The following is a 144,179-nucleotide window of genomic DNA, read 5'->3' on the forward strand; positions in this document are numbered from 1 at the left end:
CAGCTTCTGACTTCCTCATCACTCAGTTGAGCCTGCTCTCTCCAGTTCCTAATAATCTTTCAAATGCCAGATCCAATGACCTTTTATTAATCCTCATCCTTCTTTACTTTCCTGCAGCCTTTAATACTGAGAATTATCTTCTGCTACATATGCTTTCCTCTCTAAGTTTCCATGATACTCCTCTCTGCTGATTTTTTTTCCCTATCTTTATGATTTCTCCTTAATTCTCCTTTGCTGGATCTTTGTCCAAGCCATGACTGCTAACTGGGTGAATGAACGTCAAGAGTCTAGTCTTGGCCCTCATCTCTTCTCCCTCTAAGCTCTCCCCTTTGGTAAACTCATCAGCTCCCATGGATTCAGTTCAGATTCTCAGACATGTTTATCCAGCCCTAAACTCTCTGCTGATATCTAGTCTCACATCTGTAGTTGCCTATGGGGAATCTCAACCTAGATGTCCCGTAGATATTTACAACATGATACTTTCAAAACCAAACTCATTATCTTTTCCAAAAAAAACCTCTCCTTATTATCATCCCTCTAAACTCCTCTTCTGAACTTCCCTTGTGACTGTCCAGGGTACCACCTTCCCAAAAGTTACTTAGGCTCACTATCTAGGTGTCTGTTGTCCTCAACTCTTCACTTGCACTCATCCCACCAACCAACCTATTGCCAAGTTTTGCTAATTCTAGCTTCACATCATCTCTTATATATTCCCCTTGTTCTCCTCTGACATAGCCACAACCCTGATACAGGTCTTTACCATCTCAAATTGGGAATTTTGCCATAGCCTTCTAATTGGTCTCTGCTTCAAATCTCTCCTCACTCTAGTCCATCTGTTCAGCTGTCAAAGTAACCATAATAAAGTGCATATCCAGCCATGTCACTCCCCTACCCAATTAACTTCAGTGGCTCCCTATTACTTCTAGGAACATCCATGACACCACCTAGCTTCCCCTCCTCACCCCCCAGTGAAATTGGGCATTTGACAAATGTTTTCTAATGATGAAGACTAAAATTTCTGACTTTGCTGTATGTGGGATCTTATTGAGATTGAAACCAAATCATATACTCTCTCTCCGTGTCTTCCCCAAATTCTTCCATAATGGTTCCATTTAATATGCTGGAGGCATTCCACTCATTCTTTTGACATTGTATGGATGTCAGTGGTGCACAGGGGCATCTCTATTGGTTCTCCCTTCCCCTTGCCATGCCCACCTTCTTTATGAATCATATATTTCTTTGATGGCATCCTATATGTTATTTCTCTTATGTAATTTTTGGTTGGCAATGGGTTGGATTCTACTCATGCCCACCATGCATCTCTCCACTGCCATTTAGGTGATCTTTAACCTCAAATCTTTGGAAACTGTGGTATTACATGACTCTTCACCATACAGATCTGGGTAATCTAACCAAAATAAGCAGTCCAAAATTGTTAATAAAAAGACACTCCATGCCCTACAATAACAAAAGCAAGAAGAGGATCTAATCTTTGTTCCCTGCCCAAACTCCTTCTGAACCACTTTGAACTGTTGAATGTTAAATTAAACAATGACATACATACTGGAAAGGAGACGGGGAAAAGAATACAATTGATGTGAGATTAAAGGATTTTTGCATGTAAACTTGCCAGGTACCAAGGAAAAATGTCCAGTTGTTTCAATATAACATTGGCATTGTGACAATGATTTTGATTAAGTTGCTATAGTTTGACAGTAATTGTTCTTAACTAGTTATCTGAGACTCTAGCCTCCCTTTCCAGGTTAAAGAAATTTCACCTATCATCTCCAGGAGTCCAAACTTTTAATAGAGTAACACAATTCTTGAGGGAGTGTTAAAGCCATCAAAGGAACATCCCTACCTGAAACCACAGGATGCTGTTGCTAGGGTTCACTGGGCCCTATAGTTTGGTTTTGGGAGATCTGAGCCCTTCTGCTGACTGTCTAGGAGTGTAGGAACCGGCCTCTACTGACACCATTTCCTCTCTTCCCTTTGTTTCCTCCCTGGAACCTGGAATGGTGGAAACATCATTTTCCTTCCCATGGGGTGCCTCCACTCTGATGGATTACTTCTCCCTTTGTCCTTTTTCCTAATAATTTCAAGGTGTTGTTTTAAAACTCAAGTTTGAAAAAGGAATTTTGTTATAAAGAACAACAATTTAAAGACATGAAGTGAAGGGAGGGGAGTTGCAGAGGAGTAACAATAAATATTTGAAAGGGGCAAAGAAAATACTGTATAGTACAATATTCTTGTGGTTTCATTTTGACCCTAAGCACCAGCTATAAAGTACTACAGCTACAACTACTAGCTAGCATTTGTATATAGCTATAATATTAACAAAGCATTTTACATATATCAGGTAGGTGCTATTATTATTCCCACTTTACAGATGAGGAAACTGAGGCTGAAAGAGGTTAAATGATTTGCCCTGAGACACACATTTACCAAGTCCTGCACTCTACCCACTACTCCACCTAACTGCCTACAAAGGTTCCTTGAGATCACCAGGCCTCTTCTTATTTCATTCTGGTCTTAGCCAATCAGGCAATAAACATTGTGTGTCATCCACCTAAGTTAATTGTTGGGATACAAAGAAAAACAAAAGATAACCCCTGATCTCAAAGAGCTCACAGTCCAATGAAGTAGCCAATGAGGAAACAGCTACTTACAAACAAGCTATATACAAGATAAATTGGATAAAAGCAACTGAGGGGAACTCATAAGAATTAAGGGAGAACAATAGGAAAGGTGCCTTATTATTAACTCTCACACTTCTTGGTTTAGATGACCCAAAAACCTTTCTAACCTTGCTGCTCTCAATTTATTTTTGGAATGGAAACCCAAGTCCTGAAAACAATAGCTCTCTCCTAAAGTCTGTCCAGTTTTGTCATTCATGGGATACTCTTTCTAGAATCTGACTGTGGACCTAGAGAAAAATCTTGACAATCTAAAATAGACATCACCAAACTATGGCCCTGGGGCCAAATTCAGCTGGTCTACTTTTTTGGGGAGGGGAGAGGGGGACCTGCAGAAGCTAAGAATGGTCTTTACATCTTTAAATAAAGTTTTATTACATTTTAAAATGAGAAAAACTCCAGTTCCTTACGAAAACAGGCAACCAACTGCATATTAGTATGCCTGGTCTAAAACACTGAGCAAATTCTAATACAATGATATTTAATAGGGAAGTCCACACTTGGATTTTTAAAGAGTGATTTTGCATAAACAAAATGGAGATGCTATGATAATATAGCAGTTTGTTTGAAGAAGGTCTTGGGAGTTTTGGTGGATTGTAAACTCCATCTGAATCAAGAATAAAATTGTTGCTGGAGTTGTTACAATAGTGTCTCACTCTCAGTGACTCCATTTGGATTTTTTTCGGCAAAGATACTGGAATGGTTTGTCATTTCCTTCTCCAATACATTTTACAGATGAGGAACTGAAGCAAACAGGATTAAGTGACTTACCCAAGCTCACACAGTAAGTGTCTAGGCTCGATTCGAACTTTGACTTCAGGTTCCCTCTGCTTTCTACCACACCTCTATAGTGACATAATAGCTCTCTTCAAGTTGTTGAAGGGGTCATTTATGAAAGCAAAATCAGACTCGTCTTAATAGGCCTCAGAGGACAGAACTAGAGCAATGAAGTACAAATTTCAAAGAAGCAAATTTAAGCTTTGTCTAAAGAAAAACTGAACACTTTAAAAAGTGTTTCTTGTCTTTGGAAATCTCTCAGGACAGGCCAAATGCTCTCTTGTTGGGCATGTTATTGAAGGGACTTTTCTTGTGGCTATGTGTTGTGCTGTATGACTTCTGAGGTTCCCTTCATCTCTGAAATTCTTCAGTGCTTGCTCAAGGTCACACAGATAGTCCACACAAAGTCAGAGATACAGACCCAGATCCTATAATTAGTTTTCCACAGTAGTATGCTCTCCTGTTTTCTCTTTTTCATATGTCTCTTCAAATATTTCAAGATAGCTATCATATCCTCTTCTTTTCTCCAGGCTAAATAACCTGCTATCCTTCAACAATTCTTTATTCAACATAGTTTCCAGATCTCTTGCCATTCTGGTTATACTCCTCTGAATGGGCACTAACTTGTTAATATAATGCCACAGGATTAAAAGAAAATAGATTGAGAGTTGGAAGAGAAAAGAATCCATTTAGTTCAATCTCTTCTTTTTCCAGATTAGGAAACTGAGGCCCAGAGAGGTCAGGTGATGGGAGTGAGTTGGAGATAGAATTCGAATCCAGGCCCTCTGCTGAGTAGCAAGGGCTATGCCATGCTGCCTACTTCTCAATGTCCTTTCCACTGCCTTGCTATCTCTGTCCATCCTGATCCCGGACTCTGCTTTGACCACTGCACTGACTCCCAGGTCTCACCCATTTCTAGACTTGTCTGAAGCCCAAACGCCCGCCTGTGCCTCAGTTTTCCCTATGGGAGAATTTTTTTTTTGTCTAGATTCTGCATGCTGTCTTTACTTCCATGCTTCCATTTAGGAATCTGTTCTTGATAACTCAGTAGATTTTCCAAACCCTCCTCAAAACCAGGTAAGACTATATGGTTTGATTTGGGCTATTTGTTCCAAAGACTTTTTTTTCCTGCTCTGACTGACATTTAAGTCATTAAAGTTACCTGGGGGTTAGGAAATACTGTTTAGGCTTTGACTCCAGAAAGCTTCAGATACAATGTTGACTTCTAAACACCCTGCTAGCATTTTTCCATTAGGAGATTGTAGGGATTCGTTTAGAAGATTAGAAAGTTGACACGCTAAGCCCCAAAGGGATGAACTAGAGAGTGATAATGAGAGTCGGCCAGATGAAAGACGAATGCAGTGAAAAGACAAGTTAGGGAGAGTTTGCTCAGCCTGGGAGCCATCACCGAAAAGGACTGGATGCCTGGTTTCCCGAGGAGGGATTTTAGTGATAAATTCACCTTAACAGTTTAAGGAATTGTTATCCTGCTCCACAAAGGAAGGGGGGGTGTGTGGAGAGAAGGCAGGAAACTGAAATCGGGAGTTAGTAACTCACTGACTTTGGGATACTTTGCTTGGACCGTGGAGGAAAAACTTCAGGGCTCTGTGGCAATTGAGTACAGATACCCTTTAACAGAGAATACCAGTACTTTGCCTCTAACAAATGAAGCAATACTGTTTTGCTCAGATCTCCTGATCCGTCTGTCTGGAGCAGCAGCAGCAACAGCAGCAACAGCAGCAGCAGCAGCAGCAGCAGCTCTGTCTGCACAACTGACTCTGCTTCCTAGCCAGCAATTTACTCCAAAGCTACTGATTGGCCAGACCACTGACAGAGGGCTGGGACAGAACCTCTATATATTCCTAAAGGAGGCAAAGGCAGCCTCAGACCGTGCTGAAGTTGAGTTCGGACACTCCTACCGTCCTGTTCACAGTTTGAGCTCAAAACACAGGAAGTCAAAATGTGCAAGGGACTAGCAGCCCTGCCCCACTCCTGCCTGGAAAGGTGAGAACTTGAGTTTCTTTGGCTTCAGAGGCTGGCCCAGTCAGTGCCTAAGGGGAGACAGGATCCTTAGGTCCAGCTGGGTGATTTGATGCTTGAGCAGAGGTGTAATTTGTGCCTGACTCAAAGCCATAATAAACTCTAGCATTCTCTTTTTGGAGCTAATGCCAACATGGACTTTAGCAGGGGGTTTTGAAGGAGAAGTAGAAATGGGAGATAACATTATCTCTGGGTTGGGGAGCTAGTGGATTTGAGAACACAGATCTCAAAGCTGGAAGGGACCTCAGAGGTCACCTTACAGATAAGGAAACCAAGGCCTAAAGTTCCACAGCTAGAAAGTATCAGAGGGAGGTTTGAGTCAGTTTTTTTCACACTGTACCAAACTGCTCCCTTTAGTAAATCACAACTTTCATATTTAGTAGCTGAGTGATCTTGGACAAGTCACAGTCTGTCTTCATCTCAGCTTCCTCATTTGGGTTTCACATAAAGGAAAACTTCCTGACAAATAGAACTTACCCAAAATTGAATGGGAGAGTGGGGTTCCCTTGCTTTCCTTTAGGTTTGATGTAAGGGTAAACTTGTGAACAAGTAGAGCTTATTCAAGTTAAATGGGAGAAAGTGGGATTCCCTCTCACTAGAGGTCTTCAAAGACTGAATGACCGCATGTTACAGATGATGGAAAATGGATTCTTAGTCAATTACAGGTTGGACTAGCGGGCCACTGGAGTAACTTTAAACTCTAAAAACCTCTGGCTGTTCTCTGTAAAATCTAACTTTCATTGGATCAGTATGAAAAAAGTGCTATATAAAGGTGGTGTCATGATCTTCCCTACAGAGTTGTTGTGAAGATCAAGTAAGATAATAGGGACTGTTCTTTGTATCCATAAAACCTTTACAAACTGGAGTTATTCTCCTTAAAGAGGGAAGTTTTCTCTCCTGAGAGAGGGAAGTTGTCTCAAGGTGAGTGGTGTTTGCTATACCGTTAAAAAAAAAAAAGCCCAGAAGAAATCCTTCTCTAGAGGAAATCCAGTAGAAGCTGGATATCCCACTCTTGAGGCTGACTTTAAAACAGAAGAGGCCACAAAGGTAGCTTGTAATAAGCAGACCCTCCATCTAGACCTGAGGAGGATTAATGATCACTCTTAGATAGCATCGGCTACTGGAGTAGCCTTTTGTCTAGGTAGCTAGATACGATTGTTTATTTAGCTGGCGTACTTTCTCAGGTAAAAGCAGCCACATACACCTCCAGCCTTGCTTGGGATTTGCCAGTACAATCTTCAGATGGGGAATGTCATGAGTTTGCAGTATCCAGATTTTATTCAAAAGCAGGAATTTAGCATTGAACTTATAGAAATTTTAATCCAATAGTCCTATCTGCCCCCAAGAAGCTGTGATATGTTGATGTATTTTTTTCCCTCCTTATTGTTCCTTAATTTTGCTTTTTAAAAAGTTGCCATCTCTAACTGCTTATAGAAAATGATATGTGATCTTGACACAATTTAACAATAACCATAAATTCCTTGACCATGTCTGTACAAGATTATATGAGGGTATAAATGACTAATAGACATTAAGTGCTTTAAGTTATTAAATCATTTGTATATATTAGTATATTATTAAATGGATGTTATAATTTAAATTGTTAAATACTTAATAGACATCCGTTAGTTTGTTCCATTCCAAGAGTTTAGCTTCGCCTTTTAAATTACTTCTCTCCCAGCAATATTATAATCACTTAAACTGATAAAATAATATAAGCGGCAGCTTGATACAAATAGGTTGCTGGACTTGAAGTCAAAAAGATCTGTGCCTGAATCCTTCTGACACTCCCTAGCTGTGTGACTAAAGATAAGTCATCTAACTTCTCCAACCTCAGACAACTTAACTGAAAAATTATAGATAAATTGTGTCAAGGTACGATTTTAAGTCAAGGGAGTTCCCATGCTGATGTAATTGTCAGTCCTAGATGAATTGATAGAATAATGGATCAGTTTATTTCCAGGCAAACTTAGTCACTTCACCAATCTTTAAAATGAGATTTATCAAGGTTCAACATATATTCTGATATGTTTTGATACTCTTGATCCAAAATTATAATATTATTTGATATTTAAATTATTAATTCAAAAAAAAGCATTACATAGCACTTATGTACCCTTTCTTAAAAGATCAAGAGGTAGTGATTAAACCTTGTGGATTACTGAGCTAAACTCGGACTGAGTAAGGAGTTCTTGGTTCTCATCCTGACTAACTAACATTATCAACCTTTACCTCTATAACAGAGATAATTAGAGCAGCCTTTTGCACTTAGTGTTGGTGGCACTGCTTTCTTAAACTGGTGGACAGCTTTACGCAAGCACATAGGGATTAATTTCGAGGTTGAAAGTGTCTATGCTAATATACTTATTACATTAAGACTATACAAATTTCTGCCTTCATTGATGCAGGTCCTAGGATCAAGTCTTAGAGGTAGAAGGGACCTTGGACATCATCTAGTTCAACTTTCTCATTTTATAGATGAGAAATTCCAAGACCTGAAAAGTGAAGGTGATATACTGAGTGGAGTTGTGATTTGAACACAGTTCTTCCAATGCCAAATTCACTACAGAATAACTTTAAATAACTACTCTCCTTTGCCCTTGTGATGAAGGCGGTGATTCTGAAGAAAGCTGTGCTTGCAATCTGACCAATCTGGGATCTTATCTCTGATGATAACCTGTGTGGCAAACTCTCAGTTTCCTAAAACATAAAATGGAGATAATCACACCTGAGGTTACTATCTCACAGGCTTCTTGCTTAGTAAACCATTTGGCAAATTGCAGCTATCATTTTTATTCCTTTTACAAAATCTGATAGGTGTTGGTTTTTTGTGACATACAAAGATTTATAAATAAATACGTAATATGTGTTACATTAATTATATTATATAAATAAATAAACTCTTTGGACCTCAGTTTACAAAAGAGGAACTCTGTAAAATGAAGGCATCGTGTGAGGTTTTAGTTTTAAGGTTTAGATTCCTTTTCAACTCTAATCACCAGAATAAACACACTTGCTGCAAAGGAGCAGGACATGTGGAGTGAAGAACAAACCAGGGGGCATGAGTTTAAAGTATAAGTTGTGGTCCTTTGATATGCTAGCTGAGTGAGTCACTTAACCCCGTTTGCCTCAGTTTCCTCATCTGTAAAAGGAGCTGTATCATTGCCAAGAAAACCCAAATAGGGTCATGAAGAGTCAGACATGACTAAACGACAACAAGTAACCAAAGGAATGAATGTCAGAAAGAATTTGTAGTTGGAAAAGCCTGGGTTTGGAGTCCAGCTTCTAACAGTTTATCCTCTCAAGTCTTACGTTGCAGATGAATTACTAGTTGATATTGGCAAAGGAGATATCATGGTCTTCCCTCTGGATCCCAACCCCTGCCAAAGAAAGAAAGGAAGAAAGAGAGAGAGAGAAGGAGGGAGGGAGGGAGAGAGAGAGAGAGAGAGAGAGAGAGAGAGAGAGAGAGAGAGAGAGAGAGAGAGAGAGAGAGAGAGAAGGGGGATGGGGAGGGGGAGAGAGAGACAGAAAAAAGAGAGAAAGAAAGAGAGAAAGAGAGAAAGAAAGAAGAAAGAAAGAAAGAAAGAAAGAAAGAAAGAAAGAAAGAAAGAAAGAAAGAAAGAAAGAAAGAAAGAAAGACAAGGAACCACAGGACTCAAGTTAAGTTGTAGCCTCCTGGGTAATCAGAGTCAGAGCAAGAATAGACTAGGGTCTCAGTACAGGAATAGGGGAGGGAAATCTGATGAAGCATGAATGTTAAGGATGGAGAAATAGAGGATTGTTGAATGATGTTAGAGTTAGCCTCAAGCCTAGAGTATAGCAGCAGGATAGAGTTCAGATTTTTATTTTTTGGTTGGTCCAGACCTGTTATTTTATAAACATAGGGAATTAATTCTCCAATGATATATAATAATAGCAGCAACAGTAGTAGTAGTAGTAGTGGTGGTGACAACAATAAAACCAACAGCTAGCATTTAGATAGCACTTTAAAGTTTGCAATCCACTTTACCGATATGATCTAATTTTATCCTTACAACATCCCTGTGAGGTAAGTGCTATAATTATCTCTGTTCTACAGATGAGGAAACTGAGGCAAGCAGCAGTTAAGTGAATTCAGCAGTGAGGTGGCACAGTGCCAGGCCTAGAGTTAGGAACACCTGAGTTCAGATATGACCTTAGAGATTCACTAGCTGGGTGACCCTGGGCAAGTCACTTAACCCTATTGATCTTCATTTCCTCATCTGTAAAATAAGCTGGAGAAGGAAATGGCAAACCACTCCAGTGTCTTTGCCAAGAAAACCCCAAATGGGATCATGAAGAGTTAGACATGACCAAAACAACTGAACAACAAAAAACTTCCTGACTCCAGGCCTGGCTCTCTATCTACTGTGCTCCTTTGCATGTATAGGGAATTCCTTCCAGAGATTCAGATCTGCAACTTCTAGTCTTAGAGAGTTGTCTGAAGCACTGAGTGACAAGTGATTGATTCAAGATCACACAAGGAAGCTAAAGAATTTGAATTTGAACTCAGATCTCCAGACTCCAAGTCCAAAGCATTTTCCATTTAATCCCTCTTCCCTCCTAGATCGTTGGACTGGCTATGCTATGTCCAGAACCCTGTGAAACTACATGTGCAGACTCTACTTTACTGCATTTTATGCAAACAAGACTGCAGTTCTATTACAGAAGCAGGGGAAAATTATGGGGGAGAAAGGGAAATAGATTGCTGGAGAACAAAAAAGAAACAAGGATATGAAGAGATGAGAGAAACTGCTCAATTAAGGTCTTAGAGTTTTTGTTGTGTTTCTGGTTTGTTTTGTTTGAAATAAAAATGTTAGGACAGTGTGATGGGTAGCACACCTGTACTTGCCTATTAGGAACTTTGATCAATCAATTAATCAGTCAACATTTATTAAGTACTTACTTTGTGACAGGCAACTGGCTAAGCTCTAGGGATACAAAAAGGTAAAAGACAGTCTCTGCCCTCAAGGAAGTTGCAATCAACTGGGAGAGACAGCATGAAAATGACTATAAACAAAGTAAGCTACATACCGAATGAGGCAGCTAGGTGGTATTTCTTGTGAAAGAAGAGACTTAAGTTAGGGAAAACATTTAATCTTACACTGAAACATAGAATATTTACACAAATGGATTTTTTTTGTTTTTGCTTGGCTGTTTTCCTTTGTTACAAAGGAGGAATCAACGGAGTGGTGGAAGTGGGAGAAGGAAAGGGAACGGATTTCACTGGTGTACAGCACTCCCAGATGAAGAGACTCCTTCCATCAATGCAGGATGGCCAGCAATCTTCTCTTTAGTTAACAGGTAGCTTAGAGAGCTCACCTGGGGCAGACAAAGGACTTGAGATACCACCTTGACTGCTGATCCTGCATTTCTCCTATGAAATGCATGGTGTGGATGCCCATAACCAGAATATATGCCCATAATATTATTTACTTCTAATATGTTCATATATCAGTGAAATCCCAAGTCCATTTCCTCTCCCTCTCCTACCCCTACCCCTCCATGGATTCCTCACTTGTAATAAAGGGAAATAGTGAAGAAAAAAACAACCAGACGGAGACTAGGTATCTGATGGTATATGCAGCCTTCTGTCCTAGCAACTAGAGGAAGGAATTATGAAAAAAAAACCTTAATCTTATACTGAAATATAGAATATTTACATAAATGGATTTTTTTTTCAAATTCAAAAAACATGAAGCAGTTTAGTATAGTGGGAGTGGGATCTCCTGGGTTAGAATTTTAGTTCTATTTCTTTATTTCCTGTGTGACTTTGGGCAAATCACTACTCCTCTCTGGGCCTGACCTTCCTCATCTCTTTAAAATGATCAAGGCTGCCTCAGCCAGCCTCTGAAGTTCCTTCTAGCTCCACATCTGAGTCCCATGCATGCAACGTCTAACAAGGATCCTCGGTGCTTTAGGCTAGCACCAAGGATGTGAACAAGCAGGGACCAGGGTGCTGAAGCTGTCCAGCTTTACTTTCACTGTATTTGGATCACAGTAATTTTGTATGTGTATCGGCCTAGTACTCACTAACAGAACAAAAACAGTGACAAAAATCGAGCAAACTATTCCCATAAAAAAAGGAAATCATCTCTGATTTCCTCTAGTCTCCCACTCAGCAATTTCAGAAACCTCCTTAAGCCTGGTCTTATTTCATCACTGTGGATTGGGGACCCTTTCAAGCAGTCACAGTGCAGGCCTCCATATGTTCTAGCCACATTTACTCTGTCCCTGGATGTCTCCACCCTAAGAACATCCTGTCCAGATTGCATTAAACTTACGTTACAGAGAGATCAGGAGGAGGGAGAGTTGTTTAGGAGAGGTGCTTTGGGAAAGACATGGCATAACAGCATTCTCTTCCCACTATGCACCACCCCCACATGATAGTGTTGAAACAGATGGAGTTTCAACATTTCCCCCTATATATTCAGCACCCGTAGTATCCTCCTACCCTCCTGCTTTCTACTTGACATCTCTACCATGGACTTGGCAGAAACCTCAGCTGCAAAGTTTTCCCTTTTCCTCTGCTTTCACCTCCTCCTGGCATTCCCTCCACCCATCATATTGTTCTAGCTGTTTCCTCTACTCCCCACAACATGAGCTGGGAATACAGACTCTCTTTTCATAAGGCTGTTGACTTTCCCCTGAACCTGGCATGATTATAAGTTTCCCATCTCTAACCTGTCTTTGAGACAAAAAAGAAGGGAATATTTAGTAAGGATATGATAAAAGATTTCAGAAGATCACTTGAAGAGATATTTAACTTGGAGATTCAGTGCGAAGCCTGATGGTATTTCATTATTTGAAGGGCTGTGATGTGGAAAGCACATGAAACTTTTCTTGCTTGGACCCAGAGAACAGAACTAGAAGCAAAGGGTGGAAATTACACAGGCAGATTTAGGCTTGGAAGAATGACTCAGGACAGCTAAGTGGCCCAATGGATAGAGCACTGGGTCTGGAGTCTAGAGGACTTGAGTTCTGATCTCACTTACGAGCTTTGTGTCACCTCGGAAAAAGTCACTTAACCATGTTTGCCTCAGTTTCCTCATCTGTAAAATGATCTGGAGAAGGAAATGGAAAACCACTCCAGTTTCTGTGCCAAGAAAATTCCAAATGGGGTCATGAAGAGGCAGACATGACTAAAATCACTCAACAAACACAGGAAAAATTCCCTATGAATTTGCTCTACCCCCAAACATAATAAGCAGCCTTAGGAAGTAGTGCATTTTCCCTACTTCCATTGAACTTTATGTAGAGCCTGAGTGACCACTTCTCTGTGGTACTATAAAGGGGATTCTCATTCAAGTGGGAGTTTGACTTTATTGATGCCTTCCAAAATTCCTTCTAACTCAAAGAATCTGAAGTTCTGTGAAATATTTGCTACCATGTGGCTGGAAGATATCGTGGTGGAATGGAATAACAATACTGGACTTAGAATTCCATGACCTGGGTTTGAGTCTCTGTTTTGCCTTTAAGGGGAAGGGAACAAACATTTAAGTGTCTAAGACTCTGTGCCAAGAACTATACTAAATGCTTTACAAAGATCATTTCATTTGATTCTCGTGACTACCCAGTGAGGTAGGTGCTATTGTTACCCCTATTTTACAGCTCAGAAAACTGAGGCAAACAAAGGTTAAGTGGCTTACCTAGAGTCACACAGCTAGTAAGTACTGGAGGTCAAATTTGAATTCAGGTCTTCTTGACCCCAGGCCCAGTGCTCTATGTATGATGATGCCACCTAGCTACCTCACTTGTGTGCGCCTTAGGATTGTACAGGAAGATGATTGATTGATTCAGTATCTCTTAGGGTCTCAGGAACATTGTTCTGACCTTCAGCATTATATGGTATAGATGAGAGGTGCAGTGGGGCTAAGTGATTAGAGAGCTGATCTTAGAATCAGGAAGATCTGAGTTCTAGTCTTCCCTCTGTCATATGCTAGCTGGACAACTCTAGTCAAATCACTTTTAACCTCCCGGAGTCCTCAGGCAACTCTCTGAAACTAAACTGCAGCTTATCTATAGATAACTAGGTGGCTCAGTGAATAGAATGCTGGACCTGAAGTCAGGAAGACTTCAGCTCAAATCCATGCTAGCTGTGTGACCCTGAACAAGTTATTTAACCTCCGCCTACCTCAGTTTTCCTCATTTGTAAAAGGAGGATAATAAAAGCATCAATCTCTCCAGGCTGTTATGAGGATAAAATGAAATATTATTTGTAAGACACTTTGAAAACCTTAAATTGCTACATGAATGTTAGCTTTTGTTATTATTAAAGATGGTGATTCTGCATTGGGAAAGAAAATTTCTCAGTAGAAAATCCCAATCCTGATGAAATAACTTTTTTTTTCAAATGTGCAGATGATCAATAACACTAATGATGTGAAAAAAAGACGGTATATGATGGTGGACTAGATTTGTATTATTCTAGAAGCTGAAGGATCTTTTGATTTGGTATAAAATCCTGATAACAATCCATTGTGTTTGCTTTTGATTTTGTTCTCCTAAAACCCAAAGGGGGGGGGGAAGGGTTCGTTCAGAGCTCCAGCTCTTTGAGATTTAATGCTATATCAATGGAGAAGGCCATATGGAGAGAACAGGCTCCTACAGTACAAGGGCAGGCTGGTGGGAACCTTCTTCCACTTTTAGTAGAATGGATGTTTATAGATGTTCTGCAGCACAGAAGAAAGAGCCCTAGCCTTGGTGCTAAAACACTTGAGGTGGTAGCCCAACCCCAACATATACTTAGTCCTATGATCCTTGACAAATTTACTTCTTTAGGTCTCAGCCTCCTCATCTGTAAAAATGCGTATAAAAATGCTCATACTACCGATCTTACAGGGCTGTTTTAAGGGAAATGCTCTATAAACTTTTTCCCCCATGCAAAACATATTACTATATTAGACATTGCAAAAAGAAAAAAAGGAGGAAGGAAGGAAGGAAGGAAGGAAGGAAGGAAGGAAGGAAGGAAGGAAGGAAGGAAGGAAAGAAGGAAAGAGGGAAAGAAGGAAGGAAAGGAAGGGAAGGAGGGAAGGAGGAAGGAAAGAAAGGAAAGAAGGAAGGAGAAAGGAAGAAAGAAAAAAATGGCATTATTCAATCTGCATTTAAAGTTCATCAGTTTTCTTTGGAAGTAAATAGCATTTTTCATCCAGAGTCCTTTGGAATTAATTGTCTTGGATCATTATATTGATCAGTGTAGCTAAGTTTTTCACAGTTGATCATTACAATATTGCTGCTACTATATACAGTATTCTCTTGGCACCATTCACTTCATTTTGCATCAGTTCATATAAATTTTCTCAGGTTTTTCTGAATTCATCCTGCTCATCATTTTTCAAAAATAGCACAGTAGTATTCTATCGCAAATGAATGCCACTACTTGTTTATCCATTCTCCAGTTGATGGGCATCCCCTTAATTTCCAATTCTTTGCCACCGCAAAGAGCTCCCATAAAAATAGGTACTTTCCTCTTTTCTTTGATCTCTTTGAAATACAAGCCTAGCAGTGATGTTGCTAGATCAGAGGGTATGCACAATTTTACAATCCTTTGGGCAAAGTTCCAAATTGTTCTCCAGAATGGTTGGACTAGTTCACAACTCCATCAACAATGCATTAGTGTCCCAATTTTTTCACATCCTCTTCAGCATTTCTCATTTTTCCTTTCTGTCCTGTTTGTTAATCTGATAGGTGTAAGGTGGCACTTTCATTCTATTATTTTGCATTTCTCCAATTATAAATGATTTAGATGACATGTTCTATAAACCTTAAATCTAAAGTAGTCACTACTAAGATTGTTAGAACCTCTAGATGGAGTCTTCTGGAAGAGCTATCTATACTCACCACCACAAAAAGCTCATGTGTTTCTCTGGGGTGTGTTTCTGGAACCTAATCAATTGCCCTTATCTGCACTGTTTGCAGACACCTGCTTAAGAGGTGATGCGTTTGCTCAACAGACAGGGGTGAGCTGGAGTCAATCCTAGCCATACTTGCTGATTATTAAATTTTTAGCGTGAGTTTTTACACAGTAGGAATTAGTAAATGTTACAAATCAGGACTTGATTCATTGTTTTGTTGATTGTCTGGACCTAAGAAAATGATGGAGAGAAATGTTAATAATGTAGATTAAGCTTAACAGTATATGGTGTGCATGCCTGATCCCATTCCCTTCCCGCCCCCTATCCCCCAGTCAGTTGTTAAATAACACATCTCTGTAACCCATAGGTTTTGCTGGAGATGGAGCAGAAAAAAAGGGACAGGGACAGGTCTCCACCACCTTGCCACCCACATCAGAGACCAATTCTTAGAGGAACTTCTGCCCTTGTACTCCTTTCCTATTGTCTGGTGACTACCTTTCTCAGACTATTTCAGGAAAACCTAGTCACCATGTTTTATTTCACTCCCTACTGTCTGGCTTTCTTCCATGTGGGGCAGCTAGGTGGCACAGTTAATAGAGCACTGGGCCTGGACTCAGAAAGATTCATCTTTGTGAATTCATATCTGACTTCAGACATTTATTAGCTGCATGGTCCTGGGTAAGTCATCTAATTGTGTTTGCCTCAGTTCATCTATAAAATGAGCTGGAGAAGGAAATGGAAAACCACAACAGTATCTTTTCCAAGAAAACCCCAGATGGGGACACAAAGAGGCAGACATAACTGAAACAATTGAAGAAAAATATTTTTTCCATGGCCTCAGCAATGGAATTTTACTACCTCCTCCTACCCCTAACACCAACATATGAGTTTCTATAACCAGGGAACCATAATCAAATCAACTTTGCCTTGGATCATGGGTGGAATGTGTCAATCTGTTCTCTAATGGCCTCAGGTACTACTATTCTCACAGCTTTCCAGACCAAAGTGCCCCTCCCTGGCACCACTCCCCTAATGCATGACAATTTCCCTATTAAAATGTCAACTCCTTGAGGGTAGAGACCATCTTTACATTTGTGTTTGTATCCCCAGGGCTTAGCATAGTGTTTAGAATAAAGTAAGCACTTAATAAATGGTCATTCATTCATTCATTTTTTTCCTATGCCACAATGAAGAAAAGTCCTAGATTCCTGAGAGTATAGTAGAGGGCAGAGGGCAGATAATCAGTGTGTGGTCTGTGGAATCAGTCACATCATTTTAGAAGCACCCCATCTAAGCCAACATAGAGCATGATAAGACATTTTATATGGATCTCTGCAAAACTAAGGATTAGTAAAGACTCCTCAATCCTTTTGCCCTCCTTGGAATTTAGTTGATATACCTGCTACATCAATGAATCTGTCATTTCATAAATATAGATAATATGCTGCAACTTCCTTATACCCACCATGCACATCTCTGTCACCCTTGGAATCATGAGCAATTGTGACTCTTCTTGGGACTGGAGTTTTTGATGATTCCAAGAACCATAGCATCAAAGGGAGAGTGTGGGTGTAAAAAAAGATGTGCTTTAGTGGGTGGAAGCAGCCTGGGATCATTGAAAACACTGCAGTTACTCAAATGCAACCTAGCCTCCCTCCCCCTCCTATTCCCCCTCCTATGAAGGCTTACTTCAGATATCTTCTGAATTTAGGCTAAATAAACAAATAAATAAATGTTTAAAGCTGAGGTTCTTCATTATTTTTGTGTCATGGACCTTTGTGGCAATCTGATGAAGCCAATGAATGGATCCTTTCTCAGAGTGTTTTTCAATGAATTAAATAAATTACATCGGATTACAAAGGAAACAAATTATATTGAAATACAGTCATTAAAATTGTTTGTTTGTTTTTTTAAAGTTCACAAACACCAGGCTAAGATCTCCTGGTTTAAGAACAGAGAAGATCTCTTGGATGAGTCCTATGATGCCTACCAACAATCTGTATTATGTCTCAAGAGTCAGTTTCTCTGTGTCTCTTTGTCTGTGTCTCTGCCTTTTTCTCATTCCTCTTCCTTTTCCTCCCCTTTCTGAAAATCAGTTTTTTTTAAATGAGAATTTAAATAGGTCACGTAACATTACTCACAGACTCAGATGAATCTGATTTTGTTGATGTCAATGTTCTTCTTCATGATGCAGATCACTACTCATCCATGTCTGCCCATCCTGTGGGTGATTTTGGCTACAGAGGATCCCCCCAAAATGCTAAGGGACCTTCCATGGTTTCCAGTTCTCTTGACAAAATACCAGTGGAGTACATGGGCTATTGGGCTATCTAAGTCATCCTTTGCTCTACCCATTTGACTCTCTCTCTCTCTCTCTCTGTACACACACACACACACACACACACACAAATGTATATATGTATACATACATATATAATTTATATTATTATTTTTTGGAGGCAGTCAGGGTTAAGAGATTTGCCCAAGGTCACACAGCTAGTAAGTGTCTGAGACTGAATTTGAACTCAGGTCCTTCTGACTCCAGGGCCAGTGTGCTATCCACTGTACCACCTTGCTGCCCCCTATTCATTTCTTTGATAATAAATATCCTTTACAACAGTTCTTCTTAGTAATTCCTTATTCATGTGCTGTGTCCTGTGCACATTCATCATGTGCCTTTCTGTTGCCCTTTGAGTATTCATTATTTTCAGGGGTGTGCCGAAGCCATTACAAACCAGCTCAGAGAATCAATTGTTAAATTATTCAGTGTCAGCATCTTGGAAATTAGCAAATACTACAAATCAGGGCTTGATTTGTTATTTTGTTGATTTTCTAGACTTAAGTAATAAAGAAAATATTAATAATGCAGATTAAGCTTAAAAGTATATGATATGTACTTTTTTAAAGGACAGTTGTTAAATATTTTAGTTTTATGTTTCATTACTCAAAACTGTAAATTAACACAGGTTAACTATTGTGATTAAATAGATGGCCCTTCATTTCAGTGAGAGGTTTGGAGTCATTAAAGTTCTACAATCTCACATATGCAACACAGCCCAGATGCCTCTTCCTGTTTCATTCTGAGCTGGCATCATTGTCTGTTAATGGTGTCTATCCAAGGTATATAACAATCAAGGATGAGCTTGAGGTATCCAACTAATGGAAAACCATGGTCTGGATGATACCAGCCTTGTAACATTAAAACTAAAGCAACTTCTCCTCTCTACCCCACCGCCCAAAAAAATTAAAAAAGAAAAAAAATCTAGCATTAAGCAGCTGTTGATAGTGAGTTATAAACCCCAACATTGTACCTCCCAGGCAAGACATTTTGATGTGACCAGACAAGGGACACTGAACCTTTGTGAGAAATCAAATACCATGCTCCCTCCCCCTAAGGAAATTCCTCCCTGTTCAAGTACAAGTCACCAAAGATTTCTACTCCTTTCTACAAACAAAAGTACAGCTAGGCCTAGATGGCCTTAAGTTATTGTCCTTTACTCAACATCACTGTGGGGAGAAGGGTAGCTTAGAGAGTTGAACTCCCCGTTTTTCTAAAATAATCTTTAGCTACTTAGCAAATGTCATTGTCCCTCTTAATCCTTTGGAAGGGAAAAAGGCAGGTATTCCCAATGTGAATCTCAAAGGAGATTTTACTTACACAAGACTGATTGGCTTTATTTCTTTCACCATAGTAGATAGAGTCCTGGACTAGAAGACCTAGATTTGAATATTGCCTTAGAAACTAGAGTATGTGACCCTAGACTCTGTGAACCTTAATTTCCTTGTTTATAAAATGCAGATAATAACAGCACCTACTTCAAAATTATTTTCATGAGGATCACAGGAGATAATATATATAAAGAACTTTGTAGGTATTAAAAGATTATACAAATATTTTAATAGTGTTTTTTAAGGCCTGTGATTTCATTGTTTTAGAGAACTAGAACTAGGGATCGCCTTTAACTTAAAAACAGGGGAAAATGTTTATGAATAGGATTAGAGTTAATCTGATCTTTTTTTGTTGCTGTTCTGTTTTGATTTTTTTGTTTTATTTTGTTTTGTTTTTGAAGCAAGGCTAAAGGGCTTCTAAAGTTTCTAGAAATTAGGGGAAAAACTGAGTGAAAAGGCAAGTTCTTTAAGTTTTCCTAAAGATGGTGTGTCAGCCTTCAGGTCAATTTCATAAACTCATAGATTCTGAAATCTTCTCTTAGGTCACTTTGTCCCAACTTATTTAACAAAGAAACTGTCTTAGACTTAAATTCGTAATCAAATCAAATACCACATTCACTATATGGGATTATAGGAGGCTAGTTCTTGATACTTACTTTTCCTAGCATCAATAGTCTGGTAGAAATGCAAAGATCAAGAGAATTTAGAGATGCTATGGAATAGTGATTCTTGACCTTGTTTATGTTCTGAACCCCTTTGGCAGTCTGGTAAAGTCTTTGGACTTCTCGGAATAATATTTTTAAATCTATAAAGTAAAATACCTAGGAATACAATGAAGACCAGTTATGAAATATTACCAGGATATTAAAAAAAAACATGAAGATCATGGACCACAGGTTAAAGGCTATTGCAAAGGACTCTTCTAGACCAACTCTTTCATTTTAGACATGAGGAAATGTCATTATAAAGAAAATAAACAGTTTATTCAATGTCACCCAGATAGCTGAGCCAAGATTTGAACACAGTCTTCTGACACCACATTTTTTTTCCCCACCATGCCACTGCAATTTATTGCCTCATTCATGTAACCCATTCCCCAACTCTAGGAAGGACCACACAGTATCCTGAAAGAAATTATTTCTAGGGGATTAATGTATTTCATTTTGGGGATCAGTCTTAATGGTGTTTGTCTGAGTTGAAGAAATCCAGAGAAAGGAGCATTAATTAATTCAGTCAGAGCTAGTCATTATGAACATGAACTAGATTACGGCTGGAGGCCAAGAGATAAGAGGTCTTCAATTTCCTCTCCTTCTTTCAAATTTCAATCAGTTCTCAGAAAAACTGGGCTACCAATGTATCTTCAGGGCTGAAACACAAAGCAAAGAAGAAAAGTGAACCATATACCCTATTATTCCTGACCATCTGGGAAAATGATTTCCAAAGCCTGCAAATGAGCTTTGTGTCACTGATCCAGAACTTTGCCTGGAGTTTTTCTATGTTCTGGGCCTGCCTCTTGGTAGGTTGGCTGACCAACCTATTTCCCTTTTGTAGAAAGAATTACAGAATGTTAGAAAAGAAAGAGTTCTTAGAGATTGCCATGTTTGACCGTGGTAGAATTTATTTTTTATTTTTAATAAATTACTCGTGTGGTTTTCAGTTTTTCTTTAAAGATCATAAAGAAAGATCTAACTTTAGTATAGCTTGAACTAAAAGTACAAGAAGTATCAGTTAACCTATCCTGTTCTCAATTTCCTCCTCTGTAAAATTAGCTGGGGTTCAACTAAGTTACCTCTCTGGTCTCTTCAATCTCTTAAGTCTTTAACCTTGTGATTCTCTCTATAATCATGGTGTAACACAGCAGAGGATTTGATATCTTAAGACCTGACTTCAAGTCTGACCTTTGCCACTAACTAGCTGTATGACTGTGGTGTGGTGAATAAAAACAAATTCTGAGAGATAAAATTCTGGGTAAATCATGACCACTTTTATCAACCACAACTATTAAGTGGTTAGCAAAAAGTGTTCATTGTCCTCTTGATCATCAAAGAAGAATCATGGTCACTTCTTGATGCTTATACCTTGGAAGAGTAGGGTTCTAACAGATGGCAATCAACTCTGACTGGTTAACAATTAATGAGAAGAATGAATATTATAATGAGAAGTGGACCTATTCCAATAAGGGACTGGGGGGAATGTGACTTTGATTATGTCATTTACTTCCAAACCACACCCACCCTTGGGCAATCTAATCAAAGAATTTACCCAACTGTCCAAACCTGCCAGAATGGAACACAATGGGCCAGAATTCACCTTAGATTAAACTCTCAGTGAGGTTTTCTAGTTGGATGGGATAACTCCACCTGGATTAATAATAATAATCTAGGTGGGGTAAATTTTGGAAAGGTCAGGAATCTCCCCAATAATTCGTTATTTGATAATCATTTCTCTCGGTGGGCAAGTCACCTCATCTACTTAGATATCAATTTCCTCATTGGTAAAATGAGGAGGTTGGAATAGATAGTCTCAAAGGTCCCTTTAAGTATTCCATGTGTCTAACATTCTATGTGATTTGGAGTGTACAGGTACTCTGTACTTTAAGGATAGAAGCTGTTTTCACTCCATAATTTGGCTTCAAACCCTAACTATACTACAGTGGGATAGGGAATGGATTTTCTTTGAAACAACTCATAATTTAAAGGGGGGTGGGGTGAGTAGGCCACTTATTTATTTTCTTATCAGCACTTGACATTCCAAAGGAATGAATACTGAAAAGTAAAATGTTCCTTATGGATAATTGCGGAGGGAGTGAAGAAGTAAGACTTTCCATAGCCTCTTCTGCCTTGTCCTTCCCTCTCTGTTATGATGGGAAAAGTTTTATTTCAGATTGGGAGTCCAACAGGCTTGAAGTCTAAGCAGGGATGTGCTAGAATGATGACCACATTTTTAGTGAAACAATACAAATGGTGGAAGATGATCCAAATCACGGCTTGATTTCTTGCATTGATTGTCCTAAAGTGATGGAGGAAATGTTAATAATGCAGATTAAAGATGTGTCATGTATTTTGTTTTGGAGAGCTGGTTTTTAAACATTTACTAGCACATCTCTGACTATAAGTCAACCTGATTGTTTTCATATTGTAATACCCCAGGAATCTCCCATGCAATTTATGTATGTATTCCCTTCAGTAAAGATTCTCACCCTCCTATAAGCTTAGTAGACTATGAAATTTGCTGTGGCCAAAAACAAAATTAATTGCCTTCAGTCAACTGGAAACAAGCTCTCCACACCTGGGCTGATTCTCAGAGAGTAGTGTGTTGCCAGGCCCTTTTTGTCACTGTTGATGTTGTTGTCATTAAGTCAGTGCAGTCATGTCTGACTCTCTGACTCCATTTGGAGTTTTCTTGGCAAAGATAGTAGAGTGGTTTGCCATTTCCTTCTTTAAGTCATTTATAGATGAGGAAACTGAGGCAAACAGGATTAAGTGACTTGCTCAGGGTCATGGAGCTAGTAAGTGTCTGAGGCCAGATTTGAACTCAGGTTCTCCCTACTTCAGGCCTGGTGCTCCATCTAATGAGCCACCTAGCTGCCTAAAGTCGTGTCAGTCACATCTGACACTTTGTTATCACATCAGGGGTTTTCTTGGCAAAACTACTGGAGCAGTTTGCCATTTCCTTCTCTAGCTCATTTTATAGATGAAGAAATTGAGGCAAACAGGGTTCAGTGACTTGCCCATGGCCACACAACTAGTAAGTATCAGATGCCAAATTTGGATTCAGGTTCTCCTGATACCAAGGCCAGTGCTCTATCCACTGCACCACTTAACCGTCCTTGCCCCATCCGTACTCAGAGTCTTTCCAGATGTTAGGACCTTCCTAAGCTTGTACTCTGGTGGTCTAGTCTTCAAGACCATGGTAGAGCCTGCCCAATCTTGTACCCTGATGTTCCAGTCACCTCCACACCGTGGAAACATTATATTATATTGTTTACATTCTTATTTTCTTCACTTTTTAGAGATACTTCCTTAAGATGGGATGACACTCTACAGGCACCCTATCATTCCAGGCTTATCGCCATTAATGGGAAGGGAAGAAGCATTTATATGATGCCTAGTACGTGCCAGGCACTGTGCTAAATGTTCCTTAGAGATATTTTGTCATTTCATATGCTCAAGAACCCTGGCAAGGAAGTGCTGTTATTATCTCCATTTTACAGTTGAGGAAACTGAGTTGAAAAGAGATTCAGTGACTTGCCCAGAGTCACACAGCTAGTGAATGTCTGAGGCAGGATTTGAACTCTCTTGGCTAGTCCCCTCCCTGCATTCTTTGCTTCAGCCAAACTGCCCGGCTGACCATGTCTCACCTCTTCCAATCTGGGTGCTTTTGTTCGTGTTGTTTCCTATGACTAGAATGTCTTCCCATCCCACTTTACCTATCTCCATACTCATCCTTTAAAATACAACTCAGATATCACCTCCTCCATAAAGCCACCTTACATAGCACTTTTCCACACTCCTCTATAACACACCTATCATGAATTATTGCTTATTATACCTTATATTTCTCACCAGTGCTAGACCATAAACTATAGGAGGGCAGGAAATGGTACCTTATCTAAATACTCCCCTAGAACCTCACCCTCTGGACAGAGTAAATCATTCATAGATGTTTGTTAGATGAATGAACTAGAGGAATATGGAAATAGATGCTCATAGAATGTGGAATCTGCATGAGCAGAGGTCACTGAATGCAATGCCTTTGTTTTACAGATGAGGAGGCAGAAACCTGGAGAGTGAGTTGCTCAAAGTCATATGACTAGTCAGTGGTGGAGCTCAGGTTAGGACCTGGGTCTGACTATGACAACGCTTAGTAATGAGTTACTTAGTTCATGTATCAGTAAAGCCAGAGACAGTTATAAGAGTTTACGTCAAGCACAGGGATCGTGAACATATTAAATATACTGCTAACTCCCAATCTTAGCTTACTTGATGTCTGATTAGATTGGCCTTAGCAGGGTGCTTCAGCAGTCTGTCGATACAGCTTTGGACCTGCTACTTCTTTTCCTACCAAGGAGAAATTTATCAAGCTTCAGAGATTCACAGAATGTTAAAAGTAGAAAGTCACCCAGGCTAATTATTTTATTTAAAAATTTTTTTCAATGAGGAACTGTTGTTGACTGACCACTGATCAGAGTTCTTACAGCTTTCAAAGTTGTTGGTCTTTACAACATCGTTGCTATTGTATGACTTGTTCTACTTCTACTCGCTGTACTCTTCATCATACAGGTTTTCCTAAGTTTCTCTGAAATAGGCCATTTCATCATTCCTTCCTTCCTTCCTTCCTTCCTTCCTTCCTTCCTTCCTTCCTTCCTTCCTTCCTTCCTTCCTTCCTTCCTTCTTCTTTCTTTTTTCTTTCTTTCTTTCTTTCTTTCTTTCTTTTTTCTTTTTTTCTTTCTTTCTTTCTTTCTTTTCTTTCTTTCTTTCTTTCTTTCTTCTTTCTTTCTTTCTTTCTTTCTTCCTTTCTTCCTTCCTTTCTTCCTTTCTTCTCTTTCTTTCTTTCTTTCTTTCTTTCTTTCTTTCTTTCTTTCTTTCTTTCTTTCTTTCTTTCTTTCTTTCTTGGAAACTAGCACTTTAACTTCACACAAAGAAATTACAAAAAGACATGGGGGCATTTTTCTAGTATTTTACAATAAACAAAATCCCTCATACAAATTTAATAAACCTCAAAGGTCATTATGGTAAAATCTAATCTAATATGTATGAGAACAATTTCATTATCTAATCTTTGCAGTGAAATAATGGCAATTTAAAGGGGCCAAATTCATGGACAAGATAAAATTTCTCTTATAACAACCAATACGCCAAAATCAAACTTCTAGGTTTTCTTCAGTACTAGGACCAGTTTCCTTCTACCCCAATCAAAACATCCCGCCCCTTGTCTACAAAGTCACACCCAAAGAAAAACTCTGACAAGAGTCACTGTGCAGTATAACCAAAGGAGGATCAGTAGGGGCAGAGAGATGCTGAATAGGAAAGACATTGCATAGAATCTTACATCATAGAGATATGGTATCAAACACCCAGTGCAGGACTGAGTACTCGATGTCATTGATAGGATGTCCGTGGACCTCTAGAATTGGGACCTTGAACCAAGCTTACAAGATATATTAAAAAAAATGCTTCACTTAAAATGAAGTAATGTAAAAGTAAAACATCAGAAGAGTTCCTTTGTTGATGTTAGTTGTGTCTAAAACTTTGGCTGATACAAAGAAATACGTCCACTAAGGTACGCTGAGGCAATCTGACAATGTGTGGGAGGAAACTTGGTTTTAGAACCACATCCTTGTGAGAATAGAGATAATGGATCTCCTGCAAAGGTCCAGCTTCTTAGGGTAAGTAGTCAGCAAGTTCATTTCACTGTCAATCCGATAGTCATATGGGGAAGAAATCATTTGACCATGAGCACAGTGGATAGAGTGCCAGACCTGGAGTCAGGAAAACTCACTTCTTCCTCAGTTCAACTGTGGCCTCAGACATTTACTACCTGTGTGACCCTGAGCAAGTCACTTAGCCCTATCTGCCTCAGTTTCTCATCTGTGAAGTGAGCTGGCAAACTAAAGCCCAGGCAGCAGCCTGAAGATCCCAGAGTTCACCAGGGAGTAGGGGGACTGAAGGAGGGGTCAGCAGGCTGCTGTAAGAAAGGAGAAGAGTCAGACCTGGCTGCTGCAGCTGCTCAGCTCCACTTGTGCTATAGCTGCTCCTCATCTGGGCTTGTGAAGCACAGATTGTCCCCAGCTCACTCCTCAACCTCAACCCCAACTGGGCTGCTGGGTCCAAAGAGGAACATGCCAACACTGACCCATCCCCAGCCCCAGCTCACTGTCTGCCTCTTAAGCCACCACCAATCCATTTCATCATTTCTTAGAGTACAGTAAATACACACCTCTCTATTCTGCGGGGAAGACACTAAGGTCAAGAGATGGGGTGAAGAAATTTAAAATCCAGGTCTCAACTCTCAGTTCAGTGCTTTTCCCACTGCATCGCCCACTCCTCAACTCTGCACTCTGTATTCAAAAGAAATTATAGAAATACTGCTGCCTCAAGAGAGCTTGGCACACAGTGGGTGTGTAATGTTGCAAATATTATAGATTCTCTAACTAGTAAATGAGGGGAATAAGGTCTCGTCTTATACATTCACCAGTTTTCCGTTCTTTTCTCCTTCTCATCCTTTTTCTCCATGCTTTTCTTAACCCATCCATTATCATTTCAGCCCATCTGGATTGACCTTCAGGCTTGACCCTTGTAAGTGATGAAGTTGTTCAACCAGGGTCACATGGAAAGATGAACATAAAGCAAAGGACTTGGCATACATCAGGTGCTTTCCTATACGAATGTGTCTTAACATCTGAATTCTGTGGCCCAACTTTGAGCCAAGGACCAACATTTTAACACTGTCTGGTGCAGAACATCTGTTACATGATGAGGCCATGGGAATCCAGGAAGCTCAGAAAATGCAATATGTTCCATTAAAATTTTCCTCATGGGTCAGGGCAATGGCAGTTTATTCTAAGTGATATTCCATCAGAGAGATACTTTGGTCAGCAGGAGCTGTGACTCATTGGCCTTTTAGGACAAGTTTGAGGGCAACTTACACTGGAGTCCTTGGGATGACAAGCAAGGTCACCTCCTCATCTGGGGGGCTGTCTGGGAAATAAGTGACCAGAGCTTTGTTTCCAAATCCCTGATGTTCAGAACACCCAGGTCGTTTTAAACATTGCATATAACCCCTGGGATTTCCTGTTGTTGACTTGAGGGGAAAAGAAATTAAGAGTTAAAAGCAGAGCTCTCTCTCTCTCTCTCTCTCTCTCTCTCTCTCTCTCTCTCTCTCTCTCTCACTCTCTCTCTCTTTTATACAGATAAACTGAAAGGGAAATTGTGGCTTAATGTGGTAGCAGGCAATTTTTCTATCATTAAGAGAAATGTGGATTGATGTTTTTCCCATTTTAGTAAACACTTTCCTGTTTCCTTCTTTCATCTTTTACATCTTACAGACTTATGTGCCATAAGAGTATTTCTATTTCATCTGGCACAACTTTAAAAAAAATTCTCTTAAAGCTATGTCAATTAGTATTTCCTTTTCTATTTGCTTATCTGAGGAGTTATGATGTGTCTTTTTAAAAATTACTATTATTATTATTATCTTCTAGTCTCCCACCCCATGGTTCCACTGAGTACAACACAGCTCTTGTCTGTCCCTGTCTGATCTCTGCCACAACCTTTGATAGGTTGTTATTCTGAGCTCTGAGTGCAGAAAGCTGGCTTGAAGCTGGGTGATAAGGGAGTGTAACTTCTACAGTGAACATTAATAGGACACTCTACTGTATTGGATGGGGCCCAGCATGACATTCAGCTGATGGCAAAAAGGATCCTTAGATGACTTCTCTCTTCCCTGGCAAACATGATGACGGAGGGATAGATTCTGTTTTCTGGGATACTGTGAGGACAACTTTTCCTCTAGTCTTAGCACTTTGATTCATAGTATTTTTTTTTAATGAAAGAGACCTTAGAGATCATCTGGTCCAAACTTACCAATCTGGAGATGAATAAAAAGGTCTAGAGAGGCTGAAAGGCCACAAAGCTACTTGGGGAAAGAGCCAGGAATCCCAAACTAATGGACTCTCAGTCTGATGATTTTTTTTTTACTATACAAGGCTCATTTATCTTATTTCCAACCATTATAAGATATGTTATATCTTCAATAGTTCTAATTATGTGGAAGTTCTCCAGTGTCTAAAAAGCACCTATAACACATGGGCATTAATTCTGCCAGGCCCCCCAAGTTAAATAATTTATAAACCTCTCCCTCCCAACCTTAAAGCATGTCTGCCTACCAGATAAGCTTTAAAAATGGCTCTCTGGGCCAAATTCCCAGTTTGGGATCATACTTTACTTAATGGAAGATTTCTTGGGATTTTCAAAGGTGTTTGGCCATATGGGATTTTCTCCTTATGGACTAAGTTAAGAACTTCAGTAAGATATACTCCATTGTATTATAAGTATCCAGGTATTTGTTTTTATTTCTCCTGTGATATAGTAAGATCACAAAGGGACAGAAGCCTGGTACTTGCTTAAACTTTGCAACTCCAATATCTGGCTAATCTTTAAATTAGTTGAAAGTATCAATATAATAAGTTGCAATGAATTGAATCAAAATTTGTGGTTGATAAGCTTAGGACCTAGCTGTAGATAGTAAATATAAAGGAAACAGCATAAAGCATAATAGACTATAGTAAAGGTGGAATCTGAGTGGGGTAAGGTCAATCTAGGTAGGTTAGGAAGGTGAATTTTAAACTGCTGAAGGTTTTGAAAGCAATCTGTGGATCAGAGGAGAAGGCATTCCAGGACACTGTGACCTTTTTTTTTTTAAATTTCATAAATCTGAAAGCTGACTGACCATTAAGATGAGGAGTGGATCTATTGATCTGAGCCGTCACCAAAGGAATTATCTTTTATTCCCATTGCCATGATGTTCATTGCAAACCAGTCCAAATCTAACTGTCACTATCCAAAGAAAAAAAAAACAGACCAAATACAAAAAAAAGAGCATATGGTGAAAAGAATGTTCTACGTAAAAAAAATAAGCAGGCGGCTAGTTGGTGCAGTGAATAGAGAGCTGGGCCTAGAGTCAGGAAGATCTTCCTGAGTTCAAATCTGACCTCAGAGACTTCCTAGCTATGTGACTCTGGGCAATCTGCTTAATCTTGTTTGCCTCAGTTTCCTTATTTGTAAAATTAGCTGGAGAAGGAAATGACAAAACCACTTGAATACCTTTGCTATGAAAACCCCAAATGGTGTCATGAAGGGTTGTATATGACTGGAAAAATGACTGAACAACTTCAAAATGGAATTAGTGGTGTTTATGCTTCAAGAGTTTTTGTATTCATTATATTAAATCTCTTCACCCTAGCTAAACTTTTCTAATGATGATAATGCATAATTTTCCTTTTAAGATGAACATGTTGTTCTTGAGGAGATTGAGAAATTTGGTTTGTCATACTGTGTAGGAAGAAATGTTTTAGATTTCTTGGTATGAGAAAGGAGGTAGCTTGAACCATAAGATAAAAGCCCAAGATACTACTTGGGAAAGGGAAGTAGCAAATTCTGAGTGCGTATGGTCTTGTGGATAAAGCTCATAGAATTGGAAGGAACCCTAGAGGTAATCTACTCCAACCCATTCATTTTATAGATGCAAAGACACAGCGACAGAAAAGGGAAGTGATATGCCCAGAGTCATATAAGTAATTAAGTGGCAGAATCTGGGTGGGAACCTATGTCTTTGAATCCAGTGTTGTTGTTAACGAATCCATGTTGTTTCTGTAGGCATTCTGAATTCTCCTATGGACTTGTGAGTTCTATTGTCCCCATATGCAGAGTGAGCACTATAATATCTGCAGTAGTATAACCCATAGGGCAAGGGTTACATTCTGCCCAGTTTCATATGCTGCAAAGTAACTTGCACACAGCAAGTGGGTGATATGTATTGGTTCAATGAATGAATAATGTATTGATAACATTTGAAACCCATTTTAAGCCTCTATTAAATCCTTCATCGGTAAAATGAAGTTGAAAGTTGAGATCAGGGCCAGTAGAAAGCCAATGAATTAGGACTCTTTAGAGTTATCATTCAATTAAAAGGTATTTGGGCAAAAGGCAGATAACTGACTTAAACTGACTTGTGGAAACCCAGGATGTGAATATGATGCATCATTACTAGTTGAGGGTGAATCAGAGATCTTCCTCTAGAGTGTAGAAGCCCTGCACAAGAGTGGGTGAGATGAAATGAGGACAACTCCAGCAATGATTATGCAAGTAGCTGCTTCCTCTTTGATAACTGGCCAATTTTGTCACACATCAAAGCAGTCAAACCAATTGTCTGCTATTAAATTGGGAGGAAAAAAAGACCAAGATTTCTCCAGGATACATCTGTAATAGTTAAAGTGAAAGCTTTTGGATTTGGCAAAATTGTGGGCCTCGATCTATTCTGATTAAATGTCTCTGCAGTCATCCTCTGGAAAGTTTGATGTCCCCCATGGTCAGAGACAATATCCCAAATAAGTTCAAGCCTGGATTTAAATAAATGTTTTCTGACCTTCAAATAATAAGAGAAAAGGATTCTCTTGCTTCCTGTGAAGCTGCTATGGACACAGAGTGGTAGAGATACAGTAAAGCACAGGAATTTGAGAAGGATTCACTAGCAAAGTGGTGAAAGATTTAGAGTCAGGAAGACCTGAGTTCAAATCCAGCCTCAGGCAATTATTAACTGTGTGACCCTGGACAGGTCATTTAACCTCTCTCAGCATCAATTTTCTCATCTGTAAAATGGAGATAATAGCTACTACCTTACAAGGCTGTTGTGAAGATCAAATGAGATGACATGGAGAATACTTTGCAAATCTTAAAGCCCCATATAAATACTGGTTATCACCATCATCAATTATTATTATGTTATAAAGCGTAAGTCTTTCTTGAAAGTACATAACACCTGCCAGATTCAAGGGAGAATTTTGATAATAGCTAAAGTGAAGAAGATATTAGGGAAGAGGCAGATGGACATAGAAAGGTTTTTTTTTTTCCCACGGAATTGTAAATTTGAAAGCGTGTTGGCAATCATATGGTCCAAACTTCTCATTTTATGGAGAAGGAAACTGAGACTCAGAGGTTAAATGATTTGCTTGAGGTCATGGAGGGAGTTGGCAAATGAATCATCACTAGAACCCAGCTTCCCTAACTTTCAGCTTTATTTTCCTCTTACTACATTGGGCTATCTCTGTGACAGTTGAGAAAGAATGGTTTTCCATGGAGTGCATTGAGTCCTGAGTTCTAGTCTCCAGGAGTTACTGTGCCAGCTGAAATTGGAGGAGATGTTGTCTGTGCCTGGGGGATAAGAACCCTTAAGAACTAAAAAAGAGAAAGTAAAATCCCACATAAGTACAAAGTGCTTATTAGACAAGGATTTATCCAGCTTTTGTATTCAGTTCAGAAACTAAGATTATGAGTTTCAAAATCTAGTTAAGAAACATGGGACTCTAGCCTTGAAAAAAAATTGTTTTTTTTAAAAAAGCTCCTTTCCCTCATTTCATATTTTCAGCAGCTTTTCAAACTTGCAATCATCTCAACTCGTTTTATTGCGGTTTCCTGGCAGATAAAATCCAAGAACATCTATCTATTAAGTATCTACTGTGTGTAATAGCAGTGTACAGGGTGTTCAGGAAGATAAAAAGTTTATATTTGACAGAATCTCTGTCCTCACTGTGGATAAGATACATAGATAATGATCATACACATTAAGTAATGGATGCTTTGGAAAATTGCTGAAACAAAATGTCATGAAAAGTCTAAGGGCTTGGTCAAGGGAGTCCTCTCTGAGGAGGTAGAGGAAAGGACTTTGAGGGATGGGCCATATTCAAGTAAATGGAAAAGATTAGGAAAGCAATCCAAATTAGGAGCTAAGAGAGTAATATGGGAATTCTGGGGAGAGAGTAAATAGATGATTGGATTCAGACTGGATTATTGGGATCTTGTAAACTGGGAATAGTGAAAGGTGAGGTTGAAAAGCTACTTAATGGACAGAGAAAGGAAAAATAGGTAAGGTCCAGAGAGTAGAGAGACTGTAATGGCCAGGTCAAGTAGTTTGTCCTTTATCTTGCAGACAACGGCAGCCATTGAAGGTTTTAGTGTAGAGAAATGACATGATCAGAGAAGTGATTTAGGGAGATAACTTTTGATTTGAATTTGAAGGGGAATCAAGGGGAACAGTCAGGAGACTGGGAGAGAGAGTAAGGTAATTAGAGTCTGGACCAAAGTGGAGGCAGTGAAGATAGAAAAGGGGGAAATACGTGTGTGTGTATGTGTGTAAATATATACATATATGCATACATATATACATATATATGGAGAGAGAGACAGAGGGGAGAGAGAGAGAGAGAGAGAGAGAGAGAGAGAGAGAGAGAGAGAGAGAGAGAGAGAGAGAGAGAGAGAGAGAGAGTATTCTCTTGGTCTCATTTTGAAGAAAAAATAAATCGTAGGTCCTTGAATATTGGAAATGGGGGAGGATAGTCAAAGGACAAGTGGGAGACAGCTTGTAGCTTGGGCAACTTGGAGAATAAGAGCAAGCTGAAAGAGAGTACTCTGCCATTTGAAGGGTGAGGGAGGGCTAGTTTTCAGATGAGTTCATGGGGTCTCTGGAGGCTGACTTTCAGCCTACTTCAGAAGCTCCCAGGTCAGGATGGAAGCACTTAACCAAGATAAACTGAGCTATATTTATTTTCCCCTGTTTAAATATTCACTAGTCATTAAATTGATTAGAGTAGTTGGAAAACTCATGCCTAGGGATGACTCCAGGGAGTCATTCAGGATTATTGGAAGCCACAGGAAGGAATTTCTAGTGGACAGCCTCTTCTCCTTGAGAAAGAAAAGGAAAACTTGAAATTTGGAGGAAATCCAGAGGGAGGAATCAACATAATTCCAAAGTTTGAAAACAGGACCTTGAAGAAAAATTGACAAGAAAAACGACATCATTAGTTTTGGTCAGCAACTGCAGGCAGAATAAGGAAGGAGACAGGAATGAGGAAGAAGGAACAGGCTGTGATTTTATTTTATTTTATTTTTATAGAGAAGCTAGTAGGATGCACTCTACCAAATCCTAGCAAATTTGAAAGGCTTGGCCCACAGACCTGGTCAAGGACTGTGTGTTTGCTGTCTAAGGACCAACCTATCTAAGCTCAGAGAGGTTTGTCTTCAGTTTGGCTTTCAGATAATAACTATTTTTGACTACAGAAACTCTCAGACTCCATTTAAGTCATTAAAGGGCTGCAATCTGAATCAGTGGAGAGATTACCCACACAGATGAAAATAATGGATCATCAAAGTGGTCATGTTTTTTTTCTTAATAAAGCCAATGTTTATATAAAATTTTAAAGTTGGAAAATTGCCTTTACATAAATTCTGTCAGGTCTAGGAGAAACCTTATGTGTCTAAGCCAAGACTTAACCCTAAATCTTCTAAATCTAAGTTCAGAGCAGTTCCCATTAAACTGTAATGCTTTCAAGCTCCTTTCTCTCAGGGTCCCCCATTCCAACCATACTATGTGAACAGTGAGCTGGACTATGTCACCTGCAGGTATGTATCCCAGTGGGAAGGTTCACAAGATTTGTATCCATTGTATCTGAGTGTTAAATAATGCTAAAGTCCATGCTAGTGACTTCCTTCTGCTGATTCTCTTCAATTTATCCTATCTATAGCTTGTTTATACCTAGTTGTTTACACTAGAAACTGCTTGAGAACAGACTGTCTTCTGTCTTTTGTACTCCCAGTGCTTAGCACGGTGCCTGGAACATAGCAGGTGCTTAATAAATGCATACTGAGAAACAGATTCAGAAAACTGGAGTTTCTCAAATGGCAGAATCTCAGAATTGGAAGGGACCCCAGGGGCCATTTAATTCAACTGATACCTTAAAAAGGATTCCTTCAACAACACACCTGAAAAGTGGACATCCATTTTGCCTTTGCTTAAAGACAGAGTACCACCTCTAAACCTTCCACTTTTAAATCACTATTATTGTAGGAAGTTTTTCCTTACATCAATTGCAAATTTGTCTCTTTTCAACTTCTTCCCATTGTTCCTAATTCTGCCCTTTAGAGACAAGCAAATAAATCTAGGAGGTAGCTAGGTAGCACAATTGTGCTTAGAGCACTGGGTCTAGAGTCAAGAAGACCTGAGTTCAAATCCAGCCTCAGATACTTACTAGTTGTGTGACCCTGGGCAAGTCACTTAATCTCTGCTTGCCTTAATGCACTGGAGAAGGAAATGGCAAACCACTCTAGAATCTTTGCCAAGAAAACCCCATGGCTAATATGGCCCATGGGGTCACGAAGAGTTGGACATGACTGAACAACTCAACAACAACAACAAATAAATCTAATTCCTCTTTTCCATGACAGCCCTTCCAATACTTGAAGACAGCTGTTAACAGTGATGTGCTGATGAATGTTGAACAACTAGTTCTCTAAGAAAAAGAAATAAAAAATGTACACATCACCATACTTTTAAATTTAATTTATATAATTAACATTCTCTCTACACTTTCTTAAGTCTAGACAATTAAAAAAACAATAAAGCAAATCTTGATTTCTCACAATGAAAATTTAGCAATCATTTTTCTCATTGGTACAATCTGGTTCCTACAGTCCACCCCACTCCTCCCTAGGTCTTCTATTCCCAAACTAGTTCCTTCAACCAATCCACAAGTGGCATGGTCTCCAGGTCCTTCACTACCTTGGTTGCCCTCCTCTAGGCAAACCATCTTAGTTGCCTTCCAACTTATTATTGTCCTTCCTAATATTTGGCACTGAAAATGAAAGGCACTACTCTAGATGTGGTCTGACCAGGGCAGAATACAACAGGGCAATCTCCTTTATGGAAGGTATACCTCATTTAACAAAATCTAAGGTTGCTTTTTGCTTTGTTTTTAAGGGTTGGAGTAGGGAAAGGGGTGCCACATAATAACAGTTAACATTTATATGGCATGTCAGAATACAGAATGTAACTGATAAATCTATGTTGTTGTTGTTTTTTCCCAAAACTTTTTTTCCAGTTGAATTGAGAATTCTATAGGATGTAAGACACATCCCATGATAATGTTTGGCCAGTGGAACTGGTTAACCTGAAATACAGCCACACATGTTGAAATTATACAGACATGTATTTTTAAAATGTGTTTTAAACTGCTTTAAAAATGTTTAATTTTTTTAATTCTTTAAAATCTTTAGTAGCTTAAAACTGCACTAAGACTTTTGGTACACTCTTCATAGGGCTTTAAAATTCGCCAAACACTTTACATATATTATCTCCATTTTTCTAGCCTGGTTCTTGGATGCTAGAGATAGTTGGTTACTCATCTAGAATTTTTTATTTCCTTAATTATCTGTTCTGGGGACCTAAGGCGAGGGCTCTTAATTCTCAGGCCCTCCCCCCACACACAAACCCCAAGTGAGTCACTGGGACAGTAGGATCCATATCACAACTAATTACCTTATAGCCCATCATGTCAGTCACCTGGTCCCACCAAGCCAAGAATCCTTCCCCAGTCCTTATGTGGACATCCTTACTTGGCATGATGTACCACTCCCCATTTCCATATAAGTAAGTCTTCACACAAGAGATCTCAAGGCCCAATTATTACTGCAAATTAACAGGGAGGAACTGGACTCACTGAATTGTTAGTCTTTCTGTGACAGAGTGATCTCCCCATGATCCAGCTAGTACTTCTTCAGCATAGGACCTTAGATCACCAAATGAGCAACCACCAATTGCTTGTATACTAAGACATGGGTTACTTAGCAAAGGAACACTGCAGTAATCTGACAAGCCAAGTATTTTCTGGCATAAGAATACAGCGACCGCTCTTCATAGTGGCTGCATAATATCACATTGCCCCTTCTGACCAAGCATAAAAGGTCAGTGAGGAGATTAGGGACCCCAAACTCCACTTGTTCATCAGAATAGAATAGGCCAATGACCTGTTACTCCTTCTGGAATGCTATGTAATAGCACCCATGTCAAATCCATATTGTAACAAACCAGTAGGCAAATATCCATATCTAAGATAGTTCTCAGATAAGTAATTCCTTTCTTTGGCAGGTAGATCACCTTGATACCTACATGCAGTAAACTGAGACAAACTGAAAGAGGGACTAAAGTGACTAATAATGACTAATTGAGTTCATAATCTTATAGGATGTGCCTTAAACAGTAAGTTTGCAATTGTAGGATGACTCTCTGGAATGATTGTAATGGTGTACGTATTTGTGACCTCACAAATACCTCACAAATAACCTCACTTTTGGGCAAAAGCTGTAGCTTATCAACCTTTATTAACACTTGTGTCCAAAGACATCTCTGGAGCCTGGCCATACTTTCCCCATAATTTGAACCCAGCTATTTGATCTTCACAATACAGCATTACTCAACTCAAATATCACTCAATTCTGGCAAAGCAAAGAGTCATTGATGAAAAGTCTCTAGCTAATGCATTTGTAGATTCTGTAAGAGACACTTGGATCAGTTTCACAAATTTAATTGTTCATGTGCCTTTGATCAAAGATTCTTCAACCTATTCTCTCAAGACTCTCTCAGGATGTAAGTGTTATTTAAAGTTAAAGGATATGGGGTCTGATATAAGAGCTAAAAAGTTTGAAGTCAAATTTGGGGCAAAATAACCTACTCATTGGAGCACTGGAGTGTGTGCCCCTGCCTTTATGGCTCATCTAATTAAACTTAATTGAAGAGGCAATGGATGAACCAAACATTGGAAAAAAAGTAGCTGCGACTCTTGAGATTGTTGGAAGTCTAGCCAAAGGTGGGCCAACTACTGAAAATGTAACTGAAAAATATGTGTTTTTTCCAAACCTTTTCTTCCACTTGAATTGAGAATTCTGTATGATATGAGACATCCTATGATAATGGTTGGCTAGTGGCAATGGTTAACCTGAAATGCAGCCACACATAATGAAACTATGCAGACAAGTTCAGAATAAATATTACAAAATATTTTACTCATGCTGTCAGAAACTCTCGACATTATTTTAAATAAGTTTGGGACAAGAAACCCAATGAAATACTCTTTCCATATTCTTAGAGACTGTCACTGGCACAGCATTCTTCCTTTTTAAGGATATGACCCTTGTTATCAGTACACAATCAGATTAGCTCAAGGATAGCCATACAAATCCTTACCTTATCCCCGGTGATTTACATCAATAGTTTCATTATCTCTTCGGCTAAGACTTGTTCCTTTAACATCTATATCAGAGCCAGGGAATTCTGAGCAAGACAAACTCTATCTCATTTCCTCAGTACTGGAGTCTGCCCCGTGAATACAGGTAGACCTGACTTTATGGAGAGAAAGTCTTGGCCCTGCTGTGGGGGATTAAACCTATCCTATATAATGAAAGCAGTCTAATGCAGCAAAACACAGCCAAACCTAAAGAAGTACCTTGATTGAAGAACAGAGTCAAGTTCATCAACAGTGGCTTGTTGTACTTCAGGTATGAAGTGGTTGTATCATAAGGAATAGTCTAAGTTGACCACAAATCTTGCACCAACAGTCAAACTGATTAGCTAATTCATATAAAGCGTGATGGAGCCTAGTTGCACTCATAGTCTAAAGTTATTATGTTAAGCTTGATGTGCTTCTTATATTGACCTCACTAACAACTTAGTAGATTCTCTCTTTCAAAGTCTGCACACTAAAGAACTGGCCCTTCCTATTGAGATCTTTCCTTCTGAAATGAATACTGGTAATAGGTTTTGTCTTTCCAATTCTCCAGTGCAATGAAGTGATAGGATTGGGGCAGCTCGGTGGTACAGTGGATAGAGGACCAACTCTGGAGTCAGGAGGACCTGAGTTCAAATCCGGCCTCAGAACTTGACACTTACTAGCTGTGTGACCCTGGGCAAGTCTTTCCATCAATTACAGCCTCAACCAATATTTTTGTTCCCTTGGATCCAGGGAGATGAAATGGTTTCTGTTATTCCACCCAGTATGTATTATAGCCATAGGGCCATCAATCTCTTTTCTTGATAATTGATTTATCAGACACCAGCTCACTGATGTGAAGATCATAGTAAAAAACACTATTTCCTTGAAGCAATGACAGAGAAGAAAAAGTCAGAGTACCTACAACTTCCCTCTTCAGGTCACCTCAAATAACTTCATAATAGTTCAGGCAAGGCAAGCCCACAATGGAATAGTTGGACTACCACTCTTTTTCGAACAACTACTCTCAGATGTATTTTATAAGAAACATATCCCAAGCAGTAGCAATATTCCAAAAGATCTTGAGATGTACAATATCCTTGCCTCATTTTCTGGAATTGATCTGCTGTTCCTTCCTTAATGTTCATTTCTGGGAAGAAAGTATACTTTTTGTACAGAGCACACTTCAAGTATAGTTTGTGTAACAGTGTCAGCAAATGTTTGCATAGCTATTGCAACTCAAGTTTGTTTGAACAGACTCTGACATGTCTGAAGTCAGGTGGCAAGTCTGAACTGTTAGAAGTCTTAAGAATATAACCTTGAGCAAATGGAACTAAACAGATGTTGAATATGTGTATGATTTTCCCTTGCCTAAAAGATCACTAATGTATAATATTATTAATAAATTCATGCTTAAATTTGGCAGTGTCTGCAAATGCTAGAAAGTGATTGGAAGTCATTAAGCATATGATCCACTTGGGAATGGTCTAGCTTCAGCTCAGAAAAGATTAATTTTTCTGTTCTTAAATCACTTTGAGGTTTTTTTTTCCTTTAACCTTAAAGCACTTTCTCCTCCATCACCTACTATCTTTCTTATTCACACTCACCATAGACCTTCTTTTCTTCCACCTGGAAGCTACAGATCTTTTTTCCATTTGATTTGTTTTTCTTCCATCTCTTACTCATCAAGACTTAATATGTTAGTAATTTTCTTTTGCAAAACACAAAACATACTTGAGGATTGCCAAATCTCTAACTTAAGAGGCTCTTCAGACAAAATACACATAATTTCTGAAGAACATATTTCTCAGATTTACTGAATGACTGACTTGTCAACTCCTACAGTGTTTGGAGGACTCGGGAAAGGAGGCAGTGCTAAGGATGACTTGCAGGGCATTTCTAGGAGCGGAGGCATTAACTATCTTATGCTGTACACATGAATCCTGGGGTTTTGATTCAGGTTAATCTCTGTGTGTCTGGGCAATTTCCTTAAACTCTCTTGGGGCCAGTTTTCTCATCAGTTGAATGAGAGATGGCAGAATAGATGATCTTTAGGCTCCCTTTGACTTTGAACTTATCTGAACTTACATGCTTACATGACTAGTCAGATCAGTTCTGATGATCAATGAAATGACAAAGGTAATAGCCAGATTACTACCAACCCCCTGTTAAATTTGCTTGTTTTCCTTCTGCTAGTGTTGAGTTGGAGAAGTCAAGATTTTACAGAATTCTTCATGAGCACCCAGATTTCAAACTTCTGAGTAAAATCAGCTTAACATGAGTTTTGAAAGACCTGGCTGGGAACTTTCAGTTCAAGAAGTCTATGATTGATTCGCAATTTATATTGCTACTATTTTTTTTAAAAGAAAATGGACCCATAAGAGGCTCTTATCTGATGGGTTGTTACTCCATTGTTGAAAGAATGCTGAATTAGGAATCAAGAGGACTTGGCTTCAAGGTCTGGGTCTGCCATAAATTTCCAGCATGGCCTTGGGCAATTTGTCTCATCTCTTTGGACCTCAGTTACTTCATTTGTAAAATGAGGATGTTGGACTGGATAACCCATTCATTCCAAGAGTATGATCCCATATTCTTGAATATTGTGTGATTTTGTGACCATCAATCTGTCACTATGGTCTTCACATCAGATTTGTGACCATTAATTGTGTATTCAATTCTTCATTCTCAAATAAAGCACAGTGGAAAGAGTACTGAACTCAGATACTGCCACTCATTACCCATGTGACATTGGGCAAATCATTTAATCTCTTTGGACCTCAGTTTCTCCACCTGTAAAATGAGGGGAGTTTGGATCAGATTTTCTCTAAGGGGCTTTTCCAGCTCTAGGTCTTTGGCCTCATGATCTAAACTTGGGTTGTAAAAATTAGTGGCTGATTTATGTCACTAGCTACTTATGTGACCCTCAGCAAACTCCCCTCTTTTGGTCTGTAAGATGAAGATGTTAGACTAGATAATCTTTAAAATCCTTTCCAGTTCTTTAGTTCCATAAATCCACAAGACCATGTCTGTGTTTCCAGAAGAGAAGATCTCAACACGAGGATTATTTTCCCACCATTCATTAGCTGGTTTTGGAACTGAGTCGCCATAGGTCAGATCATTATATGAATAAGCATATTTAATAAGATGGTTGATTAAAGGTCAAGGACAAAGAGTCTACCTTTACCCTACCAGCACTCTCCCCCTCCCGCTTCATTCCTCCTGATGTGCTCCACTGAGTAATGACTATGTCACAGACAGGCCATGAAAGCATGGGAAATATCTCAACATTTATGGAAATCACTGGGTTAGGGAGTGGCCAGTGCTTGGAAAAAACACAATACTCCTTTTTAAAAATAGCAACTTGTGGGATGGTGTGAGCATAGACTCTGTGAGGGAACAACAGAGAACCCATGATTACAAAGATCTTAGGATCATATATTTGGAAAGGGAAAAGACCCTAGAAGTCCTCTTATTTAAAAAATGAGAAGACATGCCCAAAGAGATGACATAACTTCTCTAAAGTCACATGGTTAAAGTGGTAGGGTCTGGATTTGAACCAAGAGCTTCTGACTCTAAATTCAGTGTTCATTTCAAAACTCCATTTGTTTCCCTGTATCCATTATTTGGGTCTCCCATTTTATTCAGGGCTCCACTCTCTTTTGACATTGTTGACTAGAGGCCAAGAACATAGATTGTCTTTGTTATAAAAATTAGTCTTATCATATAGAATCATATAGCTGATCCTATCATGAGGAATATCTCAGGAAAACCAACACTGTTAGTCAATCAATTAACCACCTAATTTATTCACCTATAGTGGCACATACAGAACTTCCCATCACAGAAGACAGAAAAGGAATAGTTAACATGGTCCCTGTACTAGAGAGGATTCTTGTCTAGGTAGGAGTTTAAAGTTGAAGATTCATTGCTTATCATCTGGCTGGAGGGTAAGACAAACATGCATGAAATAATCTGAAGAGACTAAGATTCGAAACTCCTTGCCATTGAAGACATATGTCCAATAGGACTTCAGAGAAAAGAAGTAACAGTATGAGTAGATGGAGGGAAACAAGAATTGATTAAGCACTTACTATGTGTCAGATACCAGACTAAGAACTTTACAAATTATCTCACATGATCCTCGCAACAACCCTGCAGGTTGGGGACTGTTACTGTTTCTATTTTACAATGCAGGAAACAGCCGGAGAGAGCTTAGGTGACTTGCCCAAGGTCACACAGCTAGTTAAGTGTCTGAGGCCAGATTTGAATTCAGGTCTTCCTGACTCCAGGTCCAGCATTCTAACCACTTGGCCACCTAACTGTCCCAGTGCAATTGTCTGTCTAGAAGATTATTAGATTAAGGAATGCTGTGATGAAAACTGTTTTAGGAAGTTTCTTCCACTAGTGATCATTCTTGCTGGCATTAAATTTGGGAGGATGCTTTTGGTCCTGTTCTAGTTTGCAGATGATGTACCACTTTCTTTGGGCCTTTGAAAATTGGTTAGCTCTTTGTCAGGTATTATTCTATGTCTCTTCTCTCTTCTGTGGCTAAACTCCTGGAGAAGGTCGTCTATAATCAATGCCTTTCTTGTATTGACTTAATTTACTGGGGAACTTTTTAAGTCTCCTCTTCACCTTGTACATATTTGTTTGCATGCATGCTGTCTCACCCATTAGCCTGTGCAATCCTTGAAGGCAAGACTAGTTGTTATTGCAGGGGAGGGTAGGAGGGCTTTCTTTATGTCTCTAGGATTTAGCACAGCACCTGATACAGATACTTAATAAATTCTCATTAATTGACTAACTTTGGCTATAAAGAATGCAAACTGAGTTTCTCTTAGGGACCTACTGATTTTCCCCCTCCAGATGTCTTTCTGTTATCTGGAAAATGGTCAAGGGGTAGGAGTAGAAGCTAAATCACTGATGGAAGAGGCCCTGTGATTCAGACTCAGGGGCTGCCTGGCTCTAAGGGAACCCTGGGTAACCCTAACAGTATTTCTTGCTCAAGGCTGTCTGGTATTTAGACAGGAGACAGGAGCCTTATGTACATAATCTCTCCCAGGAAGAGTAATGAAGAAGATTGTATTACCCAGCAGAGAGAAACTATTTAGTGTTTTTTATCACCCCTGCCTGGAGGCCTTCCCAGATGCTGTCTGCTTCCTAGGAGCCATTAGAAACAAAGGGAGAACTACCGAGAGAGATCTTTCTCAGCTAGCTTGAAATGAGTCAGGCCATCTTTCCTCTCTTTGCTTACTGTTTTGGAACCCCAAAGGCCTTGCTTTTCTCAGATCTTTCTTAGCATACTCCCTAAGGAACAAGTTCTATCTCCTCTGCCGTCACTCATCAGCTCCTTTCCTTTGGTGTGAGAAAGTGACCGTGAGGGAGCTGGGGAGTCCACTCAGCCAACAAAGCTGAAATTTCAGGAACTTAATTCAATACAACAGAATCATAGTACCTGGAGCTGGAAGAATGCACAAGAGGTCATTCTTTCCAGTTCCCTACCTTGAACAGGTAAGATGGCATTATCCTCATTTAATGAATGAGGTCATTGAGGACTACAGCAGCTGAATGACTTGTCAGAGATTACCCAAGTAATAATGATAAGGCCAAGCAGAGAACCCATGTGTCTTGCTTCTCATTTTTTTTCTTTCCACTGCATCAACATAATCTGTCTTGGTGGTAGGGATTGAGTGCATTTTGATACATATAAAATGAACCTGGGGGCAACTAGTAGACAATAGAAAGCTGGACCTGAGTCAGGAACCTGAGTTCAAACTCAATCTCAGAAACTTACCAGCTGTGTGACCCTGGGCAAGTCACTTGATCTTTGTTTGCCTCAGTTTCCTCAACTGTAAAATGTGAATAATAATACCACCTACTTATTGTAAGGATCAAATGAGATATTTGGAAAGTGTTTGGCACAGTGCCTGGCACATAGTAGGTGCTTAATAAATGTTTGTTTCCTTCCTTTCCTGATCCTTACCTCCTTCCCCAACTAAATAGCTTCCACCCCAAACTACCTTGTATGCAACATACATGTATATACATATATATATACACACACACATACACACATATACTATTATATATCATATCATATTGTATACTATTATATTATACTATGTTGTTATTGTTCAGTTATGTCCAAATCTTCATGAGAAAATGGATAAGTTTTGAATGCTGTGGATAAGTTCACTTACCTTGGTAGTGTACTTTCCAGGGATGTACACATTGATAATGATGCTGATGTGTGCATTGCCAGAGCTAGCTCAGTGTTTGGGAGGCTCTGAAGGAAAGTATGGGAGAGCAGAGGTGTTAGACTGACTACCAAACTGAAGGTCTGCAGAGCCATTGTGCTGACCTCATTGCTGCATGCCTGTGAAACCTGTACAGTATACCAGCACCATGCCAAGAAACGGAATCACTTTCACTTGAATTGTCTTAGGAAGATTCTGAAGATCACCTGTCAGGATAAGATACCAGATACTGAGATCCTTTCTCGAACTGAAATGCCAAGCATTCAAACCCTGTTTCACAGAGTGCAACTCCGATGGGCTGGCCACGTTGTTCAAATACAAAACGTATGCTTGCTAAAAAGACTATTTTATGGAGAACTCACACAGGGTAAGCATTCACATGGTGGTCAGAAGAAACAATAAAAGGACACTCTCAAGGTCTGTCTTGAGAACTTTGGAATTGATTATGTAACATGAGAGACATGGCTCAGCGTGGAGTGCCCACATCAGGAAGGGTGCTGTGCTCTATGAGCAAAGCAGAATTGAAATAGCTCAAGGGAAATGCAAGACACACAAACTTAGAGAATCCACCCCAAAGGTTCACATAGACTGTGCAACCTGTGGTAGAACATTTGGAGCTCATATTGGTCGGATCAGCCACAGCCAGACACACTGAAACCTGACTCTAGCATAGCGGTGACATTTTGGTCCTCTTGAAAAACAAAGGACAGTAACAACAACAACAGCTCTTTACGAGACCATGAAGGATTTTCTTGGCAAAGATACTGGTTTCCCGTTTCCTCCTCCAGCTCATTTTACAGATTTAAAACTGAGGCAAACAGGTGAAGTGACTTGCCCAGGGTCACACAGCTAGTGTCTGATGCCAGATTTGAACTCAGGAAGTTGAGTCTTCCTGCCTCTAGGCCTGGCACTCTATCCACTGTGCCACCTAGCTGCCCCCATTAAACTCTATACATATATTATGTATATAGTCTCTTTATGAATGATATATAGAGACTATATACTATATATGTGTATAGATTAAACACACAAATGTATATACATATATAATACACACATACATGCAAGTGTGTATATATATATACATTGCAAATATATGTATGTGTGTATATACATACATGTGTGTATACATGCATGCATATGTACACACATACTGTGTCCACCATTGGAAAATAAGCTGCTGGTGGGCAGGTCCTATTTCACTTTTTCATCCATATCTCTAGTGTTTAACACAGTGTTAGCCTCTTATGTAAGGAAACTATTCTTTCTATCTCACCTAAATACTTTCTTAGATAATAGCACAAGGATTTTCTCTGGAGTTAACTCCAAAGGAAGCCAAAGAACAGCTGTTCTATCCCCCAGAAACATCTCCATAATGCATCTTCCTATGCTTAACTACTGTTATTTTCCACTGAGAGGCTGCTGATTCAGGCCCTTCAGGTCAATTCAACAAACGTTTCTGAAGTGTTTACTAATTCTAGGTCCTACATAAAAATAATAAGACACAGTCTCTTCTCTGAAGAAGCTTACACTCTAATTGGAGGCAGGCGGGGGGTGGTCAAGACATAAACACAAATAACTGTGATTCAAGGCAATTCTTTGTACTCAAGAAAATGAGCACCAAGAAGCCTCCCAAAATGCATTGAGATATTTGAGGCAGGAGTGGGAGTGATCATTTAGGGTTGTGAACAACAATTCAGGAGGGGCTTCATGAAGGAGGTAGAAGCTGATTTAGGATTTGAAGAGGGAGGCAGATTTCATAGGTAAAGTTTGGAGCATGAAGGGAGAGATCTATTTCAAGTAGTAACACAGGCATAATGATTGTAAAGGGCAAGACAAGAATTGAGAGATGGGGATGGGGAAGGAGGATGGTGAGTTTTCCATTTTGTATGGAAAGTATAGCCTCTGAGAAACATATTTTTAAAAAATTTCTTACAATAACAACCATTGAATTTAAAATTTTAAAGAAGCCCTCTAGTCCAACTCATACGACATTCATCGTGAATTCCTTTTACAACATCCCAAGTAAGGATTAACTTGCCTCTGCTTGATAATTTCCAGTGATGGAAAACTCAGCACCTCCCACGGGCAATCCATTCCTTTGTTGGACAATTTTTCAATGCCTCTTAAAATGTTTTCCTCCAATAGTCTAAATGTGGTTTGCCAAGAAGACAGTGTAGCAACATATCAACTTTCATAGTTCTGGTTCCTATATTCCTATTAATGCATTTCTTACTGTGAGGCAGGCTGTCACATCACACTATTGACTCATCTTGAGCTTTTGTCGGTCCTGAAACTTTCAGATTAATGAGCTTCTTCCCAACCTGTCTCCCTCAACCCATACTTTCCCAAGTAATTTTTAATCAGTGATTCAGAAATGACTTTAACTTTGTTCATATTCTATTTTTTTTTATTCCATAAATTAACCCATTTATTGTTGGACTATGGGCTACAGATTTTAATGGTCTTTCAATTCTTCAGTCTTCTGATGGCAGATTTGACTGTGACTGCAGAGGTGGTATTGTAGGTCCATGCACCACCAGCTACTGTCTTCATACAGGATCCACAATGCCAGATACCCACAGCCTGTCTCTTCATTTGGTCTTGCCACAGAAGGAGCAGGTATACTTGGCATGCTGGCTAATTTCAATTTTCTTCACCATTTTTCTGAGGGATGCACCATAACATGTTCCATATTTACCAACAATTCCGACCTTCTTGGTACATTTAGCCATGTTGCCAGTTGCAGGGTCGGGGCTCGGAAAGGAGCTGTTCATATTCTATTTTATAATGTGCTTATTTGTACTATTCATTTCAATAAATAAATGAGTCCCTAGTATGTAAAAAGAACTTTCACTAGGCACTTATCAGCAAAGTAATAGACAATGCCCTATTCTTGTGTCCTAGTGTTTATTTAACTGACTTAGCCTTGGTGACCTCTTTGTTATAGGCTCTTTGACAGGCCACAGAGGTTTTCTTAAAATAATCCTTAGTTTGGGGAAATTAAAGATAAAGTATGTATTGCATGTTGAGTCCCTTTGTTAGACTTCCAATCATACCCTTTTAATGTGGTTGGAGTTTCTAAGGAGAAGAAAAGAAGCCTTCATTTAAACAAGAATTATATAGGTAACGAGCCAGTGGCAGACTTTGATTTTCTGTTCTTGATGTACATTAGAATTTATAGGGTTTGCACGTATGTTTCTGCAGGCCTATGCCTATTGATGTTAACTGATTAGTCAACAATATGCTAACTGAGTGACTTACAGACAACAAGGAGTAGAAAGAACCAAAAACTAATGACTTTTCAGTATATCACCTTAGAATTTAGTTGGAAGAGGGGGTGGCAGAGACTTGGACACACTTTTTTTAAAAACAAAACAAAACCCCCTACAATTCAAGGCAGTATATGATAAGTGCTTACTGTTTAAAGAGATAGAAAGTGTTTCAAGAGTTTAGAGAGATTGTTTCAGACATATGGTCTGGAAAAAGCTTCTTAGAGGAGATGGGATTGAAATTGGTCGGGTTAGTTGGTTAGCAGGAGCTAAGGATGGGGGCTTTATCCCTAAAGGTCAGTTAAGTTTCTGTTCTACAGGCTTTATCCCCAATCCTAGGAAGCATGTAAACAAAGGCTCTTTATCCTAGTGGGTAGGAGGGGATGGTGTGGATGCTTCAAGGAAGACCCCTTAAGAATTCTGACCAATGCAATGATTCAACCACTACTCCAGAAGACGGATGATGAAGCATTGTATCCACGTCCTGATAGAGAGGTGATGAACTCAAAGAATGAGACAAACATTTTTGGACATGGCAAATGTGTAGATTTGTTTTAACTTCACTATTAGTATTGAGCTGTTCTTTTTTATTGGCAGTAGAGGGGACATTCTTGTTTTCATATTTTCTACTACATTTTCTATATGGAGATGTTATTGGGAAGAATGGAATTTAAGTTCAGAATATTTTTAATTAATATTTTTATTCTGGTGAATATTTTTATTCAAGTGAAAGGAGAAATCATATAAAACCAGAGTTTTCAGATTCAAGTATGAACCTGTGAATTACAGTTATCTTATTAAGTAAGTTACTATCATATCCAGCCCATCTGTTTCTGAGGAGAGTCATGACCTGTAGTACTTTTAACCTGGGGCAGGGAGATTTAATGGAGCTTTTAATCAGAAGCATTTCACACACTCAGTGTGTGAAGCATTTCACACACAGTTCAGTACTTCAGATCAAAATCATTCTTTTAAAATAGAATAATATGGAAGCTTTGAATCCCATATTTTTGTTGTTCAGTTGTTTTTCAGTTGTGTCTGACTCTTCATGACCCCATTTGGGGTTTTCTTGGCAAAAGTACTGGAGTAGTTTGCCATTCCCTTCTCTATCTCATTTTACAGAGGAGGAAACTAAGGCAAACAAAGGTTAAGTGACTTGCCCAGGGTCACACAGCTAGTAAATGTCTGAGGCCAGATTTTAATTCAGAAAGATGTGTCTTCCCCCATAGAATGAGTTAAAGCATTTGAGCAGAAACTCTCTCTCAGAAACCACACTATGCTCCACATCCCTCTAGAGTTTGAAATTCAAAGATAAAAATATAAAATATCAAGAAAACTGTCTGAGAGGGGATGGTCATGTAACACCCAGAATTAGGAAAATTATAACATCCAGATGTTTATGCTCTATGGTTGTGCCTCAGTGTTTCTGACCATCATGTGGGTGGAATTGACTTACTGCGTAGCCAAATGTTAACATGCTAGAAAATAGGAAATCAGCTGACCTAGGCTCTGTCTCTTTGATAAGATCATTTACTCCCTCTGGACTTAGTTTCTTCCTCTGTAAAATGGGAATGTTTGAGTAGATGAATTCTAAGGTCCCTTCCTGTTCCAACTTCTAGCATCCAGTTGTATTGGAGAATCTCGGGCCTCATCTCTACAGCTTTTCCGTAGCAGTGTACTTGATTCCCTTTTGTCTGTGGCATCTTTCTAGTGAATTCTGATGACTGGAGAAGTAGAGGTTGCTTTGGGCACCCAAGTACAGAGAATGAACCTCAAACTGTAGAGTACCAGGGCTTTCAGTGAACATAGGACATTCACTATGCTAAATCTATCATGATGGAGTCCTCTGGATCTAAGCATTGAAGGGGAAATCTTAGCAGCATAAGCCTTTGTATCTAGACCTACTCTGAATGAGGACCTAGTGTAGGAAATGGATCCTTTCCTTCATAGCAGAGTTCATAACATCATAGCCTAGAGATGGAAGGGACCTCCAAGGCCATCCAGTCCAATCTTCTGATTTGAGAAATGAAGAGACAGAAGCCCAGGGAGGTCAAGTCACTTGCCCAAGGTCACACTGGCAGTAAGTGTCAGAGGCAGGACTGAAATCCAGGTCCCATGACTCTACAACTTGTATTTTTTTTTTCTACCATAAAATGTCATGACATCGTGGAGGAGGAGAAGACATAGCGAAATCAAAGTCACTTGTTGAGGGTGAAGAAATACTGTGTTAGTTGGGGTGGACCTTAAAGAAAGCACTAGATGGGGCAGCCAGGGGGTACAGTGGATAGTGCACTGGCCCTGGAGTCAGAAGGACCTGAGTTCAAATCCAGCTTCACACCCTTGACACTTACTAGCTGTGTGACCTTGGGCAAGTCACTTAACCCTATTGCCTAGCCAAAAAAAAAAAAGTACTAGCGTCTTTAGTGGGTGTGCATGTGTACATGAGAGAGGGAGGTCTGGACTGTGTCTAACTATCCATGCAAAATCTTGAATTGGAATGCTCATCAAAATAAGTATATCAGAATATGCCTGTGTGATTATGCCCTTTTTTTCCCAATATAACAGTTTGTTTAAATGAAGGCAGCTAAATGAAAAGTGTGGAATAGAAGTGCAAAAAATCCACACATTTTTGCCTTACCAATACCTGGGGTGAGCTGGAAAGGAAATATAACTTTACTGATGAAACTTGGCAGGGTGAAGATGCAGGCCAATTCTAGTTAAACCACCACTATCTTGGTCTCTGAAGAGTTCACTGGCTAGCTATTTGCTTCTCCATGCAGCTTAAGAGGTTCATTTAAGGGCTAAAATGAACTGGTCTTCTTCAATTCACAATGATGTAAGCTACTAACTACAAGGGCATAAAAATACGTGTATGTTTGTTATGAAAGACTGGGAGAGAATTTGGAGTAATGGGAGGGAAAGCTTAAATGCTGCATCAGGTTCTGAACTGTCTATAAAGGTATTTAAATCAAGAGTCAGAAGATCCATTGGTCTTATGGCTTGGGATAAATTACTTCACCTCTATGCCTCATCATTTACAAGATGGTGGGGATGGACTTAATGACTTCTAAGTTCCCTTCTATCACTATTTTATTTTTCTAAGGTCACATTAAATAATTGAAATGAAATGAACTAACTCTAGGGCAGGACAGGAAAAAGGGCCAAACTGATGATTTCTCACTGTGCTAAGCTGAGAGAGTCTTCCTTGCCATTGTACTACAATCTTTATCTGAAAGGGAAGGGAATAAGCATTTGTGTAGTGACTGTATGTGCCACACACTGTGTAAGTGCTTTACAAATATCTCATTTCATCCTCATAACAACCTTGAAGGGTAGGTGCTATTATCCTCATTTTACAGTTGAGGAAACTGAGGCTAACAGAAGTCAAGTTACTTGGCCACAGTCACACAACCAGTAAGAATCTGAGGTTAGATTTGAACTCAGGTCTTTCTGATTCCAGGCTCAGCACTTTATCCACTGAGCCACAAGCAATATAGATGGGATAGTGCTCTTTCCAAATTTCATAAAAGAGAAATTCTATGCTGGATCTGATTATCATCAATAGGGAAAAACTGGCTGTGGTGAGAATGATAGGAACTCTTGCTTAAAGTTACCTCTATATCCTATAGTTTGTAACAGAAGAGAAGAATGTCAGTCATGGCCTGAAATACTTCCTAGATTTGGGAAGTCCTGTTTTTTTTTAAGACTTTAAAAGAAGGATAAATACAGTCCTATGATCCTGAATTCTACAGAAGAAGATAACACAAAAGGGATGGGAAGTTCTCAAGACAGAGATTGTGAAGACATGAAGGAAGGAAGTCTGATGAGGAAAAACAAAACAGGAATTGTTTGAAAAGACCTATAAGGAAGCGCAGGCAATTCACCAACTCATTTGATTTTTTTTTAAAGACACGTCCAGAAGATGGATGCAAGGGAAGGTAACAGAGGGTGGATACAAAAATAGTACAAAAATGCAAAGTAAGCTATGGCTTGGGAGCAAAGCTAAGGACAGCCAAAATGATCAGGAAATAGAGGAGAAGCTAAGATGCCATAAGACCACTGCTTGGGCTGGAAGGGATGAGGATAAATGATCAGAGAGATGGCCATGTTGCCCAGGGTTTGTTTTGCTTCTGTATTCTCTGCCAAGTAGAATGACCCATAGATCACTTTACATACAGAACAAAAAGAGTTAACAGGGAAGAAGTTAACCCAAAGATAAGAAGGGAATAGTAAGCAAACAGCCAACTGCCTTGAATGAACTCAAGGCACCTGGCCCAAGGGAACTATAACCTCAAACACTGAAAGCACTGGGAGATGTGATTGCTGAGACCATCAGTGATGGCTGAAAGAGAGGAGAAAATGGGAAGAGTATTGCTGTAGTAGAATAGGGCAAAATTTTGATTTTCTGAAGCTGGTAGTGAATGAAATCTTCAGGCTATAAGCCATTGAGCTTGGCTTTGATTCCTGATAAAATTCTAAAATATTTCATTAAAGAGATAGTGAACATGTAGAAAGGAAAATGGCAGCCAGTAAGATCCAACATAGCTTAATCAAGAATTAATCAGATTAACCTTTCTTTCCTTTTTTGACTGAATTTCCAAACTACTCATCCAGAGGAATATTGTAGATACAGTTTGCTTTGATTTTAGCACTGAAATGGATAAAGTCTCAATTTTTTTGTTAATTTTTATTTTTAAGTTCCAAATTCTCTTCTCCTCACCTCTCCCCCACCCATTGAGAGGCAAGAAATATGATGCATGATACATTGTATTATGAAGTCACCTCATGTCATTCTTGTGGACAAAACGGAAGCTAAACAATGTCACAGTTAGCAGTCAGCAATGGTTTTATGCCAACTTATAATAAGGTCTACAGAGGAATGTCCCAGGGGTATGTGCTTGGGCCCATGATCTTTCATATTTTTTCTCATTGTAACTCTTATTAATTTTCAGGTGATACAAAGCTAGATGGAATAGCTAATACCCTGGGTGACAGAATCAGGATCTGAAATGATCTTGACTGTCCACAATATTGGGCTAAATTGATAAGATGAAATTTAATAGAATAAATATAAAGTTTTCTCAACTACACAAGTTCAAGATGGGGTTTGACATTGGTGTTTAAATAGTAATTGTTTTTTGTTTGTCTGTTTATTTATTTGTTTTTTAATCGGGGTGGGAAGGGGAAGGGAGGTTAGTGGACTGCAAGGTTAAAATGAGTCAGCAGTGTGATATGACAGCATTCTCCCTCCCACCCCCAAATAACAAAAAACTCATGAGCTATGATAGGAGAGACAAAAGTCCCAGAAATAGGGAGGTGCTCATAACTTCTACTCTGCCTTAGTCAAACCACATATGGAAGGAGGAAGAAAAGAAGGGAATAAGCATTATTCATCCACCTACTTTTTGCCAAACCCTGTTGCTGAGAGTTTTACGGTAACATTTCATTTGATCTTGAGAATTGCCCTCAGTTTTACACATTACAGTGTTGTTTAATCATTTTTCTGTCATGTCCAACTCTTCACGACCCCATTTGGGGCTTTCTTAGTAGAGATACTGGAACAGTTTGCCATTTCCTTCTCCAGCTCATTTCACAGATGAGGAAATTGAGGCAAACAGGGTAAAGTGACTTGCCCAGGGTCACATAGCTGGTAGGTGTCTGAGGCCAGATTTGAACTCATAAAAATTAGTCTTCTTTCCTCCAGGGACAGCACTCTATCCACTGTGCCATTTGGCTGTCCCTTTAGCTAGTACATTAAATATGCTAGAAATAAGAATGATAAAAAGCTTCAAGTTCATGCCTTATAAGGATCAGTTGAAGAAAATGGGATTGTTCAGCTTGGAGAAAAAATGTCTTGGAAAGACAGAAGAACTGTCTTTGAGTGTTCGAGTGTCATGTGGAAGAGGGATTGATCCTGTTTGGCCCTATAGGGCAGAAGTAGGGGAAGAATATGGAAGCGACATCAGGCTTGATGAGAGGAAAACTTTCCTAACAATTAGAGCTGCCTCAACGTGGAAAAACTATCTTAGCTGGTTGTATGTTTCCTCTTATTGGAGTTTATGCAAAGCTCAGATGACCACTTATAGGGTATGTTGTAAGGGGTTTCATTTTTGGCTACAGGTCTCTTCTGAGCACCTTTCCAGTTCTGAAATTGGGTCATTCTGTCACATATAAAAAGAGTATTTAAGTCTATGAACAATAGCAAAGAAAGAAATTAACCCCAAAAGTCAGTGAGTATACAAGTCACTGCATTTCTGTTATCTCGAAAGGAACAAAAGTTGTATCCTAATGTTAATAAGGTAGTAATAAAGTCATAGTTTATATTCACCATGAATTACATTTTTGTTTAATATTGCCTTTATTTATTTAGTTTTAGTCAGCCTGTGTATTGTGCTTTTGATCCTGTTTTCCTCATACTGCATCACTTAGAATCATATATTTCATCTTCCCATATTTATTTGAATTTTTCATATTTATTTGAAGTGGAAAATCTACCAAAGGGAATGGTCTGTATCCTTCTATTAATAATGTCCATCATTTCTCAAACCATGATCATGTAAGTATTCTTATAGGTAAAATGGTGTAATGAAAGACTCTTAGAGAATAAGAAGACGAGTTCAAATTATGACTTTCACTAATTTTAATAAGCTCTGTGAAAGTAGAAGTCCTGCCTTAATTGTCATTTTATCTCCTCTAATGTCTACCACAGCCCTTTACATATTGTTTCTTCAGGCTAAATTTTTCTAGTTCATTTGATGTCTTTTATTATAACATACTGTCCAGGTCCCTTGATCCCCTTTGCTTTGATAGTATCAGGATAAAGAAAAGATTTCTTTGCCTATAAATCAATAGATAAATGTTTGACTCCTTGCTACGTGTAAGACAGTATATTAGACACTGTGGGAAACATAACTTGGAGACATAAGACCTCAGTGCCTGCCCTTAGAGAGCTTCTAATTTAGTTGGAGAGGCAAGACTTGTGTACTATAAAATAGAACTAGAAATATCGGGTAATTATCTACTGTCTGGTTGTTGAACCAAACTTCACTCCTGTGGGCTTGAGTATTTTTTTAACCTGTTTTCTAAGATCTCCTCCATCTCTCACAGTCTATGACTCTGGGCACAGCCCTGCTCTGAAGACCTAAGCAATGCCCAGGATTATACACTCTAAGATCCTCAGGTAGAATCCTTTGGCTTCTTCCTCTCCACTTAGCTAAGGGTAGCATATCATTACTTTTACAATGCTCCTGTTTCTGTTTTCAATTTTCAGATTCTACATGGGAAGAGTAGATCCATAGCTAGAGTTAGAAGGGAACTCAGAGGCCATCCAAGCCAGCCCCCTCATTTTAAGTTAAATAAACTGAGGCCCTGGAAGTTGTGACTGGCTCAAGGTCACATAGGTAGGATTTGAATTCATATCTTCTGTTCTGGAACCATCATTTTTTCTCTGGTACTATGCTGCTAACATTGGAAATAGATTGCAGTCCCTTGTTTACTTAACTTCTATTTAGCTTCCTTAGATATTCAAGGATATCCTCTTTCTTCTTTCTCTATCTTTTATCTACCTAAACCAAGTCATATAGCATTTTCGCAGAATCAATCACCCTGGTGTGTAGCTCCCCATTTTATTTCTTTCTTTCCTGGGCCATCAGGCAGGTGGTTCCCCAGCTTAACCTCTTCAAAGAGGCTGTCATATGGCCAGCAAAGTGAACATGAAGTGGAGCTTTGAGGTTAGGTTCCCCCTAAAATGAAAGTAATTTGGTTTTGTAAGAGTCCCCAGGAAATCCTTTCTATATCCTTTTCTTCCTTCTTTGGCCATTTCTGAAACCTCTAACTGGGAACCTGGTGTGGAACTTGCTTTGGGTTCCCAGATATCAGACATCTGTGGAATCATCTAAGATTTCAGAGACTTTGTCTAGGTGCATAAAGATCCCATGTTTAATCTTTATCACACATCCCCTATGACTGCTGCTGACCCACAATCCTATTTCCAGGCCTTTCTGATAAAACTATGCCCCTTAGAAGGCTAATTGAAACTACGAGAAAGGTGTGAAGTACCCAATGAGTACACTTGGTTTGAGCCCTAGACTATATCTTATTTAGGCCAAGCATTACCTCTTCTCTTTTAGAGGCAGCATGACATAGTATTTCCTGTAGAATCATCATTGGCTTCAAGCCCGAGTGTTAGCTTTTACTAGCCTTATGACCTCCCTGGGTTTTGATGTCCTCTTCTTTAAAATGAAAGGGCTGGAACAAATGAAGAATAACAAGGCTGTGAGAAGTTCAGGTCAATCTGTTTCATCTGTAGTCTTAAAGAAGTTTTTTTTTTCTTTTTAAACCACCCATTCTTTTGGCTTCATTGTCAAGAATAATTTTCCCCATGTGAGGAACTTAAAGTGATAACTGTTATTCCACTTACCCATAAGCAGGCCTGGTTAATGGGGTCCTGGGGCCATTTTGTAATTTGATTTCTCAGACAGTGTGTTTTCTCCTTCCCAGGAACAGATTCCATCCAGGGAAGCTTTAGAATTATTCACACCCCATTTGAGCTCGAAATGGGTGGCATGAGTCATGTAGAGAAAGAATTTCCTCTCCCTGAGACATTCATTAAAATCTTCACCTAGGGACTTCAATTGATTTCATTTCCAAACAACTTTTTCTCTATCAAACAAAGTGAAAACTAGAGGGAACAATAAAATTATTTCCTTTACAAACATCACCCTAATGTGGTCAGGAAAAATGACCCCTTCAGGGTTAAATATAGCCAGAGATTTTTTCCAAAATAGGCAGTATTTTTAAATTGCAAAATTGTCTCCTGTTTAAGAGGTTGTCTCTGACATTTAAGAAGTCTAAGCTCATTTATCCAAGGGAAACAATAATGCAATGGGTTTGGATTTTTATTTGTTTTTCAATGTTATTATTTGTTTCTGGGACTAAAGGGGATAGAATAGCATTCCCTAGAATCTCGGGGGGGGGTAGAATTTATAGAAATGCTGTATAATCTTGTGGATTGTCTGCATGGCCTTAATTGAATTAGCCCCAGATTCTACCAAAAGAAATGACTTTGAAAGTCTCACTATTTTATAATGAAAAGCCTTATACTACATTAATTTCTGTTACTGATGCTGTTTTCTGAATTCCTGATTAAACTATGTGGACTCCCTTAATTATAAACACCTGATCTATGAATGATATCCATGAGTGGCCAATGCAGACTTGTGAAAGGGGATTATGCAACAGAGCACAAGATGTATTTGTTGACCTACCATTGGTGACGTTCTGGGTGGCCAATGGTGCCATGCTGACTAGCAGAAAGAAACAAGAAGGGGAGATGATGGAGAAAGAGACATATTTCTAGCCCTTGTGTTCCCAGTGAGAAAAATAGTACAGACTCAGTGTCATACATGATGGTTAGGTTTCCAGGCCTTCCCACAAAAATCCTATTGAAACCAAATTATCGTAGATATTTACCCCAATTATGGGTTGGTCCAGGGGAATAACCACTGTGTATTACATTGACATTCAAATAATTTTCCCATAGAAATTAAAAACTGTTTCAGAAATGGATTTTTGGACAACAATGAGCTTAAGTTGGGAATTCCTTGTAGTACAGTAGAAAGGCTATGGGATCTGAAATCATAGGAACTGCATTCAAATCCCATCTATGGCACCTACCACCTATGTGACTGAACAAGTCATTTCAATTCTCTGGGCCTCAGTTTCCTTGTATGTAAAAGAAGGTGGTTGTAGTTGATGACTGACCTCTACGATCTTTTCCAGCTCTTCATTTATTATCCTGTGAACCCATTTCTGAAAGGCTTGGCTTCTTCCTTACCATGTTCTACTCCAGCTGCGCTAATGCTTGACTACTGTCCACCACATGCCAGGGAAACCAGGGATAACCACCAAGTCTCCACTTTGACATGATGCCTTCCTTTTCTACCCTCTCCCTTGGTTTGTATACCTCTGATCTGATGTTCAAGTAGGACTATTGCCTTTGGTATGAGGGCTTGTTGAACTTAACCTCTTTCAATGTATAAGATGGACGTAATAATATTTGAGACTACCTACTTCTTGGGGTCAACAGGCACCTCAGATGAGACAATATATTTAAAGTGCTTCACAAATCTGAAAATATGGCAAGGATATTCCAGTGCCTTGTACATTTCTTTCTTTAAATTTTTGACTGTATGATTTCATTGGTGTATGGAATTTTTCGTGAAGAAATTCCCTCTGCCAAATCATATTGGCAACTATTGGGAGATTTATAGTGTCTTGCTTCTTTTCCTGCAGGGCCAAGGAGATTAAGACTAAGTTGGGCACTCTCCTACAGAAGCCCGATGCGACCATCGACTTTATCATACCATATCCTGATAAGCCGGAAAAGCCTGTGAAGACCCAAAAGTGAGTATTGAATAAGCATCAACCACTTCCCTCCAAGGATTGGCACTTTGATATGAATGACCCCTTTCATCTGTAGAATTCCCAAGATTAGTACTTCAGGAATCACCCTTCCCTCCAAGAACCCCCCAGATCTGGCCAGCGAATGAAGTCATAGGTCATCTAGTATCTCACCTGCCCGCGGCATCAAGCAGTGAATGCTGGGGGCTTCTTACAAAACAAAGCAATAGGTCCTTCCTGAGAGGACCAGAGAATATCATGGAAGAGACAAAACTCATGTATATGACATGGCTTCAGAAACTTAACTAAAGGCCCCCAACACATGTCTTACATTTGGGCTCAATGAAATCATTTCACGGGCCACAGATCATGTAGGCAATGGTCTGTCTGGGAAAAGATCTGGGAGATTTAGTCAACTGCAAACTGAGTATCAGTCTATAGTGTGATATTGTGGCAGAAAGACTACCCCCCTTCAAACAAGCATATTCTTAGGCTGCCCTGAAAGTTATACAGTTCAACACTAGGTAGGTCATAATCCCAATGCATCTGTCCCTGTCCAACCATATATGGAGTACTGTGTTCAGTTCTGGGCATCACGTTTAGGGAAGACTAGTAACAAACTGGAGCATACCCCAAGGAAGATGAGTGACATGGTGAGAGGCTTCAGTGTCACAGGAGTTTTAGTTGAAGAAACTTGGGATATTTAGGCTGGAGAAGTCATAGTGCAGAACTATCTTCCAGTATTTTCTGGGCCCTCATGAAGAAGAAGGATTGGATTTGTCCTGCTTGGCACCAGAAAGAGAGAGAGGGATTTGAAACAATGGGAGGCAGTTATAAAGAGGCAATTTTCACCTCCATGTAAGGAAAAAAAAAACCCAAAACCTCTTCCTAACAATTAGAGCTATCCAAAAGTGGAATGATTTGTATGAGGAATAACGGGCTCGCCTTCACTAAGGGCCTTCCAATGGAGTCTGAATACCCGTTTATTGGCTATATCGTAGAAGGAATTCCTGTGTCCTGCTGTGGGATAGATAATCTCTGAAGCCCCTTCCCACTCTGATTCTTTGTAACTCTAACTTTGTGATTCTGAGTGCCTGGGGTCAGGGAGTAGTAGTAAATAGTAGAGTAGAAATCTGAATATAAGTTATCCGACTCCCAGGCTTAATGCTCCTTCCATTAGGCTTTCCTTTCCATTCCTTGGAATGAAAAGAAAATGGAAATGTAACTCAGTAAATCTGGGCTCTGGGCAGTGTGGCATAAAGGAAAGAGCTTTGGAATGAGGACCTCTCTTTGGACCTCAGTTTTTTTATCTGTATGCTGGGTGGTGCAGTGCATAGAGTGCTAGCCCTGGAGTCAGGAAGACCTGAGTTCAAATCCAGCCTCAGACTCTAGCTATGTGACCCTGGGCAAGTCAATTTAACCCTGTTTTGTCTCAGTTTCCTCATTTGCAAAGTGAGCTGGAGAAGGAAATGACAAACCACTCCAGGATCTTTGCCAAGAAAACCCCCCAAAAGGTCATGAAGAGTCAGATATGATTGAAAAACGACTAAACAAACAAAAGACCAAATGCCTCTGCTGTGAGAATCAGTGGCTTTAATACGTGCAGAAACGCTCCTTAGGGAAGGATACTTTGGCCTCATTTTGTAAGGGCAGAGGCTATAGATAGGGCAGGAGGCAATATGACCTAAAAGGCATCCCAAGATCTCAGAGCTGGACGGGACCTTGGAGGCTGTCTGGTCCAACTTATGTCTGCAGAGGCCCGGTTTCCTCAAATATTACCAGACAAATGGCCATCCAGGCTTTGATCGAAGAACTCCACTCAGGGGAATACCTACTACTTCTGAGGTGCTTCTGGGTAACTCTGATTTGTAGGAGGTTTTTTGTTTTGTTTTTTAATTTGTCTCTGGGCAACCTCCACCTGCTGCTGGGGTATAGAGTGTGTTCAAGGAAGACTAGACCCTGTGGCGTGAGGGCTGCTGAGCCCTTTTCAGGGCTGCTTTCCACCTTCAGTGTCCACCTGATCTGCCTAACTTTCTCCTGTGCCTCCAAGAAGCTGTTACATGCTCAGTGGCTACACCAAGTAATCGTTTCAGCAGATGGTTGAACCAGGTTGAGAGTAACCAAGGGGTCTCAAACTGGTCGGTGAGTTAGGGAGGTGTCTACCCCAAGCACAGAAGTAGAACAGGGGAGGAGAACAAATTGATCCAATGGCCATGAAGGCAGCTGAAACAAGCTCTGTGGAATGCTTAGAGATTTGTCAGATGTCAAAGATGCCAAGGTCATCCCCTATATCATCATCAGTTGTCTTGACTCTGTCTTGCCACTGGACTTGACAACTCTGGAAGAGAGAATGAGGCTGACGATTTCATGCAACTCTGCCTCACTTAAATCCAATTTATTCACAAATCAAAAGACATCACCATTTTACCATTTTTACCTATCTCAAAGTCTTGTGGCAGCAGGCAAGTAACAAAGCACAGGTGTGGATAGACTGGGAGCTGTAGTCACAATCTACACACAGGTGGCCCAGGCCATAGGGTCATCTTCTCACTGGAAGCAGCAGTGGGATTTGGCAGCCCCCAGGTGTTTGAGCAGCCCTTTAAGGATTGTACGGCTCACCTCATGGTGTGAGGAAAGGGCTGGAAAAAGGACCCTAAAAATTGTCTGCTTACCCAGCCCTGGCCCAGTTACCATGACAGGCAGGGATTCTATCCTGCATCAAAACACACACACACACACACACACACACACACACACACACACACACACAAGCAAATGTACAAAAACTTCTGCAAAGATGATTCCACTCACCACTGGTACATGGAAAGTGTGCACACTTATAGAAAACAGAAAATCCTGTAGACCTGAAAGATGAACAGCTCTTGCTGTAAGAGAACTCAGCAGGCATCATATCCAAATAGTAGCCCTGAGTGAAATAAGGCTGGCAAAGGAAGGCCAACTTACTGAAGTCAGAGGGGACACATGTTTTTCTGGAGTGGCCGAAGTGAAGGGGAACACCATAAAGCTGGTGTAGGTTCTGTGATCAAAACTAATCTAGTCAACAAGGAGTGAACAACAGACTCATGACAGTGAGATCACCACTTGCAGGAAAATGCCATGCCACTATCATCAGTGCCTGTGCTGCTACCATGAGGAACCCTGATGAGATCAAAGAAAAATTTTATGAAGACCTGGAGACCCTTATCATCAATGTACCAAAAAAGGACAAGCTTATAATTCTGGGTGACTTTAATGTTAGAATAGTCTCAGACTGCCAGATGTGGCAGGGAGTCCTCGGAGGAATGGAGTTGGAAACAGCAACAGCAACAGTCACTTAGTACTGAAGACTTGTGCATCTCATGACCTTCTCATCACCAACACTGTCTTCCATTTACCTAAATGCAATAAAACTTCACAAATGCACTCTTTCAACAAACACTGGAATTTAATAGATATGTGATTGTAAGGAGAAGAGACAGAGAGGATGTGAGAGCAATGAAAACATTGTGTGGCACAGAGGGCTGGACTGATCATAGACTTATCCTCTCCAAACTAAACATTCACATTCAAAAAAATGGCAGCCCCGAGGCAAAATGACTTCCAGAAGAATTGATGTCAACAGATTAGATCATTTCTCTGAAAGGGAACAGTTTGTTGCTAACTTGGGGAGAAAATTGAGTCAACACACAGTTGGCAATGGTGGAGCAGAAAAGAAGTGGGCAGGGCTGAACACTTCCATAGTGTTCTCAACAGACTGTCATCAATCAATGCTGAAACCATTGACTGTTTACCTCAGACTGAAGTTAATCCCTCTCTAGCTGAAGTTCCAACTAAAGAAGAGGTTTTGAATGCCATTAGTCTCCTTGAGTGTGGCAAAGCACCTGGTCCTGATTCTATTCCAGATTTGCAAGGGGGGTGGTCCATTGCTCGTACAAAAGCTGACTGAAAGTTATCTGGGTTACATGGCAAGAGGAAGTTATCCCCCAGGAGTTCAAGGATGCCTCCATTGTCCATCTCTATAAAGGTGAAGGAAACAGATTGCCCAGTGACAATCACAAGGGGATCTCTCTTTTAGTCACTGATGGCAAGATTCTTTCCAGAGACCTTCTTAATGGGCTGATCCTTCACCTGGAAGATGGTCATCTACCTGAAAGCCATTGTGACTTCAGAAAGGGCTGAGGAATGGTTGATATGGTGTTTTCTGCCCAACAGCTTCTAAAGAAATGCCAAGAGCAGAACAAAAGTCTGTACACAACATTTGTTGATTTGACCAAGGCCTTTGATACTCTCAGTTGTGAGGGCTTATGGAAAATTATGTCAAAATTTGATTGCCTGGAGAAGTTCATCAGTATTGTATGTCAATGTCATGATGGCATGCTTGCCCAGGTTCTGGATAATGGACAACACTCTCACACTGTCCCAATCACCAATGGAACAAAACAAGGCTGTGTAGTTGCTTCCATGCTTTTTAGCATCATGTTCTCAGCCATGTTGTCAAACATCTTCAATGAAGTTGAACACCATGTCAAGATTAGCTATTGCACTGATGCTAAATTCTTTAACTTGTAAAGGCTACAAACCAAGACCAAAGTGGAGGGAGTGCTGGTGCATGACTTTTTTGCTTGCAGGTGATTGTGCACCCAATGCAGCCTCTGAAGCTGAAATGCAACAAAGTATGAATCGATTGATTCTTTGTTGCTTGTACTAATTTTGGCCTAACAATTAACACAAAGAAGACAGTAATGCTCCATCAGCCAGCATCATACCATCCATATGTGGAACCATTGGTTACAGCAAATGGAGAAGTTTTGAATTCTGTGGATAAATTCACTTACCTTGGCAATATACTTTCTGGGGATGTACACACTGATAATGAGGTTGATGTGCGCATTGCCAAAGCTAGCTCGGTGTTTGGGAGGCTCTGAAGGAATGTGTGGGACAGAAGAGGTATTAGACTGATTACCAAACTGAAGGTCTACAGAGCTGTGGAAACCTCACCAGGAAACTGAATCACTTGCATTTGAATTGTCTTAGGAAGATTCTGAAGATCACCTGGCAGGATAAGATGTTGGACACTGAGGCTCTTTTTCCAACTAAACTGCCAAGCATTCAAACTTTACTGCAGAGAGCGTGACTATAATGGACTGACCATACCGTTCAAATGTCAAATGTATGCTTGTCAAAAATACTATCTTATGGAGAACTCATGCAGGGCAAGTGCTCACATGGTGATCAGAAGAAGTGATAGAAGGACACTTTCAAGGTCTCTCTTAAGAACCTTGGAATTATGTGACATGAGAGACAGTGGCACAGGACCACCCAGCATGGTGGACCCTCATCAAGGAAGGTGCTGTGCTCTGTGAGCAAAGCAGAATTGAAATAGCTCAAAAGAAATGCAAGATGTGCAAATTTAGAGAATCCATCCCAAATGTTCACTTGGACTATTGGTGCCCGATCTGTGGTAGAGCATTCTGAGCTCATATTGGTCTGATCAGCCCCAGTCAGACACACTGTAACTTGACTTTGACATAGTGAGGTCATCTTGGTCCTCTTCAAGAACAAAGGACCACCAACCCGCTGCTCTTCGTTTGACCTCCGAGGCCCAGCAGAATAAAGCTCATCCTTCTTTCAATACTTGAAGACTCCTTTTATGTTCCTCCTGAGCCTTCTCTTGTCCAAGGCAAACATTCCCATTTCCTTCAAACCATTCTCATAGGCTACAGGCATGGAAAGTTTCACCATATTGGTTGACCTCCTCTGGACATCGTAGCTTATCAACGTCCTTCTTAAAATATGCCCAGAACTGAACCCAGTACTTCATATGTGGTCTTCCAAAGGTATAGCGGACCTATCACCCTCTTTATTCCTAGAAGTTGTGCCTCTCAGTGCAGCCTATGACCACATTAACTTGGGGTGGGAGCTGTCATATCATACCATTGTATCATGTTGAATTATTTTTTTTGTATTGGAATAGTGATTTCAATGCTTCTAACCTTTACCAATGAAGATCAGTACCTTCTCTGCCTCAGACATTAAGAGGTTAAATAGTTTACCTAGGGTCATACAATTAAGTCTGAATCAAGAGGTGAGATTTGAATGCAGGTCTTCTTGGCTTTGAGGCCAACTCTATTACACAATAGCTGTCTCTTGAACTTAATGCCCATTCACATCCCTAGACCTTTTTAAGATAAACCGCTGTCCTCCATTTTCTCCTTGTGCATCTGAGAACCCAAGTGTAAGATCGCTATTCCTATCAAATTTTTGTAAATTATATATTTTTTTCAATTAACATATATTTTTTTCTCTCTCCCATTTTCTTCTTGACTCCACTGGAAAACGAAAAGAAATCTCTTGTAACAAATACACATAATCAGGCCAAATAAATCCCCACACTGGCTGTGTCCAAAACCAAGTTTCACTCTTCATATTTAATCCATCACCTTTTTGTTAAGAGGTAATAACACTAATAAAATCAATAGCCAGCATTTATAGAGCACCTACCATGTGCCAGGTAGTACACAAAGCCCTTTACAAATATAGTTTCATTTGATCCTCACAACAACCCTGGGAGGTAGGTACTATTATTATACCCATTTTACAATTGAGGAAACTGAACTAAATGAGAGTTTAGTGACTCGCCAAGGGTCACATAGCTAATACATATCTGAGGCTGGATTTGAACTCAGCAGGCCTGTGCTCTGTTCACTCTATCCACCCAGTTGGCTAGCATTCTTCATCATAGGTCCTCTGGAAAGGTGCCTGATAATTTCTTTGATCAGATGTTTTAAGTCTCTCAAAATTATTCATCTTTACAATATTATTGTTATAGTATAAACTGTTCTCCTGGCTCCTCTCACTTCACTCTGCATCAGCTCACATACATCTTCCCAGGTTTCTTTGAAATTGTCCACTTCATCATTTCTCACAAAACAACAATATTCCGTTCTATTGGCATACCATAATTTGTTAAGCCATTCCAGTTTATATGGACCCTCTTAGTGTCTTTGCAACCACAAAAAGAACTGCTATAAATATTTTGGCGCATATAAGATCTTTTCCTCTTTCTGTGATCTCTTTGTATCTTTGCTATAAACATTTGTAAAGCCGCCTCAGTCCCCAAAATGTACATTGATTCCATCAAAATTTAATTAAGACATGCTCTTTCTTAGCCATCCCCATCCTTTCTTTTGGGGTTCCTAGACTAAAAGAATATTTACAGTAAGTACAGAAAACATCTAAATTACCTCATCTGTAAATGGAGATTATTTTCAGGAGGCAGCTTGGAGAGGAAGGCTAGAGAAGCAGTCTGAATATAAGACTAGGAGTAGGAAGATTGGGGGTTCTAGTTCCACTTCTATCATTATCCATCCCTCATATGAATGCCCCCTCCCTCTGCCTCTTAGAATCTCTGACTTCCTTTAATGTTCAGCTCAAATATGACTTTCTTCAGAAGGCCTTTCCCAGACTCTCCCTCTCTTCCCTCCCCCATCCAGTGCCCTTCCCTCTATGACTACTTTCCACCTGCTCTAAGTCTATAAATCTGTGAGTCTCCTACCTAAAGGCTTTGAATAAGGTTTGATAACATAAGAATCTTTCCCCATCTACCCATATATGAAAGAGAAACCAATATTTATATAAATTGGTAAATTCTTTCATCCAAATAGCCATCAACTTAATGTAGAATTGAAGGCTTGGGGTAGGAAGAGGCATACTATTATTTTCATCTTTATTTTTTTCATCAACCTAAGTGGTTATTTCCATTCTCCTCCTTTGATTTCTTCAAAGTGATCCTAGCCACAGGAAGGGAGACATAATTGAGTTTTCTGCATTTATAGAAGAGAAACTCATCAGTGCAGAGTGGCCATTGGATTATAAAAGCTACATTTCATAGCCGAGGCTGCAGCAGCAGTAGAGCATAACCTTCCATTTAAAAGTAAACAAAGAGGCAGTTATTGATCTATTAGAACCTACTTTAAAAAAAGTTAAATACAATATCATACTTCCTGCTTTGATATACCTACTGCCAGTAGATTATGCATAGCCCTGAACTATTTCACTAAATCCTGGCCTAGATTCAGAAAGAAAGGGCCCGCTTTTATAAGCAAATCCAAACCATAGGACTGCTTGTCCACTTCTAATTGTTTATGTGTTCCCTTTTTCCCCCTTTGCCTCTCCCCTGCCCCAATCTCTTCTGGGAGTTTGAATTGTTTTGGAAAATACCACTTATCTCCAGAAGACATTTGTATGACTCATAATCATGTTCCCTACAGGGAATTGATGTTACAGACCTTTTCCACTATCAAACTCCCACTCAAATCTTTCTCCTCATTCCATTACTGTTAGCAATTGACTTTATCCCTTAATTTACAGAGAAGGATTGAGATTGATGGTTTCTTCCTCTATACCTTGAAATATCTCCCTATGGTTACTATATCTTCTCATTTCCTTAGTTTTCACTTTCACTTTTCCCTTGGAGGCTTAACCCTTTTACACCTTGATCCTACCCACTTCTATCTCTTCTGAAACATTGCTCCATCAATCACCCCCTTTCACTTGTATGTTCAATCTGTTCTCATTGGCTCCTTTCTCTTTGGAGACAAGCATGTTCAGCCCTCCCTATGCTAGACACTTTCCTTTGATTCTCAAAAGACCTGGGTTGAAATATGAGTTCTGTCCCTTAACAGCAAAAGTCTGGAGCTAGACAGGACCTTAGAAGGTATCTAGTCCAATTTTTTCATTTTACAGATGAAGAAACTGCACCCTTCATAGGTTAAGTAATTTGCTTGAGGTCACTCAGGAGGTCACAGATCTAGGATTTTAAATCAAATCCCATGACTTTGCATGCAGCACTTTTTTAAAAATCATGATGCCTTTCTTCTGTGTTGTCTGCTTTCTACCTGTGTGACTTTGGGCAAATGGCTTATTCATTCTGGTCCTCACTTCCTTTTTCAGTAAAATGAGAGTTGGATTAAATGATCTCTCAGGTCCCTTCCAACTTTAAGTCTGTAAAATCCTATTATCCTGATACATTATTGAGGTAGCATTCTATCTCTCTCTTGCCTTGTACTGAAAAGTGATCTCTATTTCAACCCTCATACACCATTCACTCACTTATTTATCCCTTTTTTTTCTGCCTTCTTTATTCTCTCTGGATGGTCATTATCAAATTCAGTGACTTTTTCTCATTGTTCATCTTCCTTGACTTCTCTTCATCTTCTTTAGCATTTACTATTTAACGCTACTCTTCTTCCTTCTTGAAACTATCTACTCTTCCTATTTTACTATTTTTCTTTCCTACACATAAGTCCACCCTTCCAGCATCTCCATTATTGATGCCTTTTACTCTCAAATGTATATATTTCCCAAAGTTCCCAATATTCTCCACCTCCCTTCTCCTTCCTCTGTCTCCTATTCATCTCTCCCTTTCTCCTCCTTCCCATCCTCATATACTTTTAGTTTCAGGTATTACTTGATAATTTACAAAATTACTTTCTTCAGCCCTGATCCTCCAAAGCTCCAATCCCTTGTTTCCAACTGCCTGTTGTACATATTTTGCCTCTATGTTTTGCTAGCATGACAAATTCTGCATGTTCCTTTTGACTCTAAATCTGTATAATCCTGTTACCTTGCTGAAGTTCCATCCCATCTCTCCTGCCTTTTACCCAACAGAATGCTGACTTCATCATTTCTTTCCTCAACCACCCAAACCTCTCTCTAAACTAGCTCCACTTCTGATTTCCCTCACCTCCAATATCTAATTGATCAGTAAGTCCTTTTAATCTTCCTTTTCAATATCTCATCTTCATTTCCATTCCCTCTACTGCTGCATCAGAACAAGCCCTAATAACCTCTCATTTGATCTGTTGCAACAAGAATTCTAACTGATCTCTCAGCCTCTAATCCATACTAACGTCTGTGGCCAGGTCTTCCTAATGCATAGCTCAGATAATGCCACTCCTCTTTTCAAAAAGCCTTTGAAGTTTCCTCATTGCTTACCAGATAAAGCTCAGCCTTTTTAGTACAGCATTCAAGGCTTTATATGATATAGCTCCAACCTACCTTTCTGGTCCAATCTCCAGCTACTACATAAACCCTAAAGCATTAAACAGATACATAGATAGGCAGACAGACAAATAAGTTAAGATAGACATAGATAGATAAGTAGATAGATGATAGATAGATAGATAGATAGATAGATAGATAGATAGATAGATAGATAGAGGTAGATAAGATAAGATAGGCAGGCAGATAGATAAGATAGACATAGATAAGTAGATAGACAGACAGACAGATAGATAGATAGATAGATAGATAGATAGATAGATAGATAGATAGATAGATAGATAGATAGAGGCAGATAGATAAGATAGACATAGATAAACAGACAGAAAGATAGGTAAATAGATAAGATAGACATTAATAGATAGATGGATAGATAGAGGCAGATAGATAGACAGATAAGATATATTTGAAGGATAGATAGATAGATAGATAGATAGAATATTTAGTAAGCATTTAGCATGTTCCAAGAACTATAATAAGTACTAGGGATACAAATACAAGGAAGGGAGACAATGTCTGCCCTCAGGAAGTTTACATTCTAATGAGGGGAAATACACACACATACAAACACATATATGTGTATAAATAAATAGCTATATATAACACACATATAGTTAGATATATTTGTATGTTTATATATGTTTGTGTATAAGCTTGTTCTCTAGCAGATTTCAAGGTGCTTGAAGGAGAGACCTTTGGATTGTGTCCTCTAGAGGGCCAGGTAAATATTTGTTGAATTAATGAATCTGTCCTGGCTCTTAGTTTGTTAAGTAACCATGGTTACTTTTAAGCATTTAAGTTGGGAAATGCTACTAACTGATTACTACATTAATAGTAACCTACATTATTATCTACAATGTAATTTTAATTTTGAAAAAAGGATTTGAAAAAGGAGAGCATGCTAAATACATGTAGAACTATGACATTGGCCAGTGGGTATCCTGCCTATTTCTTTCTGTTCCTCCCTTTCTCAAATGAGACAATATTTGTAAAATGTTTATCACAGTGCCTGGTACATAATAGCCACTATGTAAATGCTTATTCCTTTCTTTTCTCCTTCCCTTTCCATCTCACTCCCACCTTCACCACCTGATTCCTCTTTTTTAAGCTCGTAATTCTCTCAGGAAAGGTCCCTCCTGCCCCAAAGGATAAGAATTTCATAAAACTAATTACAAAGATAGTGCTTCAATTCCGAGTTTCAATAACAGGTCATCAAGAAAGATTTTGCTGGGGGTTGGGATGGAACAGTGGTCTTCTGAGTGCTTTAAATTATACCACATGAAGCATGTATAACTATTTCTACTACAGCCTTGAAAGACAGGGTCTGTCTTGTGGGTTAAGGAAAATGAGACAATGGAGTGGAGAATCAACAATGGAACCTGAAGAGTTGGAACAGACTTACAGACCATCCTGTTAACTTCTCTGGCAACTTTTGCCCAAATTCTTCTCCTATCAATTAGTTGTTTCCCATGGAGGAGCCATTGGAATACCTAACTTAGTCAGATTCAGGAGAACCAAATGAATTATCATGAAAGATGTAAAAGTGGGGGCAGCTAGGTGGCTCAGTGGATAGAGCACTGGCCCTGAAGTCAGGAGGACCTGAGTTCAAATCCGGCCTCAGACCAAACACTTGACACTTACTAGCTGTGTGACCCTGGGCAAGTCACTTAACCCCAATTGCCTTAAAAAAAATGTAAAAGTGGAACATAGTAAGAGGGTTTTGTGAATTAAACAGAGGCCAAGGCCTAGATAACTCATTTTTCTTTGGAAATGGAGACAAGAATCACAAGAAAATGAAATTATGAATAGGTTGCTATAATGGTGCCACAAACTAAGTTTATAATACAAACATTCAAGAGATTCTTTGCATGTTTTACAAGAGTCCAGATTCTTCCCTTTATCCCTATTTGGAAATAAGTTTTATTTTATTTTTACCATTCACTACACCAGAATACCTACCAGAAGGTTGATAAGGATAGGAAGAGAATAAGAGATTCAAATCACTCATTAAGCACACTTCACAAAAGGAGAAAAGTGGGCACCTAGGTGGTGCAGTGGATTGAGCTCTGACCTTGGGAGTCAGGAAGACCTGAGTTCAAATCTGGCCTCAGACACTTGATGCTTACGAGCTGTGTGACCCTAGGCAAGTCACTTAACCTCAATTGCCTCACAAAAAAGGAGAAAAGTTCCATAAAGATTCATTTTCTCTGCCTGAAATGGCCTCCTCTTTTCTCTGTGCTTAACCAAACTCACCCTTTCCTCCAAGGTCCAGCTAAAGTATTACCACCTTCAAGTTTTCCTTGACCATTCTAGTCATATCCCTTCCCTAAGCCCCTATTTTTGAGTATCTGCAACTTACAGCTGCCAGTGGGCAGCTTGGTGGAACAGTGGATGGAATGCCAGGCCTAGAGTCAGGAAGACTAATTTTCATGAGTTCAAATCTGGCCCCAGACACTTACTATCTGTATGACCCTGGGCAAGTCACTTAACTGTTTGCCTAAGTTTTGTATCTTTTAAAATCCATAAAATGAGCTGGAGAAAGAAATGACCAACCACTCCAGTATCTTCACTGAAGAGTCAGATACAGCTGAAATACCTGAACAACAAAAATTTGATCAGTGCTGAGCATCAGCAAAGTTGGGGATACAAAGAAACAATGCATGATACCTGCCCTGGTGGATATTGACAGCTAGTTGAAAAAGAAACAAGTAGACAAAAATATAAATTTTATATAAGACGTACTCATTTTGTATTCCTCACAGAAGCTAGAAGGGTACTGGGGAAGTTACTGGTACCCAAGAATATTTGTTGACTAATGAATTGGTTGCAAGTGGTTTCAATCACCGAGCTGGAGCAGGGAGAGAATGAAATATGTCAATGAGTGAAAGGCACTTCAATTTTTCAATCTTGTCTCATTGGTTTCTTGCCAATAGCTCTGGCAAATGCCTTGGTGGAGGCCATTGAGATAATGAGCAAACATAAGGTTTTTGGATCATCTGTGAATTTCATTTATCCAGGCCATCCCGAGAAGAATTAAATGGCTACATGTAAAATGTTTTTTATTTTACCTTATATCTATTCATTGTATCACCATTGGCATTCCAGACCAATCACTTTCCCCCCACCTCCAACATATCTTCTCTGTCCTATCTACCACCTCGAGAATTAGAGTCCACCATGACCTTTAAAACCAGGGTGTTTTCTGGTCACTTTGATCTATGTCTCTTTTTTTCCAAAGCCTTGCCTTAATGAAAGGACTGGAGTTCAGAGAATTGAGACAAAATGAACTTGGGTGCTTCCTGGGCTGGTAATCAGAATGCTGGGTCTTATGCAGTGGGAGATGCGTCCTGCTTGACTTTGTATCTTTGAATCAATCTGAGCTAATTTAAAGCCCAGGCAGACTCTGCAGATGTCCCTTTCAGGGATTTAATTTTGGCTGTGATGCGCTACCATTATTGACCATTAGCCTAGTTTTCAAAAGCCCATTAGAGACAAATTGGATATGGTAACACACTCAAGCCCAGTGTCCCTGCTCATGTGATAGCTCTTTACTGATACCCCTTACTATTAACTGGAGGAAAGGGGAGACAGTGATGCACTTCTCTCTGGAGAGAATATTCACAGAGCTAAGCACTCTGGGGGGCTTGAAGAACTCAGTAAGTTTGCTAGTCCATCTCCCTGCCTCTAGTCAGGGGGGCTTTGATTTCTTTGTTACAAAGTTTTAATGAATCCTTCTACCTCAGCTAACCTAACCATCCAGCCAGCAAATATTATAAGCACTATATTTTTGCCCTGAATCTCTTCATTTCACATTCTTTTTGGGGGGGGATCACAGAAACCTGGCTTTTCCCAGAAGACGCAGCATTCATTTTTTTTAGGGGGGGGCGGAAAGGCAAACAGGGTTAAGTGACTTCACCAGGATCACACAGCTAGTAAATGTCTGAGTCAACATTTGAACTCACATCCTCCTGATTCCAGGGCCAGTGCTCTACCTATTGTACCACCTAGCTGCCCCTGCATTCAATCTTAATCCTCTTTTTCAGTACTTCTTCTCTCATGGCCTAATGCCATCCTAGAGCAAGAGAAGGAAAAGAGGCACATTCATTCCTCCTCACTTCCCTCAGCAGCCCCTTCTAATTTAAAGTGTTTTATCTCTGGATCAGATACTGGACCTAGAGTCAGGAACACCTAAGTTCAAATCCTGCCTCAAATACTAGCTGTGTGACCTTGGATACACCACTGAAACTCTGTCTGCCTTGGTTTTCTCATCTGTAAAATGAAGATTAAAAAAAGCACTACCTCCCCAGGGTTATTGTTAAAGATCAAATGAGCTAATATTTATACATTTTTTGCAGAGCTTAAAGTGCTATGTAAATGTTATCTTTTATTATTTGACACCTGGTGAAAATCCTTGTCAGCCCCATATCAACCTGAGTTAACTCAGGGCTGCTCATTCACCTTTGGTGTCCACCTGGCACTCAATTCTCACCTGTAGTTCCAAGAAGTTACACACACACCCTGGTAAACATCTAGGCAGATGGGCTAGCCCAGGCTGAGGGTAGCCAAAGGGTTTTCAACCCATTGGTGAGTTGGGTGGGGGAGTATCTACCCAAGCACATGATGACTTTTCCTGGTAGAATGGATGGATGAGAACAATTTGTTCCAAAGGCCATGAAGGAGGTTGAAGCAGGTGCTGTGGAGCGCTTAGAGTTGGTCAGACATGGAAAATGCCAAGGTCATCCACTGCATCCCAGGCCATCGCCAGTTATCTTGACTTTTGTCAAGTGTTATAGCTAGCATTTATATTGATCTTCACAACAACCCTAAAAGGCAGGTGCTATTATTATCTATCCCCATTTTCCAGATGAGGAAACTGAGGCAAACAAATTGAAGTGACGTGACCAGGATGTCATAGCTAATAAATGAGATGGGATTTGAACTCAGGTCTTCCTGATTCCTGACCTGGTTCTCTATCCAGCTGCCCCTCAGTAGAGGTAATTATCCAGCAAATTTATGCAAAGTGTCTACAAGTCATTCAAATGAATCATTTCATAGGAAGCTTATTGCCCCTGTCATCCTGATAAATGCTTCAGTTCTTTGATTAGAAAGCAGAAGGAAGGAAAGAAAGAAAAGAACAAAGAAAGGAACGAAGGAAAGAGAGCAACTAAGAGAGGGAGGAAGAAAATGCAGGGTAGGAGGGAAAGTAAGGAAGGATTTGTTAAGTATCCACTATGTGAAAGTCACTGTGCTAAACACATTAAAATTACTGTCTCATTAGATAGTTGAGGCTAGTGGAGCCAGGACTAAAGCAACCAATCAGTCCTTCCTTTACACCCCCTGCCTTTTCATCCCTGCAAAGGGGACACCGGAAAGTCCTGTGTTCCTGACATAGAAGTGTGTTGCAGGAACTAGAAACTCAAACAGAGTTTCTCTATATTGATATCCAAGTAATGGCAAATTATATGGGAGTGCTAGATTTGGAAATCCTAGTTTTGGCATTTACTACCTACCTAGGTGATCTTATGCATGTCAGTTAAGCTTTTTGGGTCTCAATGTCATCTGTAAAATGGAGGATGGAATTAGACTATATCTATGACCTCTCCGGTCCCTTTCATCTCAAAATCTATGATTCTTTTATCCCTTCTTTTTGAATCAATATAGGCATTCAGGGTGCCTGTGGTCAAAAAATTGAATACTTTATTCTTTGCCTAGCTCTCAGGCTCCACATTACCCAGTTATAATAGGACCAGTCAAAGTCACTCAAGTTTCTCTGTAGACATGTTTCTATTTTTAGTTATTGTTATTTAGATATTTCAGTAGTGTATGACTCTTTGTGACCCCGTTTGAGGTTTTGTTGACAAAGATACTGAAAGGGTTTGCCATTTCTTTCTCCAGCTCATTTTTCAAATGAGGAAACTGAGGCAAACAGGGTTAAGTGACTTGCCCAGGATCACACAGCTAGTAAGTGTCTAAGGCCATATTTGAACTCAGGAAGGTGTCTTCCTTGACTCCAGGCCGGGAATTCTATACACTGCGCCACCTAGCTGCTTCTATAGACATGTATAGGATAGCATAAATTTGTGATAGGTTTCATTTAGCTATATATCCTACTGAAAACAGTGTTTCATGTACCTTTTTTGGAATCTGAATGAGAATGTGATGAGATGTGAATAGAGGTATAAATGTAATCTACATCAGCAGATTATTAATAACTAATTGAGCAATGGCCTACTTTTCTATAATGTCTGTCCATCCTCCATTCTTGAAATGCTTCCCTCCTGACCTTTGTTTCAGAATTCTTTACTTCTTTTAAGACTTAGCTCCAGTATTCTGTCACTGGGAAGTGTTGCCATACACTACTTTTGCTAGCGTGCTCCCTCCTTTTCTAAAGTACCTTATTTTGTATTTATTTCATATATACTAATATCTTGCCTCTCCCAAAAGTCATCAGCCTTAAGTGACCACTGTGTCACTGAGCCAAAAGAATGAAAACTCTTCCGAAAGCAAAGACTGCTTCAGCTTTGTCTTTGTATCTCCATCCCCTAGCACATGATATTTACTTAATAATTTTTTATTGATTGATTACATAGTCTTAGCTTCACAATAATCCTGTAAGATAGATATGGCCAATCTTATCACGATTTTACAGATGAAGAAACCAAGGAAGAAGGGAGGAAAGGATGAAGAAGGAGGGAAGGAAAAAAAGAAAGGAAGGAAGGAAGGAAGGAAGGAAGGAAGGAAGGAAGGAAGGAAGGAAGGAGGGAAGGAGGGAAGGAGGAAGGAAGGAGGGGGAAGGAAGGAGGAAGGAGGAAGGAAGGAAGGATGGAAGGAAGGAAAGAAGGAAGGAAGGAAGGAAGGAAGGAAGGAAGGAAGGAAGGAAGGAAGGAAGGAAGGAAGGAAGGACTTACTAAGCACCTATTATGGGCCAGGCACCATGCTAAGCTCTTTAAAAATATTATCTCATTTGATCTTCACAGCAACCCTGGGAGGTGGGTGCTATTATGATCCTATTTTATAGTTGAGAAAATGGATGCAAATAGCTGTGCTTGCCCAGGATCATACAGTTAGTAAGTGTCTGAGGCCAGATTTGAACTCAGGTCTTTCAACCTCCTGGCGTGGAGCTTTATCCATTGTGTCATCAGATGCCCTAGAGAGGTTAAATGAATTGCTCCTGGTCACACCGATAAAATAAAGCCAAGGATTGCAAACCAGGTCTTACTGACTCATTACTTATCCTACTATGCCAGATATAGTTAGGGAGATTATAATGCTGGTGAGGCATCTTTCCGATGCCTCCCCACAGGGTGGCAGTGACTCTGGGTTTTCAGTGGCTCTCCCAATGGAATGCAGCTGATCTACTTGGCAGGTTCCATCATGCTGGGAAGCTTTAAGTGACAGATTTGTTGTCCAAGGCCAGCCTGGCTAAGCTCTAACAAGGTCATTACCAGAAGGCCGGCTGTCAGGAATGATCCCTTTTTTGGAAGAGTTGTAATCTTCACTGGTAGAGGAAGCACCTGCTCTGAGAAACTAGTATGGAAGAAGAAGAGACAAAAGCAGAGGTTTAGTCCCCAGGGTAGGACAGTTGGGTGAGGCTGTGTTTGTGCTAGCTTTACAGAGAGCATGGTTATGGTTAGGTGGGGTGCAGTGAGCCCTGGGTTAAGGGTCCAGCTGTGTGGCCTCTAGCAAGTCAAGTGCCTTTTCTGGGCCTCAGTTTTTCCTTCAGTGAAACAAGGAGGTCAGACTGGGTGATCTGTAATGTCCCTTTCAGCTTTAACATCCTGTGATTCTGTGATAGAGACTGTGGAGGGGTACAAAGGAAATACTAGATGCAATTTCCCAAGGCCCCAGGGAAGATCTCTTAAACTGGATCAGCCATGCCGCAAAGAGGGCACCAGGATGACCAGAGGAGGCCCTGTAGGGACATTAGCACAAAGTCAACTCTACAACTGGAAGAACAAGTCTGTCCCCCACATTCTGCTGTTAGGGGTGGTCGGAGGAGGCTATATTTAACTCTCCAATCATGGTCTTCACTCACTTCCTTCTCTTCCTCTGACTTTAGGCCTTCACCAGAAGAGGCTTTACAGTGGCGTGATTCCCTGGAGAAGCTTTTGCAGAACAACTGTAAGTCTGGACTACTATTAGTGCTGGACCTAGAGTCAGGAAAACCTTCAAATCTTGCCTTAAACAGTAGCAATTTGACCTTAGATAAGTCAGTTAGCCTCTATCTACCTCACTTTCCTTATCTATAAAATGTGGATTATATTAGTGCCTACCTGTAATGGTTGTCAGGATAAAATGAGATAATATATGTGTTTTGCAAACCTTAAATCTCTATCTAAATGCTAGCTATAATAATAATTGTTGTTCAATCATTTCTCATTTGTCTCTGGCTCTTCATGACCCCATTTAAGGTTTTCTTGGCAAAGATACTGGAACAGTTTGCCATTTCCTTTGTCAGCTCATTTTACAGATGGGAAAACTGAGGCAGACAAGGTTAAGTGACTTGCCCAGGGTCACACAGCTAGTAAGTGTCTGAGGCCAGAATTGTTAATTGATTCTTGTCATCATCCTTGCTTGGAAGTCAGGGAATTGGAAGGGACCTTCATATTCACAGTCTAATTTCCCTCATTTTGTAGAAAAGGGAATAGAGTTTTAAGAAAGTCACTTGGGCAAGATTACACAGTGAGGTGATGACCAAGATGGCGCTTCCAAGTCTCTACCACTTTACGCCAGATCTCCTGTTAGAACTTTTCCATTGCTCCAAGTCTGACTCCATCCCCCATCCCTGTCCCCAGTCCCAGCTCATCCTTCACCATTGGCCGCTCTTCCCTCTCCTTTTTGCTGTATTTGCTCTTCACCTAGTACTGTAGCTCTCTACTGAATCATTTTGGGAAAGAGCAAAACTACTTGATTGGCTTAGCAAAATGTCTTAGAATACAGGGCAGGGAAGGTCAAAATAGTTAAAATCAATAAATCGAAAATGGCAGAGCTGGAAAGGAACTTTAGAAATCAACTAAGCCAACCTCTTCATTTTACAGATAGAGAAGCTAAGGCCTACAGAGAAGTGACTTCTCAAGGTGACAGACCCAGGTAGTGACAGAACTCAGAAGCACATGGAATCATAGGATTTCAGAATTGTAAAGGACCTTAATGATACCTTCTTGTCCACTCCATACCTGACAATTAAGTCCACCTCTGCAATTTCAGCCCTTGAGAATGGGGACTGTTTTGTTTTGCTTTTCGTTGTATCCCCAGCACTTACACAGTGCCTGGCGTGTAATAGGCACTTAATAAATGCTACTTGATTGATTGATTAATCCTATTTTTGCCCTTAGAGGCCAAATAAATTGTAAGCTTCTTGAAGGCAGGCACTGTCTTTTGCCCTTGTATCCCCATTATTTACCACAACGCCTGGCACATAGCATGCATTTAATAAATGTCTATTGATTGATAAATATAACAAGTCCCTTTCCCACACAGCACTCCTTTTAGTAATTTAAGACTGCCTCACCAAGTCCTTCTCTTCTCCAAGTTAAACAACCCTAGTTCCTCCATCAATCCTCATACGCCAGGAATTCAAGGTCTTTGAGTATCATGGTTGCTCGCTTAGAGATCAATCAATCAATAAACATTTATGAAAGTCTTCCCAGGCTATGTTCGAGGCAGTGCTCACCAACTCATTTTCTCCAATATGGTGTCTAGAAATGAACACAATATTCCAAATGTGGTCTGAGCAATAAGACTATTAGTTCCTTAAAACTAAGCTCCTAGTCCTTGGACTGCTGACTCCCAATCTAGTGTTCTTGTTCTTCTCTTTCCAGTCCAAAGATCCCCCTCTTTAGAAAAGAAAACAGAAGCAAGAAGTAATTCTACCTTCTTTCTATTTTCTATTATCATCATCTCACCCACTCCCTATTCCTCCTTTAGTCTTCTTCTTTCCAATAGAGTTTTTAAAAGCCATCTTTTCATCGGTCCAAAACATCTCTTCTGATTCTGTGTGGTTTTTTTTTCTTTTTTGGTAAGTGCTTTAGGTAAGGTTCAAACTCACTACTTCCCATTCTTCACTCTTACTACTTTTGTACAAGTCCTGGACCTAAATAACCAATAACACAGCTACAGCCCTGTTGGATTTCTTGGGGCATTCAATTACTGGCTCAGTGTACTTTATTAACTGAAATTTGACTTGGAGGTTCTATAATCCATGGAATTGTGATGACAAAATGAACAATTATGGAATCAAATCAATCCTTCTACTGCTATTTATATCTTTAACAGAGGCATGAAGATAGATAAATATTGGTCTATCCATGTGCATTCCTTTTGAGTCACTATAATCCTTGGGGAGAACTGCCAATATTTCTAAGGATGTTATTAGACAAAAAGCTGTTGGGATAAGTGAGCTAGGATAGGAGGTAAGCTGGAGGCAGAGAGTTTTAAATCTTTAGTGTTTAGCTCAGGAGTTGATGTCTTTCATAGTGAAAAGCACCAAATCCTTTATTTTCAACACTGCGTCTTTGGGGCCTGTGTCTTACATTCCAGGGAGACACATCATTCATCATTTTAAAGTCCCATCCAAATCAGTACTTCAGACCTCCAAACTCACTAAACAACATAATTATGACTGAGAAAAGGTTGTAAATATTAGGCCTAGAGGAATTAGAAAAGGATATCCACTCCTTTCCCCCGCCAACAAGCAGGATCATGACTTCTGCATAGTAGGGACTTCATAAGCAGTGAATAATGAATCTTCTAGCTCTACATACATAATAGACCTAGCTGTTCCCCACCCCCACCTCCACCCCCATCCCCCATTCTAACCTGCCAACAGACTCCAGGCCAGTACCATCAAATGCCATACCAGGGAGCCAGAGACCGTTCTCCTCCCCTGATCCCTTATTGCCCCATTGCCCAGTTTCCAGCAGGCACTAGATGCTGATCCACATTCTTGCTTCCCAAGTCTACAGGGCCTACCTTCAGCCCTGCTGCCCTCCTTCTCTGAACTTCCCTAATTACCACCTGACGTTTCCATCTGCCTTGAAATGAACCAAACCCTCCTTTATGGGTTGTCTCCATCTTTTAGACTCTGTTTTTCTTTTCTATTTGTATCCTCAATACTTAGCACAGTGGTGGTGGGTACTTAATAAGTGCTTTTTAAAAATTATTTGTTTGTGACGCAGTGGATATAACACTGGCCCTGAAGTCAGGAGGACCTGAGTTCAAATCTGGACTCAGATACTTGACACCTTAATAGCTGTGTGACCGTGGGCAAGTCACTTAACCCCATTGCCTGCCCCCCCAAAAAAAAAGAAGAAAAAAATTTATTTATTTTATTCTGAACTTGAGAAATAAACAGGTACTTCTATAACATAGTAGAGTAGGGGAAAAAAAGACAATTGTACACGAAGCTGCAAATCTATTATGTACAACTTGCTATTCCTTTTAAATATAAAATAAAGCTATAATGTAATTTTCTTTTTTTTAGCTTTTTTTCTGCCTCCTACCGCTACCCTAGAGATGGCTATCATTAGACACAAATTTCCATTCCATTCCAATGATTTTGTTCAGTCTCCTTCAAAAACCTAATTCCAGGGCATATCAATCCTATTTGTAAGTTAAAAACTAACACATTTCATGTCCCACAATGGTAATATATCTAACATTAGCCCATGAGACCGTTAAATGTTTAGGGAAAACCAAAGGGCCAGAAAACTTGGTATGTAAACATTTTTGTTTCCAAGATTACATCTTTCTGATTGAGTATAACGGTTTACACGTCCAAGAGAAGGCACATCACATTCACTCTGGGTATTGTGCCTTGATTTACAGTGAACTTAGACAGCCTTTGTGCTAATTCTGGGCACTTCCCATGACCCCTTAAAGTAAACCTGTTTTCTCTTGATCTTTCCTTAGTGGAAATGAAAAAAGCTGGGTACAAGCCTCTTAAAAACAACAAAAAAAAAATGACTGTTACTTTTTTTTTTAAGGCCATGATTAAGTCACATCTTAGCCTTCTCTTTTCTAGGCTAAATGATCTCAGATTCCTTGGGGCCTTAATCATTGGTGTGACTATGCTCTAAAAATGTTCCAATTCCTATATGTTCTCTTTTAGTTGTGGAGGCTCATCTGGCTTTCATTCATGAGGTCTGGAGGGACTCACAAAGTGTATTTTCTTTAGACTCAAAAATAAATGGCTCTAGACAATTTAGGAATGGCCTTTTTTAAATAATCCCCTCAATGACAGTATGTGAGTCCAGGAAATGGAGATACAACACTCAGTCAGCAAGAAATTTCCATTCAAGACCTGCTTTTCCCAAAAAGTTCTAAAGGACACAATGTTTCCTAGCTGCACTGTTGCTTCATTTGATCCTTGCTTAACTAGGGTTGTTATTATCCTTGCTTTACATCTGGGTGCTAAATGATTTACCCAAAGTTCTGACTCTGGGACCAGCACCATGACTTCCCAGCCCAGCTCTAGTAGGCCATCAGTTACTTATACCATCTCGTGACCATAAATAACAGTCAAACTAATTGACCTCTACTGGGATTGAAACTACTACATTGAACTCATTGACAATGTACTATCTGAACTAATCAGCCCACTCCATGTCCAAGGCCCCGCAGCTGTTGTAGAATCAAATAATTTTGGAGCTGGAAGGGCCCTTTGGAGTTCATGTAGTCCATCTTGCTCATTTCATAGATAAAAAATGGATCAAGAAATGTGAAGTGACCTGCTCAAATTGACAGAGCCAGTTAGTGATTAGCAGTTAACAAGCATTTGTTGAACCCTAATTATATGCCAGGAACAGTGCTAAGCACGAGGAACACACGAAAAGGCAAAAACGAGTCCTCAGTCAGTCAGTAAAAATGTCTTAAGAGCTTACAATGTGCCACACACTGTGCTAAATGCTAATCCCAACCCTCAAGGAGCTCCCAGTCTAATGGGAGAGATGACATGCAAACAACTGTGTGCATACAAGATATAGGCAGAGTCAATGGAAAGTCATCTCAGAGGAAAGGCACTAGCAGCGGCGGGGCTGGGGGCGGGGCAGTGAAGAAGAGGACCTAAAAAGGCCTCATGAAGATGATAGGTTTGGAGCCAAGTCTTGAAGGAAGCCAGAGAAGCCCAGAAGAGGACATGAGGAGGAAGAGGCTGACTCTTCATCCCAGAGATGCTATTTTAACATCAGAAATATAACTACACCCTAGGTCTCCTGCCCGTACAGTATTCTTTCCATTTTCCTCATTTAGTTCAAGTGTACATAACATTTAGCACAATGTCATGTACACAGAGGTATTTAAAATCCTTCCAAGTAACACAGTGAATAGAGTGCCAGGTCTGGAGTCAGGAAGACTCATCTTCCTGGGTTTAAATCTGGCCTTAGACATTTACTAGCTGTATAACCCTCGGGAAGTCACTTAATCCTGTTACTCAGTTTCATCATCTATAAAATGAGCCAAAGAAGGAAATGGCAAGCCACTCCAGCACCTTTGCTAAGAAAACTCCAAATGGGGTCACAAAAAGTCATACATGACTGACAAGTGACTGAACAAAAACAATAACCATGACCCATTATCATTATCCTCAATGCATAAAGTGGACAATGATACAAATCTATTGGAATTAAAGACTGTAAATCATCTTTGGAAAAAAGCCAAGTCAATTACAAGGAGTGGAAACATAAGATTAATCAGCTGTTCTGAATACCAATAATTAAGAAATGGACTCATTGCCCTGGGAAGTTATATTCAATGCTCCTTCCTTAATTCCATCCGTGTTAGCTGCGCTCAATGCCACTTCACACAGTGACATCATCAAATGCCCTAACTGGCGATCTTAGGACTTGAAGTGGGCCTGGGCAGTAATCTGATCCAAATTCCTCATTTTATAGATAGGAAATTATGGTATAGAGCAGATTAGCGACTTGTCCAAGGTCATAGCTAGTACATGGGAGAAAAGGGATTTGAACTCATGATTTATTGACTTCAAACATAATACTCCTTTCATTACACCATGATGTTTTTTTTTTCCTTTTGGATATCAGTTTATCTGTTCATCATCAATCCAATTCAACTTTGTCTAGAACTCATAACATTATTGGCAGCACCTGCAGAAGATTAAAGGGAGGGGTCAGAGTTATCCCAAATTTGTTGTTCAGTTGTTTTTCAATCATGTCTGACTCTCCATGACCCTATTTGGGGTTTTCTTGGCAAAGATACTGTAGTGGTTTGCCATTTCCTTCTCCAGTTCATTTTACAGATGAGGAAACTGAGGCAAATATGGTTAAGTGACTTGGCCAGGGTCACACAGCTATAAGTGTCTGAGGCCAGATTTGAACTCAGGAGGACGACTCTTCCTTACTTCAAGCCTGACCCTCCATGCACTATATCATCCAGCTGCCCATTATCCCAGGTACTAGGATTCAGAATACAAAGGCGCAAATTTTGTGTCAAATCAAATAGAAAAGTAGGCCATTTTACAAACTTAGACTCATTTGTATGCTATGATCTTTGGATTCTTGCCTTACCTTATCCTATACTTGTCTGTTTTGCCCTTTATGATCCAATTAAGCTATATTTCTGTGCCTTGGACATAACTCCTGTCTCTCCCTTTCTCCCATTCTGCCTCCTTGTTGCCTGGTGACAGCTGACCTTTTGGTCACATTTGACCCACTCTACTAGTTTCAGGCTCATTTCATTAAAGGTTTCTGTCTGTGGCAGATCCTATCCAGGAGTTGAGGTTGAGGGCATATATAACAATAGGAAAAGAACATCAGCAAAATTATATTCAGTTTGGGGCTTTTTGTAGTTGTTATTTAGTAATTCCTGACTAATAACATATTGTAAGCTCACATATCCACAGCTAAAAGGTATCTCGTAGGATATTTAGTCCAACCTCCTCATTTTACAGATGTGGAAATTGATGTCCCAAGGAGGTAACCTGCCCAATGTCAATCAAGGTCAGAGGATCATTCAGATTACTGCACAGTGCCTGACATATAACAAATGCTTAATAAATGCTTGTTAATTGAATAATTGCTTCTCAGTGATCCCTTTTCCCACTAGAGAATGGTGACCCTTTTTTTTTGACTACTGAACAAATGGACAAATATTCAGCTGCTGGCCATCCTACTCCCTCTACCCTATTTCCAGGAAGAAACTTATAGTGGGGTGGGGACAGCAATTTTCACTCAGACTAGGTTGAGCCAAAAGTCATTGATCAACTACTCTAGAAGAGTAGTTTGTCATTCATTCATCATTGAATGAAAAACTGAAATGTTTTGTGTTGTTGTGGAGTAGTTAGAAATAGTCAAATATTTATTAAGGCAGGTGGCACAGTGGATAGAGTGCCAAGCTTGGAGTCAGGAAGATTCAACTTCATGACTTTGAATCTGGCCCCTGGGAGGCAGAGGCAAGATGGCGGAGAGAAACCAGGAAGTTGCATGTGCTCTCTCCAGTTTCCCTTGGAAATAACATTAAATCAAACCTCTAAATCCAGAGATTCTGAGAGTAAGTGATACCACCCCTGGGGGCTACAGATCCGGGGTAAATAGTAGCCTCAGGCGGGTGGTAGAAGCATAAGAAAAGAAGATAAGAAAATTTTGAAAAACCATTCGTATATGTTTTATCTGTTGTATAACAGAATTAAAGTCATAGTGACTACATTATTTTCCAAATAAACACACAAAATGTGTGTTATAACTGATCAGTTGTCAAGTCTGCCAATAGATCTTAATAAGCAAGTGTCGGCAGGCAAGTATGTCATTCATTGTCTGTAATTTCAGTATGCATTGGCAGGAATATGTCCATGTAATGACCTATTTACAACATGATATTATATGGTTACATGATGAAATGTTGTGTCATCAAAATTTCAACACAGGAAAAAATGAATTTACAATAAATTATTAAATTTTTAAAATGTTATTTAAAAATTTTAAATTTTCGGAAATAATGCAAATTTTTTTTAAAAAAAGGATTAAAGAAAGTAGATTTCCAGGGGGTGCTGAGTATTATTTTTTTGAAAAGAGGGCAGTAGGCCAAATAAGTTTGAGAATCTATACTCTAAACAGATACTGTAGAACCCACAAAAAGATGGAATGAGACAATTTCTTAGACTGAGATAATTTTGAAGGACTTCAGGAAAGGTCTGTCTCACTTGAGTAAAAGGGGAGTGCAGCCCACTGCAAAGGTGTCTAGGCAACCCAGCGGCAGGCTCTCCTCAACCACAGCACAGGTCAGCAACCTAGACCCCTCAGTCCTGGCTGAGAAGGACAGCAGTAAAACCTCTAGCCCAAAAGCAGAAGGCAAATTGCAAGTCCTGGAACCCTAGCACAACAGGCATGATTAGGCCAGGCCACCCCCCCCCAGCTCAGTGGGCAAGCCACAAGCACCTAAGGTGTGAAAAGCCAATGACCATCGCCCTGGCCTCCCAACATAAGAAGCTTAGGACAGTGCTCCCTTATGCCCCAGGAGCAGAGATCAATGTTAAAAGTCATGAAATAACCTGAAAAATGAGTAAGAAACAGAAGAGAACCTTGACCATAGAAAGCTCCTATGGTGATGGGGTAGATCAAAACACAAACTCAGAAGAGGACAACACTGTCCAAATGCCTACATGTGAAGTCTCAGAGGGGAATATGAATTGGTCTCAAGCCCAAAAACTCCTCTTGGAAGAGCTCAAAAAGGATCTTAAAAATCAAGTAAGAGAGGTAGAAGAAAAATTGGGAAAAGGAATTAAAGTTCTGAAGGAGAATTATGAAAAAAAAAAGTCAACAGCTTAGAAAAGAAAGCACAAAAATTGACTGAAGAAAAACAACTCCTTTAAAAGTAGAATCAGCCAAATGGAAAAGGAGGTACAAAAGCTAACTGGAGAAAATAATTTCTTAAAAGTTAGAACTGGGTAAGTGGAAGGTAATGATTCTATGAGACACCAAGAATTAGTCAAACAAAATCAAAAGAATGAAAAAATAGAAGAAAATGTAAAATGTCTCATTAGAAAAAAAAACAACCGACCTGGAAAATAGATCCAGGAGAGATAATTTAAGAATTGTTGGACTATCTGAAAGCCATGATCAAAAAAAGAGACTACACAGCATCTTTAAAGAAATTATCAAGGAAAACTGTCCTGATATCCTAGAACCAGAGGGTAAAATAGTCGTTGAAAGACAATATCTTTCAAGAAATTATCAAATCTGGCCCCACATACTCACTAGCTGTGTGACCCTGGCAAGTCAATTAACCCTATTTGCCTCAGTTTCCTTATCTGCAAATGAGCCAGAGAAGGAAATGGTAAACCAGTCCAGTATCCTTGCCAAGAAAACCCCAAATGGGGTCACAAAGAGTTGGATGCGACTGAAGAATGATTGAGCTCTAATAATAATATTACAGGTATCTAGTAATACGCTACTACGTACCAGGCACAGTGCTAAATGCTGAGCAAATAAAGAAGGGCAAAAACCAGCCTCTTCTCTCAAGAAGCTCACAGTCTAATGGGGGAGACAACCTGAAAAATAACTGTGTACAGACAAGCTATATATAGGATAAATGGGAGCTTAATTAACAAATTGAAGGCACTGGAGCTAAGGGGAATCAGGAAAGGCCTCCTGAAGAAGATAAGATTTTAGCTGGGACTTGGAAGTAGAACTTTATTACACTTTAATGGGTTGAGTGGGATTTTATTGTTCCTAATTTGCAAGGAAGGTAAGTTACAGGGTGCCTGTCAAGGTTCCCAGCATGCACTTGGGTTAGCCTGACTTAGAGGCAGCATGGAATAATGGACAGGATATTGAACTTAGAGTCAGAGAGATACAAGTTCAGAAATTTATTAGTCATGTGGCCCTGGACAAATCACTGAATTCCTCTATGTCTCCATTTCCTTATCTATAAAATGAAGGAGTGGGACTAAGTTGGCCCCTTCCGAGTCTCAACCTACGACCCTGTGAGTTAGCTGTCTACAGCCTCATTACATGAAACAAGCATAATCTCACTGGCATCAGTTAGAAGTGATTGGGGGAGAGGGTTTCCCAGTCCAGTACTGGTATACTTTCCTAGCATCTTTTTGAAAATAGTTGCTGAGCATAATTAGAAAATAATTTGACATCTTGTCTTTAAAGAAATTAAATCTCAAAGCAATATTGAGAAGGAAGAGGACCATATTCCTCCTTGGGATAGCTAGTCACTCCTGTGCCAGTATGTAATAATAATAACAAAAATTAATTATGATGATTATTGCATTTCTAATGTTTTCAGCTTTGCAAAGTGCTTTCCATTTGCATCTCATTTGATAACAATCACCATAACAACCCTGGAAGTTGTGACATTATTATGCTCATTTTACTGGCAAGAAAACCGAGGCAGACAGCAATTAAGTGACTTGCTCAGGGTCACACAACTAATAAGTGAGTGAAGCCAGATTTGAACTCGTGTTTTCCCAACTCCAGATCCAGCATTCTATTGAGGGTGCTACCTACCTGACTCACTATATGAAAACAGGTGACTTTAGAAATGATAGGTAGGAACAGGAAGAAGAGGAAATTAAAAAAAAAACAGTTGCTGGACTATCTGTGCATTCTGAGACACAAACCATTGAGTAAGCTGCAAGTGATTTAGTAGTCTAAATGTCTAAAGTGATCCATCTCCATTCATTCCTGACTTACTCAATTCGTGTCCAGTTCCAATCTGATGTGTGATTATAAAGCAGCAGATTAGCTTTCTTAATGAACCAGCAGCAATTTTGTCTATACAAATGATGATTATCATACATAGACTACCTGAGAGGCTAGCTGCCCATCAATTGCATTAATACTGCCATTTTTTTCTAAACAAGTGGGAAGTTCCTCTTTGGGAACTGACTTATATGCTCTTGGCACATTATTTTGAATATCTAACGTAGTGGCAATTGATTGTACTTTTCAGAAGGATTTGACTTTTAGAAATAAGCAGAAAGCATTAGGAGATTAGGCTGATAAATAAAGTGTTGTGTCCCAGCTGGGTAGTAATAATTTTTTTTTTAATGGCTATGACTATGATAATCCAAACAAGCTTCTGTGAATCTGAAGGGGCCGCTAAACTGTACAAATGGGTCCAGGCTTCATATTCACTTAGTTTTAAAATGTCATATTATCTATATTTTTTATACTTTATTTATTTTGTTAACTATTTCCCAAATGCATTTAAATGTGGTTACAGACACACTGGGGAGCTTTTAAGGTGGCCCTTGAACTGTATATTTCACACTTCTGATGTATACATACCACGGGTTCCTTCCATCTCTAAAAGTCCAGGAGTTATGTATTTATTCTACATTGCATCTAGTATGGGCACCAAAAATCAAAAAGGTGTGGGGTAGCTAGGTGGCACAGCAGATAGAGCACTGGCCCTGGAGTCAGGAGGACCTGAGTTCAAATCCAGCCTTAGACAAATAACAATCACTAGCTGTGTTACCCTGGGCAAGTCACTTAGCCTCAATTGCCTCACCAAAACAAACAAACAAAAAATCACAAAGGTGGAAGTAGAGCCAAGATGGTGAGTAAAGGCAGAGATTCACCTGAGCTCCCCTCCAAGCCCCTCCAAATAACTTTAAATAATGATTCTAAAAAATTCTAGAGTGGCAGAACCCACAAAAAGACAGAGTGAAATAATTTGCTAGGCCAAAACAACTTAGGAGGTTGGCAGGAAAGGTCTGTTACACCAGGGTGACAGAGGAGCATAGTCCAGCGCAGGCCCCACCAGTGCAAACTGGGCACCACCAAACCAGGACCAGGCCTTGGAGTGACTGAATCATTGGCAGCAGTGGCAATTTCTAGTCCTCTCAGCCTGCAGATGGTAAGAGGATCAAAAATGGGTCACAAAGAATTTATTGGGGTCCCTTTGCTGGCCCCAGGGGCAGGACTTTGTTGAATTGTTTATACTTGGATCTGGGACAGAGTCCTAGGTCTTAGTCCCAGCATGAGGAAGAGCACCAGTACATCAGAGCTTGTCACAGCATGGGAGCAGGGACCCTGGTAACAGTTCTATGGTTAAAAAGAATGCTTGTGGTCGATCACAAACCAGTGAACAGTATAGGAGAGTAGTAAACACACCTGTCCCAAGGTCATACCATCTCGGAAGATCCAAAAACTTACAGGTCCCCAGAACTATCTCTGAAAACAGCTGCACAAAGAGCCTGAATCTTGGGACAGTGTCCCCTCCACTTGGGGGTCAGAGCCCCACTTTAGCATAGAATAAAAAGTCAAGAAATAGGCTTGAAAAAAAGAGCAAACAACAGAAAAAAAATCTGTCCACAGAAAGTTACTATGGTGACAAGGAAGAACAAAACACACACTCAGAAGAGCTCAACAAAGTCAAAATTCCTGCATTCTCAAAGGAAAATATTAATTGGTCTTTGATCATAGAAAAGTTCAAAAAGGACTTTAAAATTCAAGTAAGAGAGGTAGAGGAAAAATTGGGAAGAGAAATGAGAGTGAAGTAAGAAAATAATGAAAAAAAAGAGTCAACAGCTTGGTAGACACAAAAAAAGCTGAAGAAAATACTTTAAAAATCAGAACAAGCCAAATGATTCAAAAGGCACAAAAATCCAACAAAAAGAAGAATGTCTTGGAAAGCAGAACTGTCCAGATGGAAAAAGAGGCACAAAAATTCACTGAAGAGAAGAACTCATTAAAAAGTAGAATTGGCCAAATGGAAAAGGAGGTACAAAAGCTCACTGAGGAAATAATTCCTCAAAAGTGAGATCTGAGCAAGTGGAAGTTAATGACTTTATGGGAAATCAAGAAACAATCAAACAAAATCAAAAGAATGAAAAAATAGAACAAAATGTGAAATATCTCTTTGGAAAAAATAACTGACCTGGAAAATAGATCGAGGAGAGATAATTTGAGCATTATTGGATTGCCTCAAAGTCATGAACGAAAAAGGAGCCTAGGCATCATCTTTCAAGAAATCATCAAGGAAAACTGTCCTGATATCCCAGAACAAGAGGGTAAAATAGAAATTGAAAGAATCCACCGATCACCTCCTGAAAGAGATCCCAAAATGAAAATTCCCAGGAATATTATAGCCAAATTCCAGACCTCCTAGATCAAGGAGAAAACACTGCAAGTAACCAAAAAGAGACAATTCAAATATCATGGAGCCATAGTCAGGATAACACAGGATTTAGCAGCTTCCACATTAAAGGAGTAGAGGGCTTGGAATTTGATATTCTGAAGGGCAAAAGAGCTAGGATTACAACCAAGAATCACCTACCCTACGCAACTGAGTATAATCTTTCAGGGGTAACGATGGAAATTCAATGAAATAGAGGACTTTCAAGCATTCCTGATGAAAAGACTAGAGCTAAATAGAAAATCTGACTTTCAAAGACAAAATACAGAACAAGCATGAAAAGGTAAGCAGGTAAGAAAAATGATAAGGATTCAATAAGGTAACACCATTTATATTCCTACATGGGAAAATGATATTTATAACTCCTAAAAACTTTCTCATTATTAGGGCGGTAAGAAGAAGTATATATAGATAGAAAGCAGAGGAGTCAATTGAATGGGATGGTACAATTATCTTAAAAAAATAAAATTAAGGGATGAGAAAGAAGTATGCACCAGAAGAAGGGGAAAGGGAGAGATAGAATAGGATAAATTATCTAGCACAAAAGAAACCTGAAAGATATTTAACAATGGAGGGGAATTTGGGGGAAATGGGGAAGGGAGTACATGAACTCTCATCAGAATAGGCTCAAAGAGGGAATGATATACACACTCAATTGGGTGTAGAAATCTTTCTTACTATACAGGAAAGTAGGAAGGGAAGAGGATAAGAGAAGAATGCAGGAGAGCTGACAGAAGAGAGGGCAGGTAAAAGTCAGAAGCAAAACACTTTTGAGAATTGACAGGTAAAATGAGAGTGAGAGTAGGATAAATGGGTGGAAATAGGATGGAGGGAAATCCACGGTTGGTAATCATTACTGTAAAAAAAAAATTACAGTAAGTTTCTCTGATAAAGATTTCATTTCTCAAACATATGGAAAACTGAGTCAAATTTACACAGACAAGAGCCATTCCTCAATTGATAGATGGTCAAAGGATATGAACAAGCAGTTTTCAGACAAAGTAATCAAAGCTATCTATTGTCATATGAAAAAATGCTCTAAATCACTATTGATGAAAGAAATGCAAATTAAAACAACTCTGAGCTACGACCTCACACTTGTCAGATTGGCTAATATGACAAACAAGGAAAATGACAAATGTTGGAGGGGATGTGGGAAAATTAAAACATTAATACACTATTGGTGAAGTTCTATCCTGATTCAACCATTCTGGAGAGCCATTTGGAATGATGCTCAAAGGGCTATAAAACCATGCATATCTTTTGACCAAGCAATACCATTACTAGGCCTGTATCCCAAAGATATTGAAACAAAAAAAAAAAGAAAAAGAAAAAGAAAAGGACCTATGCATACAAAAATATTTATAGCAGTTCTTTTAGTGGTGGCAAAGAATTGGAAATTGAGGGAATGCTCACCAATTGGGGAATGAATGAAAATGTTGTTGTGTATGGTTGTGATGGAATATTATTGTGCTTTAAGAAATAAAGAGCAGGATGCTCTCAGAAAAACATGGAAAGACTTACATGAATTGATGCAAAATGAAGTGAGCAGAACCAGGAGAACATTGTACATAGTAACAACAATTTTGTATTATTATCTACTATGAATAACAGCAATACAATGATCTAAGACAATTCTGTAGGACTTATGATGAAAGGTGCTATCCCTCTCCAGAGAAAGAACTGGTAGTGCCTGAATGCAGATCAAAGGTAGTTTTTCTTTTTTTTTCTTTTTTTGCTTGCTTTCTTTCACAGAATGACTTACCCGAACATGTGTTTTGAATGACTACACATGTATAATCTATGTCTAATTGCTTGATTTCTCAATGGGGGGGAAAGGGAAAGAATTTGGAACTTAATTTTTTTAAGTGTTTAAATTGTTTTTACATGTAATTGGGAAAAATAAAATATTAAATAAGAAAAAAATCATGAAGATGCAAATACAAAATTGATTCACATTCATACCTTATAGCCAAGACCCTGACCAATAAAAAGATGTAAAAATAAATAAATAAATCTGTAAACTCTAGAAGGGACTTCAATGGGCCAGAGCTGTTTTGTGGTTTGTTGGTTTTTTTGTTTTTTGTTTTTTGTTTTTGGCCAGAGGAATGCTGGTACTACAGTACCAAGACTTGGTGAAGAAAAGTAGGGCTGGTTCCCAAGGGGAAAGGAAGAGAGCTCTCCCATTCCAGTTAGTACTGAAAATTACCCGATGTCGATAGGCATACAAACTCCTTTCCCCTTCTTCTTCCTCATCACTAAGGCAAAGGAATGAGCTGCCCTCTACTTGCTACTATGCCCATCCTCAAGATGGATGTTTGGTGATTTCTTTTTTCCTTCAAAGCTCCCTGTGATGTTAAATTCAACCTGATATCATGTGGATAAAAATAGTGATGGGTGAACAAAGCATACTGTGACTTTCCTGGGGCATATCATTCCCAAGAGATGGATCTTGGGAAGCTAATCCTTCTCTTCTTCCCTCCTACACTTAGGAAGTATTTATAAATTTGTAGCTGAGGTTTTTCCTTGGATTCCCCACTCTGGAGGCAAAGTGATATTAGAAAGCTTTTCATTTTAATCTAATTTTAAAACTTCTAATTTTAATGGAAAGTTTTTAATAATATTATTTGAGTTGGACTCATGGAAAATTGGAATGTTCTTTCTTCTTTTGGTACTTTCCCCCATTGTCTATCATGTTCATATGTCCACTGTCATGGATAAATACATACAAATGTGCTTGAGAATGCCTGGATTTGCATTCCCTTCTTTTCTTCTTATGAGAGTCCATTCCTCTCACTACTTTGTGACTTAGGAATGGAGAGGTAGGGAAGAGGAAAAGAGGCTGAAACTCATGGACAGTGTGTTCTATAGATGTTTTTAAGTTGTGAAGAGATGATTATGCTACATAAAAAGCAGAAGATATGTGATTCAAACTGACAAACATTTATCAGGCACCTGTTGTCTACAAAATACTGCTAGGAACTGGGGACTCAAAGACAAAAATGAAACAGGTCCTGATCATGCACGAATGCAGTATAGGGATGTCATAAGTTGGTTGGGACCACTCAGTCTTGGTAGGTTCTAGGATTGGGTGTCTGAGATGGGGGGAGCTGGTGACCAGTGAACACATTAAATACAACCTCTTCTATCCCTGATGCTTCCTGGGAATAAGTTTCTAATAAGTTCCATTGGTCCCAGCACTTTGAAACATTTATATTAAACTGTAAAATGAGTATTGATCTCTTTTTGTTCTATTCACAGGCATATATTAAGTGCCTACTTTGTGTCAGCAACTGTGCTAGGAACTGGGGATACAAGTACGAAGAGTGACACAATGTCTGCCCTCAAGGAGCTCCTGCTCTAATAGGAGGGGAGGGGTAGAACGTTCAGACACCAGGCAGTATGGGTCAAAGAGTAGAGGGGACCTGTTTGTTACTTGTCTTAACTTTCTACAATATGACTTCTGACTTCATCATTCAGCTGAAATTCCTCTCTACAAGGTTATTAACGATCACTCAATGACCAAATCTGATGATTTGTCTCAACCCTCATCCTTCTTGACCACTCTGCAAACTCTGACACTGTCAATCACCCTCTTCTTGATATTCTCTTCTCTCTAAGTTCTTGTGATACCATTTTCTCCTGGTTCTCTTCTTACTCATCTGACCACTGCTCAGTCTCCTTTGCTGGATCTTCATCTAGGTTACTCCTGCTAACAGTGGGTATCTCACAAGGTCCCATCCTGGGCTCACGTCTCTTCTCTCTTGATTCTTTTTCACTTGGCAATATCATCAGCTCCCATGGATTCAACTATCATCTCTATGCTGATCCTTCTCAAATCTATTTATTCAGCCCTAACCTTTCTACTGAACTCCAGTCTCAAATCTCCAACTGACTTGCAGACATCTCAACCTGGATGTTGCATAGACATCTTAAGCTCAACATGTCCAAAACTGAACTCATTCTCTTTCTCCCTAAACTCTCTCCTTTTCCTAAGTTCTCTATTACTGTTGAGGGTGCCACTATCTTCTCAGGTGTTATCCATGACTCCCTGCTTTCTCCCACTCCCTCCCCATATCCAACCTGGAGCAAAGGTCTGTCAACTTTACCTTTCTAACATAGTTCAAATACACCTCCTTCCCTCCTGTTCCACAGCCGCTATTCTGGGCAGGCTCTTAGTACCTCATGCTTGAATGATTGTAATAACCCACTGGTTGGTCTGTCTGCTACAGACTGACCCCACTTCAGTTCAGCTTCCACCCAGCTGTCAAAGTGATCTTCCTTAAGTGCATGTCTTATCATGTTACCCCCTACTTGATAAACTCCAGAGGCAATCCTCTCCTGCCCGCCCACCAATATCATCTCCAGGATCAAACATAAATCCTCGATTTAGCATGCAAAGCCTTTTAAAACCTGTCCCCTTAACTTTTCAGAGTTATTATACTTTAACCCCCACCCCCACCATGGACTCTCTAATCCAGTAACAATGGCCTCCTTGTTACCTTCACATAAGACACTCCTTGACCAAGTCTGAATATTTTTCTGTGTTCTATATGCTATCCCTCTTCATCTCTGCCTCCTGGCTTCCTCCAAGTCCCACTTAAATCCCACTTTCTTTGGTTTTTATTTGTTTGTTTGTTTGTTTGTTTTTTCGGCTAGGTAATGGGGTTAAGTGTCACACAGCTTGTAAGTGTTATGTGTCTGAGGTCAGATTTGAACTCAGGTGCTCTTGAATCCAGGGCCAGCGCTCTATCCACTGCACCACCTAGCTGCCCTTAAATCCCACTTTCAACAGGAAGCCTGACCACCAGCAGCAGCTAGTTCCTTCCCTGTGTATTATTTCTAATTTATCCTGTATGTAGCTTATTTGTACACAGTTGTTTACATGTTGTCTCCCCTAACGGACTGTGAGATCCTTGAGAGCAGAACTGTCTTTTACCTTTTTTTGTGTCTATAATGCTCAGCATGGTGCCTGACCCATGGTGGCCCTTAATAGATATTTAGGGACTGACTTGTCATTCTCTCTTCTCTTTACTTCCTGTCCCTCTTTAGTATACAAAGGTGTGCTATCCCTCTATCCCTTGATGCTCTAGTTTTGAGCTTCAGAGAAAAGTCTGAAATAAAAGGTTCCAGCTTTCTGTTTGACTCTCTGACCACAAATCCAGAAAATTCCTCAAGGATAGACCCAACAGCATCTCAGCTTTTCTATTTGTCTTCCTCCTGGCTAGATGGACTTGCCAGTTTCAAGAGTTTCCTGAATCTGAGTTCAGTGAGGAGAACATTGAGTTCTGGATTGCCTGTGAGGATTATAAGAAGACCAAGTCACCCATCAAGATGGCTGAGAAGGCAAAGAAAATTTATGAAGAATTCATCCAAACTGAGGCTCCTAAAGAGGTTGGTTTAACCTGGTAAACGAGTGAGCATTACTGGGATGGACCAGCTCCAGGGCAATCACCAAAGAGTCGAGAAGTTTGGAAGTTATAGTGGGAAGGAGAGGCTTGAGCATTGAATGTTGAAGTAAGGATAGCAAGGGGGAGGAGGACCATTTTGGAAGGGGTAAATTGGATGAGATTCAAACCAAATGAACAGAATAAGGCAGGAATTCTTGGTGAATGCACTGTTGTCCATGGCTGTTTCCATCAGCCACCACTGCGGTCTGGTCATCTTCTGCTCTACATAGAATGAGGCAGGAAGTGAGGATCTGTGAGAGAAGAACAGAGATGCTACTTGGGGACTGTTCAGTCCCGTAGCATCACCTCTTAGGTAGTTAGTGCTGGGACTCCAGAGCCTGATCTCTCTTAAACACCTTCCCTCCTTGTGCCCTTGAGGGCTGCAGAGTGTGGGTAATTTGTGGACATGGGATCATAACATTCAGAGGGAGAAAGGGATCTTAGAGATTGTCTAATGCAAAACCTCTCTTTTACATATGAAGACACTGAGGCCTAGAGAGATAATTAGCAATTCCACAATTGGGAAGCTCAACTGATCTTGATCACCCATGATCCTTTGGCTACTAGCTATCTGCCTCAGTTTCCTTATCTGTAAAATGGGGATAACAACAGAGATAATATTTGTAAACAAACAAACAGAAAAGCTCAGCATGGTGACTAGCACACAGTAGATGCTTGTTCCTTTTCCTTCCTTTCCCCATCTGACTTTGCCTTTGAACTAGCTGTGCCTTCCCTCTGTAACACATTCCCACTCCATCTTGACCTCTTAGAATCCTTTGGTTCTTTTTTTTTCAAAACTCTGCTCAATTAACAGCTTCTAGAGGACTTCTGCTTGTCCCCACTGTTAATTCCCATCCCCTTCCCTTTTGTTGAGGTCTCTCCTGATAGAATATAATTTCTCCAGGGAAAGGAATGTCTTCCTTTCATCTTTATAACTCTGGTGCCTAGAACAGGATCACAGAAAGTCCTTGCCAGTTGATCAATCTGCTACACTTATAAATCAAATAGTACAATCTAAGCCCTAAACATAAGATTAGGGGAATTACCTGCTTGTTCCAAATTGCCTTCCATTAGTACAGGTGGTTGACATTTTAAAAAACATTTATGTAGTACTTTAAGGTTTGCAGAGAGTTTTATGTATGTTGCAGCAATCACAAGAGATAGATGCTAGTATTGCCTCTATTTTATAGAGGGGAAAACTGAGAGTGAGAAGCTAAGTAACTTGGCCAGGTTCACCCAGATAGAGCTATCTGAGGCAGGATTCAAATCTAGGTCTTTCTGACCTCCCAAGCCAATACTGGATCTATCCTCTGAACCACCTAGTTGCAAGATAATTCGGAATTGCTGGTTGTAGGTCACCAAGGAGTAGCTTGGTCCATGGACCCCTTCTCTGGTGTCATATTTTTGATGGTATTTTATTCTATCGGCTAAAGAAGCCATGATTTTATAGCATCATTACCTAAGATGCCCCTGTGTTTATACAAGGGACTGTGAAGGCAATGTTTTCCTAGAGCTAGAATACCTAACATCAGTCCTGATGAGTCTCCGGGGTCTGCAGATGTTTCATTTGGTCCAAGGGTTGTGTGAGAGAAGCCATACGTCAGAAGAGGCTGGGATGTGGGGGCTGACCAAGGGGCTCATATGTAATTGAGATATTCTCTTACAGTTACATTTAAAATAGTCTTCCCATGGACACCATCCTAAGACAAGCCTCCATCAGTTCCCTCCTGGACTGTTACAATAGCTTTCTAACATGTCTGCTGACCTTCCAGTCTTTTGTGTTCTGGTGCCCAGCTACGTCTCCTTACCTCTGCTTGTGCCATTCTTCCCTTTTCCAAACTTAGTATAGTTTAAGCATCTTTAGAGGGTAATTGAGGCCCTCCACCATCCATGGGAATGCTACCTTTTCAGCTTCCTCTCATTAGCCCTCTTCCATGCATTCTGTATTCCAATCAATCTAGATTACTTTGTATCTCCTCAACCCACCATAGCCATTCCTGAAGAACTCTCATCAATCCCTCAAACAGTCCATAAACATTTATTAAGCACCTAGTGTCAGGCACTTGGGCTGGGCTTAGGGATTCAAGTTCCCTACTTGCATTCCCATGGGGAAGCCAAGTACTTATACACATACATAGAACTTAAGTGTAAAGTAGATCAATTTGTTGTTGTTGTCCAGTCCTGTATGACTCTTTGTAACCCCATTTGTAGTTTTCTTGGCAGATATACTGGAGTGGTTTGCCATTTCCTTCTCCAGTTCATTTGACAGATGAGAAAACTGAGGCAAACAGAGTTAATGACTTACTCAGGGTCATACAGCTAGTAAGTGTCTGAGGCTAGATGGAAACTCAGGTTCTCGTGACTCCAGACCCAGCATTCTATCCACCACTGTGCCCCCTAGCTTCCCCCTTTAAAGTGAATAAAAACATACATCTGTATTTGTTCATGTGACAAAGTTGTTAAATACAAGGTAGTTAAAAGCACAACTCAAATGCCTCCCCTTCCATGTAGACTTCTTTGATTTCCTCTGTCAACCTTCTTGGTTCGGTTTCAAATAGTACTTTGTTCTGTGCCTCTGTAATGCACTTAATGTGTATTAGTGTGTGCTATGGTTATGATGTGTCTTGCCATCCTACTAGATTATAAGCTCCATAGGGTAGGGTTATTCTATCTTATATAAAAGTTTCTTTCCTAGCATCCATCACAGTACTCTGCACACAATAGAGTAGGCATTTAAAAACCATTTGGTGAGTTGAACACAAGTGTAAGGGGACATTTATATATTTTGCTTTAAGGTTTGCAAAGTACATAATACAAATAAATGTATTTTCTGATTTGGTCCTCACAACAATAATATGTGGTATGTGCTATTATTATTTCCATTTCACAAATGAGAAAACTGAGGTTGAGATAGGTAAAGTGATTTTCCCAGAGTCACATAGCTAGTAAATGTCTGCCTGATCATTTATTCTTCTGGCATCAGAGAAGATACTGTACACTTCAAAACTATAGAATGTTAAGACCTAGACTTGACCTTAGAGACCAGCTCAATTATCCAATTCAATTTAACAAATATTTATTGAGGACCGTTGAGGACGTAGGTCCCATGTTGAGAATGTGTGTGAACTTGGCTGTGCCAAAGGGAATAGAAGGTCCATCTTCTTTTACTGTACACTTTGCTGCTTAATCCTGGTTTCCTAAGTCAAACTCTCCTTTTCAGTAACTTATTCTGCCCTGGTCTGATGTCTCTGAAGTCTTTCTGCTATTTTTTGAGCTGTCTCCTACTTTATGGCTCCTGGGCTTAGCCCATGGAAACTCATGAGCATCACACACATGACCTACAGCGCTCCCTAGTGTTCCAATTCAGGATAACTAGCAGATACTTCATTTTCTTTATTTTGGATCTAGCCTAATAAACTTTTTAGAAGACATAGCATGGCATAGTGGATAGAGAGTGACCCTCCATGCTGAGAAGACCTGGGTTCAAGTCCTCCCTAACATATATTGGCTATGTAATCCTGGGCAAGTCTCTTAACCACTCAGTGTTCTACTCATCTCACTAAGCCCATAAGCCCCAGAGGATGTGCAAACTTGCATTGACAGAGGGAATTTCTTCATCTACTAATGAAATCACAGGTCCAGGCCCTGTCCATATCTCTAACAAACTATTTAAGCTTCATTTGAAGTAAGCATTTGCCCATTTCTTGACCACAGAATATCATGTAAGGATCCTACAGGTTATACATCTGGCTCAGCTGTCAGAGCTGCCATTTCCAGGGCAGCTATGTGGCTCAATGGATAGCTCACAGGCCTGGAGTCAGGAAGACCTAAGTTCAAATCCAGCCCTCAGACACTAACTGTGTGACCCTGGGCAAGTCACTTAATCCTGTTTGCCTCAGTTTCCTCATCTATAAACTGGGGTTAATAACAGTCCTTTCTGTATCCCAGTTTTGTTGTGAAGATCAAATGAGACAGATTATAGAACACCTATTACATAGTAAGTGCCATATAAATATTATTCCTAATTTGAACTTGGAAATCTTTTCCTGCCCAAGTTTTCCATGCCCCTAGTCACCATTTTCTATCTCTTACTTTTTTATCTCTCCTATTCTAATAGAATTATAGCCCACCTTTCCATCTTGTTTCAAGGGCTACCAGATGCTTTCCTCACAACAACCCTGTGTGGCAGGTAATATGAAGAGCTGACATTGCACTCTCTCTCTCTTTCTCCAAAGCTTAGCTCATCTGCTCTCTCCTTTGAGCCTCACGGGCACCTGGCAGGAAGATTTTTTTATCTTCACTTCACAGGTGTGAAACTTGAAACATAGAGATATTAAATGACCTTCCCAGAATCACCTAGTTAGTGAACATTAGAGGCAGGAGCTGAGTCTAATTTTGTTGATTTCAAGGCCAACACTGGCATATGTGCTACTCCAGATCATCTCTAGTGGTACAACCAATTTTATTCCCATCCTTTTTTTCAGATGACGGAAAAGACGCTAGTAAATATCAGAGCTTTCAAATCAAGTTCTGACTGCAAATTCTTTCAATTCATCAAGCCTTTTTTGGGGGTGAGGCAATTGGAGTTAAGTGACTTGCCCAGTATCACATAGCTAGTAAGTGTTATGTGTCTGAGGCCAGATTTGAACCCAGGTCCTCCCTTCTGACTCCAGGGCCGGTGCTCTATCCACTGTGTCACCTAGCTGCCCCCTCAACAAGCATTTGTTAAATAAATACCTACTATATGCCAAGTACTGTTCTAGGCTTGGTATACGAAAGATGAGAACAAAATAGCCCCAGCCATCAGGGATCTTAGATTCTAATAGAGGAGTACAACATGTAAGTAAATTAGAGACAGTTAGGTGGTACAATGGATAGAGCTATTATTATTAATATTAAATATTAGCTACTATTAAATTCACAGTACTCAAAACACAGATAAATAAATTCAAAGTATATGCAAACTCAATGCAAAGTAATTGGGGAGGTCAGAGAATACTAATAAGGGCAGGACTGAGAGAGAATCAAGAAATGTTTTGTGTAGGAGAAAGCACCTGAGCTGAACCTTAAAGGCACTAGGAATTCCAAAAGATACAGGGGAAGAAGGCAGAATATTCTAGGCACGGAGGATAGATAGAAAGCCTGTGCAAATGCTCTCAGGTAGGACAGGAGACAGCAAGTAGGGCAGTTTGGCTGGAACTTAAATGCATGAGAAGGAATTATGTGGATAAGTGGAGCAAGTCTGAAAAGAAATAGATTGGAGCCAGACTCTGACAGGTATTGCATGCCAAACAGATAAGTTGTATTTTATCCTTATTCCAAAGCCCTTACGTTGGATGAAACATCTGTTAACCCTGGAGACTTATTATTAGTTATTATGTCTCTGGGGAGGCAACAGAGATTCACTAAGGCTTCTGGAGCAGTGCAGTAACATGGTTGGAATATCATTTTGGGAGCAGGGTGGAGGATAAATGGGAGACAAGAAGCCGGGAGAAAAATCAAGAAATTGTTGCAGTAGTCCAGGTAAGGTATGGAGAGACCCTGTACTTGGGTAGTAGCCATGTCAGTGAACAAAAAGGGACAATTGAAAGAAAAAAGGTTGGGGAGATAAAAATCAATGAGTCTAGGCAACTGATGGGTAGGATGAGTGATGAGTGGAGGATGACTCTTGAGATATTTTCCTCTCCAGACAAGCTATGAAGATTGAAGTTTCCCTCCCTGTGTTCTTCTCTGCAGGTGAATATTGACCATTTCACTAAGGCCGTGACTATGAAGAACCTGGTGGAACCTTCACCAAGTAGCTTTGACATGGCCCAAAAGAGGATCCATGCCCTAATGGAGAAGGATTCCCTGCCGAGATTCATCCGATCGGAGTTTTATCAGGAACTGATCAAGTAGCAATGTGAAAGGCATCTTGGGAGTCTTTTTTGCCCAGTAGCAACCTCCCTCTTTCTTTCCAGTAACCTACAAAGTTTTCCATAGTAGACGTACCCTGATGATCACCCAACCTGAAAACATCCAGGTGGTGTTGCTAAGATATTTTCCCCCACATTGTTTTGGATATACTCAAGTTTGACCAGTGTTCCTGCTCATAAAGTATAAAACCTCAGAATCTCAGAATTGGAAGGCATCCACAAGGACTGTCCAGTACAGTGCAGGCCTGAATGATGATCTTTTCCACTATATTCTTGAGGCTGGTCATCCAGCCTCTTCTCTCCTCGTATGAATAGGACATAGAGCCTCATCATCTACTCAGATCAGTCATGCAATGTGCTAAAAGGTTTCCCATGTCAGAACAAAAGCAAGGGGAAACGAGGAGAATTGACTGTAATGAAGGATGTGGGCAAATCCAGTTCAGATAATGCAACCAGATGATTACAAACTGGGTTGACAACAGGTCTAATTATATAAAAGTAGTTAAGAGGTAGTCAAATAGATTTCTTGTTGTTGTTTCCATGACCCAGAGGGAACAAGAATGCCAGAATGAGTGCCATTATTTCTTCAGGCATTTCTGAACCATCATGTATATCCAGGAAGAGGCAGAGATCTTGTGAAGTAGCCCGCTCTTTATTTTCTTAAACAGATATTATTTAAGTTGTTGAAAGACAGCATGGAGCACTGACTAGAGAGCCAGCCTTGGAATCCCAAAGACCAGGGTTCAAGATCTCCTTCAAACACACACAGCAAAGTCACTTAACTTTGAAGAGGGCCAGGCAACTCTCTTAGGTTACAAATTACTGAACAAGTGCTGATCTGTATTCATAGAGAAGATCTCTTGCTAGATGAAATGATGGGTTTGGACTTTTTTAAAAAGATACTCTTTAAAATTTTGTATATTCCCTCAGCATCTTCATGTAGGCTGAAAGTTAAAAATACTATTATCAATCATTTATGTCCATATAAAAACAGTCTAAGTTCTAGAGGCTTCTTCCCTTACAAAGAAAACACTAGATTATACTGTGCAAACATCAGTGCAATAGTGACAATATGGTCTTTTTTAGTCCAAGGTCTTGGTTCAAAAGATGATTTTTCAAATTGCCTTCTGTATATCAGAAAACGAAAATTTCTAATACCTCAAACACCAAGTTGTGCAAAATAAAATCCACTTCTATTCAATCTCATTGTTAAGGGGATGGCTGTGGCAGAATGCAGAACCAACTTGTGATCTAATGAAATGAGAAATAGTATAGATGGGGAGAAATGGGAAATGGTCTGTCTGTAACAATTATTCCATGGCCTAGTCTTTGGGGTGCCCAGCCCTCATTCTAACCATTCCTGAGACCTTGAACAAATGAGGACAGTGATAATAGTACTTTATTCTTTAAAAAAAAGGATAAAGATCCCAAGTACCCCCTTCCTTCCCAGTCACACATACGCTCTGAATTGAACATTGTCACAGAATACTTAATCTCCCTTGGTTGATCAATTGTTTACACCTAGAAAAAGGGGAGAAGTATCTAAAAACTATAAAGCATGTAGACCTACCTAACATATGTACCTACTCCCCAATACCATCATAGTTAATTAGTAGAAATAATACTATCTTTGAACACTCTTATTTTTTTGGGAAAAGTTACCGTGACTATCCCTAGAGCTAGAGGGAGATGGAGTAGTCAGTATTTTCCAAAACAATGTGGTCTTTTAGCAACCCAAACTCTTCCCCCAATTTCTGCTATCAGCACTAATGAACTCATAATCACAGTAGCCATGCATGACCCCAAGATGCCTGATATAGCTCTTAACTCATGGTACCAAGGTATTTTGTGGTATGTTTGTACTCTTGTCTATTTTAGTATGGTAAGCAACCTTGTTCTATTTCTTTTCCCTGTAGTAGATGTGCCAAAATCATTTTTCTTCAAATTGTTGTGACATAAAAATGAATCTGGAAGTCTGAGCATATTTAAATCATGTCTTTGAACAAATTTATCGGGGCAATTGAGGTTTTGATGATGAATTTCACTCAAAGAAGAAGGATTCTGATGCTAGCGAGAGGAATAAAATGTATGTTGTACTTAAAGCAGAAAGAATAAATTGTTTAGTTTCCAGCAATCTATTTCCCCTTTCCCATCCCTTTTTTCCATTTGTTTTTGTATTTGTCAGTCCTCTATTTCCATAAGATTATTTCTTTTTTATTCAGTTGTTTCTTAAGGATAATGAAAGGATTCTCCCAATATCACCCTATGCTTTAAGATAAAGCTAACCCTAATGCTAATCCACACCCATGCAGAGTTTTCACAGGATACTTCGTCTTTCCTGATGAGCCATTGCATCACATCTAGCAAATGTCAAGGTGGAGGGGGATGAGGTAGGTAGAATAACCAAAAGTCACTGCTCACAGTTTCCTTCATGTATGCTATGAATCTGTCATCCTCGGTCAGGTGCTCACTTCAAACACAATCAATCCATGACACAGTGAAGAATGACTCTATGTCTAGATAACTGTGTCTGTCCATGAACCCTCACTTTCCCTAGTGTCCTGATCTGGATAACTCTTTGTTCCAACAGCTCAGGCACCCAGGAATTTATTCAATGGCTTTTAAAAAAAAAAGATTTGCAATGAGAATGTGAAGCCTAGGGTTAGACAATTACTTGTTGAGTGGGTATGTGCAGACCAACCACAAGAAAAGAAAACCTAAAGGTATATTTATTAGCCTACGTTTTCCAAAGTAGCTGTCAACACAGGCAGGAAGAAAAAAGTAGAAAAATGTGACAACCTCTTGGGCTATGTGGTTCAGGCCTTCATGGGGGGGGTTCAGGGAAAGTGGGACCCTCTTTGGCAACCTGGAGTTTTAAAAAGACTGAGGACACTTGGAGACAGGTTTTAATTGTGTCAAAATGTCTACAAAAGAGTAAAAACAATTCAGCCAAAAATCCATGCATTTTGTCTAGAATATATCAAATGTTCTGCTATTTTAACTTACTTGGAACCTGACTTTTTAGTCTCTTTTTGTATCTGTTTGGGGTCACACAGGATGATGGAGTAGAATTGTCGGGGAGAAGGGTAAGAACTATTTTTTCTAGATTTTTTTCCTGAACTGCATGAGCACGAGGACAAGGAGCTAATAGTATGTTTGTCTCCATGCCTGTCAAACCAGCTCTTTTCAGTAGACACCCCCAAATTAAATGTGGTAATGTTTTTAAATGTCAGACAGACATCCTCCTAATAGATGAAGTAAGTAGAAAAGACCATAAACAAGAAAAAATGCTGAAACTCAAATTTGAAAAAAAAATCTAAGTACTTTTAAATCTCTGAAAAAACTTATCTGAGAATCTCTTTTATTTAAAGAATCAGACAAAAAGAGTATTTACCAAAAAATCGCTGTGTTACAAGCAGTTTCCATAGAAACACAATGAAAATAATTTCTTTTTCTGGGGAACAGGAGGAGTTGAGATATTTATTCGAGAATTTTTTAAAATCTAATAGTCTTGCATCTTTTCCCCTCTTTTCCCTTGAGCAAATTGCCTGGGAAAGCATGAGACTTAATAACAAGGGAGCACTGTGATGCTTCCATTTTCCTTCCTTGTGAAAATATAACTGCGGCTGTAAGTGGGTTTGGCCTGTGTGAGGTTGTGGATGGTGGAGGAAGCAAACAAGGGTCAACAGCAGTGGGGAATATGTTTCTCTTCCCAGACAAAAAAAAAATGAAGACTAGGCCATGAAACTAGACCTTTTACTGCCTGGGTTTGTTATGGGTTTCAGTTGGGTCAGAACATGGGCTGAGGCAGGGCTGGGAAAAAGAAATAGGACAACGATTGTGAAGTAAAATACAGGTTATGTTGTTCCCATTTGTTTGCTATAAGTCTGCATGGACATATTCCTGAGTGGAGACACATAGAAACACGTTTCCTCTCTCTCTCTCTCTCTCTCTCTCTCTCTCTCTCTCTCTCTCTCTCTCTCTCTCTCTCTCTCCCCCTCTCTCCTTCTTTCTCTCAACTGAGCTCTCAGATGGAGATGTTTTGAAGTGAGGGGGTCCATTTTCAGAGAAGCCAAGGCAATTTAGCCCAGGCACTGTGAAAAAAAAAGAGCTAAATGAAGTTATAAACAACGTTCGGGACCTCCTTCTCCCCTTCAGTCATATCCTGGACAGATAAGCTTGCATGATCATTATGATTGTGAAGGGATAGTTGAAACTTGGTGAGAAAAGTGACTTTATGTAGTTTTTCTCGCTGCATTTCCCCAAAATAAATTCATTGTACGCAAAATTGAGGTTGAGATAAAGATGGCAGTTGACAAGCTGTGATGTATGAAAACAATGTGATTTTTCCTTTTCTCTAAGTTAAGATTCCCTGGTTCCAGATCATTCAGTACAATACCAACTAAATGTCTCAATTTGTGCACCTTTCATTTTCCAATTTCTATAAAATTAGAGTTGAGTTCTATAAAATTAGAGCTTGTACCTAATATGCATACCAGCAAGACCATCCATTCCCATGCCTCTGATTAAAACTGAAATGCCCACACAATCTCCCACTAATTTAATTATGGGGCCAATGTTGAAGCAATCTGACTGGATTGTGATGTCACCCATAGTTTAGGCTAACCAAAGCCTTCCGGCTTCAAGGCACCAGAGCTGGCCTGCTTCTGGGGAACAGACACATTCTGATCCAATCATTTTGGCTTCCATTCCATGCTTCATCCTCTGCTCAGTGCTATGAGGACTGTGTGACTGCAGATGTGTTCTCCCTTCCTCCTCCTGATTATTGAATCTGCTTAAGCAGCATTGTTTAAAAAGAATCTTAAAGAGCATTAATTTCATCACTGAGCCATAGCTTGTATGCTTTTTGATCATCTTGTTGGCCAAGAATGTTTCAGGAAAAGAACTTCCTTCCATAAAAAAATGTCCTATCTAGCTGAACTTGGCCTCACCCTTCCTGGCAGACAGGGATGAGCTAGGGAGAAGTGTGCCAGATGTATGTGTCCCCCATTCATTAAAGGGAGTCAAAGCTGCATGCTAAGTTCTTCCCACAAATCACCAAGAAAAAAAGAAGTTACTCTTAATGGCTAGGAAACAATTTTGAACAAGCCATCAGACCCTGATTTATACAAAGCCCAAATACTGCCACTTTTCAGATTGTTTGGAAGGCACTTGCTTCTTAATCAGTACCCTTCACAGTTCACTGAATGATGGAAAAATGGTTAGATAGGAGCTGCATTTTAACTCTGGGCAGACCTCTGATTACAACAAAGAATGTCTGAGACCAGGTGTTCATTCCAGTTGGTCTGGAGTGAGCTGAGAAGGCATGAGCTTGGACTGGGGAGGTTGGAAAGCTTCCATGACCCAAGGAGTTTGAACCCCAAGAGCCTGCTAACTCTTTGAGGGTTCATGGCTTGGGATCATAGTGAAACTCAAAAACCCCCTAAATGGGATTGTCACGTAGTTACATCTGGAGTGAGCCTTTCACTTTTCACCTTTCACTTCAAACATCCCTCCTGAAGCTGCTGGTGGTAAACCCATCCTTCTTCCCCAGGAGGCATGTCCGGGTCCTGCCAGAGGGGTTTATCTCTAAGACAGCTAATCTTCCATCTGAGATAAGGTTCTTGAAACTGAATGAAAGTCTGCGTAAGATTTTAAGAGAAAAAAATCCAAAATAAAAAAAAACACTTTAGAAACTTAATTTTAATTGTATTGCTTAATGTTAATCCACTTACTCTTTGATTTTTTTGTTGAACAAACTATCAATATATTCCACAATAGGTATGGCCAATTTAAATGAGTTCCTTGAAGAATATCTATCCCTCTTCTTTCCTTGAAGCTTCTCATTTCTTCTCCAAAGCTGTCCTTGCCCTCCAACCTAGCCCCTGACAAAGAGAAGTTGAGGTAGTGGATGGGAACTAGCTGTCTGGCTAAGAAAATGGGCAACTTTAAAGACCCTTGTTACTATGAAGGGAAATGTTCAAGGTCACATTGACATAGGCAGAATGGAGAGTTGGAGAATTTGACAGTGGCTCAAAACAGTAAAATCAAGTCATCCCGATAAATTTGATTAAAAGGGCATTTCCCCTTCCTCAAAAGCAGGACTAAGGGGAGGGGTGGCCCCCAATTTGATATTTACCTCAACTCTCAATTTCACTTTGCTTTTATTTCATACAACCCAAGTACTGAGAAGGGGTTTGGAAATCTATGATCTGACATGTATTCATCTGCTACAGGGACATTTGTATTTTCCTCCTCATTTTGTTATCCAATGTTTTATGTATCCTAACATATATTGTGATGAATAAATCAACAAACATATTATGTAACCACTATCACATATGTTATGTATTAAATTCACATCTATATATTAACATCAACCTCATGTGGGTCTTCCTTGATTCTTAAGACATTTTAAAAATATGTTTTATCTAGGGATATGATTCTTTTTCCTAGTCTGCTTGTTATGTCTGGAAAATAGAAGAAAGGCCAAGTTAGGAGGTCTTCAATTATAGGAGGAATCAGCTGTAATGCCAACTGATCTATTGGGCTGAAAGATGAAAGTGAGGTAATCATGATAATAGCTAGTATTTAAAAGAGCCTTAAGATTTGCAAAACACTTTACATACATTATCTCATTTGATCCTCAGAGGTAGAGGCTGTTGTTATCCCCATTTTACAAATGAGGAAACTCAGATTGAGAGAAATTATGGAACTCTCATCTAGTGTCTAATAGGGGAGATGTGAATCCAGGTTTTTCTGTCTACAAGTCCAATGCTCTATCCACTTCACCACCTAGAACGCCCTACCCTTCATGCCATCCTTGCCATATCCCTCCTCTGTGTTGAGCTGTTAGACAACGCCCTCATGGAAAAGCTGTGATTTTCATTAGTAAGTGGATCCAGATCCTAACATCGTTTGAAATTAATGACACCTAGTTTAGTCTTCATCCGTTTTTTTGGACTTAGAATTAGAAATCCACGCATGTGTTAAGGTGGGCCCAATGAGAACATTTTGAATGGGATAACACAAGACACCAGATCCTAATTTGCTTATGGGAAGCGAACGAATCCTTCTTTGGACTTATTTTCAACATGTCCTTCCCTGAATGTCCTTCCCTATTTACAAATATTTAAGCATCTTAGACTCTTTTCTCCTGTGTCCACCTCAAAAGAGAGCATGAGAGCTGGGATCCTGTAAGATTTCTTGATCTCTGTCATGCTTTACTTCCTGCCTGGTAGTCTCTGAATATGTTTGAAAAATAGTTGGTTTTAGTATCCTACCCAATCCCATCACATGGTAAGGCTCTCCAGCATGCTGAGCTATAATTGCCCAGAGCCATAGCCCTAGGGCTCAGTGCCTAGCCTAGGACAGTACACATGGTACAAGCATTTGGTGGTAATGTGTGAAAATATTTCAAAAAGCAGAGCTGGATTTGCTCCCTCAAAAACATCAGATATATGGAGTGATCAAGTGCAAAGCTTTGTGGACTTTTTTGCACTTTAAAACTATCCCAAGAAATGATTGCTTGTCAATCAGTTAACAAACATTTACTAAGTGCCTGCTGTGTGCCAGGCACTGTACTGTTCATTGGTTTGTTTCCATTATATCTAAACATATTGCTCTAGGAATGATGTACTCTGCCTTTAAAGGAAGTATTTCCAAATTAATAAAATAAAATAATATTAATAAAATATCAAAATTAATCAAAATTAATAAAATAAAAAACTTTCCTTCTAGCAAGGATTCAATAGTCATGTTAGTTCATCTGAAAAAAGATGATTGAGTCAACAATGTGAGATAGTAACTCATAAAGCTAAGACCATTTGGACTACATTAAGAGAGGCATAGTGTACAAGAATAAGGAGCTGATGATCTTACTGACTTCTTCCCTGGTCAGACCACATTTGGAATATTTTGTTGAATTCTGAGCACCATATTTGTAGAAAGAACAGGCTTTACTGTACTCAGGAGAGGCCAACAGAATACTGAAGGTCTTTCATCTGTGCCATCTGCCAATGGACCAAAGGAACTGAAGATGTCTAGCTGGGACTAAAAGAGGCTGGAAAGGGAGGACATGATAGCTGAAAGTAGTACTTGAAAGTACTTGAAAGATAACAAGTACTTGAAAGATAAAAAGAAGTATTAGACTCTTTGGTCCCAGAGGGAAACGAAGACTAATGCATAAAAGTTGAAAAAGGGTAGATTTAGGCTAAAAAAAAAACCACACTTCCTAATGATTAGAACTATCCTAAAGTAGAAAGACCAGAAAAAAGAAACCAGAAACTTCAGAAGACACGTAAATCTTAAGTAGAGCAAACAGGTAGCATATTTAATTCATTCCCTTGGATTCTGAGTATGTATAATCAGTATTTATATAGCAGCCTGTATTTCTGAGTAATTTTGTTAGTCATTTCTTACCAGTCCATGCAGGGGAGGTAGGATCATCATAGCCTTTGCTTTATATATGACAAGAAAAAAATTAAATTTAAAACATGCCCAAAAACACCCTTCCTAAACACTTCACCTGCTGGAATTGTCCTATTCAAAACTTCCCAAAGGTTATTTTCTTTCAAATACCCTAGTGTTTTTTGAGAAAAATCATGGCAGAATAGCAGTATGTTCCTCATAAGTCCTTTTCCATCCCAAATAGAAAGAGTAGATCATAGATTTAGAATTAAGAGACTTTAAACTTGATCTAGCACAACTTTCTTATTTTACAGATGAGGAAACTGAGGTCTAGACAGGAAAAGAAACTTAGCCAATATCATGTAGGCACTAGAGGACAAAGTCAGGATTCAAACTCAGGTTCTGTGACTCCAAATCTGTTACATCCTCCACTGTCCCAGGCTGCCTCCTTTTATAAGGTAGCAAACTCGCAGTGATTAGGCACAGTTGTAAAGAATAAATGTTCTAGAGAAATTGAAATTATCCTCACTATACCTTTGGTTCAATAGGATGAAAATGAAAAGAGAGAAATTGACTGATATGGTTACTATATAATCTCTGTAATTTGCATAAAGTTGGCCTTTTTTGATTCCCTGACTTCCAGCAGAGGTCTGACTATCTATTCCCTGTCCTCCCATCATCCCCTTAACTATCAATCAGACTCTTCTGATCAATTGATTGTGTTCCCTGTAAAACATCACAGTCTCGGGGCAGCTAGGTGGTGCAATAGATAGAGCATCAACCCTGGATTCAGGAGGACCTGAGCTGAGATCTGGCTCAGATACATAACACTTACTAGCTGTGTGACCCTGGGCAAGTCACTTAACCCCATTGCCTACACCCTCCAAAAAAAAGACACCACAGTCTCATGACAGTTTGGCCCTCAAATTCTTATGGAAAGTTTGGCAGTGGAAAAACTGCTGGGATTGAGGTTGAGGTTCATGTCCTGCTTTGCCCTTCACTAGCTGCATGACCTTGGGCCAGTCATATAATCCATCTAAATCTCAGTTTCCTCTTCTATAAAGTGGGGATAATCATATGCATCTATCAGTTAACCAATAAGTATTTTTAAGCATAGGTTCAAGTGTTTTTGGAAGGAAAGCACTTTGCAAACTTTAGCAGGCTGCATGTAAATAAGAAATTTGATTCTTTCCTTCAATAAGACAATGTTGAATGAGCCATAATATACCAAAATCACAAGTAGCAATCTCAGTAAGTTAGTTCCCTCCACAAAGTTTAAGGCAGGGGCATTCCAAATGGGAATCCTTGTCATAAGTCAAAAAGAACTTATTTTTTAAAATAAATATTTGCTGATATCTTTTGTTTTTATATCACTTAAGTTTCTTCTAGTATCCCTCTCCCTTCTCCCTTTCAGAAAGGCATCCAATAACAAAGAATTTTTTTTATTAAAGAAAGAGGGAAAAAAAGCAGCTAAATTGATCAACGCATTAGAAAAGTCTGAAAATGTAATGTTCCACCCCATAGATATCCTACCACTACAAAGGAGTTTCATTTAGGGCCCATGCTCAGTAATCACATTCTGCAATATTTACTTTCTATTGTTTTGTTGTAGTTCTTTCTGTTTACATGGTTGTAGTCATTGTGTATTTTGGCTTCCTTACTCTACTTACATCACTTTGCATCAGCTCATGTAAGTCTTTTCATGCTTCTCTAGACTCATCATAATCATTGTTTCTCATAGTGAAGTAATATTTTGTTTTCAATTCTTTATTACCTTAACAAGCATTTATTAAGTTCCTACTATGCTCCAGACCTTTTATACTATGCAATGGGGATACAAAGATGAAAAAGAAACAAACCACGCCCTTGGAGAAAAAAATGGGAAAACAGTCTATTGGCATAAAAATTAAATAAAAATGATTGTTTCTGTGTCATGGGAAAGGTCACTAACAAATGGCAGAATCAAGAAAAGTCCCGGGAAGACCATAGCTTGTGAACTGAGTCTTGAAGCGGACCGGGATTTCTAATCAGTGGCACTCAGGAAAGAGAGTATTCTAGCTGTGGGGGGAAAGCTTGAGCAAAGCATCACATAAGAAGGCAAGGAGGCTAATGGTCATCACTTTCACCCTCTGAACTTCAAATCTCCTTGAAGTTAGTTTAATTTAGCAAACATTTATTTAGCTCCTGGTGACACCCCATGCATTATGCAGGGCACTAGGTTCATGACAAAAATGAAATGATGCCTGCCTACAAGAAGCTTCCATCCTACTGGGGGGACACAACAGGTACACAGATAAGTAAAATGAAATGCATAGAAACATGTAAATGTAAATGCAAATGCATAGAAAATAAATACAGAACAACTGCCTCTGAGGAAGAGGAAGCACTAACAGCTGGGGAAATTGGTCAAAACCTCTTGTAGGTGCGCTTGAGCTGAGTCTCAAATGGAGTCAGGGGATTCAAGGGGTCAAGTCAATAAGCATTTATCAAATGTCTACCCTGTGCCCGTCACAAATGCTTGGAATGCAAAGGAAGGCAAAAAGACAGTCCCTGCCTTCCAATGGAGGTGAAGGAGAGGGTTTGATGCATATATAGGAAACTGCTTGTTTGAAGTCACAGGAATGTTAGGTATTAGCTGCTACGTGCTCCAGAAAGCTACAACCAGAGGCTCAAGAAAACCAATTGTTAAATTTTCAGTCTAAGCATTTAGACTCAGAAATTGACAAACAATATAAATCAGGGTTTGATTTATCGCTTTATTGATTGTCTAGACTTAAGAAAGTGAAAGACAAAATGTTAATAAAGCAGATTAAACCTAAAAGTGTGTTCTGCATGCCTTTAAAAAAAACAAAACCTGGTTGTAAAACATTTATAAGCATATTCTGAACAGCAAGTAAATTAGTTTGTCTAGAGCAAAGAGTGTGTGAGGGGGGAGTGTTGTGTAATATACCTGGAGGTATAGGTTGTAGTCATATTATAAAAGGTTTTAAATACCAAGTAGAAATTTAAAATTTAATTTTAATATGAGAGGTGAAAAAGGAACCACTGGAGTTTCTGGAGGAAGGAAGGGCCTGGTCAGAACTATGGTTTAGTACTATCAGCATGGCAGCTGATGGATTGCAGCGATAGCAGATGTTGCATCTTTTTCTCTATGAAAGGAAAAAAGTATATTTCCATTTCTTCAATCTGAACAAAACTGAAATAGGTAGAGTCCATGTTCTTTCAGCAAATGTCTCTGCTCTGCCCTCCCCTCTCCCTACCCAGTGACTTCTAGCCCATATTTTGACCAAATTAGCCCAACTAATTTGACACACTCATCTATGCCAGTGTCACCTTAATGCCCAACCAAGTGATGTAGTGATCCCCTATCTATTTGAACACAAAGACCCTCTTAAACATTAAACCTTCATAAAAACTCCACCTCCCTTCACCACAATTGTAGTTATATTAGTAATACTCATTGATTGAGAAAAATGCAGTTGTACTATCAATATTCACTGATTAAGAAAATGGAATGGCAGCAAGCTATTAGGAAAGCAGTAACATTTAAAAATTAATTTGTATTTTGTTTATCAACAAAAGTCTACCTACATTTTTTAAAAAATATAATTCACCCATAAAAATCCTTGCTTATATAGCTTACAGAAGGTGTGTTTGCTTATTTTTTCTACCAAGTCATGCTGCACATTTTGGAGCTAAATAAAGATGAGAGTATTCAGGGACCCCTTGTAATAACTCCATTTGGAATTGCTGAGTTACTTCCTTACATCAAAATAAGGGCAACTTAACAATGGAGTTCTAAAAGTAATTCCAATACTCAGAGGAGTGAATTAAATATTGAGAATTTTAGGCATGGTGGTAGGCCAGGGTGGGAGCTATTTTGGAGGGACACAGAGAGGCATGCCATTTCTTAGGGCATACTCTGTAGGTGTCTGATTGCTCCCCTTTAGGAAGAATCATTCATTACATGACCCATACACAGAAGCACAATGTGCATCTAAAAATGGACAGATTTGGGTCTGCCAAATAATCACAGAGCTGGAAGACACCTTAAAGACCATCTAATATAGCAATTCTCCAAGAGTGGTCTGGGGGCTTCTGGGGCTCCTCCAGGTCCTTCCAAGGCATCCACAAAGTCAAAGGCAGTCTCATAATAATATTTTCATTTTAACTTCTAATATGGTAAATCTCAATAGATGTGCTCCATGTAAGCAAAAGCTCTGGGTGTTTCTCTCTCTCTCTCTCTGTCTCTGTCTGTCTTTGTCTCTCTCTCTTTCTCTCTCTCTCTCTCTCTGTCTGTCTGTCTGTCTCTGTCTCTGTCTCTGTCTGTCTGTCTGTCTCTCTGTCTCTCTCTCTCTCTCTCCAAATATACACACACACACGTATATGTATATGCATGTATATATGTATGTATATGTGTGACATATGTATATATGTATGTAGATAAGTAGATATATAGATGTGTATGTATGTATGTATAACGTCTAAAGGCGTCCTGAGACCAAATAGTTTGAGAATGACTAGTCTAATCTAATTCCCCACACTTTTCACTTGAATGTAAAATGAAGTGACTTGTCCAAGGTCACAAGTTAAGGCTAAGCCTTAGGTCCCCTGCTCCATCCTGGACATTGACCGTTCATAAACTATAGCACTATTGTCCTGAACTTGAACTAGGGGACCAGCAACAACAATTTTTTTTTGAAACATGCCAGAATGGGAATGAGCTCTTTTATCTTTCAAAGCCACCAATTGCCATGTTTGAAAGCCACATTGCTCAAAGACCTTCTAATGCATTTTATGCTTGTCTCTTAGCACTCTGTTGCCATGGGTCCCTCACAACTCTGAACTCTTTACAATTTCTCAGATTCATTGTGAAGTTTAGGTTAATCAGCTATATAAAACCTTAGCTGGGGCAGCCACCAGGCAACCCTTATACCAGACCATACAAAAAGCCCATGAGTCCAAAAATCCAATTCAATAAACATTTATTAGACACAGAGCATGATTAATAAGAGATGTTAAGTAAAGATGCAATAACAAGAATCAGATAGGAATCACTTTGTACCCATGCACACAATGAATGCCATATTTCAGACCTCCGAGGCAATGCTATTCAAATTTACCTTTAATTTCTCTGCTTCCTCCTACCATGGTAGGAGAAGGTATAGGCTGTTCAGACTCACTGTACCAGTTGGAGCATAGGGTCAGATATCATCTCTCTCTCTCTCTCTCTCTCTCTCTCTCTCTCTCTCTCTCTCTCTCTCTCTATCCCTTTCCTCTGGTCAAGGTGACTGATTGATGAACACTGAATCAAAAGGATTGATGAATCCTGTTCATTATGACTATAGAACCATCACAATATGTCCAGGCCATGCTGTATAACTGATCTCATATTTCTTTACTGCTGGCTCCTCCCATCCATCAGCCCCCACAGCTTTCACATTCAACTAATCAATAAACATTTATTAGGCCCTTTTTCTAAATGCCAGGTACTGGGGCAGATACCTGGAATACAGTAATAGACATGAATTTTCAATGCTTTCTACTCTCTCATTCCTGTTATATATGCATCTGCTCTGCCCTTCTTCCAAGTCTGCTCCAAGTCTTCCTTATATAGATGCCCTTCTCCTCTTCCAAATCCTTGCCTACCTGAGGGCAATCCTGTATTCCTCCTGAGGAGGAATTACTTTTCACTACATGCATTCCATTTTTCTGATTGTTCCATTTTCAGAGAAGCAGATAATATTATCTTCCTTGATTACTCAAATATTGCTTTCTTAGTGATTTATTTTATTATGTTTAATTTTGTCCTCTCTCTGGGAGGTTGGGGGGGGCATGAAGTTTTTCTTTAAATCTAGAGAATCCTAGGAAGCGTAACATGTTCGTGCATTCCTCCTCAGGAATCTCACCTTTTGGAGCTTTTGATTTCTTTTTAAAAATATTTAATATTTTATTTTCACCCAATTCCATGCAAAAACAATTTTTAACATTTTTATTTTAAATTTTGAATTCCAAATTCTCTCCCTCCATTCCTTCCCCTCACTGAGAAGGCAAGCAATCTGAAATAGGTTATACATGGGCAGTCATGCAAAAAATATTTCCATATTAGTCATGTTGTAAAAGAAAACATGGACCAAAAAATCAAGGAAAATAAAGGTAAAAAAAAGTATGCTTCAATCTGCATTCAGCCTCCATAATTTCTTTCTTTGGAAATGGATAACATCATAAGTGCTTCAGAATTGTCTTGGATCATTGCATTGCTGAGAATAGGTAAGTCATTCACAGTTGATCTGTGTACAATATTGCTGTTACTGTGTACAATGTTCTCCTGACTTTGTTCATTTCACTTTGCATTAGTTCATGTAAATTTCTGCATATTCTTTGAGAGCATCCTGCTCGTGATTTCTTGTAGTACAATAGTATTCCATCACAATCATATACCACAACTTGTTCATCCATTTCCTAATTGATGGTCATCCCCTCAATTTCCAATTCTTTACCACCACTAAAAGAGCTGCTATAAATATTTTTGTACTTATAGGTCCTTCCCCTCTTTGGTTTTTTTTTTTAATCTCTTTGGGATATAGACCTAGTAGTGCTATTGTTGGGTCAAAGGTATGCATGTTTTTAGTTCCAAATTACTCTTCAGAATGGTTGAATTATTCACAACTCCACTGACAATGCATTAGTGTCTCAATTTCCCCACATCTTCTCCAACGTTTGTCATTTTCCTTTTCTGTCATATTAGTCAATCTGATAGGTTTAGGGCGATACGTTAAGTTGTTTTAGTTTGCATTTCTTTAATCAATAATGATTTAGAGTATTTTTTCATATGACTGTAAATTGTGTGTGTGTATGTGTATGTGTGTATGTATGTGTGTGTGTGTGTGTGTGTGTATGATATATAGGGTGTTCAGAGAAGACTGTCACCTCTGGTGTAAGGGATTGCCAAGTGCTTTTCATGACTGCTCATCCACCTTTGATGTCCATCTTCACCCAACTCTTAATTCCAAAACTCTGTAGCATGCATGGCAGCCATACCCCCAATACACACACACACACACACACACACACACACACACACACACACACACACACTCCAGTTGGATTTAAATAGTACTGATTAAAATCTTTGCATTTGGGCAGGCTGATCTGGTCATTTCCCTGAGAAGCTCTACTTTCACCTATGGGCTGTCATCTAAGGCATTCATTCATTCATTCATTCATTCATTCATCCAACCAATATGTATGTGTAAAGCATTGTTAATGGTTTTGGGAGCTATAAATATAAATAAGAAAAAGTCCTTGCCTTAATGCAGCTAATAGTCTAGTGTTATGGGTTTTCCTTTGCCAAGCAAAAAAAAGGTGAGACAAAACAATCCTAAGAACTCAGGGGGAAGATTTCACTCCAGCCTAGGTAGGTAATCTCCACAGCCCAATGAACTGGCTGATAGTTTCCTCTGTTGATGAGTCACTTGCCATCCATTTCTAATGAGGGAGCCACTGGAGAGTGTCTTTTCAGGATGTAGATAAGGGCAAAGTTGCCCTTTAGTAAGTGTCAAACCTTTTGAGAAAAGTAACTAATAATTATTACTGTGTGAGCTGTTGAAGTGGGCTTACATTTGAGAGAAACAAAAAACAGATTTAGAGCTTAAAGGGAACTCATAGGCCATCTGGTAAAACCTACTCATTTTACAGAGAAGGAAACTGAGGCCCAGAGAGACAAAGACTTATCCAAGTAAGTGGCAAAATCTGAATTTGAACTGAGATCTTCTGAATCCGAAGGCATTGTTACTCCACTTGTACCAACATTGTGTTCCCAAATACTCAGGCCTCCTATCAAGAGGAATTCCCAGAACCACTTAGAAGAGCCTCTACTGCTGTGGGGAGTCTGTAATGAGCTTATTTACATGGGGGTTTGGCTTCCCTTTTGCTTCTTTTATCTGAACACTCATTCTGACACATTCTTTATTTAGCAGCTGAATCTGTGACTTGCATATCATTATATGAATTCCATTTCCCTTGGTTATTCTGTTATCAGAGAAGCAGAAAATGCCTCTCTTCCTTGATTTCCAAAAATTTACTCTGTTGGTGATTAATGCCATTTTGTTCATCTTTGTCCTCTCTCTGAGGGGCTCTCTTAAACTCTAGAGAATCCTGGGAATACTAATGTATAATACCTAACCCTTAGTGTGAAAGAGTTCATCTGAAAGTATTCTTGAATGGCCAGAAATGGAACAGCTTGAGAGCTTAGAATCATGGGAGGGAACTGGGTCAGAAAGCTTGGGGGTAGTGGGGACACTAAAGACAGATTTACTTAAATTGGCCTAGGTCTGAACCTGGAAATTAAGCTCTGAGAAAACTAGTTCATGCTACTCCAGTTCATGAATCCTTTTAGGTAGGAAAGGTAAGTATTTTTATTTTACAGATGAGGAAAATGAGGTTCAGAGCTGTTCACTGGTTTACTCAAAGGACACAAGGCCCAGGTACACTGATTCTAAATTCAGTGCTACAAGAGTAACCCTAGAATCCCTGACCCTGCAAATTCTTTGAGAATTGAGTCTTTCTGGGACCTGGCCCTTGAGCCCCACCAGATTTGGACTACTCTGGGCTCTAAATGGGCTGGGAAAAGGTAGGAGGGTGAAACCTCAGATGACTGAGAAGCTTCCTAAGCAAAGTAAGAAGAGGGCTCTTATAGCACATGGGTGGGGTGGGGCCTTGCCAGGTGACCCTTTAGCCATGACAGAGGAGAGCTCTAGAATCATGGGACTAAGTGAGGGTCATCAACAGCAGAAAATGTCTGAGGTCAAAAAAAAGATATCTCAATAGCTGGTGAGCCCTTCGACACACGTGTGTTTCTATATTGGGTTATTTGTAAACTAAGGGTTTATGTCAACACCTTTTTTTACTGTACTTTAAGAGGGACATTCAAAAGCTAAAATACTTCAAAAAGACAATCAAGAAGGCTGTTAGAGACCAAAACTCATGTCATTGGTGAGTTCTTTCCAGAAACTCCATTTTGAGGAAGGGTTCAGACCAGCCATCCATGAATCTCTTATTCTCCTCGGACCTCCCTATCTCCTGAGACACAACAACATTGAAGAATATTACATAAACTTCATTGATGAAGCAATGACAGGGTTTGAGAAGATTGACTCCAGTTTTGAAATATGTTCCGCTCTGAGTAAAATGCCATCAAACAGCATTGCATGCTACAGAGAAATCTTTCATGAAAGGAATAATCGATCAATTCCGTAAACTTCATTGCTGTCTTGTTTTAAGAAATTGCCATAGCCACCCCAACCTTCAGCGACCAGCATCATGATCACTTGGCAACCATCAACATCATGGTAAGACCCTTCACCAGAAAAAAGATTATGACTCTCTGAAAGCTCAGATAATGGCTAGCACTTTTTAGCTATGAAGTATTTTTAATTAAGGTATGTACTTTTTTAGACATAATACTATTGTACACATAATAGACTACAATATAGTGCAATCCAAGTCATGGGGCCAAAGAAAACATGTACTTAAAGTTCTTTTGCATGTATTGATCTTTTTTAGCAACCTTTATATATCAATCAATCTTTGTAAAAAGAAAAAAGAATCTTTTCAGATACGACTTTCTTTTCTTTTACCACTGACATACCAGCAATATTCTCTCAGAAACTCTACTGAATGACAGGGCTGTTGCCAACCAGCTCATTTGAAAATCTACCAGATAGAATAATATAAACAGAAGATTCATTTAAATTGAAAAAACAATCTTAACATCAGTGAAAGGCGACCTAAGCTTGTCATGCAGAATGTTTGTGTTGTTCCATGATGGGTTTAAGGTGGCATAGGATGCACACTGATCATGGTTTTCAAATACCTTGATATCCGTAAGAATTCAAATGTTCAGAACATCTTGATTATGTAATCACACAGCTGATAAGGTAAAATAACAGACTGACAGGAGAAAGAGAGGAGCTACTCTGGTTCAGTGCACAGAACATGCAAGGGCGTATGCACACACATCAGGCTATCTTGGGAATCACTTTACACTAAAATGTTGAACTTTTGTGGCAGTTTGGAAATAATTTGATGACAGGTTAGGAAACTATAATAAAATATTGTACTTAGAATTACCCAGAGTTTGATGTAATCACTGCACAAACACCAAAATCATTATGCTCATGACCATGATGACTTCAAATGACTGAAGAAACTAACATGCAATGCTTGAACCATTCACATGCCTGTCACAAAGGAAAAATACATATGTGGCATAATTGGGTAACCATTTGTCGTTTAATGTGCCATTAAAGAATTGGCACAAACTACTTGGCATCACCATCATGAACTCCCGAGGGTTTCATGAATCATTAAATAGGAACTACTGACCTAAGATGGAAGCATTTACGTAGGAGACAACAGGGACTTACATCTGGGAGAAGATATTTTACACTGGTCTTCTGTGTTGTTGGAAACAGCCTCTTTCCATGGGCTATGTAGCCAGAACTACTTGTGTCTTTAAATCTACTACCTGAGGCATAACCATTCTGTCTTTCCAGTAAAGTCCAGGGGTGAAGGTCTTGTTTACCCCAAGCAGAGACACCATGCATTAAGCTGGGCAGGGAAGGGCCACCTTCCCCTTTCCCTTAGGCCGTGGGGCCCTGAGAAATAGGCTTTGGGTTTTAGTCCTACTTCATTTGTCTTTTTTCAGTTCTAGGTGCAAGGAGTATAGTTGCTAATTGGGGATCTCAAGTTGTGATAATCCTTAGAGCCCAAGATTCCAAGCCAGTCCATCAGGGGAGACCAGAGAAGTCAGGGTCCAAAGATGTAAACCCAGTGGGTCACTTTGGACTTGGAATTTAGTGGAACTGATGCCATTTAGAAATTGAGTTAAACTGTGAGCCCTCCCACAGACTCAGGGGGACGTAGTGGGGATTGTGCTATCCAAGGTGCTGAGGAAAATGTATGATTGCTTCTGCTATACTTTTGAAATAAATATTCCTTTGTAAAAGCTAATCCATTAAACTGGGGTGCTTGGACCCCTTTAATTGGAGGAAATGATCAAATGAGCTATCTGTGCCCAACCTGTGGTAGAGCCTTCCAAGATCATATTGGTCTGATCAGCCACAGTTAGACACACTTTACCTGACCCCAGCATCATAAGGTCATTTCTGTCCTCTCCAAGTATGAAGGACAACAACAATTGGAGGAATGTAGGTGGTGAAGGTTTAAACCAAGAGCCTAGATTGATACACACTACTCCAAAGAGTTCTGGAGAAAGCTGGAGGAGGGATGGACATATAACCTTCATTTCCTGAAATTTTACATGACCTTCAGGTAGTGAGGGGCCAGAACAACTACTATAATATTTTAAATTAAAAGAAGTAGACTAGGTGACCTATGTGACCTTAGGTGAGTCATTTCTTTCTGGTTCCCCCATCTCTAAAATTCAGGAGTTGGACCCAATTGCCTCTAAGTTCCTAGTAAGCAATTTATAAATGCTTATTGACTGACTGACTGATTTCCAGCCCTACATCTATGGTCTATGAAGTCCTTTGTAGCTTTAACAGTCTGTGAGCACCTTTCCTGCATCCCTGTTCTCCTGGCTGATATGTAAACATCTTAATCTTGGCTTTTTAGACACCCCAGCTCCTGACTTTGGGTTGTCACCCAAGGTAATACATTTCAGTGAGAATTTCAGGTCTAATTGGCCAGGCACGAGGCCCATCCAGTGGGGACAGACAAAGCCACGTAGCACCTCTCAAATTTACTTCATCAGCTTATAGGACCCTTTCTTTCCATCTCCTCCTAGGTAATTGTCAATTAAGTTTACTTGGACTCTGCCCCCAAGCTGTGTTCCCTTCAGTGGATAAATAGGTCAGTCATCCATCAGGCAGTGTTCACGACACATCCAAGGTACAATTTACTTACTATTAAAAAAAAAAGAAGAAGAAGAAACCAATTAAGTGAATGTTATTTATTGTGGGCAGGAAGAGTGGTTTTTCATCCTAATTCCATTTCTATTTCACTCCTGGGGACTTTGAAGCTCTGCTTTATCCATTTAAAAGGGATTAATTGTCTTTGGGGATTATTTGGTCCTCATTTTGCCAAATCTTACCAGCCCAAACACCCCTGAATAACTAAGGACACACAGGAGGACCAAGGAGCCTGTATTTTTAGCCCGTGTGAAGGGAAAGAACACTTATTATTAGCCTCTTTGTGCAAAGAGGAACTGAAGAGAAGAGGGCACATTTATTCATTTACCTGTCCCGCAGTGGGAGGCAATGAGCCTGCAGAGGATGTTGTTAGTACAGGTAGCAGATTGTAGTAGAAACAAACCAACTCAAAAATCTCCAGGCCCCTGGTATGATTTTTCATGTCATAAAGACTTTCTCTTCAGCAACAAATATTTTTGAAGTTAACTCTTATGGAGAAATGTGCTAGACACTGTAAAAAATGAATGTGAAAATGTCAAAAAGTGAGAAACCATTACCGTCCTCAAGGAGCTTCCATTTTCTTGGTAGATATAACATGAACATAGGTAAATAAATACAAGATAAGAGAAGGGAGCAAGTAACCAAAAAATAGGGTGATCAAGGAAGACTTTCTGTAGGAGAAGACAACAGAATCAATCTATGAGGAAATGAAGTATTCTGAGAAACAAATGGGGACCTTTGGGAGAGGCAAGGAAAGGAAGGAAATAAGAATCTACCAGTATCAACTACATGCCCGTCATTGTGCTAAGGGCTTTACAAAAACAATCTCGTTTGATCCTCACAACAATTCTGGGAGGTGGGCATTATTATCATTTCCATTTTACAGTTGAGGAAACTGAGAAAGATAGATGTTAAGTGACTTGCCCAGGGTCACACAGCTAGTTAGCATCTGAGATTACATTTTTGTTTAGATCTTCTTGACTCAGACCCAGGGCTCTATCCAGTATACCTCCTAGAAGGGTAGGTTTACATGAATGATGATGCATCAGGACACTGAGAAATGGGGGCACAGAGAAGTGACAGAAGCCAACAGAGAAAAGAGAATCTGAGAAGATATGGTAACCAAAGGTTCAGAGGAGTCAGGAAAGATGAGACTTGAAAAAAGTCATCAGATTTATAATAAAAACATTCATTTGTTTGTTTCTTTGTTCAGGCTGTCATTGGTAGCCTTAGAATTGTTGTTTCAGTCTAGTGGTAGGCACTGAGGCCAGATGACTTGTGGTTAAGAAGTGAGTAGGGGATGAGAAACAGGATGAGAGGAAGGTAACCCACTTTGCCTAGGAGTGTGCTATACTCCAGGACAGAAGGGGTTTTGGTTTTTGTTTTGTTTTGTTCTATCTTCAGTAAACCTGAGATACTGGTTTGCCCCTTCTCATTCATTCAACAAACATTTCTCAGATACTTAGTATTAGGTGTTAAAAACACAAAAGCAAAAGTGAATAAAATAACGTGTGCTGTTAAGGTGCTTACATTCTTCCGGGGGATACTATATGTAAATGGGGAAGGAAATTAAAGATAATTTGGGGGTAGCTAGGTAGCACAGTGGATAGAACACCGCACTTGGAGTCAGGGGACCCTCAGTCCAAATCTAGCCTCAGGCACTTACTAGCTGTGAGACCGTGGGCAAATCATTTTACCCTGATTGCCTACCCCACCCCCAAAAAAGATCATTTGAAATGAAAGAAAGAACACTAGCAATTAGATAGGTCAGGGAAGGCTTTACACAGAAGGAGGCAGCTGGGCTGAAGATTCAGAGACACAGCTTGAAGGGAGTGCATTCCAGGCACCCATTATTCAGACCACAGATATTTGAGCTTTTATTTATTGTGTGAGCAACCCCTCTGCTAGATACTGAGGGAATTACAGACTTTAGACAAGATAATCCTCATTTTAGTGCTAATCCTGCTCAAAATCTGATAAGGGAACATGATAAATACACAATAAGCTCTTATACAAAATAATACATTCTAAAAGAATTAAAGAAATTTTTTTAAATTTTCTATTTGAAGTCTTGGGTGAGGGAGACGAGGGTATTATTTTAACTGGGATAATCTGAGAAGGCTTACTGGAAGAAGTACTATTTGAGTCAGTTGTTAAAGGCAAGGTAGAAACTCAACAAGAAAGTACACAAGGCACAGAAGTAAATGACTATAGGAATCTACTGTTTATAAACCCAAAGACTCCAACATCTGGGATAATAAATCACTATTTGACAAAAACTGCTGAGAAAATTGGAAAATAGCATGGCAGAAACCAGGCATAGACCAACATCTCACACCATACACTGAGTTAAAGTCAAAATGGGTACATGATATAGACATAATGCGTGATACCATAAGCAAATTAGGAGAGCAAGGAATAGTTTAACTGTCAGATCTATGGAGAAGGGAAGAATTTATGACTAAACAAGAGATAGAGAGCATTATAAAACACAAAATGGATAATTTTGATTACACTAAATTAAAAAGGTTTTGCACAAATAAAACCAATGCAACCAAGATTGGAAGGAAAGCTGACTTCTGGGAAACAATTTTTATAGCAAGTGTTTCTGATAAAGGCCTCATTTTTCAAATACATAGAGAACTGGGTTGAATTTATAAGAATACAAGTCATTTCCCAACCGAAAAATGGTCAAAGGATATGAACAGGGAGTTTTCAGATGACAAAACTAAAGCTATCTATGGTCATACAAAAATGCTCTAAATCACTATTGATTAGACAAATGCAAATTAAAACAACTCTGAGGTACCACTTCACACCTATCAGATTGGAAAATATGACAGAAAAGGAAAATGACAAATGCTGGAGAAGATGTGGGAAAATTGAAACATGAATGCATTATTGATGGAGTTGTGAACTGATCCAACCATTCTGGAGAGCAATTTGGAACTATATCCAAAGGTAATATAACTGCATACCCATTGATCCAGCAATAACAGTACTAGGGCTGTATCCCAAAGAGATCATAAAAAAAGGAAAATGTCTTACATGTAGAAAAATATTTATAGCAGCTCTTTGTGGTGGCAAAGAATTGGAAATTGAGAGGATGTCCATCAATCGGGGAATGGCTGAACAAGTTGTGGTATATGAATGTAATGGAATACTATCGTGCTATAAGAAATGATGAACAGGCTGCCTTCAGAAAAGCCTGGAAAGATTTATATGAACTGATACTAAGTGAAGTGAGCAGAACCAGGAGAACATTATACACAGTAACAGTAACACTGTGCAATGATCAACTATGGATAGACTTAGCTCTTCTCAACAATGCAATGATACAAGATAATTTCAAGATTCATGATGAAAAATGTTATCCACATCCAGAGAAAGAACTATGAAGTCTGAATACAGATTTAAGTATACCACTGTAACACTTTTTATGGTTTTTCCCTTTTGTTCTGTTCCTTCTTTCACAACATGACTAATATGGAAATATGTTTTCACATGTCTAACCTATATCAGATTGCTTGCTGTCTTGGGGGGGGAGAAGGGGAAGGAGGGAGGGAGAAAATTTTGGAACTCAAAATTTTAAAATGAATGTTCAGGGGCAGCTAGGTGGTACAATGGATAGACCACCAGCCCTGGAGTCAGGAGGATCTGAGTTCTAATCTGGCCTCAGACACTTGACACTTACTAGCTGTGTGACCCTGGGCAAGTCACTTAACCCCATTGCCTAACAAACAGCAAAACAAAGCAAAACCAAAAAAAATGAATGTTGAAAACTATCTTTATGTGTAATTGGAAAAAATAAATGCTATTTTAAAAAATGAAACAACAGGAAATGAGGGAGAAGAACATTACAGACAGAGGGAACAATACAAGTAGAGGTTGCAAGGGAGATTATTGTGATATAGCGGAAAGATCATTGAATATGGAATCAAAAGAACTGATACTTGAATCCCACCTTGGTCAATCACTACCAATTTGACCTTGAGGTAACTCGCATACCCTCTCTGGGCCTCAGTTGCCTTACCTGTAAAATAAAGGGGTTGGACCACAAGACTAGGGCCACTTCAACCCTAAATCATGTGATTCTATGATAAATTAACTAATCTATCCTGTATGATAAATTAACATATATATCTTGTAATTCTACAGAAATGGAAACTGAGGCCCAGAGAAGTTAAATGACTTGGCCAATTTTAATTGGATTGATTTGGTTTATTTTTAAAATTTATTTAACAATTTATTTTATGTTTTATTATTTTGACAGGCAGCATGATATTTTTTAAGACACTCAATTACGAGACAAAAGTTTTGGTAAATTATGGATCTGACTCTGTTACCAACTAACTGTGTAACCTTGGGCAAATAACTTAATCTCTCTGTTCCTCAGTTTCCTCATCTATATTATTGGGAAGAAGCATGGAGATCTTCAACTTTGGGGAAGGAATCATGGAGGTCTGGGTCACATGGCCACATGGACTCCAGGGATGATAGAGTACTAGTGCCAGTTCTAGCAACAGAGTAGAGAAATAAACTTCATCAAAGGGAATAGAATTTAGTACTATTTCTGGTTACTGCTTGCCTTGGCCAAACTAACTAACTAGGGAGAGAGAGGATACATCAAAAGAAGAGACACAGAGATGGGGACATACAGACAGAAAAATAGTCAGTCAACAAGTATTTATTAAGTACTAACTATATGCCAAGAGGTGGGGAGGAGAAAGAGAGAGAGAGAGAGAGAGAGAGAAACAGACAGAGAGACAGAGAGAGACAGAGAGAGACAGAGACAGAGGGAGTTTTGAATAATTAAACTCTCCAAAAGGACACAGGAGGCTATTTTCAGAAGGCAATGAAGGATGCTTGAATCCCAAAGGAATAAATCTTTAGATGCTTATTAAAGAATAATCTTTCTCATCCAGTAAGCTAGGGGGAAAGGCAGTGTTTTCCCAGGTTCATAACCCCAGCACAGAGTGCCAATTACTATCTCTGTGACCTTGAAGAAGTTCATTTTCATCTCTGTATTTCAGCTTATTTGTCTGTAAAAGGAGGGAGTGGGATTCAATAATTTCTCAAATCTCTCCTGACCCTAAAATTCTATGATTTTCTTTTTCCTTGACTTTCTCTTTCTTTCTCCTCCCCGAGCTATGAAGACTAAAGCTGGGGTGGGTGTGGGAAAAGATATATGGCTGGAAAGAGAAAACAATCCACCTCATTTATTTCCTCAAGCCCTGTCCATAACTAGAATTATTGTTAGGACAATTCAAGTTTGGAATGACAGAAGATGTGTTTCTATGTTATCATTTAAGAATCAAGGGGGAATCATGTTCTTTAGGCTCTGAATGGAATCTGAGTTCCTTAAAAGCCTGTGTTGTTATTAGTGGGGTCCAAACTGGCTTCAGTACTTTGCACAGTATGTGCACACTCAGTCTATTAGGGAATGGTGAAGACAGACCCAACCCTTTTGGCAAGGCCTCTTCCCAAGGCAGCCAACTTGAAAAGACACATGGAAAACTTGGAAGCAAAGGGCATTCCAGCTGGATCTGCTTTCTCCCCTTGTACTTGTTGTAGACATGCACAGAAACCATAAAGTAAAGAGCCCAGGCAATTAACAACAACTCCAATCCAACAAATAACTTGACAAACATTTATTAAGCACCCACTATATGAAGTGCAATGGTACAAGGCTATGGATAGAGAAATAACGAAGATATGATCTATGCTCTCAAGGATTTAACAATCTGTTAGCTGCACTGATGTCATGGATAGATAGATAGATAGATAGATAGATAGATAGATAGATAGATAGATAGATAGATATCTTGGGGAGCAAGTAGGATAAATAAATCAAATAAATCAAAGTATGGCCTCTCAAAAAAAATGACTCTTTGGCAGGTACCACTGCAGGTAGGGGTAGAAGTGGTCTTCAAAAAAAAGTTCAGATCCTCTAACAAAATATGAGTATAATCAACTTCCTGGAGAAATGAAAAGAAAAGAGATTGATTCCCCTCTTCCCACCTCATCCATTGTCAAGCCAAAACAGTAAAGATGGATGGAAGCCTGGCAGAGAGTTCTTAGAAGGTCTACCTCTTGGAGAGGAAATGATTTGGATCCAAAGACCTCTGAGTATCTGGAAGGAAACTTCTAATACACTGATTCTGGAAGCATTTATATGCCAACAAAGTGCTGTGCATTAGCCTTGAAAAGTTGAATACAATGAATGCTGTCCAGGATGGTATTCTAGTATCTTATTTGAACCCCAGTGTCTTGTGTGAACATACAAATTTCTACCCTCCATCTTGGCACCAAGGATGATTTGTGGAATAAGGATGATGAGTATAAGGATGACAATGATGATAATCATATTTAAATGCCATTTTAAAATTTGCAAAACATCATTACCCATATGATCATATCTGGAAGGACATTGTCTCCTTGAAATTAAATTTTAAGCTTTAGATTATAAGCTTCTTGAAGGCAGAAACTGTCTTTTTTATGTTCCCAGTGCTTAGCACAATTCCTGGCACATAGTAGGTGCTTAATTAATGTTTATTAACTAACTGAAACAATAATATTTATGTAACACTTTATGTTTACATATATTTTTTAATGTAACCCCCAAAAGAAACCTACTTTGGATAGAGTGTATATAATATAATCCCCATTTTACAGGGGGAAAATACAGCTTGGCCTGGAGAGGGAAGATGCAAGACCAGCTTTCCTCAGCATCCCCCAATTCCCTGTGCTTTTGCTGTTTATCTTATCTTTCTTTATTTTGTCTTTGGGCTAAGAGACTGAAAATATATCCACAAAACAACTACACAGGAGCAGTGGGGGAGGAAGAGGTGGAGAGAATTCTAAATTTGATCTCCCGCATCCTATTTACCCCCATTTAACATGAGATCAGACTTAAAATATTCAGCCTAGAATTTGCACAGAAACCTGGTATATGTAACAATTTACATTTATATAGCATGTAACAGTTAACAAAATCTTTCCTTACAGCAATCCTATGACATGGGTGGTTCAGGTATTATTATCCACATTTTACAGAAGAGGAAACTAAGACCAAGAGAGGTTAAGTAATTTGTCTAAGGTCATAAAGGTAGTAAATGTCCAGGGTAAGATTTGAACTCAGGTCTTCCTGACTTCATGTTCAGCATCGAGCACCAGCTACCAGCCTAGCCAATATCTTTGTTCAATAAATATGAGCAGTAACACATTTCAATTCCTGGCCTCTATACTATATCCTAGACATTTCCCACCTTATTGCTCCTTCTCCACCCTCCAAACTGGACACTGAAGACCACAGGGCTAAACCACCTAACTCTATACTCTCTGGGACCCAAAGTCCCTGCTACCTTTTTCCTCCTTACTGTCTTGCACACACCACTGCTACCTTTCTACCTCTTGCTCTGAGAGCTATAATCAAGTTAACACAACTAATGCCTCTCAAAAAGTCATGTAGATCAATTGTCCAATTATTTTATTCAGCACTGCTATGACTTTCCACACTAAAACAACCTTCCTATACCACCACTCTCCTAACTATGTTGTCCCCCTTATCAGAAGGTAAACTCATAGAGGGAAGGGTCTGTCTCTGCGTTTGTACTTCTATTTCCAGTTTTTGATACATAGTAAGTACTTAATAAAGGCTTTTTTAACCATTCATTCATTCATTCATTCATTCATTCATCATGCCCCATGCAATCCATTAGAACTCTATCAAGGATTTTTTGAACCAAAAGTAAGAACCAGGAGAGGCCCTCTCATTTGGGGGCTGCAGTGAGAAACACAAGAGATCCTAGGACATCAGCTCAAAGGGAAAGGAAGAACTCGCTCTTGCAGATGATTTGGTAACTTCTAATTCAACTCAATCTAACCCAATCCAAGTATAGCAACGATGTTTTAACTCACTCTCCTAGAGCCTCCTATATGCTGCTACACCTACTCCTTAGGGCTTTAGGCCACTCTAAGAGGTTTATGGGTAGTTTTCTTTTCTCTACTGCCATTATTGTGAGCTCTCATCAGCTGTGCTCCCCCCATTATTAGGATGACAGTTCCCCTTCCCCCCAGTTCCATTTAATCAATGAGATTTTTACAAAAGGTTATTTGCTTTACTGATATATCGAGGTAAAGCATACACATATTTCCCCACAGTTCAAAGGTAAATCTTCTCTATTTCACCCCAGCTTCTAGAATAGGCTGAAAACTTAACTCCGTCCCCCCATAGCACTGGTTTCATCAAATTCATGCCAAAAAGCAGCATCTCTACCAGATGACTTCTTGTCTTAGATATTGCTGAGATGGAGCCCTAAAGCTTACTACTTGTTCTTTGGGGAATCAACATGGTGCTAACTAGAAACTTGAACTCTGGAATATCAGGATTCTAAAGCATGCTCCAGACCTTTCAGATTTACAAGGTTGTTGGCTCTGCTCCCTGCGCCAGTTGCCATCAGCAAAGAAGTCGCCTAATGAGACCAAGAGTGCTGAGGCAAAGAAGGAGTGACTAAAGATGGCTGGCCTTTTGAATGACTTCATAACTAAGCAACAAGCAGGATCTTAGCTATGAAAGTGAAGAGAGATATAGGAAACTAGCTTTCGATTTGAAATGATTAATCTTGCTAACCCTGTACTAATTAGATGGCACCACAATGGCACCCAGCCCATGTGTCAAAGGTGAAGCCAGTGGTGCCTGGCTCATAGTAGGAGCTTAATAAATGCTTGTTGCCTTACCTTTAGATTGACTGACTCTAGTTTCTATGCAACATTCTCTTACTTTTTCTCTCTGGACCCACTTCCTCATTTCTTAAATGGGAAGATTGCCAGACAAGATCCCTAAAGTCCTTTCCAGCACTAACATTCTATTAAAGATTCACCATGACAAGAATGATCCAGGGAACTGTCTGGGTGGGACATACTTGGCAGGAGCATCAATCTTTTCTAACTGTTTGGCAGTGACTCACTAACATTTGATAGACTTCCAAGAAGGAAGATAGAAAGGGAAAGAATATGGAATTTCTGAGTAAGGGAGTATTCTGGGAGGGGATAGATATATGAGGACAATGGGGAAAAAGAGTTTTCAGGGAGGATGGTCATGGAGATCCCAGGGGCAGATGTTCTTATAGGGGATTAATAGTTTATATTCAGGGGCAGATTGTACCAACAATCTTGTGCTGTGTTAAGCTTAAAATGGCACTAGGACTTTTGGGACACCTTGTATTAGAAAATAATTGGTTTATTCATTCCCCAACAATTGGCATCTGCTTTGTCTCCAGTTCTTTGCTGTGGCCAAAAAATAATAATAATAAATGCTGCTATAAATATTTTGTTCTACTATGAGACTTTTATTTTTCTCATTGACCTGCATACCTAGCAGTGTGATCCCTAAGTCAAAGAGTATGGGCATTTTAATCATTTTCTTAGCATAATGCCAAAGTGCTTCCCAAAATCATTTAACTAATTTTATAGGCCTAGCAACAGAGTACTAGTGTGCTTGTCCATCCACAATGGCTCCAACTTTAATGATTACCATCTCTTCTTATCTTGGCCAATTTAGTAGATGCAAGGTAAAATCTTAGATTTTTAAAAAATTTTAATTCTTCTTCTTAATAGTGATTTAGAGCAGTCTTTTATTTGTCAGTTAGTAATTTGCATTTTGAGGAAAAAATATTTGTTCATATCCTTATCCACTAGGGAATAGCTTTTACTCCCATCTGTTAGTGTTGCCTACATAGCTTGTATTTCAGATTATTGAAAATAGTCATTATTATCAGAGGTAATTATTAAGTTATACATAGTAATTATTAAAGATATATGTATATTTTTTAATTTAACATTTTTATTTAATTTTGAGTTCTGAATTCTAGTCTTCCTCCCCACTCCCTGTGATGGTAAGCAATCAGATATAGGTTATACATGTGTAACTATGTAAAACTATTAAAAATATTGAGGGTAATGAATACAAAGACTTTTCCCCAATCAATAACTTCCTTTCTTCTTTTAGTCATAATAAGATTTCTCCCCTTGGCTACAGCTGTGAAAGGCATCTGATCTGATCCCCTTCTGATTATTTTATGGTATGATATTTAATATTTGTGTCAAATTCATTTTGAGGTTGTACATGAGGTAAGATGTTGTTGTAAATGAAATTTCTGCCAAACTGCTTTCCATTTTCCCCAGCATTTTCTTGTCAGATAAGAACAGTTCCTGGAATCATTTTGCTGGAGTCCAAAGGATGATCCCCTTTGGCATGTTGTAACTTCCCTGCTGAGATCCTTGTAGAACCTTGAAGCTGCCTTTCTGTATGTCCCTCTTTGCCCTTGGCTCCTGATATGGGTGATATGCCAGCTGTTATGAGAACCTTACTAGGAGTAAGATGCCAACAGAAAGTACAAAATCTTCTGAAAGTAACAAGATCTTCCTCCATCCAAGGAGGGAAGAACAGAGACTAGGGCCAGGGCTCCTCACCTACTCTGCCTCTAACACCTTCTTTTCAGAGGCCTGATTGGAAGGCTTCCACCACTATGCCGCCACACATTAATCCTCAAGTTGTCAATTGGCTTGCTATTTTCCCCAAAACTCCCAGGGCTGCACCAAGTTTCCTCAAGCAATGAGAATATGTTTCCTGCTCTAGATCACTCCAGTTTTTACAAAACAGGTTCTCAGAAGTTTTGACCAACCTAGTAAATCCGCCTCGATTTTTTTCTTTGGTACTTCTTTATAGCCAGTTCCTAGGTTCATACAACCCAAGATGGAAGGCACTGCCAGGTCCATCAGGTACTCCTCAGTCACTATCTAATGTATTCTTCAGTCATTTTTCAGTCCTGTCCATGTCTGACTCTTTGTGACTCCATTAGAGGTTTTCTTGACAAAGATACTGGAGTGGTTTGCCATGTCTTTCTCCAGCTCATTTTACAGATAAGGAAACTGAGGCAAGCAGGGTCACATGGCTGGTAAGTGTTTGAGCCCAGATTTGAATTTCAGTCTTTCTGACTCCAGGTCCAGTGTACTGTCTATCCATTGAACCATCTAATCCTTCCTCCCAATTTTACAGATGAAGACACTCTCATCCAATGAGATTAAATCTCTTACCCCAGCTAACACAGGAAGCAATTATTTGAGAAAGTTGAATCTTAAAGCCAGGTTTTCTGCCTCCAGAGTCATACAGTCTTTAGTTGGTATTATTTTTATTTAACTATTTTATATTTTTGCAGGTTAATCTCTACTTCTTCTGAATTCGCAACTTGTGGGAATACAGTTTATAGCAAGTCTAATAACCCCTTATTCCTCTCTGTTGTGATTTCACCTTGTTCATTTTTTTATTTTGCCAATATAATTTTCTTCCCTCTTCTTAGGATTAAGGGTAAGCTGAAGGTTTGTTGATTTTCTTAGGCTTTTTTCAAGGAACAGTTTTTAGTTTTATTAGTTATCTATTTAAAAGAAAATCTACAATATATCTATTCCTCTAATTGTCAAGATTTCCTCCTTTGTACTCTTTGGGGGCTTATTTATTTGTTGATTTTCTAATTTTTGAAATCTCATTCAGTTTTTAATGCTCTCTCTTTTTTTTCTGTCTTGTTAATTTAGGTTCTCAAGAATATAATGTCTCCTCTAAGAACCACTTTAACTGCTTGCTAGACATTTTAATAAATTGTCTTATCATTCTTTTTCTCTTTACCTTCCTTCCTTCCTTTTCCCCAGTTTCCTTTCACTATAGTGAAAGTGTTCACTTCACCTGAAGCGTTAGGTTTTGCTTTCTCAGTGTTATGTTTAGTTACCTGAAAAGTAACCAACCTCCTCCCTAGACCAGACATCTTTGAAGAAAATACTGCACTTACAACCTGACTTTAGTGCACTTAATATAGCCATATTAACTCTGGAGGTCCACATGCACATGCAATCTACAGAGCCCTCCCCTCATAACTCCTAGTTGTGTTACCTTGCCATTAATGACTTTGAAAAAAAAAATGGAGAGAGGAATATTTATGCTACATCACAGAGTGGGAATCAAATGTGGCAGTTAGGTGGCACAATGGATAGAGTGCCAGGTCTGGAGTCAGGAAGACCTGAATTCAAATTCAGCCTTTGACATTAGCTGTGCAACCCTGGGCAAGTCACTTAACCCTGTTTGTCTCAGTTTCCCCATTTGTAAATTGAGCTGGAGAAGGACATGGCCAACCACTCCAGTATCTTTGCCAAGAAAACCCCAAATGGGATCACAAAGAGCCAGACGCAACTGAAAAGACTGAACAACAATGAGGTCAAACGGGATAATATCTAGAAAGCACTTTGCATCCATAAAGAGCCACGGGCGGTCCTGCTTTTCCGCTTGTCCGCCTCTCTTTTTCTTGGATGTTCATTTATTGGGGATCTCGTAGAAGGGATCACTCTTTAAGTCCAGGCTGGATGTAGATCGAAATCTCCTCCAACTCTGAGATCCTATGTCTTCTTTTAGTTGTCTTCTGTTTTCTCCCTTCTTTTTCCTTTCTTATCTTCTCTCTTTCCTCCATCCCCCACCTACGCCTCAAAAATGGCAGTGCTCCCCCACTCTGTGGTCAATACAGACCCAACACAGGCCAGTGGAACTTAGAACTAAAGAGGTTATTACACCCTCGGCTGCCCCGGACTCCAGCAGTGGTAAATTCAGGCCTTCGGGATCACGGATTGTAAAGAAGCTTTTAGAGAAAGGAAGCATGGTATGTGGGAAGGAACATGATACTAGGAAGCCAAAGACCTGAATTAATTTTGGGGGCCCATTTCCTCATCTGCAAAATGAGGAGAATGAACTGGACCACTGATGTTGAATTCAAGTAGAAATAGCCACTACTCTGTACATAGGGATCCCTTTGGACTGAATGTTGACTTCTCTTTAAAACATAACATTACCTATTTGTTGTATTTTTATTTATTTTGTTAAATATTTCCCACTTACATTTTAATCTGGTTCAGGCCCCACTCAGGAGTGTTGGGGGCTATAGGCAGCTACAGGGCTCATGACTGACACTTCTGAATTAAATGGTCTCTGGGGGCTTTTGTTTTAGCTTTCACCATCTTTCTACATTTATGGTTCTTTAGCATATATTATGGGACAAAATTTGTCTGGGAAGGGACAGAGAGACTGCTATTTGGAAATGAGCACCTGTGAGTTCAGTTAAGCTGGCTTCTTACCCATGATAGTCCAGTATTTATCAAGAGAAGGCAGCCACAGCTGGCCCAGCTCAGCATCAGTGCCTCATTTCGGTAAAGCTTGTTGACTTTAGCAACGGGGCTGATACATCACTTTTCCCACACCCTGCAAATATTTGTCAAATCTGTTCTTAAAGAGAGTATTGGGGATGCGGGCCCAACACTAATGTGAGCACTTTAAAAAAAGTTTTTTCTCTCTCTTTTCCTTTGATTCATAGATAATTCTAGAAAGCAGCAAATCCACTTTGGAACACATCTGTTGAGCACCTATTCTATGTGATACACAGTGAGGAATATTAAGAAGAGTAGGATGGAACCCCTACACTCAAGTAACTCACAATCTTCTAAAACCCTGCTTCATTCTCTTAGCAGATCTTGTGGCCTCCTGGTTTACTGAGAAAAAAATAGAGGTTATCTACTGTAGGCTTCCCCTTCTGCTCTGCTCCATACCTCTTAAACCCCCTCTATCTTTGCCTATTTTCAGCTTTACTTCTGTCTCTGAGCAAGAAATGGTTCTTCCCTTGGAGAAGACCAAATCCTCTACCTGTTCCCTTAACCCATCCTTTCTCATTGACTCCTGGAACGTTTCCTTTTGGTCATTCCCTCTATTCCTCTTGTTTTTCAGTAGCACTCTATCTAGTGGCTTTTTCCTTGAGTGCTTACAAATATATTCTTAGCCTTAAAAAACTTCTTCTTGACCTTGACCTTGACCCTTCAATTGATCATCATATAACTCTCTTCCTTTCACAGGCAGTGTCAAATTCTTAGTGAGATCTGCCCACCCTTCCTGTCTCTCCTTCGTTATCACCCATTCACATTCCAAACCCTTGTGGCTTCTCAACGAGATTGTTGAATTTAAGGTTATCAATGATCTCCTGTGAAATCTGATTTCCTTAGCTTCCTCAATTTCTTTCCAGATTTTGATATTGTTGATATCCCCCTACCCTCATACTTTCACTTTCCTGGTTCTCTCAGTCTCCCTTGCTATAGCAAAAGAAAAAAAATCTATAGATCCTTTACTACTTCCACATTTAGCATACTTGTCTCATGGGGCTCTATAACGGGCCTTTTCTTTCTATATTCCTTCTTGGGAGTTTATCAGTCCCCAGGAGTTTAACTCTCATCTCTATGCAAATGACTCCCAAATTTATCTACCCAGCCCTAGTACTTCTCCAGAACTCTAGTCACATGCCAAGTAATATTGGGTAGCTCATTCTTCATGTTCTATAAACATGTGAAGCTCAAAAATATCCAAGACAGAACTCATTTTCTTTCCCTTTAACTAGTCTATTCTCTTTGCTACCCTGGTTTTGTTTAGGGTACCACTGAATTCAAATTCAGCCTTAGACATTAGCTGTGGGACCCTGGGCAAGTCACTGAAACCTGTTTACCTCATCTGTAAAGTGAGCTGGAGAAGGAAATGGCAAACCACTCTGGTATCTTTGCCAAGAAAACCCCAAATGGGATCACAAAGAGCCAGACATAACTGAAAAGACAAAAACAACACAAGATCAAATGAGATAATGTCTAGAAAGCACTTTGCCTCTACTGCTTCCTTTACCCCTTACCCCCACCTTATTCAATCAGATTCCAAATCTTGGTAATCCTTACTCTGCCATGTATCTCACACCCATGACCTTCTCTATTCTCATTCACCATTATAGTTGAGGCTTCCAGTATCTCCCACCTGAACCATTCTCAATTTGACTCACTGCTTCCAGTCATTCTTCCACAAAGCTGGTGACATAATCTTCCTGGGCCACAGATGTGACCGTATTGCTCCCTTATTCAAAGATATTTGGTGGTTCCCTGCTACCCAAAGATAAATGATAAAAGCCTAAGCTTGGTATGTAACTCCAGCCTCTATTTCCAAACTTATTTCATCTGATTTCCTTTCACAACTCTCAGCCTAGCCAAACTGAGTTAATTACACGTTCTCCAGGCTCCATATTCTACCTTCTCCCTCTGTTCATTCAAACTAACCATTCCCCATATATAGAATATGCTCCTTCATATCCTTTGTAAGACATTCTCTCTTACCCCCAGTTGTTGGTAGTCTCACCCTACTCATTTCTACTCATACTGTACTTATCTGTGTATCAATTCTATCCCTCAGTAGAATGTAAACACCTCCAGGGCAGGGACTGTTTTATTTGTGTCCTCAGAGACTAACATAATGCCTTAACCTTTTTAGGTACTTAACAAATGTCTATTGAATTCTATTACCTACCTGTTAAGTAGTAGGTAATGGAAGCATTATTATCTCCATTTTACAGATGACAAAACTGAACCTTGGAGAAATGAGTTGTTTAAGGTCATGCAGTTAGGAAGTGTCAGAGGTTGGAGTCAGGCCTGATTCCTAGTCATCAAAAGTCTCAAGTGTTTTTTCCATGGTGTCACATGACCTCCTAAAAGCCAGTATTTCAGCTGAGGGCTACACTCACAACTTGGGCAATACTTAACATCGTAACGCTGTTTTCAGAGGACAGATCAGAGAGCAGTAAAGTTAACAGTAGATCCGGGTCCTGTGGAGTGTAGGGGCAGATGCTCCCACCCATGCAGCCTGAGCTGAGGTCCTGCACCTCAGATTTGGAGAGACAGTGGTGTCACCTCTCAGCCTGACAGATAGTTGATGTGGCCAAGTGGTGGGAGTACCACCTGGTACCCCTACACCCTGGGCAGAGCAAGGAGATTTCCTGGGCTATGCCAGACTTGAGGTTATCTTTGTAGAAACACCAAGTTTGAAAGTGCCAGTTTGCATCCTCCTGAAGAGAAAAAGGAAGTCCCTGGGCAGCATCCTCCTCCCTGGAGAGAAGGATCTGCCCCCCAGAGCTAGAATATCAGCAAGGGACAAAAATCATAACATGAAAGAGTAAAAGATGTGGACTTTTCACATTACTATTATCATGAGTTCCCTTGACTGTTCAGGTGGGATGGGAAAGGGATAGCCTTTCTGGAAACACCAAATTCATTTCCCTTCTAAGGAGAGTCCAAAATCAGAGAGTAGTATTATGAGTCTTAGGGACTGGGTAGGGCCCTGCGGAAAAGGTGGTACTCACTAGAAACATAGGAGAACTATACTTATTTTTCACAGTCCTACTTTGAAACCTTTATATGTATTTGGAATGTTTTGTGGGTTGAAATAAAAACTGTCCTGTGCACAACATTCATTGTCACCTTGCAAGCTTGTACAGGAGTTAGGTGCCCTTTTATTCACCTACTATCTATATGAGCTAGATATGACCCAAAGAGGCATGATTTTACAAGACTGCCTCCAATATTGAATCCAGTCCATGAAAACCCAAAGCCCAGGGTTCTGTACCATTTTTGACTATTAAGAAAGGAGAATTTGTAAGCATGGGATAATCTTTCACCTGATGGTTTATTTTTTCTTTTTAATTGGGGCAGATTTTTTTCCTAATGGTCTGTGGTCTTTGCAGACCATTTTACAGTAATTAGGTAATCCCAGCAACCTCAGTAATCTCAGTCCACTGTTTGAAGTCTTTTTAATGTGTTTGTTTAACTGGGGAGTCAGTGGGCTTATTTGAACAGCAGATGACTGGCTCATACTTCCCTTCCCATAATATTTCTTATCCAAATATATTATCTTTATTCACTTTTTAACTTGCACATTTTTGTTTCTCTAATTTTCTCAACTTTCAGGAAAATTCCCTCCCCCCAACACCCATTTGGAACTAAATTATCAACACCATTTATTCCTTTATTCTTCTACCCAATATGTATTCATTGTGCACTAAATATGTGTAAGACTTCAAGCTTAATGCAGTGGGGGATAGGAAAAAAAACAAGATAATGAGATCATTGACCTAGATCTGGAAAGGACTTGAGGCCATCTACTGTAATCATAGTCAATCTAGTCATTTTGCAGATGAGGAAACTGAGACTCAGAGAAGTAGCTCAAGAGACTTGTCCAAGCTCACACAGGTAGTAAATTTAGAGGTAGGATGTGAATCCAGAGCTAGCATTTTTTCCTCCTATTCCACATTTCCTCTAGTCACTGTTCAGAATCATGAGCTCAGACATCTGTAATTGTAAGATTTGTCTGCAACATGCCTCGGATAACAGGGCATCTGCATAGATAAAGGTATGTGTAATAACATTCTCGTATTGCCAGATTGTGCTGCATACTCAATAAGTATTATTAGAGCCTCCACTGCCATATAAGGTCTTGTTGAAAGTTGCAGAAGTGTAAAATGTAATGCCTGCCCTCAAGGGGTTTATGGTCTAACAGGGGAAATAAGACACAAAAGTCTATTAAAGGATCATACATGACACTACGTGGTTAATTGCTATATTGTGTGGTATAAACTCAAGGGTATGCTGGAACCAGCTCAAACCAGCTCACAAGGGCTATTTGTTAAAATTTTCAGTGTAAGCGTCTACATCTCAGAAATCAGCAAATGTTGTAAGTCAGGGCTTGATTTATCGTTTTACTGATAGTCGTGATGGGTAACGTTAATAATATAGGCTAAACTTTAAAATGTGCCATGTGTATTTTTTTTCCTAGAGTGTGGTTGTGGTTCAGCTGTTTTCAGTTGTGTCCAACTCTTTGTGACCCCATTTGGGATTTCCTTGGCAAAGATACTGGAAGTAGTTTGCTGTTTCCTTCTCCAGGGCATTTCGTAGATGAGGAAATGAGCACGCAAGGATAAGTGACTTGCTCGGGGTTATACAGGTAGTACATATCTGAAGCTGGATTTGAACTCATGAATAAGAGTCTTCCTGACTCTAAGCCTGGCACTCTATTCACTGTTGTTAAAAATTTCCCAACATACCTGTGTAACAGACTTCAAGTGCTGAAAGACTTCAAAGAGAAGGAAGACTAAGGGACTGGCCTAGATGGATGCAGAGGTCCTTTCTAGCCCCAACAGTCTAAGTTCAAACATTAGTAGAAGCTAAAGGGATCACAAAATACTTAAAGTAGGAACTTGGGAAATGAGCTGAGCCATAAACTATGAGCAAGATTTCACTGGGAGAGCTCTTCGTAGTGTCCAGAATGAGTGTCCAGGTGAGATGATAGCTGTGCTATCTTCTGCCCTTGTCAGAACACATCAGAAGTACCACATCCAGATCCCAGCATCCTACTATCTGGAACCCAAAAGCTGGAGGACACTTTGTGGTAAATAAAGATGGTAAAGGGACTTGAGAGCAAGCTATATAAGTAGCAGTTGACTTTGAATAAGAGAAAATTTGGGGTGGGGGAAGGAGAACATGAGATCATGTCCTTCAAATTGTTGAAAGATTGCATATCAGAGTATAACCTTGTTCAGCTTGGACTAGAGAACAGAACAAGGAATCATGACTAGGAATGAAAGAAGAAAACAGGTCAGATATAAGGAAAAACTTCTGAACAATCAAGGCTGTCCCAAAGAGGAATGGATTGACTGAGTAATAGGATTCTCAACACAGAGGTCTTCAAACACAGGGTGGGTGAGAGCCAATAAAAGATGTTATAAATGGAATTTTTATACACATGTGCATTGGAATGGGGGCTTCTGAAGTTCCTGCTGTTTCTGAGATTCTATGATTCCATGATAGATGGAGAGAGAAAAGGGCCACAACCCAAGCAGGTAGAAACAACTTGAGCAGAAAGATACAGAGAAGGGAATGAGTTCCCCTCTAATTTCCTACCCATCCTATCCCATAAATCTTTTTGACATTATTGGTTCAGAGGGATGTTCCACCCTTTTGCACAATTTGATCTCCCAAGCTGTATTCATAAATATTTTTCCAGAGAAGAGGCTGATATTAATAATTTTGACTCCCACTCCTAAACTGTAAGCATCTCAAGTTGGGGTATTTAAACTATAAGCTAATCAGTCTGTCTTTGGTTCTTTGCACAATTCTAGAGCTCATTATTTTAGACATTGGTTTGTGAGAATTCTAAAAGTAAAGTAAGAATCACAAGGCAGCATGGGATGAGGATGACAATGATGACGATGATGATGAGTCAACATTTACATAGTGACAAGTTCCACAAAGCAATTTACACACATTTTTGAAGGTGCAGTAGCTGCTTGCTGAAATGCAGTACATGGTCTTTCTATAACTCCCAACCAATCTCCTGCCCTTTGAGGGGCACTCATTTCTCTCTCTGTGGCTTGTTTCCCTTTCACCTGCCTCCAAGCTGACAACTTGGGGTTTTCCCAGAGTAGGAAGGCTGCTACATTCATTACTTTAAGTATCATAGGAGTAATCCCTGTGGATGCTTATTCCTACTATATACTGCAAATGAGAATGACAATGATAATAATAATGGTGATTCATATAGCACTTTGAGGTTTGCAAAGTGCTTTACAGATATTTCATTTGATCCTCATAGCAATTGCAGAAGGTAGATTTAATTATTATCCCTATTTTTTTTTTGGCAATTGGGATTAAGTGACTTGCCCAGGGTCACACAGCTAGTAAGTGTTAAGTGTTTGGTCTAAAGTCAGATTTGAACTCAGGTCCTCCTGACTCAGGGCTGGTGCTCAATCCACTGCACCACCTATTTTACAGATGAGGAGACTAAGGCCGGCAGGTTAAATGACTTAGGATGACAGAGCTAGTAAATGTCTGAGGTTGGATTTCAGCTCAGGTCTTCCTGATTCCAAATACAGTGTTTTATCCCTTAATGCTAGTGCCTTTACTCTGTTGACTAGCTCCATATATATATATATATATATATATATATATATAATATATATATATATACACACACACACACATATATATTGCTTGTGTGTGTGTGTATATGTGTGTATCAATACACACACACATATATATTGCTTGTGTGTGTGTGTGTATATGTGTGTATCAATACACACACACATATATATTGCTTGTGTGTGTGTGTGTGTGTGTGTGTATATGTGTGTATCATGCTTGTTTGCATGGTGTCTTCCCCATTCTACTATAAGCAAAGACTGTCTCTTGCCTTTCTACATACCCTGGCACTTCACACAGTGCCTGGGTACTTAATAAATGCTGGTTGTTGACTTCACTATCCACTGTGCCACCAAATTGTCTCATGAACCCTCACTGTGTATTTCCCATTAAAAATCACCCACTAATAGTTAATTGACACTAAACAAAACATTTACTGAAAACGCAAAGCAAACACATATTAACATAATATTCCAACCATAAACCTGAATTATATTCTCACACCAAGTCATGTCCATGGAGGGGAGGAAGACCTAGTTTTAGAAAGGTACATGTATAGAGAATTCACGTGGTGAAGCAACTTATAATTCTGGAACTGTTGACATCAATATTCGTCCAAAAAAATGTTTGATAGGAGTTTCTTCTGTGTGAAGAAATGCTCCATGGATAAACTGAGCTGATCTGTGCCGTGCTGGACTAAAACCTCGTTCTCTGCTCTGTCGCTTTCAGCTTCAGGCTTAGATGATGCCTTCAGCTGAAGTAGTGTGGCCTGCTTTTAGGAAAGGAAAAGACCTGTATCCTATTCTTGGCAAAAAGCCTTTCCAACTCTTCTGGTTTGGCAGTGTTCTTTTTAATCTCCACTCGTTCAAACAGGGGGCAAGGCAAAGAAATATCTCTTCTAGCTCCTTTACTTTCTCCTTCTCTTTTTCCTTCTTTCTCCTGTTGTCTTCCTTTTACCTTCTAATAAGTAACAATAGAGAATATCTTTTTCACTTCTTTTTCTTCTTGGTAGTAAGTGGTAGCCGACACTTCTCTAGCCTGTCATATGTGAATCAGCAACTATTTTCTCAACACTCAAATACTGCTTTTCTAAGAACACCGAAGCTGACGTGCCCCAGATAAGTGAAGTGTAGAGAGTCAGTCACTTTAAAAAGGTTTAGTGGAAAGGTCTTTGTATCAGAGCACCTGTGCTTGTGTAATGCCTGAGTCTTCCACTATTAATTGTGTAACCTTTGGCAAATGACTTACTTTACTTTCCTCATCTGTAAAATGGGGCTAATAATATTTATCTCCGAAAGTTGTTGTGAGAAAGTGTTTTGTAAAACTTTAAAGCACAAATATTTATATCACCAATTATCATAAATTTTAACATACATTTATTTGTTAAAATTTATTATTTGAATTTATAATTTAACATATATTTAATAAGCCATCATACCAGACTGACCTCATTTCTTTTCTTGAAGGAGTTACTAGACTGATAGGTTGTGGGGGTGCTATAGCCATGTTTTTGCTAGATTTTATCAAAGTGTTTCAAATATCCCTCACAATATGCTTGTAGGCAAAGTGGAGAGTTATTACTCTATAGTTAAGTAGATTCAGAATATGGTTAAATTAATGGACCCAAAATAGTGATGATTGATAGACCAATGTTAACTTGAAGTAGGGATTCTTTCTTTCTCTTTTTTTGGCCGGGTAATGGAGTGAAGTGACTTGCCCAGGGTCACAAAGCTAGTAAGTGTCATGTGTCTGAGGCCAGATTTGAACTCAGGTCTTCCTGAATCGAGGGCCAATACTCTATCCGCTGTGCCATCTAGCTGCCCCTAAAGCAGAGATTCTTAACCTGGGATCTGTGAACTTGTTTTTAAAAACAACTTTTAATTATATCACTGTGTTTCAAAATAATTGATTTCCTTTGCAATCCTGTGTATTTTATTTTATGTATTTGAAAACATTCTGAGGAGGGGGGACATCAACTTCACCCGACTGGTGAAGGAGTCCATCACACACACAAACACACACACACAGGCAGACATGCATGCACACACACACACACGCACATACACACATGCACACACATGCAACATTAAGAATTCTTAATTAAGAGGGTGGGATTTAGTGGAGCGTCTCAGGAATCTATCCTTCAACCTGTATTATTGAACATTTTCAGCAATGTCTCAGAAGGATAGATTACATGCTTATCAAATTTGTTGGTGCCATATAGCTGGTCTGAGAGGGATAATTAACATGCTGAATGAGATCCACTCCTGATTCGCTGGACTTTTCCTATCTCCTCCCTAGCAGTTTTCTTACCCTGGAGATACCTCATATCTCCTCCAATTGGACTACCATTGAAGGAAGTGCTTAGGCCATCCCACACTCACTTCTGTCCTGGATCCTCTTCTGACTCTCCATACTTTTGCCACCTAACCCTCCTTTTTACTTCTCTCCCTCTGCTTTCTAATACCATTCTATGTGTTGTCCTTCTCCATCAGAATATAAACTCCTTGAAGATAGAAACTTGCAGGTTTGGAATTTGTATTCCCACTGTTTACTGCAGCACTGGGTCTGGTCTTACCTAAAGAAGCTAGAGCACTGGACTTAATACAATGAAATTCAACTACATAAGTAACAAAGGAGCAACATGACTAGATAAGAGTTCACTTGAAAAAACTGTGCAGTTAGTGGATTGTGAGGTGAATACAAGTCAAAAGATGGACTGAGCAGCCAAAAAAGAGGTAATGCAATCATAAGCACCATGAAGAAAATTGCCCTGTCCAAAGCATAGAAGATGATAACTCTGCCCTGGTCAGATGGCTGCACATTTTAAGAAAGACATTGACAAATTGAACTGTGTCTAGAGAAGGGATCTTATTAAGTCTTTTAACTTCTCTGATCCTACATTTCCTCATCTCCAAAATAGAAAGAATGATTACCGTCCTACCTACTTGATAGGCCATTGTAAGGAAAGCATTCTCATTTGAATCCCCATCTGATTCTCCTGTTCTATCAATTCAACTTAAACCTCTTTGTTCAAAGCTCCTGTGAAAATTCACAGATAGATAAATGGGTGACATTTTGTTGAGCTTGAGTGAACAGTGTCCTAGAGACATCCTTAAGAGGATCCCCAAAGGCAGAGTGCTTTGCATATGGCAACCAGAGCTGAGCATCAAAGAGTAGGTGCCACATTGAATGTGGCCACACCAGAATTTGTCATTCCAATATTTTGGCATTGTGGAGAAGAAATATTGTGGTTATACTGTCCTGAGAGAAAATGGATCCAGAAAGAATGACAGATGGTTTAGGGGAAGGAGCTGGGAATTTTACAAATGAAATCTGTTTATTTAATTATTTTGAAGCTAAGAACTAAACTTTTCCCTTTTTTTCTCCTGACAAAGCAATGCCCTTGAGGTCAGCCCTAGAGAGCTGCTTTCTAAGGCCATCTCCGATTCCCACAGTCTCCCTCAGGACTGACTTGGACATCCTGTTGTTTTGACCAGACCCTTGCTTGGAGTTGTTCCCACTTAACCCCAGTGCCGTCATGGCATCTGGACATCCTCACAAGGGAAAGCAGGGAGCAACGTGACCGGATACTGGAGCAATCTTTGGGTTTCCATTTTGAGTTTTGACTGCGTGCAGTTTCTGCAGTAAATGTATGACCCAGGCTCCCTTTAAACCTCTACTTCCATCAATAAAGAAATAACATAAACTAAAAAGTCAGGCCATCAGTTTTTTGTTTCTTCCTTTTCTTGGGGGGGAAGGGAAGTGGTGGTGGTGACGACACATACAAAAAGTACTGTTGAGTCAGGGAATCTGGAAAATGGCGAATTTCAAGAACATGAAAAGAAAAAAGAAATATTGTAGCATAGAGGACCTAATCCAGTCTTCCATCAACAGAAACAGGGTTCCCACAGCAAGAAAAATCATTTCTTAGCAAACTTGGCTCAGCTAAATACAAAGGTCAAACAACTGTCCCATAGATGAGAACCATAGAATTCTAAACATAGAATTTCTGATTGGAAGGAACTTTTGCAGCCACAGAGTCCAGCCTATTACTGAAAAAGAATCCCCACTAAACGAAAGACATATGAAATAAGATGCTATCTGCATCCAGAGAAAGAACTGGTAAATAGAAGTATGCGTAGAACGATTTTACATATGTGTGTATCTAATGATAGCCATCTCTAGGACAGGGAGAGAGGAGGGAAGAAAAGAAGGGAAAAAATAAAAAGAAGAAATTTACATAACAATTTTATTATATCTTTAAAAGGAATAGCAAATTGTACATAATCGATTTGCCATTCCATGTGCAATTATCTTTTTTATTGTACTATGTTATGGAAATGCTTGTTTTATTCCATAAATTTAAAATTAAATAAGTTTTTAAACACACCCTACAAGTGATCACCCTGCCTTTGTTAGAAGACATTCAGTGAGAAGGACCCCGTTATCTCCTGAGGCAGGTGGTTCTCCTCTAATTGTCAAGAAGGTTTTCCTGACCTCAAGCCTGTATTTGCCCCTTTGCTACTTCCACCCATCACTGCTGGATCTGCCCTCTGGGGTCTAACAGAACAAGTCCAATCCCTCCCCTTCAAATTCTTGAAGACAACTATGAAGACCTTACTGTATGCTTTCTTCTTCAGGTTAAA

At 39.5% G+C, this 144,179-nt stretch overlaps 1 protein-coding gene and 1 pseudogene across 1 annotated transcript; one reads left to right on the forward strand and one right to left on the reverse strand.

Annotated features, from left to right (window-relative positions):
* Positions 1-5,199: 5,199 nt before the first annotated feature.
* Positions 5,200-105,708, forward strand: RGS5 (regulator of G protein signaling 5). Its single transcript, XM_020988602.2, is given in 6 exon segments — positions 5,200-5,477; positions 56,689-56,799; positions 74,918-74,979; positions 93,192-93,218; positions 93,221-93,357; positions 99,150-105,708. Coding segments are annotated over 6 exon segments (543 nt in total). The 5' UTR covers positions 5,200-5,433; the 3' UTR covers positions 99,312-105,708.
* On the reverse strand, positions 45,593-45,876 carry LOC110209878 (large ribosomal subunit protein eL43 pseudogene; annotated as a pseudogene).
* Positions 105,709-144,179: the final 38,471 nt, after the last annotated feature.

The sequence above is a fragment of the Phascolarctos cinereus genome, unplaced genomic scaffold (genome assembly GCF_003287225.1).
Source record: "Phascolarctos cinereus isolate Bilbo 61053 unplaced genomic scaffold, phaCin_HiC Scaffold_5;HRSCAF=322, whole genome shotgun sequence".
In the NCBI taxonomy this organism is placed as follows: Eukaryota; Metazoa; Chordata; class Mammalia; order Diprotodontia; family Phascolarctidae; genus Phascolarctos; species Phascolarctos cinereus.